General features: G+C 39.9%; 5 protein-coding genes across 5 annotated transcripts; 3 read left to right on the forward strand and 2 right to left on the reverse strand.

Moving 5' to 3' along the window:
- Nucleotides 1–10,061: 10,061 nt before the first annotated feature.
- FAM237A (family with sequence similarity 237 member A) lies at nt 10,062–14,713 on the forward strand (the record flags this gene model as incomplete). Its single annotated transcript, XM_082001565.1, has 2 exons — nt 10,062–10,470; nt 14,574–14,713. 2 exons carry the CDS (start codon nt 10,062–10,064, stop codon nt 14,711–14,713), a joined length of 549 nt encoding a protein of 182 aa, XP_081857691.1.
- Nucleotides 14,714–20,472: 5,759 nt separating this feature from the next.
- On the reverse strand, nt 20,473–40,404 carry DYTN (dystrotelin; the record flags this gene model as incomplete). The annotated part of the gene is made up of 14 exons (XM_082001845.1): nt 40,260–40,404; nt 38,125–38,199; nt 36,281–36,482; nt 34,556–34,641; nt 33,580–33,668; nt 32,859–32,930; nt 32,350–32,513; nt 31,346–31,457; nt 28,560–28,705; nt 26,782–26,950; nt 25,109–25,179; nt 22,870–23,029; nt 21,086–21,566; nt 20,473–20,576 (listed from the first exon to the last, which is right to left on the reverse strand). The coding sequence occupies exons 1-14, from the start codon at nt 40,276–40,278 to the stop codon at nt 20,473–20,475; spliced, it is 1,950 nt and encodes a 649-aa protein (XP_081857971.1). The 5' UTR covers nt 40,279–40,404.
- Nucleotides 40,405–45,426: 5,022 nt separating this feature from the next.
- On the reverse strand, nt 45,427–54,567 carry MDH1B (malate dehydrogenase 1B; the record flags this gene model as incomplete). The annotated part of the gene is made up of 10 exons (XM_082001566.1): nt 45,427–45,458; nt 47,048–47,132; nt 47,840–47,979; nt 49,114–49,277; nt 50,248–50,389; nt 51,417–51,919; nt 52,595–52,737; nt 52,900–53,034; nt 53,975–54,087; nt 54,546–54,567. The coding sequence occupies 10 exons, from the start codon at nt 54,565–54,567 to the stop codon at nt 45,427–45,429; spliced, it is 1,479 nt and encodes a 492-aa protein (XP_081857692.1).
- Nucleotides 54,568–55,597: 1,030 nt separating this feature from the next.
- FASTKD2 (FAST kinase domains 2) lies at nt 55,598–67,305 on the forward strand (the record flags this gene model as incomplete). The annotated part of the gene is made up of 11 exons (XM_082001352.1): nt 55,598–56,281; nt 56,693–56,796; nt 58,142–58,250; nt 59,773–59,896; nt 62,173–62,312; nt 62,615–62,787; nt 63,141–63,304; nt 64,329–64,550; nt 65,466–65,550; nt 66,627–66,741; nt 67,186–67,305. The coding sequence occupies 11 exons, from the start codon at nt 55,598–55,600 to the stop codon at nt 67,303–67,305; spliced, it is 2,040 nt and encodes a 679-aa protein (XP_081857478.1).
- An 11,945-nt stretch (nt 67,306–79,250) lies between these two features.
- CPO (carboxypeptidase O) lies at nt 79,251–93,192 on the forward strand (the record flags this gene model as incomplete). The annotated part of the gene is made up of 11 exons (XM_082001567.1): nt 79,251–79,448; nt 82,667–82,742; nt 83,163–83,287; nt 85,814–85,928; nt 86,976–87,077; nt 87,848–87,952; nt 88,549–88,659; nt 89,810–89,900; nt 90,476–90,678; nt 91,626–91,710; nt 92,924–93,192. The coding sequence occupies exons 1-11, from the start codon at nt 79,369–79,371 to the stop codon at nt 93,190–93,192; spliced, it is 1,362 nt and encodes a 453-aa protein (XP_081857693.1). The 5' UTR covers nt 79,251–79,368.
- Between the last annotated feature and the right edge of the window lie 38,259 nt (nt 93,193–131,451).

Here is a 131,451-nt window from a genome sequence, read left to right on the forward strand (position 1 = left end):
GCCCACTAGCATGGTACAGAAGCTGCCCTGAGATGAGCCCACTCAAACACACTTCCACTAGCTGCAGGAAAGAAACACCCTCAGAGTAAGAAAGGTAGGAGAGACCGCATTGCAATCCTACTTGCCTTTAAAGAAAGTACACACTGGGAAAAAAGTGTTTTTCCTCCCTAGAAGATTTGCCTGTAACACACTTAAGAGAAACTGACCCCATAACAGGCTTGCTTTCTTAGATGTTAAGGTCAGTTTTAGGAAAGCATGTTTCACTGAACTGCTCTTTTAACTGTGACATACCCAGGATGACTCTCACTTCTGCCTGGAGTGCCTGAAGGTGAGAAGGGTTTCTTTATGGCCTGGGAGTACTTAAGAAGGGGGGTGTGGGGAGAATCAGGAAGAACCAAGGACTATTCTTGAGCATGGAGATATCAGTGCAGCACCCAAGTGGCAACAAATCTCTTAATTCAAAAACTCATAGTTGTCTGGATATAAATATCCCGTATGCCATTAAAATTAATTAAAAGCTCTCTAAAAATTGCACTGAATGGGTTCGAGACAACCTGCCCACCAGACATGAACAGTTAACTTTTAATGTACTATATTAATCAGTTGGTGTTATTATTTTCTTGGAAAGTTTCAGTCTAGATAGAAATATGGGATGTTCATAGCCATGTACTTTACAGAGATCATTTGCAGTGTCACATGTCACCAAATTACATTTTCAGAAATACATATTAGTTTTCTAACCAACATTGCTTAGTTTGCACTTTTAAAATACCTGCTCCAAATGTCTTTTCAAAGCTTGTGTTAAATACATTCGCCACAAGAAATGTTACCTCCTTCATGAATTAATTTCAATCAGCGTCAATGATGAAGCCACTTCAAACTTCTGACTAATGGCACCTAAATTTACTCTTGGGAAAACACTCCAAATATGCCCCGGTGACAGAATTGCTCACATATGGCCACTAGTAGACAGGAAGATAGAGGAAAACTACTTTAATTAAGACAGATCTCTTCTAATAAGGAACAGCAGTTCCTCACACCTGCTAGTGGAAGCAGAAACCCGTGGAGATAAAGAAACACACGCTCGACACATTTACACTAAGGCCAAAATATACCAGTGATTCAAAAAGCCTTAATAAAAAAGGTCCTTATGCACTGCTGAAACAGGATGAGAAGATCCAGTGACAAGAGTTAAACCTCTAAGTGCCAAGATCTCTAGATCTGCCACAGTAAGAAAACCAGAAGAGGAATATAACCCATATGATGACAAGTGAGGAAACAAACAAAACACACCACATGGCTTGCATGCCACAGAAATAATCACCTAACATCAGATTTATCAAGAAGAGATTAAGAACTAGAAATCCTGTAAAAAAAATTGGATTGGCTTTGGCCTGGTTTTCTTATATGAAATAACAACTGCAGCACCAGCTCACAGTAAAGATCTGTACATGCATTTCTCCGAGTACAGAAGCAATTACCAGTTGTTAGCAACCATCAAAACCCAGTGGTATTCCAGACAAATACTACAAACACTTGCACATGACTCAAGCCGTGTTCTAAACTTCAAGTGTCACAAAAATCTATCCAGTCAAATCGTCTACAAATTAATCAAGAAATTACAATTTAGGACTTAACAGCAATGAAAACATTGCCTTTTAAAGTTCTAGGCAAGGAGAATAGCTAGATGAAGTATGCATCAGGAAAGAAATACCAGAATATTGCAACTTATAACTGGCTAAAGGTTAGCTAAAGAAGGTGACAAGTCAGAGGCACTAACAAGCTCTGTTAGGTGAGATACTGAAGCCCTTTGACAATGGCAGTGTTTTATGTTCTCACAGGGCCAAACAACAGATGGCAACTAAGATGGGCTCCCGCTACCTCATGAAGACAGGCTGAGATAACGTGGCTTGCTTGGGCTAGTAAAGAGGTGGCTAAGGGATGATCTAAAAAACATCTATAACTTCCCTTCAAATAATTGAAAAAATAAGAAAGCAAAATTCTTCTTGGTAGAGCCATACAGGGGGCAATAGCCACAAATTAGTAAACTGAGTCTAGATAGTAGGAAAAGAATTTCCTCCAGGAGTCCAGCCACATCTGACTTGATCCAGTGTTGGTAAGATCTGCTTCAAGCAGAGGACTGTTTTCACCAACACTTCTCAAAGCCCATAAATCCAACAGAGCACAGAAGCATGTCCTAGCCAAGAAAAACAGCAGAAACAGAGCACCACAAAGCTTGTGTAAGTCATCAGGGGCTTAGAGTCCACTTCTCAGATACAGGCCAGAGACATCCCAGGATGTTGACAGGGCTCCAGCTCCTGGCCCAGAAATACACTGGTCTCCTGCCTGTCCCATGTCTTTGTCTGCTAGCTCCATGGAGATATTTCAGGTCATCACCAATAGAGTACAGCACTGAAGACTTCTATGTTTAAGTAACTATATCTCTTCACCAGTTAGAACTGGTTAAGTGTCACATCACATCCACTGACTTCCCTGTTGGCCATTTCAATAGAGAATAGATCCAGAGAATTGTTTAGAGCAATGTGGGGTCATCAAACACTGACTGCAGATTCAATCCACACACACACAAAAAAAAAAAATTGGAAGACTTGACATCAAAAGTATAAAAAACCTCCATGTTTTGATACCTGATTCTTTGATACAGACTACTTATCAAGAGTCACACAAGCCATCCTGGGTGGGCATATGGGTGTGATCAAATAATTTGGTGTTCAATTTTGCCCCTCTTTCCCCTCACAAAACATCAGTTTCCTGCTAATAGGATACAGAGTGCTCACAATCCTCTATTATTTCCTAGCTAAAATCAATTTCTTTTTGAAGCAGATACTCTACTTTTTCCAAACAAGTTCTGCATTCAGAGTTTTTTATTGTTCTTTACTAGGCAGTAGTGAAATTCTTGAGTCCACTCAGAGTCCTGACTCAAAGCCCTCTAAACATCATTTTAAAAATTAATAAAAGATATCCACAAACAGACTTTGGATCAAGCATAAGTATTTCACTTCCAAGAAGCTCTTAGGTATATTTGTCAGGGAGCCAATTTTAAGCACAGTTTAATCTCCTGCTTAGAAGAGAATTTGAAAAGGTATAAATGGGAGTTAGATTCCCCACTTCGCCTTTGTGGATTTTGAAGAGAGGGAAAAAAAAATAATCAAATCTCTGCCATGTACTATGCATTTAAAAACTAACAGACCTTTGGGTTTTCCTCCCTCTGAGAATCACAAGTTTTGCCTTTGCTGTCACTTAGCCAGGTTTCACACAAAGCTGAGATAATTTGGAACCCAATTCAGCAAAACACAAACTTTCAGCTAAGAATACGTCTTTAAGGCATTTTTTAGATTAAGGCTTAAACAGGTCTTTTTCATCAAGCAGGTAATTTTAAAAAGCTTAATACTAGGTCCAGGTCTGGCTGCTTATGGAATTAACAGGCAAGTTGTATGTACCATCACATATTGCTGTCTCTCAGTCTCAGTGCTGAATTTTGTTTTTTTTTTTTATTAACTTGTAAATGCTTACTTAGCTCAAGCAACCATAAGCCATTGCCTATTAACTGCTAATGATAAATCACATTGAAGGGTTTGCAGGGAGCAAATGCAGAAAGAGAGCAACTTTGCACATAGTTGTTTATGCCTTTATTCAAAATTACAAATACCAGTGAGATGGCCTCCTACTTTTCTCTCTTCCCATCCCCTACTCCTATAGCCTGATCATATAACATCATTTCTGTAGCACTACATGATCTGAAATCGCTCTCTTATCTATGAGTTAAAGAAACAGCTTTTCTTGGTAAAAATATCTTTTTGCAAATTACTCTGGATATGACGTACAGTCCATCTGAATTAAATTCATTCATAAGATATGGAAATCCACTGAAGATGTGAACATTGGCTGGTAGGGGAATACATCATGCAGTGCAATGAAAGAAAGATTATTGATAGCCTAAAAAGGGCACAGAAAGCTTTACTGAGGGAGAGTACATGGAACTGAGATGGCCAATCCTTCTATGTTTCTTCTCCACTAGGAGGTTGAGGTGATGAATCCAATTATCAAAAACCTCTTTCCCAGAAATAGAATATGAGTGCTCTGGTTCAGAGGGAACAGGACAAAGCATGCTCAGGAAGTATTTATGGAGCCACGTATTTTATTTGTAGCAGTACTCCCCTTGAGCAGCGACTCCCATTTCTCCAAGAACCCCTGGTTCAGCACCCTTGGGTCTACCAGAAAGATTCTGAGTGGAATGAAACCAATGTTGTTCTTGATCCAAAACCAGATAAAGTGCTCCCCAGAAGGGGATTCAATTAAACTCACTTCTGAACAATGAATCCAGAAAGAACACACTTCTGCCAACTTGGAGCAACTCACAAGAAATATTTTGCCTTTTTCCAGTAGCAGCCTTTTGCTCTACCCTTAACAGGATGGGGCAGAGTCCTTAGAGCAATGCCCCACAGACCCAGCAATATCAGCAAAAAACACTCCTACAGCATCTTAGTCCTGCTCCAGTCCGGCCTCCTGCACCCAGGCCAATGACAAAGACAAGCAGCCTCAGAGCCTTTTCTACCCAGGAGCTGCCTTTAGGTTACATCTCAATACCCATGTCTTACAGGTGCACTTTCCTTCTCTTCCTCACCAAGTTCAACCCCCAAACACAGCAGCTAGGAGAAGCACACAGGTGGCTTACTTGCTAATGGGGCTCCAGATAGCACACAGGCCCAGAATCAGCTCCTATAGAGGAGACTTTAAAAAAAAAAAAATGCTTAAGGATCATTTTAGCCCTAGAACCAAGGAGAAGGAAGTCTGCTGGAATAGCCTGTATTTGATAGCACAGAAACATTGAAGATCCTACGTGCAGTGAGAGGCTTCCTCCTGCCATCTTGCAAGGGCTCCTTGCAAGGCATGGCACTCTTCAGTTCCTCCTGAAGTCTGTTTCAGCAGTTGGTGCTCACTATTCCCCCATTCCCAACCCCACGCTTCTTGAGAAATAAATGGAACATTTGCAATTTTTCCAACATTCTATAATGTATCTACATTGGTTCCAGCCAGATGTTCTCTCGCCCCCAAAAAGTTCTTTTCATCTTTGTTAAAAAGTAACATTTCTTACACAAAACACACTTTCACATGGATTGAGAAGAGGAAATAAAGCATCAGGAGAAAAGAACAACACTGTTTATTGTCAGACGCATCTTAAGATCATGAGTTAGGAAAGGAACATGCTTCTCCATTTACATGGACTGGATGTACAGAAAGATGTGAATTATAAGGACACAGGTGACTACCAGAAAAGTCAGAATTTCAAGCCAACTTTCTAGCTAGGATAAACCAGTGTGGCCCCACTGACTTCAACAAAGATAAGCTTGGTGCTACTGAAACAGTTGCTTCATGGAGAAAGGATTATGGTCCAAAGCGTAAAGACAGAAGGGAGCTGCCAGTGAAAGTCTTGGGGAAAAAAATGGAAAGGCTACTGCCCAGTGGATATGGACTGGTGCCGCTGCCCTGGCTTCACTCAGCAGAGCGCTACATGATTTGGCCTATAGGTTACACAGAGTGATGAAGAAAAGAACAGTCTCACCGCCCTATTACTTCAAATAGCTAGCGTTAAAAAAAGTTATGCCCTACACTGCTTAGTAGCCGGTTCCCAGAACCGCAGCTCTTAGAGTTGTACATTTTATGCATGTGAGGGGGTGGCTACAGCAGGCACAGCGAACATAAGCAGAGTTGTTGCTTGCAGAGTTGAGTTCACACTTTCCTCTCCACGCTGCATGTACCTGCATGTACTGAAAGGAAATGGCCCTTTTCACCAATGGCTTCCTTCTACTTCCCTACTAGCTTTGTCTATTTCCCTAACATGTTACAGAGGTTTTGCAGCTGTTCCAAGGAGGTGGCAGTGAAGAGAGTTTGCAGCTGAGAACCTCACAGAGAGAAAACAACAGTAATAGACCATGCTATTATTTTCTTTTCCCAAGGGAAAATGTAGCCAGGGCCCTCTCCTTTTGGAGGGTGCATAGCCCTCCAAGGTAGCTCTCCTGTACCTAAACTTGTGTGAATTGAGCTTCAGTGAGCAGCTCAGCCCCATTGCTGCAGTTAATGCTTTTCCTGGCTTTCTTCTGGGACTCTGCTCTTCTCTGGGTCTCTGTTTCAATTCCCAGGAGAACTGGACCTGCTGCCCTACAGGCTGAGCCCTAGCCAGCAAACAGCTCTAGTTGTGCCACGCAGACTCCTGCTCTGGGGTGGAAGGACCTCCAGCAGCCAAGATGCCTGGGGGCTGAGCCAAGTCCGGACAACTTGAGCTCCAAGGTGGGGCTTGCTTTCTACCCATACCCCCCTACCCCCTCGCCGATGCAGCACTGCTAGGAGAGGGGGCAAGGGGAGGGCTGCAGCTTTGCCAAGTGCCCGGGTCTGTTATTCTTCCGCCGCCCCCGCGCGCAGCTTTCCCTCGGCCAGGGGCAAGACCGCTGCTAGGCTGGCCCCCAGGAGGGCCAGGGTCCGTGGGAAGAGTAGGACACAGGCTGGGCAGAGAAGCGGAGCACGCCTGCAGCAGGGGCCGCTCCGCAAAGGGAAGGCGGGAGCGCCGGCTGCCCGGGAGCAGCAGCCGGGGCCCCGGGGGTGGGGGCTTCTCCCTGAGCCCTGACGTAAAATCTGAGCGGGACTGCCCGCTCCGGCTTCTTAAGGAGCGCGGCGGCGGCGGCGGGCGCGGAGAGCCCTTCCCGGCCCGGCCCGCCCTGCACGCCGGAGCGCCGAGGTAAGGGCTGCGGGCGGTGGCGGGGCGGGAGGGGAGCGGGGTCCCGCGGCAGGGTGGCGGCGCTGCCCGGCCACTCGGGGTGAAGCCGCGCGGGACTCGCGGAGGAGGTCCCCACGGCAGACGCTTCGCAAGTAGCGCTCGCCGCCGAGGCGGGCACCCGCCCCTGCTCCGCGGGACCGGCTTCGGCGTCTTTAAGGTCTAACGGATAGCTCCAACCAAGTAAAGTGGTGGTAACGAGTGAGCTAATCAACTTTCTAATTATTGTAATTATAAGTCACTATTCATGACGGGGAGTGGAATGGGGGCATAAACTGCGGGGAGAAGGGGGCGGGGGTGAGGAGTCAGAGCCAGAAGGCACAAACAGCACACACAAACATTGATTTATGAACAGAAGGACCTAAAGATTGGAGGGCGAGGGGGAAACTGCATGGTAGCACTCGCCACAAGCACAGGTAAGACATTAATGAAAACTGACATTTCCTGACCATCCCCTTAGCTCTCAGCCATCTGGGGGGAAAAAAAGAAAAAAACAAAAAACCCCCAACACCCCCCCCTCCCCCCCCCAACAACACACAAAACAAACAAACCTGAACCTTGTAGAAGACCCACAGCAAAATGATGCCCGAGTTTGACCAGACCATAAGGACTAGTGGTCTTGGCTACTGACCCTGACCGTTGCCATTCACACCATACCTTAAAAAGGCACCCACCCTCCTATTTAATGCCCTGCCAGCACCCTGCCCAGGGCAGTCCCTTTGCTCACACCTCTGACAAATACAGAACCCTTGTCCTTGTCTTGCCCACATTTGTAACTTGGAAAGTTTCCAAAGGGGCTGGGGGACAGAGAAAGCAAAGCAACCAGTTCAGTTGTTAACCAGTGCAAACCAGATGGCCCCTGTCCAAGTGACTGAACCATCCTTAAAAGCCAATTTTAGTATTACTTCTTTGTTTGAGCTATCTGTTGCTGGGCTTTTTTTTTTCCTCCCCATGGTTATATCTGAGATTGCCAAGTTGTTTTGAAAACTAGAAGCTTGATAAAGTTAATTATGACCCTTGAAAAAGTCTCGGTAAACAGGTCTGTGCATATTGCATAGGATATATGCACAGGTGTCTGCTGCCCAGTGGAAAGGCTCCGATGCACAAACAAGTAGGGGTGAAGTAGTGACTCATAGGATGTCTTTGGTTTTGCTTCTGAGAAAGCAATCAAAGCCTGCCTTGTGTAGTAGGCTACAGAAGAATTATGCTTCTGGAGATCTTGGGAGCAGCATGAGGACAACCCCATTACTACCACCACTATCATAAGTGACATCCCATCCCAAGAGCAGTGTGGGAAGAGTGTGCTGTCTCTCTTCTATTCATTAAATGCAAGGTTCAGATCCAAGCCAATTCTCCTCATGAGAGCCCAACTCAGATTAAAAAGTGACTGTAAGCAGTTGGAGAGTAAACTCTGAACACCTCCAAAATGTTCCCAGAACCTGGCCAGGTAGCCAGACAGGTGACTAGGTAAGGATATCACTACCAGGACTGAAATCTCCAATGAGTCCTTTAGTTCTACAATGCAGTATGTTCCACAAAGCAGCCTACCCTTCCCTGGTCTTGCACACTGGCTGTGGTTGGTCTATCTTTCACACACAATCTGTCTGCACACACTCATCCTGCCTTCGACACTTTTCTTCACATAGCAGAGAAACATTACTTGATGATCACTCATGGAAGAGGCTTTCTACACAAAAAGCCAGTTGATTATTAAGTTAAGCTCATTAAGAGCGGTAGCTTCCCCACCCAACACCCTCCAACAATCAAACTGAAAACATAAAAGCATGAATACTCAACAGATCAGCACACACATTAAACAGAATTGTTTGTCCTAAAAGCTGATCTCTGATGCTGCCGATTTCCGTAAATGGGATGTTCTCCATATGCTGTGAGCTACAATAAAAACAACCACCAAACCTGTTACACATTAGACATATGGATCAGAACTGTAATATTAGAAATACTAGAAGCATGTTAGAAAATGCACAGTAAAAGCATGTACTGGAAATTAAATCTGATGGAGGCAGCTGGGCCTTTCTGTCCCCAAAAGGTTATCAGTCTCAGGATTTCTCCCAGTATAGCTGCTACTTATCAATTTCACAATTTTAACATAACAGAAAATTGTTACAGTGATCTGCAATAAGCAACTGTACTTTTATATATGTATATATCTAAGCACAGGAAAGACATGGACCTGATGGAGCAGGTCCAGAGGCGAACCACAAAAATGCTCAGAGGGATGGAACACCTCTGCTTTGAGGACAGGCTGAGAGAGTTGGGGTTGTTCAGCCTGGAGAAGAGAAGGCTTTGGGGACACCTATTTGCAGACTTCCAGTACTTAGAGGGGACTTACAAGAAAGATGGGGACAGACTTTTTAGCAGGGCCTGTTGTGATAGGGCAAGAGGTAACAGTTTTAAACTAAAAGAGGGCAGATTTATACTACATATAAGGAAGAATTTTTTTTTTTTTTTTTTGGCGAGGTTGGCACAACACTGGCAGAGGTTGCCCAGAGAGGTGGTAGATGCCCCATCCCTGGAAACATTCAAGGTCAGGTTGGATGGGGCTCTGAGCAACCTGGTCTAGTTGAAGATGTCCCTGCTAACTGCAAGGGGGTTGGACTAGATGACCTTTAAAGGTGCCTTCCAACCCAAATTATTCTATGATTCTATATGCACATATACTTCTCGTACAATACAGCTGGTATGCTGTAGCTTTGCTAGACCCTCTTTTCAGAGCTGTTCTGCATTTTAGCAGGTAAAACTTCTGTTCAATGGATGATTTTGCAACCTACCATTAATACATTAGAACACACTTTCAACAAACAGTTTTCCACCTGCTGTCCATGGATCCCTATGAGTCTGCAGACTATTTTAAAGGGCTCAAACTTTTGAGGAAAGCAAGACTGCCTAAAGGCTTAAATTATCTGTAAAAAGGAATGGATTTTTAGTGAAAAAGGTTAAGGACCTGTAAATCAAGAAAGGCCAAAAACTTTCAATATGCAGAAGTTCCAGATAAGAAAGTTCATCATATGGATTTGAAGATGATTAACAAATTTTAACCACATGCTTCTGCTGCACAGAGCAATGCAACTCCACTAGTATTTATATTCATACATGCAAAAAAGCATACACGTATCTTTAAAGAGCAGAGAAACAATTATCAACAGTTGAACTGCCTTCTATATAACATAAGGTACCAGGGCTTTGTTCCTGCCTCTAACAGTGAGATGTTTTTCAGCTTCTTTTGGTTTTGCTACATTTCAGTGACACAATGGACCTTGGGAGCAGAGGAAGAATCCTCTGCAACATGAGACTCACCTGCTCTCTGCTAATCATGGGAGCATTGTGTGCGACACCTTTCCTCTGCCATAGCCAAATTGATCCACTAGCTCTTGGGCGAGCAGACCCCCAGTGTTGGGAATCCTCCTCAGCTGTCTTACTGGAGATGAGGAAGCCTCGCATTTCTGATTCTGTCAGTGGCTTTTGGGACTTCATGATCTTCCTGAAATCATCAGAGAACTTGAAACATGGAGCTCTCTTCTGGGACCTGGCTCAGCTCTTCTGGGATATCTATGTGGACTGCGTGCTCTCCAGAACCCATGGCCTAGGGAGAAGGCAGCTAGCAGAAGCTGACCAGAAGATTGCTACTCTACATTCTCAGTTCACAGGGAGAAAGCAAGGTTACTACTCATTTAATACATATCTCATGGGCAATAACTGAAGAAAGATGAGATACAAGCTTATTGTGTTATGTGGTAATAGTACAGAAACAGAGGACAGTGCTGCACAATTGCCCCCAACTCTCCCCAGTCCCCTTACGGAGCTATGTTTATGTTCAAAGTGATCTCAGTAAAAAATCGACCTCCAAATAACCTGAACTCTAATGACAGCTTTTAAGTTTCAGTTTGGTGGGGAAGGGCAGGCAGCAAAAAGTGAAACATAGGAGGATTCAAATAAAGAAGGCAGCCCAGCAACTGAACATACAAATATATTCTTCCACACTAGCATTTTTAACCACTATTGTGTCATGGATAGGCTAATTCCGAATTCCTCATTCCAAAAGGTGTGTCACCCCAGGAATGCACTGGTGATGCTGGGGAGAGCAGTAGTCTATCAGCAGAAGAATAAGGATATGTGTACTTGCCATCTAGTAGTCAACCACTAGATACTTCCTATTTCCATAGGTAACTGCCCAGCACACAATGGAAACAGATCCAGGACTCTAATGCGTGCAGGCTTTCAGACACAGCTACAACTTCAAGGAGGAAGACACTAAATGCTGCAATTCCTAATCTCCAGGTTCCCAGCCCCAGAGCAGAATCCCCAGGCTTAAAGTTTCTTTGTATGTGGTAAGGTGAGAGCTTGCACGTCACAGCAGGATCTGCTAAAGGCAGCATGTCACTTAACCTCCCCATTCCCAGCAGAAAAGCACAGCATAGCCTTTACTAAAGCTCAGTACCTTCCAAGGCATCAGTTCTGATCCTGCTACCAACAGGTGCATCCATCCCTTGAGAACGTCCACCTTTAGAAAGGAGCAGGTGCTATAATTCGATGGAGGGGTAGAAGTGCTGCTGCCATCACCAACAGTGTAATGCACTGGTCCCACAGGGAGAAGGCAAAACTGCCTTTCCACTTGAACGGATTCAGACCCTTATCTCCACTTCCTAGGTCAGTGTCTTAGTTATCAAGATGTTTGGGGAGAACTTGCATGGAATAATGAAGAATCTCTCTAGGCAGGTACCCATTACAGTGTCTCTAAAAAAGGGACTTGAACTCAGGGTTCTTCTATCCCAGGGTCAGTCCAGCTCTTGCCCACAAGCCTTAAAAATGTTTTTCTGTATTGAAAGATAGGATTTGAGATAGGAATGATTGAGAGGTCCTTGCCCTCATTACCTACAGCGAATATCCTAGTCATTAAGCTAGGACATAGGAGTTGTGTTTGAATCAATCCGCTCAGACTGAAGAGCCCCTCACACACACAGGGCCAGTTTCTAAACTCTGAGCCAAACAACCACTATCTTATCCTGCTCTGCAAAGAATCTGAGCTATAACATAGCTCTGAGAAGTTCTTTACTGTCTTGAGATACACTGATGGCAGGCAGTACAGAACTCCCTTCCAGTTCCCAAGTGGCCTTAGACATCACAAAGGCAACAAGTTGCTCAGTCCTGACCAGACAGACACACTTTTTGGTGCAAACAGAATGCAGCTTTAGACAACATGAGGCAGTAGTACAATCAAAAACTGAGATTACCACCAGGCAAAAGCACCAGATGAATTTTTGTTTTCAGGATTGCAGCTTTGAATATCACTGTCTAAATTCCCCCTTAGCCTTTTGTTTACATCTGGCCCTTCATCTCTATATCACATTGTGATTTACCTAAACAAAAAGCTTTTGTTCCAGTCAAGATTAACAGTCTGATGTATTTTGAAGAATCAAATTATGGGGTTTGTGATTAATACTGACTTTTGTTTACTCCTATACAGGGAGATTTTAAGCATTACTAAGTATTCACACTTCAAGACAAGCAAGGATTCCTCCCCTTTTCTATTCTTTTACCTCTTTGTTTTGTGAATTGTAATCAGTTAATCTGGTTTCTCTGTACAATTGATTAACATCAGTCATTAACAGGCAGCTTATAGCAGTGACAGCCCAAATTTTATTTTTTGGAGGAGCTATCTAATCTCTCACCCAAGTATGTCTGTTTCTTAAAGCCAGCTGTTTTAATCTGTTCAACCCTTGACACTTCTGGCTTGTTTTGTCAGTGAAAGCAGGAATCAGTTGTTAATACTTGCAGATAGAAATCACATCCTAGCAAGTGATGGGGAATAGAATTACCGCTTCTTACGTGCGAAGAGATGTATAAGCCTGTTTGCTTAGCCCAAAAAGCAGCACTAACAGCATCTGAATGACCTTGTGTACTTCACGTCTACATGGGCAGGTATGAATAGCTTTCAGTAGGCTTGTTCTAGAAGTCAAACAATAAAGCAAGATTTTTTTTTTTGCTTTATACTGTTACTTTTGCAACTGTTGATAACATCTTTATTGCACCATGCTGAAGTTTTTAATCTTATACCTCTTAAATATGCATAATTTCAATTTGGTTTTTTTTGTTTTTAAATTGCAAACAGGATCGTAAATCAGGAGCAATCTGTAAGCTGCATTCACTGTAGTTCCTTAAATATATCACTGAATTGGAAAAGCAAGACAGAGATCTGGACTTGGCACAGACATGCTGATGTTAAGGTGTTATTATTCTAGTATTGTATTTCAGAATCAAAGGATAAATCTCATAAGGTCATTGTGAAAATTGAGTATCAGGAACTGAGCTTTTCTAGGAAAAACAAACAGAAAAGCCCTCCAAGCCAAAAAAAACACCTAGTGAAGACCTTGGTAAAAACTTCTCAGTAGTACTGAACAGACCTTCTTTGCCACATTTAATAAGCACTTCCACAGTTCCCCATACTTTGCCCTCCTGGGAAACGAATCTGTCTAAGTGTACACCAATACAGTGGTAGAAGTATCCCAGGTCCAGAGCTAGGGGTTCAAACACTGTTTTCTGAACCGATCTAGTCCTGCCAGGCTCCTGACTGTAGTTACTAACAGGTCTAAAGATACTCTTCAACTTGACACAATCCATGAAAAACACAACTCATATATAGCTGTTCTGATTTTGTTATCTGACAAACTGCCTCCCTCCAGCTAACATCCTACTTAATCCAACTTCCCTAGATATCCTGCAGAGAAGCATTAGTCAGCTTTAAACTGAGACAAGTAGGGAGGGTCCTTTACAGTTACTGGCCAAGGTATCTTTAGTAATCCATCTCTCTCCCCTAACAAAACCCAGACACTATGAAAAAGCAGGTTTCATAAAAACATTTCCAATATATTACAACACTGGAGCTAGATACATTATAGTTGTAGCAACTCTTGATGAGCCAAAATAAGACTTAAGAACCCCAAGAAAAAAAAGCTTTTGTACTCACCACAAATCTTCCTGAAGAACAGCTGTACAAGGAGACCCTCCTTAAGAAGCCACATAGAAGAATACAAACACAAAAACCTCTCTATCTCTTTTTCTGCCTCTTCTCCTCACCCAGCAACCCCCTTCTATCTTGCCACTCAGAGTGGCCACAGCTGTGTGCACACCCCTCACAGGTGCAGGTAATTGAGCTCAGATCAGCCATTGCACCTGGCCCAAGACAGACACAACTTGCTGCCCTAACTCTGATGAGCTGCAGGGTGCCAGGGAAGAGAATGGGCAAAGGCTGTTGTATCATGCATTTGAGGTCTGGTAAATAAACAGATATTTTTTCAGAAGACAAATGTGTCTAAAAGAAATAAGGCCAATCTGCCAGCTTTCGGAGATCATTGCAAAGAAAATGCCCCATAGTTCCTCATGAAAATAACAAATATGCTACTAAACAGTGTGAGAGATCTCATCCACTGTGCAAGGAGGTTGACGACATGCTGGTGAGTCAGTAAGACTGTGAGCAGACTCAAGTGCTTTGGCTCCATTAATTACAACTGGAAGAGTTTTATAGGAAGACTGAAGGAAAAGGTCCATACTGGGGGAAAAGATCAAAGTAACTTGTCACTGAAAGGCAACTTGCAAATGGAGGGATATGGCTACTGCCAAAACAAGAGGTTTGGGAGCAATGCTGATAAAATGGGGACCAGTAGCAGCTAAAGACAGGAAACATGGATGTGAGAAACTGAGTATTCAGCTGCTCTTTGCTCTTTGGAATTTAATTACTTATATGTATTTTCATGTCACTTTTCAGGGATGTTTCCTCATATTCAGAGGTCACCAGTTCTGAAGAAGAAAGACTCGTTTGAAGATTTAATAAGTATCCACATGCATAAGAGTAGATCTACATTTCTTGGAAGAATCATTGGAGAGCTAGGGAAAAAGAGGGAGTGACACGTTTAGTCCAAGATCTTGATTTGTAGATATTTTTTAACTCCTTCTCTTTAATTTTTGCATTTTATTCCTCATTGATGTTAATTTACATGATGGAAGAAGGCCTACAACTATGAGCACTGTAGAGCTGATTAAATTGGACTTGTAGGTTTTTTAAATTACTTATTAATTCAGCCTCCTTAATAAACTGCATGATTTATAAGCAGTTGCCTACTTTAATCTGTGTGTATGTCAGGCTTTTTCTAATGCACGTGACCTATTCAAACTATTGTCTTTTGGGTGGCAAAGCAGGAAACAACTGATACTTCAATACAACATAGACAAGCAGAGCAGGAAGTTGCCAAAGACCTCCACTGGCTCCAAGACAGGATTATAGTCAAGATGGCGATGCATACGCACCCATATATTGTATTATTGTCTGCATAGCTGTACACTTGTACAAAGCAATCACCGCTGAAAGACATCATCGTACTAAAGAAAAGTAGTACCTACTTTTATATTAAAAATATCTTCAAAAATTTTTTCAGTTTTCCAGCAAAAGGGTTAATAAGTTTTACCAGTTCCTCTGTTTGCTTTCATGTGATATTTTTACAGTAATTTCCCAAAATCTTTAGTTATAAAAAAGCCACTTAAATTGTTACACATTCTCACTTAAAGTGTTTAATCAAAAGTATTCTCATACATAACTTGAGTTTGCTTCTTTTTTAGTTTGCAAGTTCTTTTAGACAAATCGGTTTCCTCTGTTATTGATAACTCTAGTAGGCTATTTGATAATAAACTAATGCAATTTAACTTTGAGACGGTAACATTTGATGCTTTGATGAAATTAAATATTTCCATTGCCTGGCTGTCTGAATGCAACTACAAAATTGAGCTTTCCTGGGTAACTAGATTTGTTGCTCATTCAAAGTTTCCTTACTTGAGCATGTGGCAATATTTGGCTGCTTTTTTAATTTTCAAATGCCCAAAGAAAAACTCATTTGCTGGGTGCTCATCAACTTGCAGAAATAGGTTCAAGTAGCGAAATGTGTAAATAAAATCTTAAAATAGTTACTGGGACTGAACAAAATAGAGCTTAAACATAGTCCCATTGGGTGAAATCCTGATCTTATGGAAGCAGACAAAAATCTTTAAGAGGGCTAGCAGATTCAATGGCACTGAAGTTGTGCTTAAAGTTGAGCATGCAACAAACCATTTAAATGTTCAAGAAAGGAGGGAACACTAATGCAGGAAAAGCACAGGAACAACACAGCTTAACGTACTCAGCAACAGCCCCCCAGCTGCTTCTGCCTGCCGCCACAGCCAACAGGAGTGCTCTGCTACCATGTGGGAGGGAGACAAGAGCACTGTTACAACAGATCTGCTCGCTCCTGTACTACTGTTGTTAACTATCTAAATTATATTAATATATCTAAAAGCCCCATTGTGTACAGCTTTGTAGTAATTTAAAAGACACAGTCTTCACCCACAGTCCCTGCAGCTATTAAGATCAGCAGCTGACAAAGAGCGTGTTAAGGGCTGGATGCCTCAGCCAAGTAGGATTGGTATTGTAGTAGACCAGATGTTGCCAGTTCCCATATACTCTCAAGCTCTAGAAAATGTAAAACCAGACAGATTATTTGAACAGGTACTGTTTATCTTAAGTGCTCTTCCACAGGGCCCGTTGGGAAGAGGCTACTGTTTCCATTTTATGTGTGTCCCATCTGTAACAACAGGATCCTCTGGGAAAGGGCTGCTGGCAGCTTTCTTCATCCCTTCAGATAGCAACAAAAATGGTGAAATATCACTACGAGCCAAGCTGATGTTTAGCTTAAACAAATTTGTAATACTTCACATCAGCAAGCTTCCTAATTAACAGGCTGTAGCATCATTTGTCCTTTGAGGAAATGGGCAGGAAAGCATTAGTATGTGGAGGAAAGACCGAGAAAACAGATGAATCTCTAGCATAGGTCACACTATGGAGAACATTTGGAAATTGCTGATGTAAAGGAGACTATCTGTGTTATTAATAGTGCTGAAATAAAAAGGGGATGCAATTAATTAAACCTGCAAGTGATAGAGTTCCTAAAGGAACTCCTACCCCACACAATTTCTTATCTCTGAAGGTCTCAGAGCTCAGTTCTATTTTATAACTTAGGTCTTGCTTGCTTTTATCCAGGTCTCAACAATTTGGCATGAAAACACAATCAGATGATGCCAATGTTTGCTATTGATTCACTCACTATAAACTGGGGCCTTCTAGGGTGGCTATGTTAAGAAAAAGCAAGTGCTGTATGAGATGCAAGCATATTTGCTGTACCGGAATAATTCAAATTGTCCGTATGGTTAAGGACAGGATATTGCCTTGTACCACCCTCCCCTGTGAACTTCATGGTAGATCTTGGGGTAAGCTAGGATTGTTTTTGCAGATATTCTTCCTGCCTTACTGTTTCTCAGTCTAAGTGTGTCAGAAGAAGAAAGGGATGAACATGTCTGACTGAGGTTGCTTCACTATCAGCTGAACTGAGTAGCAACAAAATAAAGGCCTTGGGATTTTGTCCCTTTCATCTTAGAGGGACCTTGGCAGCTAAACAATTGCTTATTAGCATGGGAAAACACTTCCTTGAGTCTTTATGCGCTGCCATGAAGTAAGAGTTCATGGTGGTTCAGGAATATCTGTTTGTAAGAATTTGTGCTCCAGACCTGTTCCAAATACCAAACTGGTATTTGTCAGCTGTCCAACCAATTTTAATTCAGATGCACTCACTCTGAAGGAGATTTAAAGCCTCATCAAAGGCTGATAGATATCTTCACATAATCAACAGTTGAGTTCCTTGGACTGTTGTTTGTATCTCTTGGCATTGGCATATTGCAAAAGCTACTAAGCTTCTATCTCACACTATATTCTGTTTATGTGACAATATGGGTGTATCCACTTTCTAGTGACTTCATCACTATTTGTTCTCTGGGGTCCTCCTCCATCAATTAGTTTCATTACTTTTCATCCTTCCTTTGCTAGAGACAAACTGCTTGCTGGCTTCCAGCTGCATACCATTATTTGTTGCTGTAATTCTTCAGTGTTTCTAGTATATGTAATTAAGGCCTCCTGTGACCAAAACTAGCAGAAAGAACCAGTAATGTTCATTCCTATCACTACCACAGTGTAAAGTCTTTCAAGAAGGTGACTGAGGTGCTACCAACAGAAAACAAGATTTCTCGCCATGTTAATGATTCAGACAGTCCCTTTATCTTGGTGATTATAATTTGAGAGGAGGGGTTAAGGGAATCTTAGCAGTTAATTAGTAGATAAGGTTTGAAATCTTGTTAGCTATTGCGTAAAGTAACTAAAGCAGGAAATATGTAGTTCCTTACAAAGACAGTTCCTGATAAACTGACAGGAGTGAGAAGACTTGTGGCCCCTTACAAGGACGGTCCCTGATAAGAACCAGGAGAGTGCCTCAAGAACCGGCTGAAACTGACCTTGTGGTTTGGACGAAAACCAAAGAACAACTGAGTCTGCGTAAGAGCAAGGGATTACTAGTGGTGACGAAGAGGAGCCACCGGCCTTCATCCTCACGACCCTCAGCGACCACCACCAGAAGGCACTGCGCAAGCGCAGATGGGAGGAGTTCATGGAAATAACGTCTTGGAACTCATTTCAATACGAAGCGAGGACAGGTCATGCATATGTATAGGCATATTGCGAAACTTTATGTATATGCAACACTTTGCTGTATATATTTGCAGTAAGTGCCACGTTGGAGTGCGCACGGTTTTTGGTGGGACTACCCGCCCCGTGCTGCCCAGCGCTGAATAAACATACCTACTTTACAATCTTATAGATTGTGGAGTCTGTTTTCCGCACGTCAAATTCATTTTGAAAGATCCAAGACCAGGAAAATCTATGTGGAAAATTAAGTGTTCTGCTGAGCAGCTTTTCTTAAGCACTACACTTTTCACTGGCCTTTTCAATCACATCAGCCTAAACCCTGTTTGATTATACATGAAACAAAGCTTCAGGCTATGTAATTTACCTGACCTCTCTCTGAAAGCTTCAAAAAAATATTTTTGCTTTCACCAAAACCAAATTTTATCACATAAATATAGTAGGAGTACTTTCTCTCTTGGAAAGCTGGTATAGTTCCAGTGATTCAACTAAAATCCTTAAAAATATGCAAGTTTTATTGAACCATAACTGGTTTTGAGCCCCCATGCACATACTTATTCACTATTTCTTATGTACCTCCTGCAGAACAGTGAAGGTAAGCGGCTGAATCTATAATTTTTCTCTCTGAAGCGGTACTGAATAATTTCTATTTCTCAGATCTTTAAAATACTTCTGTGCATTATCAGAAAAAAAATGTTTTCCTTGTTGCTTCATCAACAAGACATACAGCACAATTCCAAGGAAGTAACTTGACCATGGCACATCAACAGCTAAAGAGAAATGGGCAATTTTTTGCACTGCTGAGGAATCACATTTGGTAAATTTGCCATTGGATTGTTAACTGGCAACGTGAACTAAAGAAGTACAACACCTGATAATAACATGTAAATCATTAACATGCCATAGCTTAACCCATTATTTCAACCTTCAGAACTGCTGTCACTAAAACAATACGCATTTAGGACAGTATCATCACAGAGTATGCCAATGTATCTCACTGGGTTGCACTGCTGTAAGAAACGTGTAGCAAACAAGAAGTGACAAAAGGAAAGTAGTGAACATCTATTATTTTTCTTCTAAGAATGGTCTAAATTCTTTCTAAGGCTCACTCACCCACTCACTTTACTCACCATTTACACCATTATAAGAAATGAAGCTAGGCTGTACTATGAATGGATCAAAGCAGCATACAATGTTTTTTTTTTTGTGATATCTTCCTTTCTCTTCAAATCCCGGCCTGTTTCCCTGCTGATGCCTAATAGATGCTTTGTAGTCAACTTCAGCAAGTACAGCCTGCTACCTACAGCCAATCATCTATCTGTTTACAAGCTTCTGTGCAGCTTATATGTTTACTTACATGCATATATATTGCTTCTATGTGTATGTACAGGCTTGATAAGTATTTTTAATACTCTGGAAGTTTTAGATATGTTCCATCGAATACAAAGTACTAGTAACCAAGGAAAAATTACTTTTCTCACATTTTGGATGCTGCAGATAAAATTACATTCTTATTAACTATGCTATACAAAACATTATATTCTTATTAACCATTCTATACTAATATATAAGTTAATAATGGAAAGGCTCTTCTAAAGCAATCAAACTCCTTTAAATGTTCAAAGCATCTTTTCCTTTAAATATGAATTCAGTAGTTTGGAAAAATACAAATACGTAAATATCAAATATTGATAAGTCTGAGAGTTAAGAACTTACTCCTTCTTGTAGTCTAAGAAACAATGATGTGATAGAAAATACATCACTAAAACAAATTGACTCAAGCCAACTCTCACATAAAACATGTTCCTGAAACACAAGCCATTACTTATTACATAGCACTAAGAAGAGAGGACAGGGCAGGACAGTTGTAAAAGTCAGTGTAACATTAATGAAGACATGCTGATGTTTATCAGCTGGGCCAACATCTACTGCACAGGAGCTGGAAACGACCAACAGAAAAGGAACATTGTTCTCTGACACTGAAGTCAGTAAATGCAAAAACCTCTTATGCTGGGTTGTTACAATGCAATATCTGAGACACTTTAAAGAGTCTGACGTGGCATCAATTACCTTCAATAGTTCAGTGAAGCTGTAAGGTGAATGGTAGTTTCCATCATTTACAAGCTGGTGAAATTACTTGGTTAATGAGGTCAGAAAAGGATCTGCAAACATGTTCAGCTGTAGAGAAGAACTCCTGCTGCAAAGCAGACTGTTGAGCTGAAAAGTAGAACAGATTTTAAGTCTTTCAGAGCATTCGGATGCCGCCAGAGCGCTGCCCATCACTCTCCTCATTACATCCTCAGTATCAAATGCAAGGCATCCTGAGTGTTGAAAAAAGCTCTGCTGTGTAAGACCATTGACTACAAAGGGATTTTGTACTGCTGGAAATCTGCTTGGGACTAGTCACAGTTACAGTGTCACAGAAGTGGCAACAGAAAAGACCTCCAGTGCCCTCACTGGTATCAGTTTGCTCCTTAATTGACTGCTGAGACTGATTTCCTCTTATGTGCTTTGACTCACCCTGTTTCAAATTAGCCAAACATTAGGGGTTATATTCCACTTTACAGGAATATGTTCTACTTTACAGTATAGAGCTGGAGTACTTCTACAATGGCAAAGGCAAGACTCTGAGTTTCCTCTGAGGGTTAAATGATTATGAACAATATTATAGAGTAAGCTGGATGAAGGTGAGAAGACAGTGTCAAGATAACTGGGAGAACTTATACCTGGTTGAGCGTGGAGAGACAATGCATCCTTCAGTTTCATCACTAGCTGCTGCAGTTCCACTTCTTCACTGACTTCCTTCTCATCAGGTGGTATCTGCACTGCAGGAGGAGTAAGAACTCTATTCCTCACGATGCCATTGAGGGAGTTTTCTGTCCATTCAGGCAGATATGTGTGATTCTGTTTTGCTTTTTTATACTGTTCCCTAAAAGGTCTCTTGGTCTGCAGGGACACTGACTCCAGTGGGTCTTCTGAGAACATAAAGTCCGCTGCAGCGGGAACCTCAGGTGTCTGTAAAAGCTGCATTCTATTTGCAGAGTTGAGGGGATTCAAATATTTCCAGTCTGCGCATGTTCTGGAAGTAGGCCTTATGTGGGCAGGATTTAATCCACCCTGCATTCTCTTTTCCAGCAGGACATATGGATTTCTTGGCATCATATTCTGACACCGTGCAAAAGGATGCTCTGATGACTGTAACATTGTCTACAATAGATAAAATACGGGAACTACATTGTGAAAATAATTGATATGCTGGTTTGCTGGTAGTACTAAAATAGGTAGGAAAATAATTTTGGGTCAGAATAATTATTTTGTTTTTATTTCTGGTGAACTAAACCAATTCTTTTTACAAATAAAATATTTTCCTGCAATAAAACAAAACTTTGTGTTTGAGTTTAGTCAAATCCATGGAATTGTGGAAAAAATGGCCACAACCTGAAGACATTATACGCTTTAATGCCATTGAAAAGTGGGAATGATAAAAATTAATTTAAAATATATAAATTAATAATAAAAATTGTTCTAAAATAATTAAACTAGGGGAAAAATATATGTGTATATTAAACACATATCACACACTTCACACCTGTTAACATCTGAAATTCAAAAACCAGGTTGGTTGTCAGTGCCACCATTGTATTTGGAATTTTCTAGACAGAACTATGATGGCAAATACCATCCACTGCATGAACACCAAGTCTGATGTAACTGGGATGTGCTGAGCTGACTGTGCATGCACTGGACACTTAACTATGTGTGTGCAGCCAGTCCTGCATGTTGTGGACAGGCCAGTGTCACAGCACACATAGAGGATGGTATGACATGCCAGGTCATACTGGACTCCGTGTGCAAGTGATATAAAGCTGACCAAGTGTACACTGCAGGTGTGTCTGTCTCTTCTCTATGTTTGACCATCCCTGAAAAACACTCTAAAAGCAGCATTGCAGAAAACGCTACAAAAATGCTGTAGATGGCAAATACGTATGCATTCCCTGTGAAATGAGGGCCTTTTTAGAACCCCAGAGATACTTTAAATGAAAAAGAGTCAATACAATTGAAAAGAAATAAGGTATTTTCTGTAAGAGGTCTGTATTACATCCCAGTACAAGACAGCAGTTAGGAATGACAAAAGAGTATTTTGTTTATTGAATGCTAACACAGGATTCTTCTCTAAAGAAAAGACTGCAATGAAGTAGCTAACACTTCTGTTGGAAACCATTTTCTCACTCTTATTGGAATATTCTCTCATTATTTTCATTGCAGTAGTATCTAAACATCCCAGACATGGACATCTGTGCTAGATGCTAAATATATACAGAATGACAAGAAAATCCATGCTGCAAAGAGCCTATCTGCTTACTCTGGAGACAAGAACCTAAGATGACTGAACAGACAAGCAGAAGGTGCACAAAACAGTATCAAGAGTGCTGGTCTGCAGGAAAAGGAGCTGTCAGTGTTCAGTAATTGCCTATAGCTGTGAAGATTCTTGGTATATTTATCACTATACCTTTACTTCTTGCTTCATTTGCTGCAGCTTCATTTGCAGGTTTTCATGGCTTGCTCTCTGGCTTTGGAGCTTTGCCTCTATTTTGCAGCTTTTGTCTTCCTGGCAGTTGTGAAGAAACTCCATTTTGTCCTTCCATTTGTTTAACTGTTTCTTCATGTACCTGTTAGGGATACAGGAGGGTGGGAATTTTGCTAGATCACACACACAAATATGTGCAGTCACAGAAAAGAGCAAACACTGTAGCATAAACTTTCTCGTCTTTGTCAGTTCATGAAATTTTTGTCAGCTTTGGGGTTAGAGGCCACTATTTCAGGTACTGGGCTGTACCCATGGAATTAGGAAGAACAGGAGTGTTCTAGATGAGGTCAGATGCAAGCTGAGTGGAACTGTGGCCAGGATTGAGCCTTGCATCTTCGGGTTTTACCTTCCCCACAAAGGTGGCTGCACAGGAGAGACATTATAGCAGTCCCTCTGTCTAGAAACAAACTACTTACAGCAACTCCCTGACCTGCAAAAGATTCCCATCATTTCCCCCTGGGAAACAAAGGAGTAAAAGCAGCTCTACCCCTTTGATTGAGTTCCTTCTTGCTCCTGGTATTCTATGCAGCTTGTTTGATGATACCAATAGTTTCTGCACAGGCTACTTGTCTTTGAAAAGATGTCCTTGTGATTTTTGCAATGAGAAATGCCACCCTCCCACACATGCTAGAGAAGATTTAGAAATTACCTACTCAGAGCACAGTATGACAAAAATACCAGCCATATCTCTGTTCTAGTATTGGGATTTCTCTAAGAAGCCAGGGTAGAAATATAGTTTTGTTTTCCCCACAGCTGAGGTAGAGACAGACTTGTTTACAGTAATAAACCAACTGCTTCATATCACACAGCTGAAATAGTTATCTCCCTTGCTTAGTTATATCCAGAAGTTTACCTGATTCACTTTCTTTTGGATATGCATTGGCTCACAGACAAGGGTCCCATCAGTTTCACTGGAATTAGGCAAGATTTGTCTTAATGGGACAGCAAGTCAGACCATTTAAAATTAATATTACAGTGGTCCCTTATAACATCATTTAATGAGTCTTTACTGTAAAATGTTGACTACCTTCAACTAACTCAGAGCCCAGTTCTGTGAACAGGCACATAAATGCTGGAAGCTGGTGCACAAATAAGAACAAAGGGCTTTCCATGAGTAATGTGCTTCATTCACCCAGTTATATAATAAGGTCTGGGTCAGACAGTGATGCAGTATTTCAGGAGCAGGCTTCCCAGATACCCTCTCAACTACTGCTAAGCTAAATGGAAGCTGAAGATCTTTGCCATATCTCTTTATTTTCCCATATGAGAACAGAGTGTGGTAAAGACACAGACTTACAATAAAAGCGCAGTTGCTTTACTCTAGTCTTGGAGTGCCCTTATGTGAATTTGGAGCAGCAATTGTACATTGACTTATTAGAATGAAACAAAACAGTAACAGAGGGAACTGAGCATATTGAAGGAAAGAGAGTAGATCCAGGATCAAATTCTACACTTTGCTGTAATTCCATTGGTTTCAGTGGTCACAGACATGATTATATCTAGAGCACATTCATATATAACTACAAAAATGAAGGAGGGCAAAGCAAAAGAAAGAAAAAGGTAAGCATTGTTGCCTGTACACCAACGTCCCCCACCACCACCAAACCAACCACCCACGAAGTTTAGGAATTAATATTTTATTGTGTCAAAGGTTTAAATATCAGAAGGGGCTTCTGTGATAATCTAAGTCGTGAAATTTTTACCAATAGTTACTGTACTAAGCCTGTAATGTCTATTTGACTTACAGCATATTTTTTGGAAAGATATCCAAAACTTTTTAAAACTTTATGCAAGTTATGAAATTTGTTTTGATTAAGCCTTATTCAGAGAAAAATTTGAAAAGTATGCTATTCTGATATTTTTATGTGAATGAACATTTTTTCTCTTAAAAAATTTTAGAAATGTAAACTAACAATTGCAGAAATGCTGATGAAAGCAAACCAAAATGTTTTGCTTTGCCAGATACTGTTTTTCCAGTGACCTTCATTTACAATTTTTGTCGCGAGGTTTTTACCATTCATCCCCATTTGATAGGATTTTTTTTTTAAATCTCAAAATCTCTAAACTATGGAAAAAATAATCTGACTTCTAGCTCTTCACTGGAGCAGCATTCTCCACCAGTCTTCAGTCATTGTACTACTTTTTTACTGCATTTACCTACCTGCTTTCATTGTGAATGTTTTTAACGGATTCATGCATTTTTAACACATCTGCTTCAAAAGAGGCTATTGCCTATAATAAAAAAAGAGAGAAGTATCTGTTTATAACTTTATCAGCAATAACATTCCATTTTCTATGCAAATTTTGCTGTAAGAGGGCATGGCAAATTTACTCTATAGAACAAAATCTTTGTCCTATGACAATTTCTAAGTGTATGAGAATTTGTTTTGTTTCAAATTACAACAAAAACCTGATTCCCTGGAATTTCTGAAAAATTGAATATTCTTATTTGGAACAGTCTCTCCCAACTCCCACAACTGCTTTGAGACAAGGAGGTGGAGGGAGAAACTGGATGTAGAAGAGAGAAGAGAAACTCTGGGTCTTTGGATGGAAGTAGCAGTCTCTTGGCCATGCAGGGGCCAGCAGCCCAGAAGTCAGGGAGGCAAACACTTCCCAGGTAAACTGCTTTAGAGGCATGGTATAAGCTGGGCTGGAATCAGGGCTGCCAGGAATTTATGAGGTTAAGGGCTGGGTCCCCAGGACCTCCAAGCTCATGGATTCTGTTAAAAGCTTGGACTTATGGTCTGCATCTTTTTAAGCAATATTGAAATAACCTGCACTATAACATGTTGGAAACCAGTATAAAATGGCTCAAAAAGAATTCTCACCAAAAAGAGAAAATGAACAAGAAAGCAATGCATCTGATAGAATCCCACTGCAGGGATGTAAGTCCTGTCTCACTGTCTTCTAAAATGGCAAATGCTAACCTAAAAATGACATACTTAAGCAATGTCTGCCCACAGCTTCTCCTGCAGATATGTGCTGGCTGGCACTATACCTCGAGCTGGGCAGCAGAGTCCTAAAAGACAGGTCTTCCAAAGGACAGCATAGGAGTAGCAGCCAAAGGAGTGACCTGACACGCACAGGCTATTTCTCAGTTACTGCACCCTTGGCTTCTGGGAAGAACAAGATGAGTAGATGACACAAACTAGTTTGAACACAACCCAGTGTTCCCTATATTCTGAGTATGTGCAGAGCTACCAACCTCTCAAATAAATATAGAAACAAAAAACTGCTATGTAATTATTTTTATCTACACTGTCCTACCCACTCCTCTAGCATTGTTTCTATGCAGGGAACCTGGAAATGGATTAGTGGAGAGCTTTTATACATGAGCTATTTTAGTTGGAGTGGACACTACTCTGGGTTTATCCTTAAGAAGGGCCCATTCTGTCCTCTTGCTATTGCCATGGTGACAAAAATGGCCTGAGCCTAATAAGAATTAAAGCATCCTTCCTAGACATTTGCTTGCAGTAGGAAGTCATGATGGCATTTTTTACTGTCAGAAAAGAGAGAGGACTCCAGTCTTAGCTAGCCTTTAATGTGTTACTCTAAGACAACTCAAAAAGAAAAAAAAGTAACAGAGCAAATATTCTTACAAATGGTTCTGAAGGTCATGGAAGTCAAGGAGTTAGTCACTAACCTTGGGAGGGTATCAAATTAAAGCTTCCCTAAGTTTTCAGTTTCCACATTTTTTTCCCATAAGTGAGAAACAGAAAGGTGAAGCTGCCCATTACATTTCTTTTTCATTGGTAATTAGAAGGCAATTAGATAGTTAACTTGCTAGGTCTTCCTCACAGCTTTAGCATTACTACAGCTTCATGTTTTGCTCACCTGAGCTTTTGTCTTGCCTTGCTCTGGTGTCTTGCTGTTATTCTCACTCTTCTGCATTACAGTTCTGTTTTCAGATATGAACTTGGGTGACTCCAGGACAGGTCTGTCCACTGGGGAAAACAGGTTTTCAGGGCCAGGTAGTGGTGAAGCACTGAGTTCTGAAGGGGGACTGTATACCATCAGAGAAATAATGAGTAGAGAAGGATCAAGCCTTACATGGTTTTGGTAGGCAGAAAGATGAAAATAAAACTAATGCATTGTATGTAGACAGACAGCTGTGCTACTGACTAAGCAAGAAGTTTAGCTATGCCTGCTGGAATATTTTGGCTGAAAGAATGAAATTCCTTAAAACAAATTACTTCGTTTCAACAGAACCTCAACAACAGGCTGTTCTTTCCACTCATTTAGTATCAGTGCAATTTGCTGCTTCTCTTTTTTGCTTCCTTTAGCCAAGAGCTAAATAGCTTGGGAAATTCAATTACAACAAGATAGCAGAGGGACAGATATCTTGTTGTTCAGTCCATTCTGTGCTAGGAAAAGCCCAGATACCTATGAGCCCTACAGTGACACCTGTAACGGCAACCCCAAATTCTCCTTTCTCTCATTGCTACCCAAGCATTAGGTAAGCAAAACCCCACAGAATTATAGAGAAAGCTTGATTGCTCACAGAAGACTTAAATTACATTCAAAATGAAGAAAGATTTTTTGTTGCTGAGTACAAGTGGGGAAATATTAGCAATGGAAAATGTTTTGCATTTCACCACATTTTAAAAAACAAACACTGAAACAATATTCTCCATGAGAATCACTGTAAATATCATCCATTGGTCTTACTGTATACAAAAATTGGTTTCTAATAGCAACGTACATACCTAGCAGTGTGGCACAATCAAGTTTTGTAAACAGATTTTTCTCCTCCTTCGCTCAAGGATGAAAATAATACTTTCAGAAAAGAGTGACCATTTTTTCCTATTTCTGTCTCACTGAAGCCTCATTGGGAGAACACATGTGAGATGGAAGAGAGTTGCTAGGTTTTTATACAACTAGGAAGGAATCTTAACCCTCCATACACTCAGAGTGCTTACCTCATATAATCATTCTCTTCAGTTTCTACACTTAAGTATCAACCAAAATCTCAGAGCAAGGAAGGAGCAACTATAGAAAAAAATCACAACACGACCTCCAATGTTCATTATTAACCACTGTGATCAGTGGAAATACAGTAACGAATTCACATGTTAACTAAAAGCACAGAAAACAGAACTGATCTGAAAGAACTGGAATGGTGAGATCAGCTACTCACTGTTATGAGTAATCCCACAGGACTGCAATTCAGTGGGACCTGAGTAGACTGACTGTCAGCATGGGTCACATGTGGGAAGTATTCACAGTTAATTTCCAGTGAATTTGTCACAGATGAGGTGCTTAAAAACCCATGCAATCGTGACAGGTACTAAATATTTGCAATGCTTGACCCTAGACTGAGCATAAGAAATGGCATAGAGAGAAAGCAATAATGTAAGGAAGGAGGGAAGGAAGACACAAGCATGTTATATTTTATAAGACAGCTGGTCATTAGGTTGTCAGCATGGTAATCATGGTTAAGCTACAGAACAATGTGCAGCAATTTTCTATTTAGGCTTTCCCTTTTTAATGGAAAAATCATGACATGGTGTCTGTCATAACAAAATCACTTACTCAAAGGACATAATCAAACAATACCCCACAGCCTGACATATTATTCAGAGATTATAAACTCATCAGAAACAGAAACTCACAAAGTCTTTTTGTGAGTAGGGAAGTGCCTCTCCTCCACTGTTTCCAAAGCCCTCCTTCTCTGAGCCTCCTTTCTTCTGCAGCGCTCTTGAAACAGGTTGTTCCTGATGGTGCGGAGAAAGTGCTTTGCATTTGCCTTTGCTGACATCTATTGGAATGAAGGGTAATAAAGAAGGGAGTGAATTTTCAAACAGGTGCTGCCCAGAAGTAGACACAGTCCACAGCAAAGGCAAGACATGAGAAAGCAAAGGCCCACCTGTTCAACAACTGAAGAGGTTAACGGCTGCTATCTGAGACCTAGAAAGGGAGCTGAGGTGGATGATGATGCAGGACCACAGGCATGGGCAGCTCCAATTCTGTTAGGTAAGCAAAACACTCTACCTGGGCCAAATTCAGGCAGCCTGGAAATGCTTAGCGCAGGATTTTGGCAGTTGCAATGATTAAGCTCACAGTCACAATGATAATTCTGCCTGACTAATATCTAAGTTTCCTCTTATCAATGGGAAGAAGTACTTCTATACTTGTATGAAGTGTTAATTGATACAGCCTTCTGTGCCTCACATCCTCCTCTCGTACAATACAGTAAAAACCATACTTCCATTTGTTACAGCAGTGTTAGGCTCAGGTACATCAACTAAGCTCAGTAGCTCTATTATAGGACAAAAACCAATTCTCTCCAGGAGGTGACTGCTGCAGAACATGGGGTAAGCCCTGACAGACCAAACGGAAAAACAGAAAGAAAACATACAGCATGCCTCCTAGTCATTTCTCAACATGGTGATAACATTACTGCAAGGTGTCAGCACGGTAAGGAAAAACAGTGCTGATACTTCAAATCCCCACTCAGCAGCCCACTCCCTGATAAAGAAAATGTGGAAACTTACCCAGCCAAGGACAGCATCCGTCAAGAGTGGAAGGTGTGGGAAAAGTGGCTTACTACTGATTCTTTTATGTCCCACACAAAGGATATAAGAATGGTATCTGTCATAGTGAGTAGCTTATCTTTTTAATTTTAGTACAGATTTTGGCCGTGGCAGTAATAGTTACAATGTTAGTGTTAGAGTAGGACTTCATAAAGGAAACCTAAGATCAGTGATCCAGTTGCAGTATTGCAGCAACAATGTGGAAAGCTCTATGTCAAACAGTATAAGAGAGGAAGGGGACTTTATTTTGAAACAAAACTGATTTCACTTACTTATACTCCCTCACTCACAAGCACTAACATACAACATGTGTCCAAGTAGTCTTTCCAGCATTCAAACACCAAGGTGCATGTATACACATGGTATGGCCATGATGACTTACAGTGACATGGAGGACAAGAGATGCCAGTTCTCCTTAAGCCTCCTGGGTTCCTCTTAGTGTGACCATGTGCTGGGTCCTTTAGGATTTGGCAGTGATTGTGATCTTTTGTCTCCTCACTTGTGTGTCTTATGGGTATAGGTCTAGTTCTTTACCTTCACATCATCATCTCTTGTGATGGCACCTTCAAATGGCAGTTTGTCCAGGCTACCTTCTGTTTTCCTGATTTGGTTGTCCTGAAAAGCTATGTGTGGAAGTGCTGTGATCTTGCTGACCAGCAATCTAGGCTGCATCATTTCGTGCCTTGTTACATCCCTCCTGCCTTTCCTTCTGGTGCTTCCACATCCACACACTCCTATTCACTCTCCATTCACACTGACTTTAATGTCTCTATTAGAAATCTCTACATGAGGAGATCAGTTGCCATTTGATTCCTCTACTTTCTCACGAATGGAGGATGAGGAAGAACATCTGGAGGAATTAACATCTGTTATTTTTAATGCAGATATTGAGCATCCAGATATTGTTTCTCACAGTGTTAGCAATAGGGTTTGGTTTTCAGAAAGAGAGCAATGAAGTGCCTACAGTTTAATGTTCCCCCAGACAAAGGGTGACTGCGAGAGGAGTCTAGCATTCTTTAGTTTTGGTGCAGACTCTGGCTACCCAGATACATTTCAAGTTAAGTGCAGGGTTTCAGGAAAGAGACCATGAAGTATAGCTTACTAGGGAAACTTCCATGGGTGTTTTTCATCTCATTTACTGGAACAAAAGAAGATACTGTCATAGATCTACAAGAAAACCTGTCTGCTGCTGTGTGCAAGATCTGGAATCTCCTGCTCAAAGGGGAAGCTGATCTTCCAAACACAAATTCCCAGTGTTGAACTTCACTACTAGTGTGGTGAAAGCATGAATTACCCCCATAATGGAATCCAAGTTGGTGAGCTTACTTGGGCCCATGCTACCTCTTTGTCCTGTGTCCCTAACTGACAGAGACAAGTGAATCCAAAAGGTTTACAATAAAGTGGAAAAGCTCTGAAATAATGGAAATTTCATGCAGGAGTTTGTACAGCTTCAGGATGAATTAATTTCTGAATGAGTCCACATTGGGATTAGGAGGAAGGAGCGCTATGGCACACTGAGGGCCCTTTCCACAGGTTTAAGAATGATCTGTAAATGACAGATCATTCTTAAAACTCATCATAAACTCAAATCTTAAAACTCATCATAAAAATCCTTGGAAAGGGAACTTGCACTATGATATTTCATGGCTCTATTCAACTGAAATAACTATTTCAGAACAAAACACTCCTCCTGAAGTTAGAAGCCCCCTTTTTTCCTTTCCCTGACTCACTGTTCCCAGATTAATAATGCTAACATATCATGGCCATTAGGGCTAATACACACCAATATAGTTCAAGAGTCTACTGCCTACTTGTCTACATGAAGAACCTGAACAGGGAAATGAATCAGTACAATAGGACTCTACCTGCACACAGTGTTCCATAACAGGATGTGACCTCTTATGTGGTTTGCTGAGACGGCCAGTGAAAAAGCAGACTTGGCAAAGGTCAAAATTGAGGCACTTCAGACAACGATACCTGTGAGGGAAAACAGAAGGATTAAGTTACTTTCCCACAAGCAAGAACTTGGTGTAAGTGAGCTTGATTACTGGAAATCGAGATCCCTGGGTTCTGAAATGCAGAGAAGCACCTTTGTTGGAATAAGGACTTTCCTCAGCATTCTCTGAATGCAAAAGTTATTTTGTCCAAATGACAGTGGACTATTGCCTGGAACCCACTAATGATTTTGATATTATTTATTTGCTGCATTGAAATTCAGTCCAAGGAAGAAACAGTTGCTCTAGCACTGATTTTTGAGAACGCAGTTACATCTTCATACCCTTCATACCCTTCTTATGCACCAGCTTATCTCTATTTGCTACTCTCATGGAACTGTAGTATCACTACGTTATTGACATAGGATTTACAACTGTGCAAAAAACTAAAAATGCAAAACAGTACACCTGAAAGCTTACTATTAGTGAGAAGAGAGTAACAGTAAAATGCTTTTCTGAGCATTCTGGTTAGTAGGTAATGTATAGTGTACTTTTTACACCATTAGGCCATTTTTTACCATTGCTTAGATGAGTAAGATGCTAAGATGGATAAATTCACTAGGCAGTTAACACACTTGATTATGGGACAAAGAACTAAGAAATGAGACACACAGGTTTAACTGGCTTTACCAGTGAATTGCCAGTTTACTTTCAGTAAGTCTCCATAATCAGGTCTGTGCTAGTGAACTAAGGCAAAGCAGGATGCAGGCTTGAGCACTAGCCTGTGATGGTTCTCTCTTTCCCTATCTTACTTGTAAGATTAGATTATGTCCCAAGTTTGTTGCTTTATACAGCAGTTACAGCCTGTAAGGTATGTAAACAATGCTAAGAACTATTTATATGGATGCTATAGACTACAGTAATTACTGACGCACCTGAGGCCTGTAATGGGGAAAATTTTGCAGACTTTACATCTAGCTTGGTGAGAAACCATTTCTGTGACTGATAATCTGTAACATATAGGGAGCCACAGGAGAACAGCAGGCTCCAATCTCAGCCAAGACAGGAATTTTTCTTCAACAATTGCTGAATTCAGAACCTGGAAAAAATACATGTCTCAAGTTCAGCCATTTACTTGAAAAGACCTCATGTCTCCTCTACAATTCCTAATACAAGCTCTGATATTGGACTCCACTAGCATAGATTTTCCATTCATGTAAAATGTTACTCGGTTCCAAATGTTTTGGAATAAATGCAAGAGTCTTCAGTATTATCTCACTGAGCATCTTTTCTATAGATACAAATCCTCCTATACTGTGAGACTGACAACCAGTTCGGCCCCTTAAAAGTAGATACTGGTGGATGTTATGTGGTGATACACTTGCAATTTTAATCAACCAGCAACATTTAAAATCACTTCCCAGGACATCGGAATTTCACTCACCCCATGGAAACAGCTGTGAGTTGCAATTTCCACACAAGACAGACTGCAGCTTTCTCCCACAATGGCTGGGATCTGCATCAAGAGAAAGGCTCAGAAACACCTCAATAAAAAACAGATGTTCCCATCATGCTCTGCTGAGATGGTGACAGCATACAGATGGTGAAGCATCTATAGAAATGCCATTTTACATACTGTTCTGAAGAAAACCCATTCATACTCATACCATCAGTATGCTATTTCACAGTTCAGTATGTGTCAGAATGATTTGCTTCCAGCTCACTTACTGAAATGGATCAACATACTATGTTGCCATACTAGAACACTGTAGGACACCGGGTTTGAACCTCAGGGGTCTTTTCAGATCCCATTTGCAGTGCCAGTTCAGCTGGAAATAGCTGTATGCTAAGGCATTTTTCTGCACCTGCAAGCTGTTCTAGCGAGTACAGACATCTGAAGTTTGGATGCAGCTGTTCCCAGGACCTGTAAGCTCAGGCAAAATGAATGCACAGAGGGACTGATGCGAGTGGTTACTCTCAGAAAATCTATAGAATTTGATTCTTTCACCTACCTTGCATGGTAGCTCCCTATGTCCACAGAGTGTCCTACTGACTTCAGTCCCATAATGTAATCAAACATAAAACGTATCAACCATGTATTTTTTTCTCCTAGATTAGGATACTCTTACAAATCTGTTGTGCAACAAGCACTGCAGCAGCATTACCTGATTTAAGTCTGTTAGAAGGCTTCTCAGGGCGCTACGGGTAATCAAAGCCGCTTTCCCATCAGGGACAGCATAAAACTGGAAGAAAGCTGAAACAACCAGAGGAATGAAACTAGAATCCTGGCTGTGCCTGAAGTGTCTTCTAGCTACTAATCCTACTACTGTCTACATGATGATCGCAGCCTATCAAATAAACCCATCACGACAGTTCCCCTTCATTGTCCATCTAACAGGCACCCAGTGACTGCTGTGACAATACCTTCTTCCTACAGGCAGGGGAAAGAGAAGGAAAGCAAGGCAATTATGGCAATTCCTTATTCCTGGCAGTGAAGACAGGTAACGATGAAGGAAGCAATGAGCTCATTTTCAAGGCTGTAAGAAAAATATTTAAATATATGTATACAAGACATGCCCTATCTAAATTGTGAATTGTTAATTCCAAATTGTAATTTGGAAGGAAATACACAATATGCAGTGTGAGAACATGAGGCCAATACGCCACTTGTCATCCACTTGTTCTGCATTTTGAGCATTTATTCAGGCAGAAATCTTTGTGCTGCACATTGCACTGGGCTACCTTTATCTGTTATATTTAGTTCTTTAAGCATTTTTTGTCTAATGCTAAAAGGGCTCTAAAAGTTTCCTGGATCAAATACATAAAATTGTTTTATAATCCAATGAAATTTAAAACTAGTGTTTTTCTGTTCTTTTCTGCTAGGCAAATAGAACTTGGCCTTCATTTTTAAGCTCTACTTATCTTAAACTTTACTATGGCCTGTTCTGAGACTCTTTATGCAAAGATGGCTACAGACATTGATGGAAAAGTATTCATCATCAGCCTTTATCTACAACTAAGCAGTCAACATAATTTACTTTTTGTATGGCAGAACCTATCTTTCAAAGTAAAAAAATTACAATGGAAATTTTTCTCAGTATTCAGTATTTCAGGCATTGTACAAAATCATACATTTCTCACCTCTGTATTTAGCCAGTAGAGTGTCTCCTGAGAGGGCAATTAGGGCAGCTGCAGCAGATCTAGTTTTGATATAACCTGTTCCAGATCTAGGAAAATAAAAGAAGTTACACTACATTCACTGAGTATGTAAAAACTGAAACCTCTAAATAAAAAAACATTGCTATGTTGGAAGACAACTTCAAAACTCATATCCATTTGTATGTATATAACTGATGTTGCATTTTAGTGATATTTTATATCTAGGACCCTTTGACACTAAACATAACTACAGAGTTAACTGTTCAAGATATCATGCAATCCTAAAACAAAAAGACAGCGTCTCCTTCAAAGACCTCACATTCCAAGTAAAATATAATTTTACATTTACAATACATGTCCTAAAAAAATTATGTTCTTCATTTGTGGAAAGTCTTCCCAAATATGGAAGAGAAAGCAGGATTACAATCTGTTTTTTGTATTATATCATCAGATGGCTACACTGTGGCCCCAGATCTGCACTGAGCTTCTCTTGGGCTGATTCCCTTTAATTTCAGTGCAACTCAATTTAACCAAAAGGAATATGCAGGAGCAGGACTTTAGGTTTGACCCATAGATCATAAAGAATGTAGCTTAATTTAGAACCCAAGTTTGTGACACAGGCACCTAATGAAAAACATTTCTTTATCTGAAGACAAAGCAGATGTGAATTGGAAAACATAAACCAGGAAATCCTGGAGTTCTATATTTAAGATATCACTTTTGCAAAGCAGTATTCCACTTCAAAATTTCATTACATAAAATTGTCTTCAAGAGTCTTTAGATAAACTGCATTTTTATGGAGCATACTGCATAAAGCTGCAATATAGTCTCTAAAGTACGGGAAATTGTTGGTCAAGTTTCTACATTTTAAATGTATATATTTCATTTTTCCAGAACTTTCATAGAAAAAAGTCCAAGATTAAAGCTAAAGTATACAATCAAAAACCCTTATGATGGTTTATGTAAGTGTATTGAGTAAGCTACCACACAAACATGGAAAAGCCCTTATGTGCTCTTAAACATGAAATACTTTCCAGTGTTGATAGTGGAGAACAGCACTCTACAGAGAAAGCATGATTAGAAGTAAATTATAAGAAGCTTTTTCTATCCTATATACATAGCAAGAAACTTGTGATTTTTTTTTTAAAGAAATTAAAGCAAAAAGAAAATTACACACTGTCCTAAAAACAGAAGAAAAACCCAAGATAGTCCTCTTAAAAAGATTCTTCTAAATCATTTCCCTACAGTGCACACAAATTAGAAAGTACTCTTCAAGTTTCTAGCTTTGTTTCATAATACACCAGTTTATTCTTAGCCTTAACTGATTTTTTTAAGTACAAAAAAATTCATAGCATGGGACCTTAAGCAGTAGTGATCATATTATTAATGAATAGTGATTCAAGAAAAAGTCCTGCAGACCACTTACATTTCACTCACTCTTAGTAAAACACTTTGCTCTGATGAGAAGAAGTTAGCATCAACTGGCAGACATCTGGCCTTCCAAGTAATTTTGGATCCATTTGACCACTGTTTCTCTGAGAAAGCTTTGTGCCTCATATTCCTAGAGCTGAACTACTCCCCTTGTGTATACCAAGCAAAATACCATCAAAATGGGAGACTTTCATACAGAAATGGTATAAAGAGATGTAAAAACAGACTTAGTCTAGCAGTACAGTGCAATGAATTTACATTTGTGCTTCCTCTCACCTGTCATACATGGCAGCTAGCAGACTCAACGTGAGTTCAGCGGCTCTTGGATCTACCTGGCCTGTTTTTTCTAATCTCACCCTTTGGAACAGTTTTGTCAGCATTCCAGAGATCTGCTGCACTTTCAGAGAAATCTGCTTTTCCCTCTGCCTCTGTTCATTTGATAGGATGTGCTGAATCAGAGAGACATCAATCAAATCCACTGTTGGAAAATTAAGGGAGAAATGAATGAGGATCCCTGCCTTTTCATGAACGGAAGCTCGACAATTTTTTATTAGAAGTGCTTAGCTAAGACAAGTCTGTAAAATGAAGTCTAAAACAGTATGTAACATGAAAAGGAAATAATCTGGGAAAAGTGTTGCCGTGCTTATGTATGTAGCAAAACTTGTGAGGTTACAAAGATAGAACAGCTCAACTAAAATTCCCTGGATGTGATTTTGGGATAGACAGGAAGGGAAGAAAATAGCATAATTAACTGCATCCAAATTGTAGATCTTTCATTCTACGTATAGATAGCATAAAACTATGTACCATTCAGTACTTCAGAAAAAAGTTCACCTGGGATCGCAAAAACAATTTGTGCTTTGATGTCAGCTTTCTCCTCATGCACAAATACAAAGGGGAAGGAGTCGCTATGGCCAAGAAAGGGGCAAACAAGCTGTGTTATAAATGTTCCATGGAATAACTAATATCTAGTGGGAAGAGACAGCTATGGCTTCTAAAAGGTCACATTCAGTACTGTGCAGGCATGATCAATTAGAATTAACATCAGAAGAGAAAGATTGTAGCAGATTGAAAGTTTGCAGATTGCTGAAGAAACAGAGAACCTAGAATATGTCACCTATGGCCTTTCTAGCACAAATGGGAAAATATCAGTGTGAGTCACTGGTGAATCTCAATCTGGAGACCCATGTGCGATTCTGGTCACCAGTGTTCAAGGAGGAGTACAGTAACTGGGATAGGTGCTATGAGCGCCTAGAGGAGACATGGAGGACTAGGCAACAGAGCTAATGAAAAACAGTACCCATGTGAATTGGTACTTCTGTGCTGTGGCACGCAGCACCAGGCAGATTTACCACAGCAGAGCTGAGATCAGATTAAATACATTCATAGAAGAGCATGCCGAAATTAAAAAATATGGCCAAGGCCAAAAAGCTAGCCATCTGTTCTGTGCTACCCTGAAGACCTTACTTGCAATGTTGTGGATTTTCAGCAACAGGCTGTTTCAGGTGGAAAATTCAAGATTTCCATGCATTTTAGCTCAATATAGAATTTACATGCAGTAATTTCAAAGCAAGCTAGATGGCCAGGGCTTTGTTTCATAATTCTTTGCTTGCACAGAATTCTCACTCACTTCAAAGACAGGGAGAATGAGTGCTAGCCACAGGTTTTCTGGTCTATCATATTCTATTTTATTCTCATTAATACTTACAGTATTAATAATAATGCCTGTCAATGCATTTTCAATGATCCATTATTATTTCCAATAAATCAACTCCTAAGAAACACATGAGAATTTATCATTTAACAAGAATAATAATATGCAGATAAAGATTCATAACTGCCAGTGATGTCTACATAGCAGTGTTGCAGATTGTAATAATTATTTGATTCTCCCATGCCTTTAGAATTTTACTGATGTATTTCCACTGACATTCAAAAGTGGAAAAAAATCAATTTGTATATGAAGCACTATCTAGCTCTTAAGTGTTCGTAATGCATTCTGAGATTCTCAGCTGGAAAATGAGAGAGCAAAGTAGCATAATAACTCATGGTGACAGCAACACAAATATTTTACAGATTCTTCTCCCTGTCAAAGCACAGGATTCTCTTCAGCTACTAACACTGGCACAGACTTTGTACTGAGCGTAGTTTTAGGGCTGTTCTGTAGACGGAGCTCTGAACATCATTAAAAGCCTCTGTGAAAGAAAGCAAACACACATTACAATAGAGTGGTTCGTTTAAAAAAAAAAAAAGAAAAAACCCAAAACTGTTTAACTAAAAATCAAAATAACCAAATCTGGACTTGATCAAAACCCACAATACTCTGAAGTTGTAAAATTTTGAAAAAATGAAAAAAGTTTAAATATTTTATTGTCAATAGCTTTGTGGGGAAAAAGGTCATCTCATGACCAGTGACATGACAAGTCATAAAAATAGTATATAACATAGAGACCACACCTGGTTCTTTGGGAATCAATTAATGGACCAGAAAAAAGGATACGTACTGTATATACTTTTAGCCAAGATCATAATGAAATAATACTTCTTCAGACAAAGCAGTTTCTTGATCAGAGATGCTCTTCTACAAGGAACATTTTGTCAACTCTGCACAGCAGGATTATTGTTTTGGATGCATATTGTTTCAAGCATTAAACAAATTTTCTCTCAAGATCAACATCTGGGACTCTTGCAGAAGAAGATAAGCTATTTACCAGAGCAACTTGCTTTTGACATCTCTGTTTAGTAATCCCACTCAAGCTGCTTGGCTAAATCTGATACCCTTACATGATTTCAGCTCATTCCTTTCACATTACTAAAGGATGTTTTCCTGAGTGGGAAGTGAGGGCTTCTGAACATGACCTATACCTGGTACTTTATACACACACCTAGAACTTCAACACAAAAAAAAAAAGGCTTGTTCACAAAGCTTTATAAACTAGAAAGGGACTTATCAGTTATCCTCCTGTCCTCAGAGATTCTTTCTCCCTGTACTTGAGAGAGGAAGTTACTCACAGTTGATTAAGGTCAAAGATAAGCAACAAATATGCATAACTGAGTAGAAACAACTCACGAAACTCTCTATCTGTTTATTCTGGAAATGAGCTAATCTGTGTGCAATGGTTTCCCACAAATGTACCAGACTAAAGTTAATAGTCAGCAAATTACAGGCTCTGCGGGTTCACAGATGCTGCCGAAGATATAGAAATAAGCCAATATCCGCTATACCATCTGTTTTGTCCTGCTCTTGTCATACTATGTTTTGTGATATTATTTGGAGATGTAGTATAGCATGTCATACAATGTGAAAAATGAGTGTTGACTTCCATGCATCATCAGTTCTCTTTCTTCAGTAAATTGATCTTCTGAAAGTAACAGAAAGACTCACACAGTTTTCGGTAGGCTATGGATTAAATTCCAAATGCTTCTTTTCAAATACAAATGCTAGAAACATACACATGATCCAAATCAAACACCTTCCATGTACAAGATGACTTTCTAAGTGGAGGGAATCTGTTGTAGTAGCCATCTGCTACTCACTTCAAGTCCATACTTACAGACAAAATGTGGCCTCAAAATAGGGCACTCTGTGCCTGTCAAGCACAGTTCCAGAATTAACTTGTGACAGCACACAAGCAAAACAGCAGACAAAGAAAAAAAAGCACAAATAAAATAAAAAATATTTTTGGATTATTATTTATGAGAGGCTACTTAGGGGCACTAAACTCTTTCATTTCTCATAGGAATGGAGCTTCCCCTTTGGATAGAAAACTACCATGTAATCATTCTGCAGTGGGTCAAATTTCACCTCAAGACTCATAAATGTCTGTTGTTGAGAAGCTGACAAAGGAATTCCTACACACATAGAAAAGAGTGTACTTTTTCCTGGTATCTCCAGTTGGTTACCTGCTAGTTCTGCATTTTGCACTACTTGTATGTAGCAGATGAAGTATCTGCTAAGATTTTGCACTCAAGAAGCAAGTGTATAGCCATCCTTCATGTCTATTTGAGAACATGTGAAAAAAACTTACCATATATTATAAATTAGGGAACATGGCCCCTGTGTGCCTTACCATTCCATAAGCCAACATGATAATGGCAAGGAAGGTGCCAGGACAGATCCAAAAATAAAAGTAGGACATCACAGTTGTGTAATTTGTCATTTATGTGCTACAGCACAGAGATTCTGAAAGTGGCGTGACTTCAATTAATTTAGTACTCTTGAGAAAAGTTGGAGAAAAATGAGAAGAATCCTTACCCTGCAAGTCTGGATCCATTTGAAATGAACAGATGGCGTTAGGCGTTCTATAACAAAACAAACCAAAGTGTAAAACCACATTTTCTAGACAGAGACATATTGAACCATTCAAATCAAACCTTTTATTCTGAACAATTTACTGGATGCATTTCAGAAATTAAATTAAACAGAATAACATAAACCAACATAATAGTTTTGGTGCCAAGTGCAGAGAAACTCCAGAAAATTGCATGCTCTCTGCTCAGGATAAAGTAGGAGTAACTCTAGTATTGTATCAGGGAGAAAACAGTTCCCAAAACAGCTTCAAGTACAGGAAATGGGAACTTTCACTATTGAAGAGTCTGGTGTTTACATACTGGATTACTACACAGATCATAGTGTAAAATTTCAGGTCAGAGAGGGCATAACTTTGCACCAGACTCTTCCCAAGATTAATTGACTGCAATTGCTTACAAGTCTATTTTCTAAAATTTTCAAACAGAACTGGAGCTCACATTTTTTTAAGCTGAGAAGGAAGGGAAAAAGGAAGCCTAACCATGGATCTACTTCTTTACACAACCCTGAAAGCAAAAGTAATTTATGTCCCTGATAATAATAGAAACTGAATATTTCCCCTCAGGATTTATTTCATTAATGCTCTAAACTACATTATATTTTTAAATACAAAAATATAAATATGAATTAAGTATAGTAACTATCTTTCAGTTAATATTACAGTTGAAAAACACTAGATATAATAGATCAGACTAGATGACCTTTAAAGGTTCCTTCCAACCCAAAGATTCTATGATTCTATGATCTAAGTTACTCTAAAGGCCACATATATGGCTTATAGTGGGGAAAAAAGGAAATTTGCTAGAATAAATAAAAATTAAATCGTTAGAAACTATCTAAAACTTAAATAACACATTTGGTATTAAATTTGAACTTACCCAAATGTTCACTTTATTACATTTTCCCAGAATCATTGATCATTTGTCATAAATGTGACAGAACACTGGCCAATTATGAAGCATAAATATTCAGTGATCTATAATTATTGAGTCTACCATAAATATACTCACCATTTTAATTGGTGAAAGCTGCAACTTTGTGTTTCAGTCTCTAAATAACCTACAAGTACTAAAAATTATGTGATACAGACTTGCTTTAATCACTTCTTCATTAAAGACTACAATGCCACAATTTTTATTGAAGTCCTTCTTTGAAAGAAGTATCACTGTTTCTTTTTCATTATTCTTCTATTTTCTTCCTTACTAAGGTTTAGACCTTGGAGTCAACCCTGGGTTCTGCAAGACTGCAGTTCTGCCCAACATTTACATAGGCATGTAACTTTGCTTATACAATTACTTTTAAAATAGGTGCAGTAGTATATGCCTCTGCATAGCTCGACAGAAAAGTCAATGTAGGGAAATCAATGAAATCACAAGATTCTAAGCAACAAATTAAACCTAAGTGTTTAGTAGCAACCTAAAAAACAGACTTACAAACACACAGCTTGCCTCATGTTTTCCTCCTTTTTTTCTCTCCACCAAAGGTACATAAAATAAAGCAAGAATATGAATGTAAAAATACACAGGTTAAATTCACTTAAATTCAAACTCACTTATTAGAATTTGCTCACTCAGATAAGAACAGATCCACTGACTTTGCTGGGTTATACAGCATGCATAATCTATTAGCACTTGATACCTACTGTTAGGTGACAAGCTCTCTATCCGCTACGGCACAATGTCTAACCTTTAAATTACCCACATGGATAAACATACTATACACTTTTACTAGGGTATTCATGGTCTCAAAGTTAAGTATGTGTTTATGTATTTTACCAAACTGGCTGTCATTGTGCAACATCATAACATCATACCCATGAACCCTCCCTCCAAAAAGTTATGAAAGGCGTTATTAACATATGTACAGTCTACATTTTTATACACAGAACTCCATGGAGAGTCCGGATTTTCACTGCAGTAGGAGTGCTTGGCTGAAATGAACAGGATCTACTTCAGTGTTAGCACATCTTCTTTATAATGAATATAATATGAAAATAGAAGCAGTATCTGCCTGCCATCAAATCTGAACTAACTCTGCTCATCGAATACACTATTTCAGTCAGTGTGTTGTATTTCAGCTGTATGTGCCCTTTGTTAATAATTAAAACCGCTTCCACAAAACAAGAATTTTAAAGTTAATTACAAACATACAGGAAATAAACTTTTACAATAATAAACCTTGACCCCATTAACACAAGTACTCTCATGTGCAGAACAAGAGTAGACTTATTCTTGAATCCTACTGGAATGTGCAAGAAAAGTAACATTTGATTACTTATACGTATTTTATTTGCCCATACAGGTTCTCAGAATATGTACTTTAGGACATAAAATGCATTTTTAAGCATGCTACAGAATTAAGTTAAAGTACAGAGAAAGACCAGCCAGATCAAGTAAGGCAGAAATCTCCCTAACGATCAATTTGACTTGATCAGAGAGGCCTTCCTTCTTCTGAAATCAGACAACATACGATCAACATTTTAAATATGCATAAAATAAACTATAATTACTTTTGTTTCCTGTGAAGGGTGAAAACATTCTATATTTTGTGTTCAAAGGCTGAAATTATTTTCTCCTTTTAAATACAGTAACAGCACTTACCTTGCTCTCAGCTACTTACTAAAGGCCCAGAAGTCAGACAACACTGCGAGAGAAGTCCAGTAGTTTTATAGCACTTAAAAGTTGACTTCAAGACACAGTTCTAAAGGTTTTGTTTTTAAATGAATGCAGTTCACAACAAATGCCTAGCAAAGGCCTAGATCAAAGTATCAGGTAATTGTCTAAGCAGTCAAAACAGAGAACACTAATTAATTAGTAATAAATATCCTGAATTATTAAAGATAAAACTTCTTTGACCTTTGTTTCAAAGCAATTTTTTCTTACGGTTGGAGTGCAGTATTTCTAAATTGAGGGGCCTTTACTAAGCATCTCCCAGTTGCTGAGAAACAGTGTTGCTATAGAGACTGAAAATGAGGTGGAAGCTAGCACAATAATGCAGAAAGCACAGTGTGCTGTAACAGTTGGTGCAACTGCACAGAGGAAAAATAGTAAGTCCTAGTGGTAAAGTCCTAGAATAAGAATTGTTCAGACCAACCAGAAAGCTTACATATTCTTCACTACACCCAAATGTTAGGGTTTATGCAGAATATATGTAACATTTGTAAGACACATACATTTATCCTAAAGCCCTTTTTCATAAATTTTTCAACAGTTACTCTAACACACCAGGCAGTAGGATTCATTAATGCCATGAATATCCTGCATACATAGTATTACTCAGTAACTTGTGAGAAAATGTGTACCAGAAATTACTTACTACTTATGGAAAACCCAAACTTAGTGATGACTAAGTCAATCACTGTGTTACAACTGTAACCAACCTTGACTATGTTACCATATTTTAGCTTTTCTATTATTTTTATTCTTTCTTTCTCTCCTAAGCGAAAGCTAGGAAAAGAAACTTTTCCATTCTATTATGCTTCCATGAAGAAAGACCTGAATTTCCCTGCAGGCCACTAGGCAAATCTAATTAGAATAACTTAGGATACAAGAGACATCCAAGACATTTTTTTGTCATTCTCCTCACAACCTCTAAGAAGAAATTCTTTGCCTGTAGTTTTCAGGTAGTGACTCAGAAATGTGCTAAGCCTGCTTATATATTGCAAAAACAGTTGATTTCCTTCTCATTAACAGCTGTGTAGTGTCGGTGCTTGAATTGCAATCTGTTTGAACTACTATCTCCACAGTAAAATAAAAGAATTCAAAGAGTGAAAGACTGACAAATCATATTCCATATAGGAAAAAAAAAAGTAAATACACATTAGAGAAGCTAACTTTTCCTCTCCTGTCTTGGAGAAGGAGCTATGGAATAAACCAGGTAGTTTGTAAAGACTACTGGTAGCATTCTTCCCTGCTATGCTCTCCTGAGACATTTGCCTCCAGATGCTCCTCGAGACTCAGCCAATTTTCTGTGCATACACTACTAGAAACTAATTCCCTGCAGACCACTTCCTCATGAAATGAATGATTCCTAACGACTTTCTTCAAGACTTTTTACAACACCTGCTTCTACAACTCCCATGTGAACTCTTCCATGAAGATACTTGCAACAATATCTCAGTTCCTGTAAATGTTGCTTCTCCCATATACATTTCACATGGGTGATTTCACATTTCACCACACTCTTCCAACTCCCTTGTGATACCTCAGCTTTCTGAGCTCCTCTTTCTAAGACCAGTGAGACACCTCTCCTCATTCTGTCCACATGAGCTAATAAGTAACAAATAAACTCCTTTCGGTTTCCTCATATAAGAAATCTACCCGTGTTCAGAGTTTGAACCTCCACTTGAACAGAAATAATGAATTTATTCCAACTATATTTATCTGATTCAAAGAACAGGAAACTTTTTATTTTGCTTTAAACACTCACATCAGATAAAAAAATTAGTGAGTACAATAATATTTCATTTAACACAGTCTCCATCTTTTAAGATACCACAGACATGCAAGTGGAAGTAGTTCCTCAACAATCCTTTGTAGGCAAGGACTTAATTAAGTGCATGTTTGACTTAAAACATATGAGTAATCCTTATGAAACTCATGAAATAAATAAAAAACATGGAGACAAAATTATGTTGTCACTAAGGAGATGTATGCACTTAAATTTTTGTGTTAGAAATCAATTTTGTCTAAGAATATATATTCTTACACAAGTGCTGTGTTTCATTACATCAGAACCAAGGATTTGGAGTTATAAAACTGCTACTCTGTGTGTAACAATCTTACTCAAAAATTTCATAATACGAATGTTTTAGACATTAAACAATGTATTTGAAACAGTTTATTGGTCTGAAGAAACAGGCGGTTAGATGTAAATGAAATCCTAGACTCATTAAAGTCAGTAGGAATTTTGTGTTTGTCTCCAGATTAAGAATGTTATACTCACACTCGTTTTGAAATATTTTTCTGCCTACAGGCTTCCAGGTTTTTGATGAGGAAGATACTGTAAAAGCTACGACAATGTTTAGCCTTTCTTTGTAGTCTGCTCTTTTGAGCAATGGAAACATTGTTTTAGTATGAGAATTCTCAGCATTTTCTCCTCCAGACAACTCTGGCTAAAATGAGCCAGTAGGCAAGGTTTCAAACTCTGTGAAAAAAGTAAAAACAGTACATATTTTTGCCAACATCCTCAAATACTTACACAGGCAAGGACATAAATAGGGCACTTCATTAATACTTGAACAGTACAGCACCTGATACTAATGTCACAAAGAGTAGGCCACAACTAAGCAGTTAGCTGCTAGCAGTGGAAAGGCCCCCTGCTTAGCATTTAAAGCAGCCACAGAAGGAATGGGACAGCTCTACAGAAAACCAGTGCCATACAAGTAGAGAGCAGACAGGGAAGGACACTCTTATCTCATCAGGAATCTCCTCTCTGGGCTAATCAAGGTCATGATTGGTGGAACAATTAAACTCTGCATTTACCAAGAAAATATTATTGTGTCTGTAGTACTTTCGTGAGAAACAAACATGGATAACCAAAAGGCTTATGTGCTCACTAAAGGCCCTAGGCATCAAGCCCCAAATAGTTTCCCCATTCTTCAGCCTGCCCTTAAGGCAGAAGAACAGCTCATAGTATGGTAAGTGCTGATATAAAAGTGCTGGAAAGAATTTGAACGAAGGGAGAAAGAAAACTAAGTAGGGAAAAGGCCTGTAGGACTTAAAAGTAGAAAGAAATGGCTAGAACGTTGGGAAAGTGCAGGGATTTCAGAACATGTAAATAGGCAAAAAGTGAGAAAACAAAAATAAAACATGCTTTAAAGTTCATCTGTTCTTATTTTGATGAATGATTCTTCTTTCCTTTATATAACCTTAAGAGGACAGAGAACTTGAAAAGCAAAACAGGTAGGAAAAGCAGCACAGAATGCTGCAGAATGCTCCTGAATATTAGGAAGGGATGTTAGAGTTGTTCTATAGACTTTTAGTTGAAATGTCTCATATCATTGTGCAGTTTAAAAAATTAAGTCATGATAAACTTGGTGTGTCATTAACAAAGGGAAATGGCTTAATAATTTATAATGTAGGGATCTTTAAAAGACCTTTCATCTATTGTAATTGTCAGAATTGGCAGATGTGGCTGCAACTTACTGAGATTGCTTTCTCTATAGAAAGTAGGAATATATCTTTTTTTTAGCCTACTGTCTCTGGGTGTCTCAACCGTCTGTTCTTCTGACTGTCTTATAGACTAAAGATACTGAATTAACTGTTAAGTACTGTAACAAACAGAAAAATTAAAAGTTTGAGTTCCAATTTACAGTATTTTTTTCTCTGTTGGAAATTCAACTCAAAATTTCTAGATAGTAAAGAATAGTATAGTAAAGAATAGCTTCAAAAACATACAGTAGGACATAAGGTGAAAGTGCTTTTCTAATAATAGTCACTTTGGTTAAAAAGATTTTATTTTTACCAATAACTTAAGATAATTGTGTCATGCTAAATGTATTATTTATGCTCGGCTTTTATATGTGTGATCTGTGAATGACACAATAGAAACTTATCAAAACAAGGTTGCTACCATGCAGGGCCCAGGCATGGTCAGGAGACATTGGACAAGCACTATATTCCTTCCTGAAGGATTTTATATCCATTTTAAATGAAAGGGACATAAAATAAGAATCCATTACTTAAATTCTCACTTAAATCTTGATCTCATCTTTTATGGGGAGAAAAACCCACCTTGACGCAAATATTTTTTACTAGTGATTTTATCAGCTCCATAGGGATGCATTTCTTTTATTTCCTTTAGTGCAATAAGCTTTTCCTGAATGGGAAAAAAAAAGCAGTTTTAATATCATCCATTCTTTTCATCCATTGTAATTTCCAAAATATGTGAAAATAAAATAATCCTTACATGTTAATAGTATGACTGAAGATCACAAAATCTGACTGAGGCTAGAATGTAGAGTTTGGGAACAGTCTTCTTAGTATTTTAATATTTAGTCAAATTAAACTCTTTTTGTCTTACTAGGTGACAAGAAGTTCATGATGAAATTACTGCTTACTAACTTTGTATTTTCTGAAAAATCCTTAATTCTAGTAAAATCTGGCCTTTACTCATGCAGAGTCACAGCCGTAAGGATCCCAAAAGATACGTCTCCTGGCATAGAACTACTATGAATACCACACAAGCAAAATCAACATCAGTAGCACAGAACATAGAAACATTAAATTAAAGCTAATATTTCTGGTTTGCACAAAGCCTGCAGAACTTGGGGGTGCAAATTCTACACTTACATAGGTAAACTTGTTTTATCACCTCCTTTTTGGACAAAAGAACCATCGTCTGTTCATTTCAATATATAAATACTACCTTACACTTAGAAATACCTGGTATTTATCATGCATAAGCGCATGTGTGTGATTTGTACGTCTAACATTTAGGTAAGTCTCAGTATTCAAAGTTATATTGCAACGTACCCATAGGTGGCAGAATGGGCATACTATTTATTAGATGCAAGAAATCATCACCTGAATCAGCTCATGGGCTAAGCGTCCCAGAATTTCTTGGGTTGTTTCATTAATTTCTAATTCTGTCATGACTTCCCAGTTACCATTCTGGAACTTGACTGGCATAGAGAAGACAATTCCTTCAGGAATGCAAAACTGACCTGAAGAAGAGGGAAAAAATGACCCAAACAGATTTCTGGTTAAAAAATACATCCTCACAGGTGTCAAGATCAAGTCCTACAGACTTGCAGAAATCTGCAACTGTAAGATCTTAGTATAAATGGAGACTGCCTTTTTTAGTGTACAGTTCAAGGACTAAAGTGTTCTCTTTCTACTGTAACTTTATATTTTAGTTAGGTGTACATAAATCATAGAATAGTTTAGGTTGGAAGGGACCTTTTAAGGCCATCTAGTCCAACCCCCCTGCTATAAGCAGGGACATCTTCAACTAGAGCAGGTTGTCCAGAGTCCCATCCAACTTAACCTTGAATGTTTCCAGGGATGGGTCTGGGCACCTGTTCCAGTGTTTCACCACTCTCATTGTAAAAAAAATTCTTCCTTATATCTAGTCTAAATCTGCCCTCTTTTAGTTTAAAACTGTTACCCCTTGCCCTATTGCAATAGGCCCTGCTAAAAAGTCTGTCCCCATCTTTCTTATAAGCCCCCTTTAAGTACTGGAAGGTTGCAATTAGGTGTGCCCAAAGCCTGCTCTTCTCCAGGCTGAACAACCCCAATGCTCTCAGCCTGTCCTCACAGCGGAGGTGTTTCATCCCTCTGAGCATTTTTGTGGCCTCCTCTTGACCTGCTCCAACAGCTCCATGTCTTTCCTGTGCTGTAACACAATTGCTGTAATAATTTTACATCTTAAAAGGGGGGAAAAATATTTTTTTTATTTCATACAAAGATTAAATGGCTGTTGTGAAACGTTCCATTTATTGGTCCACATAACTACACAAGAACATGCTTTTATAGCTTAGGCTCTAAGAACTATAAAGAGTCCTTGCACAAAACACATACACCAGGAAAGCATTTAAACTAAAACACTACAAGACATTCTGCAACAAGGCAATATTAATCTAAGAAATGCTTGTAAGAAGTGAGTATCTAATCACAAGTTCAGGAGAGCAAAATTGCTTAGATTTAGACGTTCTTATGCTGAAACAAATTCTTAGCCTCCCATTATATCATGATTTCTTTTAAAAGTTTTTATTAAATTTAAAATCTTGAGTAAAAAAATATCATTACACATACTGGGGAAAGCCACAAGAGAATATGTGAAGCAAAAATAGATTTACCTTTACTAAGTATTCCCACAGAAACAATCTCCCCAGGAGGAGAGTCGTGATACCAGTATCTTAGCACAGTGGCTACCGCATGAGCAGGTAACATTCCTACACAATGACAGACCCGGGAACTCAGTGAACTCTGTGCAGATAGAAATTCTGAATGGATCCATTTGCTACGAACAAAAAAAAAGGGTGGGAGAAGGAAGAAAAAACTAAGACAACTGCAGGAAGAGTATTTTTCTAGAGAAAAAAAGAACTAAACCTGAGGGAAGAAAACAGTTGAAACTCGTTCAGACTTCACTGCTGAAGGCAAGGCACTCAAAGACAGAAAAAATAGGGTCTAACAAAAAGTGGCTCAAAAGATAACAACAAGCACTACTTATCTATGAAAGTTAGGTCATTTACTCTATTATTATTATTGTTGTTGTTGTTGTTCTTGTTGTTACTATTAATATGTATTACCATCTCAAGTAAGAACACAGCCATGAACCAAAATTCCCCTGTGCTAGGTGCAGTACAAGTATAGAATAAGAGAAATGTCTGCTGTCCAGTAAATGCTAGGTTTAGACCAGAGTGGGAGCTCCATATAGCCAGTCTATGTCACATCTGCTGCCCTCTCACTGCACCCATCCTTTCTCTTCTACTTCTCTTTCCCCAAGAAGCTATCTAGCTGCCAGGTATCTTTTCTACATATGTTAACAAATGGTCTATTTTGGGAAACTGACAACACTAGTGTGCTCAGGCCATACGTTCAATGGAATTCAGGTAGTTGAAGATGCGGATATATGTTTCATATTATTTCAAAGTTTCTTCATGCATACTAGACATCTAAGTCACTATCTGGACTTTCATTACTTCTTATAGGCTGCTCATGATCTGATAGAACAGAAACACACTTAATATATAGGAAAATATAGTTACAAAGTTGGTGAGAGTTAGAACTATGTATAGCCCTAGGAACTACTCTACTTCTTTTGCAGACTAAGTACTTCAACCTGAGTTTTCCTTTATGTAGAGTGCTAGTCAGTAAAGACAAATCTTGAAAACAAAAACCTTCCTTGCTGTTTACTAAACAGTTCAGAAAAACATGGATTAAAAGCAGTTATTTAGTTTTACTTTAAAAAAAAAAAATCTGTACTGTACCTATCATAAATCATATTTAACAAAGGACGTGGAAAATTAGCTGGGCCCCAAATAGCACAGTCATATCCATAAAGTTTTGCATGTGACAAATCAATGTAGTTACAGCCAGTAATATTGCCCCAAACAATCACATCTTTAACTCCTGGAACAGAGGAAAATACATAGGTTAATGAAGACACAGACACTTTCACAGTGTAGGCTGGACTAGATGACCTTCAGAAGTCCCTTTCAAGATGAATTATTCTTCAGTTCAGTGTCCTGCCTTGATAGCAGAAATTATTTTATCTGAAAAATGCAACAAGGTTCTCTATAACATATGAAACCCCATCACAAGCTGAAAAAGGAACTTTAATTTATATTGTTATTGTACATAATAGACAAAGCCTAGTAAATACTTAGCTGTTAAAAAAATAGAACAAATCACATTGCAAACAAACAGCAATGTTCCCTTTAAAATCCTGTACACAGAAATATAGAATGCCTAACAATAAAAAAGAATTCTTTAAAAAAATCTACCTGCTTTGGTGCAAAAGGAATTTCTCAATTAACCTGCTGATAGGCTATTCAGCCTATTAACTTACTTTTCTAATTTATTAGGCTCCAAAATATCTAGACTTGTCATTGATGATCAGTTCCTACCCCTGCAACATTGAAAGAATCCTGATGCTGAGCAGGCTGTTGGAGCACACCTTTGCTATGCAGTGCAGAACCGTGCAAATATGACCAAGCTATAACAACTGACCTGAGAAAGAAAGTTAATTAACCCAGGAATAATACTACAACACAGTTCTACTATACTCTCATTACCTGCACAGAAGTATGTTGTCCTGTTTATTCACTGCTAGTTTTGTGTGTCTCCAAACTAACAATACACTGCAGAGCGCAAATGCAGTCTTGAAGTTCTATTTCATGACCCACAACACAGCTCAGTGTTTCTTAGTATATTTTCATCATGAAATACACACCAGAATGGCAAGGCCACATCCAAGAGTTAGCAAAAGAACTGACATTCATGGGATCACGCACAGATCCAGATAGCAGTAAGTGCAAAGAATGGCAGCACTTGCATTTCTGTACGCACATCAACTGTGTTCTGCAATGAAATACATGCTCTCAAAGGTGCCCATCCACTGAATTCCCCAAATGCTATGAGACAAATAAATATTCACCTGCTGTGTTCATATTCAGCTTCCTGGCCAGCATGGCTTTAGCTGCACTTTCCCAGGATGCTGCAATGGCAATGACATTTTCAGGTTTAATGGATGGGCCGTATGTCATAATCATCATTGCCTTAAGATTTACAAAGGTTTTTCCCGATGAAATTACTCTGACCTCACTCTTGGCATTCTTCTCAATCAGGGGAGCATACACTTGACAGATCTCACTCACTTCTCTGATGTAGTTCTCAAGGGACTGGACTTCATGGTTTAAGAGGACATCATCAAGAACAATGATAATATCAGCTTGAATAAAAGCCTCATCTATTTCAGTGTGCTGTGAAATACTGCGAAGGAGTGGGAACGCCATGTCTTCAGCTTCCATTACAATACCACAAAGAACTTCCTTAAACTGGACAGTGTCAAGCAAATGGATACTGACTTCTGTTGTCATCCCAAACACTTCTCCATTTGCCAAAAGAGGGATCAGCTGATAAGAGATTGGAGCTGATGCACTGATAAGATAAGGATATAAAAAAAATATAGTTAAGAACTAACCACTGCTTGTTTGGAAGTATTACATAAATACAAAGATCTTTATTTTGTATTTGTTTATGTTTAAATAAACCATCAGCTTGGATCCTTTATAGCTCTTTCTGTCATTTTAACAGGTTAAAAACTAAAATGGTTGGGTCCTCCTTTCATTTGAAGGTTCTTCCATCCTATACATTTCAGTCGATACTGTCACTTAAAAATTGGTGTCTTTAAAGAACCACGGTTTTTTTAAGGTGCTCTGTTAGAACTATCAGATATACGGAAATTTCTAAAGCTAGAACTGCAAGAGACTCTTTATTTATTTAACTATTTCCAAAAATATTTAATGCAAAATACTTGCACTACAAAATTCCTAGCTTATTTTGTAAATACTTGCTTTTCCCTAAGGTGATCTGGGGTCTAAATGCTGCCTGTTCACATCCCTCACTTAAAGTGGTGCAAATGTAACAAAAGCAGAAATAATTTCTAAATTATATACTGAATGCTCATAGTGAGGGGCACAAAATGTAATTCAAATCAGCAAATTACAGGTATTCATGTATAACTTCAGATGGTTACACCTGTTATATGTGATAGGAAAAAGTGCATTCTTCTGAAGCGGAGTGAAATTTCATGGATATTCTTTTTACTCTCACCTGGTGATCCAGATCTGCAAAGGCTTGATAAGACTTTTAATCTCTTCCTCCTCTTTTTCAATTTCAACATGCGCCTGCAAGTTCTCCTCGGCAATGTTTAACATTTCCTCACTCAACATCATTGAGGTGACGCCGTAATAGTGCTAAGAACAAAAAGGATGATCTCTCATCAAATGACAACCCAAGGACAGCAAGGTAACATTAGAAAGGACAGCTTTATTTTACATTTGAAGGAGCAATAAAGAACAACAATGTTATAAGAAAATGTAAAATATGGGTTTAGAGTATTAAAAGCAGATCATTACCTGAGTATATTCCAGAAAATCATTAATTCCTCCCAGAAGCAGACCCTTCCCTCCACGGTCCAACAGTTCTCTCCAAATGATAGGAGATCGTCTGTGTTCCCATCCGTTCGTTTCACAAATGTCATGAAGCCACTGCTAATGTAAACATCCCCGCTAAAAAGTTTTAATACTTTTCACATTTGATAACACTTAAATGTTACAGCTATAAACATTCTTATTACCTCCTCTCAATACATAATTGCAAGGTGCTTCACAACTTACCCACATACTCACATATGTGCAAAATGAGGGAGTAACACAAAGCAAGGCATGGTGGTACACTGTGATACCTCAGCAAAAGAGCAAAAGGTCTTAGTTCTGCTTGAATTTACTGCTGCAATTTTGCTCAGTTGTAGTAGTGGTACTGAAGATAGCAATGCTGTGAAGCAGCAAGTAATCTGAGAATACCTATTTAGCCACAGAAGGTAAATAGACTGCAGAGGTTAATTACTATTCAGTTAAATGTTTGAGTTGGGGTGTCAAGCAAAATATAAGAGCTAATAAACATCATAGTACTGTCTATGTCATGAAGTAATACTGGGGTTTTTTCAGTTCCTTATAGGGACTGCAGTGTAGACATGGCAAAAAGTCTACAGCAGTACTCAGAAAGGCCTATCCACATTGTAGACAAATATGTGAGGTTTAATTTCATTCTTCCATTACAATTCAGAGCCCTTGAATGCCAGAAATACTCTTGACAAGTAACAGCTCTGAAAGTATATGCAAAAGATTTACAGGCTGAGCAGCCATTTATACGTAATAAAAAACTAATAAGCTTGTACTTCTTCCTGATAAAACACAGCTTTAGGCTGGCCCACATTTTGTGCCCATCTTCTGTGGTAAGCCTCACGAGAATGCCAGTCTCTCATAACATTCAAACCTTTCCTCTGGCTGGGTCTCATAGCGAAAGCTGCTTCTGCAGCACCGCTATCCACATATCAACACACCAATACAGAGAAAAAAAGAGACATACTTTTGTTTTGTTGCTTTGTAGAGCATTGGGGCATCTACCAATGATTTGATTTACAATCCTTACCTCCCATTTGTCAGGGTGCTGAGTGATCTTGTGAATCCTGAAGTCTGGCAAGTTGGCCTGGAGATATTCAGCCAGGAGTTCAGCTTTGGCATAGTAAGGGCAGTTTGCCTTACCTGTGAACACAACGACAACACCACAAATGGAGGATTTTGTTACATTGACTGATAAGGGCTTAACCAGCCAAATGTTTTTTAATTGTTCCAATTAAAAAAACTCTTATGTAACCACCATCCTGTGAGTTCCCAGGAAGTAAAAGGACAAGCATATGAGCCAGCAAAGAGAAGATCATTTCGGAGGTGGAACAGCCTCTTCAGCCAACGTTTAAGGGGCTGAGGAGGCCATCGCGAGGAGGGCCAGCAGCAAAGGGGGGCAGAAGCCTCGCCGACGGGATAAGGGGAGAAGGCTGACTCGGAAACGGCTGAGGCAGGGTGCCGTACAAACACCGCTCTCAAGACTAAAAAACCGGCAGGTTACAAAGCCTGCGCAGGCGAGCAGCCACCACAAGCACAGGCAGACTGCCGCCGGCGGCCGCCCCACGCTCGGTGCCCCGGCGACCCCCGCGGTGCCTCACCCGCCAGCACAAACTTGGCCATGCGCGTGGCACCCTCCAACGGTCGCTTCGGCGTTGCACAGCAACGCGCCGCGCGCCACGGCGGTTTGTCCCTCGGCCCGCGCCGTCCCTCTCGCGAGGCCCGCCGAGAGCTCGCGGAGAGGCGGGCTCGGGGGTCATGGCGCCGCCGCGTGCGAGGTAACAGCTACCGTGGCGAGGGTCTGCTGCGCGACCCGCCTGTCCCTTCCCGGCGCGGCTGAGGCGGGCAGCGGTCGGCATGGCATGCCACGGCTTGGCCCGGTCCGGCCGGATCCCCTGCCGTTGCGCCTGGGTGTTCCGCGCCGGTGCGGAGCCCCTGAAAGGCCTTTGTCCCCTTGGCGCCGGGCCGCGGGCCTACCCCGCTGGTACCGTACCCACTGGGCAGCGTTCCCAGCGCCTGCAGAAGGCGAGCCTGCACCGAGAGGCCTCGCCCCGCTTGGTGCGTGCCCCCGGCCCTGGGAGTGTGTCCGCGGGTTTGCCGCGGTCGCCGGGCTGGTGGCTCGCCCGTGTGGTGGCGGCAGGGAGGCTGGAACAGGCTGTTGGGTGGGACAGGCTCTTTGTGCCCGCAGCCGGGCAGGGTTCCGTTAATGGGAGCAGACGGTTGGCAGTGACCCATCAGAGCCCTGTCAGGAGACGCGTCTGCATGCAGAAACGTCAGTTCGGAAAAGACTCTCTCCTGGCATCGTTTTTGGTTAAAACATCAAAAAGGGAAAAGAGTTGACACCCAGGATGAGTTAGCCTTGTGTTGAGATGTTTGACTAAAATGTAGAAGACCCAATAAAAGTCCCTCTGCAAATCCTTTTTCCAAGGATCTTTTTTGAAAGCTTTTCTTTTTTTCCTGTAAAAGTTGTGCATAGGTTTGGCAATTGAAACTTTAGGAATTGAAAGTCTGGTGACTAATCCATACTTTTCAATTGTTTTTACAGATAAGTGATCTTGCGCAGTTTCTCCCTGACTGTGTCCACTGGTAGAATTTCACCGGATCCCTTACTTTGAGTTGGTATTTCAAATCTATTAATGAGAAATTAGCAAACATGAATAATAAAATAAGTTATTTGTTAAATACTGTTAGATGCATGCATAGGTGCAATTTTGTGCTCACTCCCAAATCTTCAGCCACAACAAGAAAACACATTTTATGGATTGGGAGATACAGGGATGCCCTGGAAAATGTGAACTTCAGGAAATTATTTTTAAATATTTGTCCTTCTCTTCATGGATCATCTCTTCGATTTCTATCTCAAAATACAGATGTTGTTAGCACAGGTGCTAAAATACAACCAGAGAAGAGTACAGAGGCTTTGGTGAGTGAGCAGGCTCCCCAAAGCTCCTTGGAACTTGAAAAATTGGATGATTCTGGGAGCTTCAAAGTGAAGAATGTAATGGATCATAGTGAACCATTCTTTAATAGTCTCCATAATTGTACCTGTCCTTGCGATGTACTGGACTTGGTTTCAGAGTCTGCTGTTTCCATTAAGCACTTCACAAATTGTTTAACTACACTATGGAGGCTCTTCAAAAACCTCTCTGAAGACCAGCAGCGCTACGAGAAGCAGCTGATCTTTGAGCACCCAGCTTTTGTCAAGCTTTGTCAGCAGCTGTTGCGGGACTCCAGAAGGATGATGCGGCGTGACCTGGTGTTCAGTCTGCATGCCGTGGTGAATCTCGGTGTTCCTCAGAACACTCTCCTAGTTCAGACTTTGGTGAGAGTGTGCCAAGTAAGTATCAAAATCCCTCTTCTAAGTTTGGGCTGAAACCTCGGGCGACTTCTGGGAGGCTGTACAACATCGTAGAGAGTTGGGTTACATTGCTGGTTTAGTCTGACGTTGCATGGAAACAGGGCTCCCACAGTTAATTTGTGTGTACTTCTAATTTCCTTAACTTTTGAAACCACTGCCTGATTTCAAACATATTTAATGGAGAGAAGTCTCAAAATTCATTACCCTTTTCAAATCAACTAAATTTGACTGATAACGAGACCTTGTAGGTCACTGCAGAATTAAAGCTTATGAATTGACTTCTGGGGGCAAAGAGAAGACAGCAGGTCCAGATTTAAGAGTGTTCAGTTTTTCTTTTCTGAAACATTTACTGGTCTGAAGTAATCTGACATTGTGAAAACTCTTCAACAGGAGAAGCTCAATCAACTTGATAACCGATGTATCTCAGTTTTGGCAACCACTTTAGCAGGGATGGATAAAGACAAGAATGTGAGCGCTCTTCAAGCTGGATTACAGTGAGAAAAATATATTTTTCACATGTTCTTCATATTTAAATGTTTGAATATATGTATTTTGGAAATCATGGAGGGAATGTCTGTGCATAAAAGACATACTGTGGTTTTAGGACCTTAATAATCACATGAGTGAACAGCTGTACAAGACACTGATTTTCGGCATTTGCAGTTTCAGGCAGAAAGGCTTCTGATGGCATAGGGTGCTGGACTGCTCTGCAGGGGATTCATATTCTGACTGGAGCTCCACCACTGTGGTTTTTTTGTGATGTTCATCAAGTCACTTTGCATATCTATGCCTCTGTTTTACCTGTGTGTAGAAAGGAGGCAATGAGAGTAGCTTATTTTTATGAAGTATTTTGATTCATCATGATGAAAAGTGCTGTTTAACAGACAGGAATATTTTCTTTTAATTTAGTAGGAAAAAATTAAGATGAAGACAAGTTTAGACTGTGTGCGTGCAGCAATGCCTTCTGCGTAGCGCTTTATCAGAATAACTTCTCTGGCCGTAGTGGTTTTCTTCTGCGCCAATGAGATTTATGTGGGTAACCAATCTGCTCAGTCCCATGAGACTAGGTATCAGGAAAAATTTCTTTACTGAGAGAGTGGTCAGGCATTGGAACAGGCTGTCCAGGGAGGTGGTGGAGTCACCATCACTGGAAGTGTTCAAAAAACGTGTAGACATGGTACTTCAGGACATGGTTTAGTGGGCATGGTGGTGTTGGGTTGGTGGTTGGACTTGATGATCTTAAAGGTCTTTTCCAACCTTAATGATTCTGTGATTCTGTGATCTTGTGCTTGTGATCCCTCTGTGTTACGATACCACCTTCTGTTCTTGCAGCCCACAGCACTGCTTGTTTGGTTTTTTTCCTCACTTGCGCCAAGTTGTTGTCAGCATCTGTCCCCAAGTTTCCTAGCTGTTTCAGAACTTGCCTGGACATAGGTGATTCTGTGATAAAAATGTGCAGGGTTTTTTTTTTTTTTTGTAGAAGGGACTTAATTCCTCGAGACTTAACAGCACTCAGTCACTTAACAGTCACATGTGCAGTCTGGTCAGATGTCCTTGCTGTTTATGTGTCAGCAACAACACTCATCTATCAGGATAACATTAAGAAAGCATATATAATTATTTCCATGTGCAAACTATCTGTGCTGCAGCTACATCATGTAGAGTTATGCCAGCCTTGCAAAAAAGGAGGTGGGAAGGGAACAGGGAATTACAGCTTTGACTTGGGAGTATATTCGTGAGGGAGAATGGGGGTACTTACCTGTTTCTGCTGAAATGAGGAAAGCTCTATTAAACAGTTGCTCTCCCTAGCTTAAGGCCTTGTGTATGTTTCTTCATCAGATTACTGGTGGAGCAGCGCATTCCGGGTATCAGAGACATCTTTATACTGCAAAACCTCATGAAATGCATGGGAAAAGATGCTCCAGTCTTTCTGAAAAAGAAATTAGAGGTAAATTTAGTTGGAGGCTCATTTTCACTTCCACAAAGCCTGTGCTTTTGTGTTGTTTATAAATTGTGTATGGTTCTTTCCAGACACTCAAAGATAAAAAAAAGGTTAACTGAATTTGCTATGTGAATCATAGTCAGCTATTTCTGCAGGAAGAACTTAAATTTGGAGGCTGGGAATAACCCACCATGAAAGGGTGCAGAAAGCAGTGGAGATGGTACAGAAGGAATTGAGGCAGTAAAATAGCAGTGCCCTCACCTCTTGTTTGGGTTAGCCATGTGGTATTTCACAGAAGAACTTACAGGCTGTTCCTGATTCCCTTGCCTAGCTTGTGGCTGGAAGACGAGAAGGCAAAAAACTATCCTGTGATGATGCTGTGTCTAATAATGGTACAGGTCTAGAGGACCGATGTGAGTGAGATACCAGGAGAACTCACCTAGCTCATGGCCCTATATTTCTGTGTATCTGAAAGGTCCCCTGGGAAATACAGTACTTGTGAGCAGGCTATAGGTTTTATGTCACGGCATACTGTGTTTCATCCCGTTAAAGACATTTTTTTCAAACAGGGCCTGCTAGCATATTCATCGTATAGCTGAAGGGCTCTGAGGTCAGAGTTTGTAATAGCATTCATGAGGAAGTGTGGGAGGATACTACTGATGGGAAACTGGGCAAGAATAGAGCAGTGCAGGGGGCTCATGCAATGTGTTAGGTATAAGTAAATTGTAAAGGTACCAGTTTTTACAAGATGGTGAGAAACTGGCTGAAGATGTGGTAGAATACGGAACTGAGAGGAAAGTAATAATTCTGTTTGTTAACTGAAGGGAGCTCTTAATTTTCTGAGCCTACAGGGTGCTATTTTTAATACTGTGTAATTTCTATTGTAGACACATTTTGTATTTAACCTTTGATATGCATACAGTAAGAATATTGCATTTTAATAGCCAATATACTTTGTAGTCTCATTTTTAATGTCATTTATATCAATCTAATTACTGCTTTGATAAATGAAGTCTCTTTTGTGGCATCAGAGCTGACCTTTTGTGCCTCAGTCCACATCTGTAGCTGGGTGTTTGTATTAAAGATATGCCACTTGGTGTGCCGTTGGATCACTTTGAAGGCTTACAGCTTTCACGCGCATCCAAAACAGTCATTGGAGTACTATTAAGTAAGTCAACTGTGACAATTTTACTTCTGCTACTTTTTAAAGAGTTGGTAGAAGATACATATTCACAGTATTTGGAAATGAGCTTTACTGAGACTTCTTTCTTTTAAAAAAACATATAAAGGCAAATTGCTGGGAACTGGCATAGTGATGTGCTTCTAGAGCACTTGTTCTGCTATAATTGCGTATTAAGAAATTGAGAGTAGTTACTTTATGCTTTTTCTGTTTGTTGCTCCTTTTTCTTTCACGTAATTCTGAATGGGCTAAGGAATTTGGGAAGGTTTTGGTGAAAATGCCTTCACCACAAAGCAGTGATAATGCATCTGAAGAATGAAGGATTTAACAAACTCTAATTCACTTTAGATGGCAGTTTTGAAAGAGATAGACCATCTGACTTTCCCGAATGCTCTGCGTGTGTTTTTGGCTCTTGTTGCAATGAATTATTGTTCCATTCCAATCCTGAACGCCTGCAGTAAAATGATCCAGGGTAAGAAAAAAATATGTTTATTAAATTTCCCTTCCTTATACCAAATTCTTGCTAATTATTGTGTCATCTCCCTTTTCTGTTTTCCTTTAAAACTCAGGAAACATCTTTGTTTTACAGGATATTATAGTAATGTGGAGCCATCTGACAAGCAGCAAGGCAGAAAATTACTGATCAATAATGAAAGCAAATAGCTCTTGTCAACTCTGCCCTTCTTAACATTTACCTGAATTATGTATTTTTCTTTGCATTTTTCTGTATGCTGAATTTAAGAAAAAGAATTGAATTTTAGCAAGAAAAAATACATTTCAGATAAACTTTTAAAACAAATCTGAATTGGAAGTGGACATCTTACAGGATGGGTTGGGGGCTTAATGTGATTTGTTCATAAACTAAAGGGAACATAATGTTTCCCTGATTAATTGGATTTAATTATTGAATGCTGCTTAATAACTGATATCATGCTGCAGCCCAGAAAAAAATTAAATGAAAGCTAAAGCTTTCACCTCTTTCCATACCTTTACAATACATTTCTTAAGTTTACATGGTCAGTATGTATTGATTCACACTTAAAATACATATGAATTTGCGTCTAAAAAAAACTTAAGATAGCAAAATAGCATTCTTAACATAAATAAACCAGGAGTGTTTGGGCTTGTTGTACAGCCTTTATTTGTCCTGGTTGTTCAGATGTGTTACGACATGGTCTTTAATTACACATACTGGCTTCTCCCATAGGACTTTTCACCACAGTCAGTACGCAGGCTAGATGGCACACACAGAGTGAGCAGCTGCTCAGTATTTTTTTCTGCATTTTTTAGTGCATGTTCTCAGGACTTACATGCTGCACATCGTGCAAATGATGCTCCAGGGACAAAGTGATTAATTTCTGGACAGAAATGACACCTATCAGAGGCTGGAGATGGAATAGGAAGAGGAGAGAGGGGCACTTTTTGGGGCCCATGGGGCAAAGGAATTCTTCATGAGGTTTTCCAGGTCCTGTGCTGTTGCTGGGAAAAGGTCTCCCACACTCCTATATCTGGGGACCTGACCAGCATTGTAGTAACTGTGTACTTCATAGGTACTTACTGAGTTAATTTTTGCAGCAGCAAGGGAGTGACCCAGTGGTGATACTAATTTTCTAATTATGCAGGCGAGAGAGATTAAGGTCAAAATGTCTAGTAATATGAGACTCCCTTAGCCTGTTTTCTTTAAGAATACCTAGCATTACAAATCCCTTTATTTGATGTAAGGCTCTCATTGGCTTCAATCACAGTTGTCAGCACTCAGCACTTCAAGAAATGACATAACAGTGCTCAGTTATGCTCAGCCTGGAAAATCACTGAGCACAACTCAGAGGAGTCAAATTCAGTTATTTTCCTGCTATCCTCTTGAGTCCTCTGGCAGAGGAAAAGATAAAGTCTAGTTTTGATGGGTGCTGATCCTACTACTGTGACTATGCTCTTTTCTCTTGCAGTCACTGTATTTCATGATATGTGTGCCCCTCATTGCAGCAAACGAAGTGGGATGATCAGGAGAGAGCTCTGTTCTTCAGTACTTAATCTTTTTCATCTCAGGAGTCGGTCCATCTTGTGTGGCAGATGAAGCAGCAGTCTTGTGCAGAAGTCTGTTGTCATCGAGCACTCAAATCTGTGTCATCATGCTTATATGCCAGGGGGTTACGTTATGGTTCCATATTTTCCAATTTGGCATACACTAATTCTTTAGTGCTTGACAGCCTTTAGTGCTTTTTAGACATAGACTCATATTTGTGGTTTCTTGCCATTTTGTAAAGCCAAATGGGAAAAAAATTGTAAATTTCATCATGTGCTAATACCTGATTAATGAGGAGCGTTAGCTCCACCTCTTTGTTACTCCCTCAGCTGACATGGTGGACAGCCCAAAGTTTCAGTCAGTACTACAGGGGCTAGCCTGAGAGTTTCCGTGCTGAGTGCAGGGAGATGCTGAAAATCAAGAATCCTGGAACAGAAGATGTTCTGGGAACACAATCTTCTTGCTTCTTTTGTTAATTTCTCCCCTTTTGCTGATTTATCCCTTCTAGTTTGATCCTGACTCATTTTGGTTTCTTCTACCTCTCAGTTTCTTCATGTGTTTTAGCTCAGCTGACTTTGCCTAGCTAGTCTTGGCCTGTTCCACAGTTCCTTATCTGATTTTTTTTTTCCCTCCTCCATCCCGTAGCCAAACTGTTCCCACAATGGCTCTGACCAATAGCTCCCATTGCTTTGTATCATTTGTCCTATTTTGCTCCTCTGTTACAGAGAATGTCCATGATGCTCCATTTCGGCAGTTAATTCTCATTCTGGAAGCTTGTTACAATCTCCAGTACCGTAATGTAAAACTGTTTTCAACATTAGCAGACTATGTTAATTCTACTGCCTGCCTTTGGGACAAAAGACAGGTGAGTTTAAGACCACACAATTTATAGTGGTACTAGTAGAATATCTGGTGCTTTCCATTTTGCCTTTCTTCATGTTTTTGTTTGGTCTTTGAAGAACAGATTTTTTAGGAATACCAATCTGATGAAGTTGATACAGTTAAATTTTTAAAATGCTCTTCTATTTACTGATGAATAAAGACATAAGAAATGAAAGGGGTGTTACGGTTTGAAAAATTGGCTTTCATTAAAAGTACCTATTATTAAATCAACAGGTAGGATCCACTTTACTGGCTTTCTTGACCTCATAAAATCTTTTCTTTTAGATTATCCTGTTTCTTTCTGCCTTCGAGACACTTGGTTTTCAGCCTAGTGAGCTGATGGATCTTTTTGCTGAGAAGCTGACAGAAGACCCTGAGTTCCTCAACTTGAAAAACCTTTTGATTGTTCTCCGAGTGTATTCACGACTCAACTATGTTCCCAGAGGCCAAAACCACCTGTAGGTTTTCATTTAGAATTCCTGATAATACATTATGTAGTCATTATAGAGTAATGTATGGCAACAAGTATTTGATTTCAGTTGTGAAAGAGTTCATAATCCTGTTTTATTAATCAGTAAGGTAAATTTGCTGTGTCTTTTTACTTTTTTTCTCTGTAATTGAAAATGGAGACCTTGGTTCTAGATTGACCAGGCTACTAAATCTGTTGATAGGTAGCTGTACCAAAAGCTAATGTTAGATTATATAACATATGATTATGCAAGTTAATAAAGATTTCTAACTTGTATTTTTGTTTGAAACCTATATAGCCTTATTTGTGTATTTAGATACTTTTCTTCTGCTTTTGGACAAGGTTTTTTGAGACTCTTCATAGCTGCTTGAATAAGTACCTCCCTCAGATTTCCAACACAGACCTGCTGAAAGCAGTGTATTCACTCTGCATCTTAGGATATCTTCCTCATCGTGCACTTGATGAGCTGCTGCAAAAGGACAGCAGGGATGAACTTCTACTGTCAGGTCAGGCCTTACTTTGTCATGTTCTTATTTTAAAAGGGGTAGTCTGCCTCCGTACATAATTTGTTGTAATTGTGTTAAAAGTTGAGAAATTAAAGAATGCGAACATGATTAATATTAAATTTGAAGTACTCAAGACAAAGCTAACGTAGTGATGGTGAGCTAAGTGATCTGTTTCTGCGCTAGGGCATCAGGCTTATTGTCTTGGGCCCCATGGTGGCAACAGTTTAACAGTAGGTGTGCACATGGAGAGAGGTGAATACGAGATTTGTGGAAATGGTAGAAATGTGTAAGAGCCAGGGGTTCTATCTTTGACAAATATTCAGGCACTTTTAAAGACACAGGAAGTCTTAGCCTTTGTAAACCAACTTTAGTACCTGGAATCATGAGTAAAAGGGTTTTTTTGACTGCTCTGAGTTATAATGAGGAACTTGGAATGGGTTGTAGTAGAATTTGGTTTCCACATTACAATTCTCTAAAGCCAGTAGAGTAGTTCAGTGGAGCAGAAATTCAGTGTAGAGTAAAACACTGTGTCTTGCTGTTGAGCCTGCTATGACTGAACCTGAAAGCTGTAAAGCTGTAACACTTAGAGGTTGTGCAGCTTAGTATTCTTGAAGTACGGTTTCAAAATTACAGCCAAGTCTGATACCCCTTTTTTGTTTTATAAATAGCCTTCTAGTTGTCTGGATTTTGTAAATGTTTTTTATACCTGCTCTCTCATTCCATATTCTCCTTAAGGCTCCTGTAATAATTGATTGCATGCACAGAGCTGTGTACAGTAGAGGGGAAAGACTGGATAAATGGGCAGGTCCCAGCTGTAGACTTTAATATTATAATTAGTGAATTGATGGTGTATATTTAGCAATATATTGAAGATACTCAATAACATTCAGTGAAAAAAACAATTGGGTTTTGATTCTTACATTGAAATTCATTTGCTCTGCCAGAACAAACTATAAATGATAATAAAATGAAAGATTCTGTGGAATGATACATTGGATGTAATATTTTTTGTATCCTTTTTCAGGTGATCTTTACAAAGAACAAAAGGAAATGATGCTTCGCTGTGTGAAAGCATGTATGGAACTCGATAGCCCTTCCTTCACAAAGCCTGCATTTGTGCTGACTGAGGATTTCTCCTCATTAGTATCTTTTAATCTCAGAAAGGCTCGGGAGGCACTGATAGAACTTCTGGGAGACGAGAACATGTTTCGGCAAAATGTTCAGCTGCCATATAAATATCATATTGGTATGAAGTCAAATTACTGTCATATTCTTTTTAATGTAGATTTATAATTTCCAAAATAATAAGGTGGTAACAAATTTGTTCAGGGTGCAAGTGATTAAAAGTATAACACTTTGAAAACACAGTATTTTAACAGATGATGTCCTTGATTGGTGAACCAAAGTTACTTTCTAGGATGCTTCTGTTAAAGTGTTAAAGTCAGTTTACTAAAACTTTATGATTGCTCTTATTCACAAAACTGCTTTGGACTTTTTGTTAAGCATTACCAAGCAGATGTTAATTGTATATAAATCCAATATGGCCAACTGTTTTAGAGAGTTGACATGTTACTACTAAATCACATTAGAAACAAAGACAAACAGCAGCCGCCTTTTGTTCTCTGACTTGTTTCTTCTCTGAAGCTCTGGTTAAGGTTTGGGTCCTACTTTCATTTATCAAATGGGATATGACCTTCTTTGACAGGTGATTGTTTCATAATAGTTGGTTTCTTTTATATTTTGATATTGCTTATTTTTTTGCCAGCCACCCAGCTTACCAATTTTTCCGTATTTGTAATAATTTTCTTCCTAAGTATTTCTAATGAGGAATCGGATTACAGGAAAATCTGACTAGGTACGACAGATTGAGATCAAGACTAGTTTCTTTAAACTATGATTTCACTCCCATGAAGTTATATCTACAGTTTCCAAAAGCAAATGTGTTTTTTTCTGGAGATGTGCAAGCTATAGCTGTTTATATTGGTTGCAGGGACGGAAAAGCCATCAGTAATATGTAAATTATTAGAGAACAGTAATTAGAAACAGAGCAGTGATGGTGTCTATCAATTTTTTCAAATGAGCTGTTCATTTGAAAACATTGTATTGAAAACATTAATTGTAACCTCTTTCAGTGTTAAATGTTTTGTTGTTTTGTTTTCAGATTTTGAAATCAGAATGGATTCAGACAGAAAGAAAGTGCTCCCAATAGCTGCAACAGATGATCATGCTGACTCAAGTGTTCAAAGGTGTCTTTTTTGACTGCGTATTTTTTATAGCAGGCTAGTTTTATTTGTATGTATTCCATCCAGTTACTTCTTTGGTTGACGATTTGCAGAAGCAAAAGCTAACTTAGTTATTTGTGCTCACTGAAATACACAAAAATTGCTATATCAGTTCAGAGCAGCAACTCATCCAGCTCACTGCCGCCTTCTAACAGAGGCTAAAACAACATTTCAGAGAAAGAGGCAGGAAACATCACAGTAATCTGATACTTTTGTAAATACATGTTTGGAAGTATGACTGATATCCCTTCCACAAAGTTGCTGCTTACGGGTTTTAAAATTCCAAGTATTTGTGTGTCCAGTTAAACATTCAGTTATTCTCTTGAAGTCTCTAAAATGTGCCTCTCAATGGTATGTTATGGCAATTAATTCAGCTGCTGAAATATAATTTAAATAAAAAGGATCATCATGTCCACATTTCAGGTGATTGATTTAATCTTGTGTAGAAGAATGACCTCTCAGTAACTGAAGTGGGACATGTATCATTTAAAGAACACTTAAGTAGAATTGGGTAATACTGAACATTTACGTGCTGGATCACTGCACAGCACTGTATTTTGTATAGTTTGCTTTTTGGGAAAAGGAGAGCTAGTGAATTGTGTAACAGAAACTCACTGTCAGGCTTCCAAGGCATTCAGCTTTCCTCACCCTTCAAAGTGGGTTTTTATGTCAGGAAGTAACTGATTCTGAATATTAGCAAAGGAGCAAAGTAAATGCAGAAGCTGTCAAAATAGTGTAGAATTTTGAATTATCTATTTCCTTGTCATTGTAGAAGAAGTGGAGATCTAAGGACTTAATTCTGCCGTAGGTGTTTGGGTAGATGCTAGTACTTGTGTGAAGCTCATGGAAAAAGAGCGGGTGTAAATTACTTAGCTCTGGAGAAGGAAAAGGATAATGACATTTGTGCAGTCCTGATATTTTGCCTACCATAAAGACAGCTATATATTCTGCACTGTTAAAGGACATGATTGAATCATTGTCTTAAAAATGCTTACTCTGCATTTGTACAATGGAGTCTTCCCTGCTCTTCTTGATTGTAGATTGGCTTTTCTCTTTGTTCCACTGTCTGCCTTCTGTGTGGGTACAACGCACCCCCAAGGGAAGCTGGCAATGAAGAAGCGGCATCTAAATAAACTGGGTTATCATGTGATTCTGGTAAGAAGAGTCCAGTTATGCTGTTTTGGTGCTGTTATCAGCACAGTGATGAGTGTGTTTGTTTGGTAGAACAGGCCTTGTAGGGAATGGTGAGCCTTCTCCACAGTGGTAATTGTATATCATCTGTACTTAGAAGGTAGTGGTGGTGTCACTAGAGAAAGGACCGAGGAACTCTAAAAGATAAGCTACTACTTATCATTTTCAGTGAAATAAATATAAACATAGTTCAGGGGGGAAAAAAAATCAAGCCACTGAATTGCTTTGTACCTACGTGACTTTGGCTTATTGCCCTGATTTTTATAGAATGAATGATTCAAGTCAACTTGTTTTCAAAATGCAGTGACTCCCTATGGCCTTCCCATCACTGAATGCTTGGTTTGTGGACCAGGGTAGTTTGCTAAAAACAATGTAACTAACGTACCCTTTCCTTTTCCTTTCTTCCAGGTCCTGAACAAGAAGTTTCAGGAAATGACAAATAAAGATGCAGTTGAGTTTTTGAAAGGAAAAATTTATTCAGAAAATGCTTTCCCTTTTTCTGAAGTGACTGTGCAGGATAATAATTAAAATTAACTAATAATTTTGGGTCTCCTGTTGTCTCTTTTTCCTATGTAATTAATGTAAGATTTTAATGGAAGTGATAAGCAGTTTTATATACAACTGCCTACTCCAAAGTGTTACAGATTGAGAAAAGCTTGTAAAGTGAGCGATATCTGCTGATAGTGGGGGTTTTCTTTTGTGAAGTGGGAGTGGTTTTTTTTTAGTGGAAGGAACTGCTTAATTTATCCAAAAAGCATCCAGACATCTTTTGCTGTTGAAATGCCTTAATCCTGTCTTCACTTTGCTTCCCCTCCTTCATACCCCAAGTCAAGTTTCTTTCTTCTCTTGAGCTGGGTCAGGGAAAGTAAGTGACTATTTCAAGTGCTGTTGGAACCTGGCCTGCAAATATGCACTAGAAAGATTTCCCCCCCCACCCCACCACCCCCTGTGTTCTTTATGCAGAACTGTAGATGGTGAAGCAGTAAATAACTCAGCCTAAGGGGTATATTAAAAAAATCCAAAGTTAAGTGAAAAGTCTCTGAAGAAACCAATCTCACTCAGTTTTCAGAAGATGAGGCCAATAATGGTTCTGTTAGCTATATACTTTTTCTTTCGAACCTTTTGCCTCACTGCTGCTGTAATAGATTTTGAGACTTCTTGCTACAAGAACACAGGTCTGGCATGTCTTTATGAACTGACTCTTGCTCTCTGTTTCTGATGTTAGTGTCTCCACAACTATTTAAAGAGGTGTTGCAATACTTAGATTTGTTCATTACGTACTGTGATGCATCTCCACTGGCCTGTTATGTAGTGGTGGAATTGATTACATTGGCAGAGTCCTAGAAGTCCGAAGCTGCTTTGAGCTGAAGGAGCAGAGAGAACTGATACATCTTTACCATTCTTGGTAACATTTACTGGTAAAAACCCTTTGTTGTGCTGGAGTTGCTGAAGTGCTTACTAGGACCATTGGAATGCTCAACATACATTTACCAACAACGGCTTGCTTGCTTCTGTGGTGTAATTGGATCCTGAGTCACAATTTTGCTGTAGCGAGGCCACAGCCGCATCGGCGCGAAGGGAAACAGCAATACTTTCTACAGTGACTGTGTGCTACCTAATGGTGGTGCCCTTGCCTCACTTGATAATCTACAAGCACTGTGTTCTTTGTCTTTCTGAAGTAGCGTGAACACATGGTTTAGGTATTACAATGATGAGACAAAAAAGGTATTACAGTGATAAGGCGAAAAGAAACAATGTGCTTAAAAATAATCACTGCTCAACTTCTTGCAGAACATGTAGATAGAATATGGTGCACATTTATGAAGGAAACTGTGCAAGCAAAGCAGCATTGTCACGGCAGCCTGGCATGAAAAGCAGAGAGCTGTTCAGCATTTCAGTCTCTGAAATGGAGCACGTGCAGAGAAACAGATTTGATGCAATTGTAAAACTTAACAACCGGAGCAGAGTTCATCTGCTTGACTTGATGAGACATTTGCTGTGTCCCCTTTTTGGATCTGCTACTTTAAGAAAGCATTGTCTGTACAAATTCCTCTGTGAAGCAGACTGGTCAGAGCCATTCTGATGTTCTGAGCTGGTGACTGACTCACAGCCCCGGCCTGCGCTGGAGAAGGTCTGAAATACTCTCTGCTGGAGAGCCGGGTAGTGTTGAGGGCTGTATTTGAGAAAGCATTTGGTGCTGTTCGAAGCTGAAGCTCTGCAAGCCAAGCTAATGCAGTGTCAACTGTGGCTTTTGCCTGGGCTGGGGAACTGCATCCTCCGCTTTGAGCTTTTCAGTCAGGTCCTCAGTAGCAGGTATGTAGCTCCCATCTCTTCAGGGACAAAACACCAGGCAGGCAAGTATACTGTCCTCAGGTGCCAGCAGCCTGGACAGAATTAGCCACCAGCAGGCAGAAAACAGCATGGCATGTTACATTAAATTAGCTGATCACCATCTTTTCTTTCTTTTTTTAAACACCTTACAAGTAGGTGGAAACTTATACAAGCAGTATAGAAGTACAGTAGTCTGCTACAATGATGATCTTGCTTATTAAAATACCTTGCTTTATGCTGCCTCAATAATTTAAGTCATTACTATGTCACCTACACTGATTCACGGTGTGAAGCAGTATGTAGCTGCTGCCAGAGTGACTTCAGAGCTGTGGGTTTCTTGAATGTTTACATCTGCTAAAAAGCTACTCTGCTGCTATGTATGGAATATACCCAGGTTTCTCAGGTGTCAATTCATGAAGTAAGGGAGATCTAATCCACTGTTTTGTCCGTTACAATCTGTATTTAGAATACCATTCTCCTCTCTCTCCTGAATCATGCTTATTAAAATTAGTGGGAGACTCACAAGATCAACAATAATTATTTTGCTCGCGTAATTGGGGGTTTTTGTCACTGCATGGATTGCTCAGTGCGAAAGGTGCAAAATCCCCCTTTTTAAGTGAAACGGATACTAAACAGATGTTTTTAGCTGACCTGCCAGTGAGGCTAACAGGAGATGCAAGCTGCACCTTTCTCTACCATTTTCACAGTCTGCCTGCAGACTCAGGAACACATGTTTCTTACCTTTATTCACACTTGGAACACTTGGTAAGTGCAATGGCTGGAGATTTTTTCTGAACAGGGAATGAGGAGCCAGGAAGCTGAATATGGTTTTACTTCATACAGCCCATGGGTGTATCTTAATGGATGGAACCCAGACATTTACCGTGGTGTTTGACTCACTAAAGGTATTTCAAGGGTGTAGCAAGGCCAAGGTTCTCAACCCCGTGTAAAGTAAAAATAGGTAATTTATTAAGTAAACTAAATTGCTGAGGGAGGGGAGGATCTTCAATGAATTGAAGGCTTGTTAAAAAAATAAAGGAAGTATGGGGCTTAGAGTAATTATGAAGCAAAGACAGCAGACAGCTGCACAGAGCAACCATATAGTTGACCAGATTCTTGTACAAAGGCAGCATGTTCTATTCTTGGGCCACAAAGAAGTCTGAAAAGTAGATCCATACAAATCTTTCCTTCATTCTGAGCTATGAAATACTGGACTTAAGTTTTTGTTGTGCTAATCTCAAAGAAACAAATACTGCCTTTTATGATTCCTGTTTTTTACATGCTGCTTGCTGTCAGACATTTTTAGATTCATAAATCTTACCTTATTACAAAACAGTAAAGTGCCATGATAAAGCTGGCTTATCTGGTAAATTTTTCCTGGAGAATAATGCATATATTGTTCATCCCTTGAATTTTCCAGGTCATCTGAAGGATATCCACATACAGAAGGGTGACAAGCTCAGATCATTGTCATATATCACACAATCAATAAGAAAACATTGAGAGAAGGATTTACAAATGTAAGTTATATAGCAAACTTCATTGGCCAAGGATGATGTTAAGCACCGCAGGATGTATGAACAGATCTAACATGAGAGCAAGAAACAGGAAGGCAGAAGGTGTGGGCTGGAAGGGTCAAGAAGGCTCATACGTGGACAGAAAATAAACTAGTACCATCTGAGCAAAAATGAAACAAAGTTTGTCAAGTAATGGAGAATGAGAACAGTGAGTGTTTGGAAAAACAAATTGTTTCCATAAGCAGCTGGATTTGCAGATCCTGATGACATGTAGTTCCCTCCTGCTTGGACTTGCTTATGTCTAAAAACAGTTTTGAGCCCTAACTCCAGCCTTCTCAGGGTATGAAATATTCCTGACATTCATTCACAAGAAACATCCAGGAACCCTCTTTAAAACTTCCACCTTGCTCTCATCTGGCCAAGATGCTCAAAAGTGACTGAGAAAGAGAGACTAAAAGTAAATGGCAAGAATTTGATTTTTGTTAAGAAATCAGAATCTAAATAAACTGGAGCTTGAAATTAGAGATTGAAAATATGTTTCTCAGGTATTATTGCACCTGTTTCTGCATAGGCAAGAGGTTGAATAATGCTTTGCATGCAGAGACCTAGAGATGTGGCTCTGGTCAATTGCTAAAGTGAAGAAAATGCCAAGACTTCCCTCTTATGTTTAAGGTTTTTTTCCCTGGCTATTGCAGTAGGTATTATTTTATATTGCCATTTGTTAATGTTAAGCTATTCTCTTTGCACACAAATCTCAGAACACAGAAGCTTGCATGAATGAGGTTCCAGTTTCAATACCTCTTTACTGACACTAGAATATCTGAATTAAAAATAATTGCAGGTGTTTTGTAGATCTCAGAACAAAAGCAGAGCCATGGATATCTGTTGTTCTCTACATGCGTACTTTTAAAGCAATTATGGTATTTAAGCATAGGGTTTACTGAATATGTAACCCTGTGGTTTTGTTTGCATTGTTCTTCTAAGTGATGCAAATACAATGGAACTCTGAACTATGTTTAAGACCTGTCCTTCTAGTTGTAGCAGGTTTCCCCCTTTTTTTACTAATTCCGGACAACCACAGTATAAAGTGAAAGTATGAACATGGTGGCAACTGTAAACAGCCACCCAGGAACAAGAAAAAGGAGAATCTGTCTTTGGGTCTGCAGCAAAACTCCGTGTCCACAGATAACTAGTGAGCTTTTTGTTTCATTCTGTTCCCTCCCTCTGAAAATGCTCCTATGCTACACTAACATTGTTGCCATGGCACCCATCAAACTCAGATACACTCCTGCTTTATGTATCAAGATGCAAATTTTCATGAACAGGAGAACTTCTTTTCACTGCTATAGGTAAGGGACTCTATCCATGCCTCCAGAGGCAATTTACTGAACACTCTTTGTCATTCCTTAGTATGTGCCATAGTTTACTCTTATCAATTCAATCCACAAAGGGCACTTGCTAAATTTTCTGTATTTGCCTGTTTGCTTTTCATGGTACAGATTCCCCTACACATCATCTGTATTCGACCACCCTTTAGGAAGGTGGGGAAGTGTGTGGGGAGTGTGGGGAAAGGGGGAGTGGCTCATCAGCTGGTTTAAATTGAAGTCAGGACACTACAGCAATACACACCAGCTGAGGCTGTGGCTCTACAACTTCAAAGGAGAAAACCTGAACAGTTATGTGAGCCCACTTTTCTCCTTCTGCAGCAGGGAACAGCTGGTGAATCGGACTGTGGCTGCACAGAGACTAGTGTAAATGGTGAGAGTTATCACTGAAATCTTGACATGTACTGACACAGATGAGAGAATATTCAGGAAATACACAGCGGCTTGCTGTGGAGGAGATTATATATTTGTATGTTAAGATGTTACTGCACACAACAGCCAGGGAGGGAGGAGGAACCAAGCACGGAGCCCACATTTGAAATTTCACTCACATAATAAAAGATTATTTAATCTTTTAAAATATACATATTGAAGACCAATACTGGGTTGTTACTTGCCCTTTGTGCTGGCTCAGCAGTTTGATACCAGCTTTAGCAAGTTCCTTGACACAGGGAATTCTCTGGAAAGTACGAAAGCAACCTAAACCCCTTGTACACTGCGGAGTATGAGGCAAGAAGATGGTAAAGTCTGCTGATGCATTTGTCTCTCTTGTTTTAGAATATGCTCCATTTTGCCAATGAATGATTATCCCACTGATACACTGTCTTCTAAATAAATCTTCAGTCTGGGTCACTTCTGTGTAAATGTAAGGAAAATGATGGAGATCTGAAAAGTTAAGCAGGAAAAAAAAAAGGTGTGTGCATGTGTGTTTGGAGATTTGCTCTGTATCAGTCGATGCTCAAGGAACAGTACAAAATGGTGAATGCTTCACTGATGTCAGCAAGAACACTTCCTTCTCAGTAGCAGTACTCGCCCCCAAAAGGTAGTACTGGGGAGGATGAAAGTTGGTTTGCTTTCTGCTGATGCAGAATAAAAAGAGAACTTTCCAAACTTTCCACTGCTGGAAAGTTTGATAGGTTTGTAGGTTTTATATTCATTTGCTGAATCTAATAACTCAGTATTGGAAGGGGAAAAAAGAGAACAACAATGAAGGTATCAAAACCACTCTCTCTGAGCAGAGGATAAGATGATCTGACACTAAGGCATTAGACAGAGGCATGGGGAATCTGAGTTTAGTTCCCTGCTTGCCACCACTTACCTGTCTGCTCATGGGCAAGTCATGGTCAAGTCCCCATGGCACACCCAGAGTCCTGGTGTTTGCACCCTTCTCGGCAGTGCCATGACTCAAAGGAATGCCCTGCTTGGTAGCAGAGGCACAGTCCCAGCACAGCCAGGTGTCTGTGTTCCCTGACTGTATAATGGGGGTGTCCCCATGTCGAGCTGCTTGGATTTGTAAGCTCTCCCAGGCAGAGCTGGTTGATGTTTCAGATCCACTCCTTGTACAAAGAGCAGTAACAGTTCAGCCATGACAGTGGAGAAAGTCTTGGCTAATTGTTAAAGGCACTGCTTCCTTTGCTGAAGAACCCCAAAATTTGTGACCAATGCAAGCCATGTCAACAGCCTTACTGCAAACTACCCAGTCCTGTCACAAGCACTTCAAAGTTACACTACCCAGTCCCTTCCCCACATACTATTATCAGCAATGATTTTGTACAAAATCAGACACCAAAATACAAGCTGTTTGTACTGCATGTCACACCCATAGATACACAGGACACTTCAAACTCAGCTCATAAATTCTTTAAGGCTCATTTGCAAAAATACACCGGAAATTCTTCTGAGTGTAAGTTACACCGAATGTGCTTGTTTGGCTCAGACAAGATCCGTTTTGAGATCTTTTGTCAGGTACTATTCGTTTCATTAATAATTACTGCGATTCCTCGGGGACGTCATGACAATTTTTAACAGATCCTCATGCAGATTGAGGGGTGTACATACATAACTGCATGCATACGAGCAATATTGTTATGCTCAGTGGTGCTGGTATTGAACAGAAAGCTAAGTATGTGTGTATCATTGTTGATAGAACGGAGGCCAAAGGTTAATATGAACATGTTTTATAGCTGCAAAAGCTAATTACTTAAGTTAAAGTGACTATAGTGTATATTGTTTGGGTCTAACAAATCGTATGGAAGCATATTCACATCTAACCATAGAGTATTTTAGTGCTTGTAATAGAACTCATTAAAAATAATGTTGGTTATTCTAGAATACAGTGCAGTAAGCTTGTTTTTTAACCATTAAGTAATAAAGACTTATGTGCTGTCTTTTACAGTTCTGCTAGTTGCAATAAAATAATACTATTTTATTTACTTACAAGGGTAATTATTTTAATTAAAAATACAAGATAGGCTTTTAATGTTAGGTGACATCTTCTTTAAAAAGGCTTAATTAAAACAAACAACATATTGCTTTGACAGCTAAAGGTTTACAATGAGTTTTGTTTCTTCACAAAATCAATGATTCTTGCCTAATTCTTGCCCACTCAGAACATCAATATAGGATCAAGCACTTCTGAAAATCCTTTTCCCCCAGAGCAATACCTTTGAAATCGTAAGTTCTAATCATGTCATCAGAAGGTATTCTTATGAGGGAAAGTTTTCAGGACTGGAGAAGGTCAGTGAGAAAGTCTAACTGGTCTTTCTGATAGTTGATTCAGGCACATTAAAAACTGTCAGCAAATTGAATTTTTCCTTTTATCAAACTACAAGGGCCATATTTTGCAGCCAGCTTGTATGAGTGGACTTTGGGTTCAGCAATTTACCATTGCACCTGAAATATACTACTAGTATTTTTTTTAAGTTAAATTGCACAATCCTTATGCAGACAAATTTCCCATAGGAACTGTGTTTGCATAAGGACTGTAGGATTTTGTGCACAATTTGTAAAGGTGATCATCCTTAACTCCTAGAACTGAATCAACAGTGTTTGTTACCTTTAGTAACAGGTGGTAAATACAATCTTGAATTCAGATTATATGTTAAAGGACCAGCTCGAGGTTCATTAGCAGTGACATTTTGCCATCTAAAGGATGAAGGAAAAATAACCACCCAGGCCACCTGTTATTAAGGAAAGACAATTTACTAACAACATTCTCCTTTCCCGGTTAAAGAAAAGGGTGTCTGAGGGAGCTGCTCTGCCAGCCTGGTTAAACCAATAAAGATTTTGTCAGCCTGCTTCAGCTCGCTTCCATAAGGAACTGCTTACTGAACAGGTACTTGAAGCTCATCTCTGATAACAAAGCAGTCTAGAAACTGTATCACAGGACTTGTGGAAAAAAGGCAGGTGTTATTACCCACACTGACACAACACACTGATATTTCCAGTTCTGGCTCAAAGTATGTGAGTATGCATGTGTATAAATGCTGTAAAAACTATGGAGAAATCTTTGAAAGTATCTGTAAATGTGTATCTCTTGAAATTACTAGATCACGTACTAATCATCAAATTAGTTCCACTAAGCTAAAGCTTAAGTATCCTATGTCATTTCATGATCTGCAGGACACTTAAGGTTGGCTTAATGGAACTAATTTTAAAGTTTGCTAGTGACGTCATTCTAATCTAGTGTATGTTGGCTGGAATTCTTTCTGGTTTAAGATTATTTTAAAATCCCAAATGTAAGGTTAACGGGGTGTTTTCAGTGTAGTCTCAGAGAAAGAGGGAGAGAGGAAAACTCAGCAAGATTGGTCTAGAAGAGAATTGTCATAACTCAGCATAGCTTCCAGTATATTCCCACTTATGCTAGGATTGTTGCTGGAGCTAATATGGCTTGAGAAGTTAGCACTGTCAAAACACAATGGAGTCCAGAGAATTTAAAAAAAGCTTTTCTCTAACAAACTGTGAAAACTGAAGACTTGGCATACTGAAAGGAGCAATGATTCACATTGCAGACCACACAACGTATTGCTGAATATTCATATGCTACAGAACTAAGACCATATACTTAATATTGTAGATTGAGTTGGAATATTCTGAACATGGCTCAGAAAGACAGAAATATCTTTTAGTACTCATAGAAAAAGACAATACCTACAGAATAAGCTATCTCCTATGACAAGTCAACAGGAAACAGAACTGTCAGTTCTTTGTGTCCTTCCTCCAAGTAAAGCTACAGTGATAACCAGAGGATATTTTAGTAAAACAGCTGAATTGTCCATCCCCCTTCTTCAGTGGAGCAGGAGACTAGGATTTAAGGCACATTAGTCAGCATGTTACTGTATTGATTCTGTTTTGGACACATGCTGTGAGTTTTCTGCAGCATGAGAGGAAGAGATTTACTGGAGGATGATTTTCTCAGAATCAAGGTGATGATTTGAAAAAATGTTGATCATGTTGAATTCCATCTAGTTCTAGTTTGGTTTTTAGTTCAGATAGAGTCAGTGCGGGATTTAGCCGTGGAACTGGGAAAGCTTAACATAATGAACTGATGTTTGTGGAGGCATAAAAGTGTGCAAGTTTTTTGCCTTTTTAATAAGCTCTTTGTCCTTGAAAGTTAAATGTAGCTCTGTAGGAAACCTGGGTGCAGGCAGCTACCAGGATCAAACCCACCACTATATGATAGTTGTTTAAAACATGTGGTATGCTTCAGTATGGAATCTTTAAACAAAACAGTTCTAGCTTGCGGCTGTTGCTACACAGACTGTATGCAGATAAGTCACAAATAGCTGAGCATATGTGTGGTGCAAGGTTAAAACAATAACAAGCAGGTCGAATCATTCAAACACTGGAAATCACTTTGACTCCAGGCCAAAAGCTTAGCTTGAGATGATATCAGTATGGGATAAAAAGAGGATAAACTAACAGGCTTAGCAGCCAGCTTGTTGGAGTCAGCATATAGTATCTATACTTCCAGCAGGAGAGCAGATGGTCATATATTTAAGGAAGCACCAGACAGGGAGTCAGGAGATCTGAATTCTATTCCTGGCTCTGCAGCAGTGTTCCTATGTCACCTTGGGGAGCCACTTTTTTCTCGTTTTTTCTTAATCTTTTAAGTAGTGGAAATAATATTTGCTTGTCTCACAGGGCAGTTGAGAGGCTAAACTGATGCTGAAAAAATGCTCTGAAGCTCTAAGAAGAACATATGGAAGAACTGCAAAGTAAACTTGTTTGAAAGAAAGGACACTGCATGGTTTCATATGGCATGTTTGTGCCATATGTTTATGACCTTTCCTCTCCCCAGAATGTCCCATGCCTTTTTGCACACAGTTTTCAAGGAGGGAATAAATGGATTAAGCTGCCTTCCACATTTCCTAGAAAGATAAGCAGCTGCCAGTAAGAACCTGACCAAAGAACAGACTTTATTACTGAGAGAGACGTTATTTATGCCCAAGAGGGCAATAGGCTTGTTCAAGTTAACTGTTTGTCCCAAGATATTTTTGCATTGGTGGCACAATAATGTCTCTAATGGCTTTTATTCTGCATTCAGCAGTGCTGCTTGCAAGCTGAACATTAAGTATTGTCTTGTATGAACAATTCTTCTGCTGAAGTCCCAAAAGAAGTCAATGTTTTAAATCAGTGAGAAATGTCCATGATTATTTGCACAGGACTTTCATCTAAAGCCCATTAAAATCAACTAGACTTCAAAGGAATTTGAATCAAAGACCTAGCAAGCAGCTGTCATTTCTTCTGAATCCTATGCCCATTAAGCAAAATGACCCTATCTGTCTCCGTTACTATTTGGCATCATAGCACAGAACAAATAGCTTCTGCTTTCAGTGTGGAGGTGTAAGTTTTGGGCTGGTGTTGAATTTTAGCGCTTATCATGATTTGCTCCATTTGTACATATCTTTTTTGCAAGAGGGAAAAAAAAAGATTAAGCCTTTTGTTTTTTTCTTCTATGCTTCCATTTTTCTTGTTCCTAGATTCTGAGTCCCTGTCAAGGGATTGAACCCCATTTCAAAGCCAGCTCCTGTAAAAGGGCACAGACGACACTGCAGAAGACTTCAAAACATTAGTCCACCTCATGGCAGTGGTGGAGAAAAAGGAAGCAAAAGCAAAGTTTATCTGAGCAGGTGTCCTGACTGTCAACATGGAATATGGTCTTCCAACATGAGTTTGTGTTTCTGATTCCTCAGAAATGGAGCTGCCTCTAATCCTGTAAACTGGACTTCCTTCAGCTCTTCTGGAAGTCACTGTGGGTTGGATATCTATTTGGAGGGAAGTATTCACCATTTTCAGATTCAGGCTGTTGAGCAGGTTATATTGTGTTGCAATAAAATGAGAAGGGTCTGGTGTGATTTGTGAAGATGACCATATTCTTCTCTTGCATGCAGCCTGGTTTTGTGAGAACACACTTTTGAGTTAAGCTGTTCCTCTTTTATACTGAGGCAGTTCTGCTACCTGTTTCCTTGATGACAGCTTTGGTAGTAATATAAAAGGACTTCATACTTTGCTGAGAAAGTTTTACAAAGGTATCATAATTACAGGTAATGTCCATTGCATGTGTACACAAACAAACTGACTTTCTGAAGAACTGTGTTATATGTCTAGCTACAGTTAGTTTATTAAGGAAAGAATTCAACTGTTTACTCTTGATATTTGAACCAAGCAAGAAGTTAAATAATTCAGGTAGTAACCAGCCAACTGTTTTGAGTATATAAACAAAAACACTCTTTATGACAGTGTAAAGTTGATAGTCAATGACCAGAGACTGATCTGGTCCAGCTGAAAATGATTTAGGCAAGACTCTAATGTCCTCATCTTTCACAGGAATGTTGGTTGTTTCTTTCATGTCCTCTTTTTGGTTAGGCAAGTGACAGAATTGCAGTTAAGAAGTCAAAGAAGTGCTCAACAAAGACACAAGCACAGGAAGGAAGACAGCAAGGATGGAGCTTGTTTTACCACTGTTCTCTTGTTCTCCCCATCCCTTTGATTTTTATAAGATAATCTGCACTAGTTGCCACGGACCTTGCAGGTAACACTTTCTCCAATGACTACCATTGTAACATTTTAAAAGATTTGAAAATGACATATTAAAAAATTCTCTTATTTCTTAGAAAAAGTGCTTCAGTGATAATGTTGCTATTTGTATGTGTTTGTGTTTTGGGGTGTGGAAGAGATCTTGGAGAATTAAGAAAAAGTAGAACTATTTCAGGTGAAGTTAATGATTCAACAAGGGAAGGTTCCCTTCCAGGGTAAGTCTGGTTATATATTGTAATTGTACAAATGAAGTGTTGAGTCCAGATCTATCCTCCTCCTCTCTAGTCCTGCACTGTCAGGGCTGGGTTCTTTCCAGAAAGATGTGGCTTTTTCTTGGGACCATCTTTTCTCTGGGGATGCTAATTCCTGGAAAACTCTGCTTGAAATTGCAATATGATGGGTGAGTGTGAACGAGGTATTGTGAAGAATTGTGCATGCAGTGAAATTCCCAGGAACTGTGTAAGAATAATAATAACAATTATGAACTAAAATGCAGGAGATAAAGTTACTAAGCTATAAGATTTGTAAGATTTGGAAAGAAAACATAAAGATGGGAAATTAAGAAAGGGTGAACCAAATCCAAGCCAACAAAGATATGGCTGCTGCCATAGGAGACACAGAAGGCATCTCAGGATGCTCTGCAACCGTTAGCTGAAATTCCTTTGGCTTAGCCTCTTTCATAATGAACTTTGAAATCAGATGCTGTAGGAATAAAATGGTTTTTCTGAGTATAAAGTGGGGGAGATGACTGAGCAAAATTATATCCATTAATAAAAGACGGCTGAGGTTATGTGGTGTCTTAAAAGCAGCTCAGATACTGAACCCCTGTTGGAAATCTGTAACAGTAACAAAAAAAAGCTAATGGAATTGGTCCAGACAATTTTCACCCCAAGGTGTTCAGAGGATGAGATTATCACCTCTTTCATTACTGATTAATGTTTTTGAAAAGTATGAAATGTCTAGTTTTGCTGTATTCTCCATTCTCAGTTCTGCTTCATAAGAAAATGAGTGATATAAAATCATGCTGGTTGCCTATCTAAACTATTTTGTTTCATTCACCCTCAACTCTAGAAGGCATGATAGGTCACTCTGCCTTACAGCAGTTGGATTTGCAGAGCAGCACAAATACAGTGGGGAGGCCAGCTATTCACATATAACTTTATACACAAAATTTTCTAAAGTAAACTGAGAATGTAGCCCAGTGCTGAATGCCTCTAGATTAATTATATCCTCAGAATATAGTTTTAAAAAGGAGATAAAACCAAGCAATACCTACTGCAAATAAGTTCCTTCATAGTGTACCCATGCAACAACTCTCCTGGCAAAGCTCCTGGCAGAGCATACAGAGACACTATTTCTCTCTTTAAAATACGTTATTTCCCTTGGATATTATTTAGTCTTTAGATTTGTATCAGGGATGCAGTCAGAGCCTGTCAATTTCACTGAGTAGAATTCAACAGACCCTTGGAAATGTAGTGGTCATTTTTGTTTCTAATTGCTGTCAGGACTGAACTTGTTGAGCATGGGATTTAAAAACACACCTAACTGAATTGTCAGTGTGACTTTTGGTGGGCAGCACCTGTACAAAGATGAAATGACTAGTAAAGCCCTTTTTCGTTGTCATTTGCTCTGTTCAACAACTGAAATGAAATATCCAATCTATGAGCATCCAAGGAAATGCAGCTTGTGCTGAGAACAGTCCTTTAATTTGGTAAGAAAGCTTAACTGTAACATTTAAAAAACTGTTGTTTTCATGTGGTCACATGGGCTGACTTTGCACTTCTCCACTGAGAATCCTAGTCCATAATCATAAACAAGTGTGTGCTTCCTAATCTTAGTTTACTATTAAAAATGATTTGTCTCCACACTGGCTATTGTAAAAGGTTTATCAGTAAATAAGAGCTGGCCATCTGGCAGCAATCTGACTGTCTGGCATTTCTTTCATTTGCTGTAATTAAGACATAATGTCAATGAGGATAGAAGATATTACAGGATATTGTTTCCCTTCCTGATAGACAAAGAGCAAAGCAAGCCCAGGCATTTATAGAGAGAATAAACTCTGAACTGCAGCTGAGTTGTTTATTCTCCTATCAAAGATGTTTATCCTGCATCTACAAGGTTTATTACAAAGATATGGTTGTTGTACCAAATTGTTAGCAATGCAAATGTAATCATTTTGCCCCATAGATGAGAGTCCTATATGCTAACAGCATCTCTTGAACTAGTAGTAAACAGCCCATTTTAACTATCAAGTTCTACGTTTCTCTATCAACAAAGGTGGTATTTTCAAGAGAGATGTAAAAAAACCCAAATGCCCCTATTTTTCAGTGGATAATGTGAATGAATAGTGAATTCTATTTGCATGTATATTAAGCTGATAATTGTACATTTGTGTATGGAAGCACAAATGATAGCAGTTGTAGTTCAGATGATGAGAGCATATTATATGGATGACCATAATGACCATGGCTTTAATAAAAAGCCATGCAAGGCTTTTGCAACAAGAATTTCTGTTACAAAAGCTTTAAAATGTTCTTTTTTTGTACTTGTCCTGTAAAGGCTCCAAGGCCCATTGAAGTCACCAAAGGAGAGTGTGAAGCAGTAGTTATTGGTTACTAACAAATACAAATATTTCTCAGGGTCCCCTTTCTATCACATTAGTAGTGGATAACGGCAATCTCACCTTCGAGTAATGTAATGTAGTCATCAAAATCCATTCCTCACTATGACACCCTTTCTTAGAAATGTCACACTTGCTATGAGTCCTGGAAAGTTGATCTGAACGAACACTTGAAAAAAATTAGAAAAATAATTACAAAGGTTTTTTTAATGGAACATATAGATTTACTTTTTCTGCATTTCCAACCATTTTAATTTGTTCTTCGTAAACTTTCAGTATTGTTTTCAGATTAAGCCTGTAGTAAATGAAAGTTCTATGGGATCTCATGAAAATATATTCTCAGACACTGTATCTGTGTGTCTTTTCTAGAAATATGAAATGATAGATCCTGTACTGTGTGTAGTGTGAATTGAGTAAGAATATGCAGTTCTGGAGACCACACTATTCACTATTTGTGGAATAAATTGGCTATTCTCATGACAAGTAGTTTGTGAACATCTCAAGTTCTTAGCAATGTTCATTTATCGTGGCTATCTAATGTTTTTGCATGCTAAAATAGATCAACAAAGCACCAAGTTTAACTGTAATAACTGAAATTCCCAAACAGGAGAAAAAAAGTGACATCTTATCAAATAAATAATTTATTATATATTACCAACAATCTTGTTTTGGCCCTGGTCCTGCAAAGGCAGAAACATACACCAGGGCTCATATGAGCAGTTGGCTTCAGTAAATGTGGTATGGTGAATAAAGAATTGCCACTGGCAAGGAAGCAGAGTTAACCTAATGCTCTAGCAACAGAAAACTCACATTACTTAGTCCTATTTGCAGCTAAAACATTCCAGGAATTCATCACTCAGACATGTTTTTGTTGGAACAGCACTCAGTGGCATGCTCTGTCTTCCTGCTACATAGCAAAATATCTCCTTTTGACTGACGAAATCATTGATACTTTAACAGACATTAAAACTGATCTTGTTTCTCTGCTGAATTTCCAGGGATCAGGTTTTGCACATTGTGCCAGAAACATTTCAGCAAGTCCAGCATCTTCAGCGTCTTTGCAGCACTTTACTGGTGAGTAAGAATAACCATGTGTGCCCAGAAAGCAGAGTGGGGTCTTGGTCTATAAAACAGATTTGCATGGAACTTTTGACAGGAACGGACATTAAAGTAAACTTGAAAAAAATTTACCTAACTTTTTTTTTCTTAGTGTAAAGTGGTATTGCCCTTCCACTACCTAAAGAAATTTATGGGAAGAAGTTGATTTACTTGCATGGCTCTGTGAAGGTGCTGCTCCATATCAGTGGTGCCCGAGTCAATGGAAACACTAAGCCTGTGCTGTATGCTCTGTGAACAAATGGCTGGAGAATAGTTAAGGGGAGAATTTGAAGGAAAACTTCTTCCATTTATTGATATGCAGATACTCTATCTTAAATTTATGTTCTCTTTCTGAAAACAGAGTTTGATTTGTGCATTTCTTTCTTCTCTTCACAGCTAGATTTGTGGAAGCCCCTGCTGCCTGAAGACATCTGGGCTGGAAAAGACCTGCACATAAGGGTCCCAGCCCCTCTGGTGCAGGAGGTGAAAGACAGCTTAGATCAGCATATGATCTCTTACAAGTACAACTTCTAATTTCCTGTTGGGAAAGGCTGTCTCTAACAATCTTCCTTGCTATCACAAAAGGACCTAGTCCTTTCTAATGAACAATCAGCAAGTACTGATGATAGGACCCAACCTTTGTTCCAAGTGCCTCCAACTTATCTTGACCTGCCCAATGCACAGATGCTATGTATAACTTTGAGTTTTAAAAGCACATTGCCCTATGCCCTGTTTATTCACCTTCCAACTAGCCTGGACTGTGAGTTTGGAACTGGGATCTGAGACAGCCCAATCTGTCTTGTTTCCTGCCTTCTCAGTGGCAGAGAATGGCACTCAGAATTATAACTCAGTTTTTTAGCCTAAAGTCAGGAAGCCAAACTTGGTACAATCACTACTAATAGGAGCATGCTTTGCTCTTGGAAAGCCTGGATACTTGAACACAGTGTCCTCCCTATTTTGGAAAGCCCAAAGGTTTAATCAGTGTCACTGCAGAGAAGCAGTCTGTGTAGCTCTCCTTTTCCCTTCCCTGTCTTTTGTTGCTCCTCTGGTTTGGAGAAGAGCCTTTTCAAAGTGAATATTCAGACAGTTTCTTCAAAGCTGCAGTTTCCTACCCCTATTGCTCCCACCAGGCTAGTGAGAATTTCCTGGCACCATCCAGCCAAAGAGAGATATCCCAGCCTGGGACAAAGGTCCTGGTGGCAGGTCCCTACTGTGCACACAATTGGGACCCATGAGCTTCAAGTGGCCCATGATGCTTTACCACACCTACCCAGCCACACATCTTCACTAACTGCCATGCTTCTTCTACCAATCAGAAGATCTAATACAGGTACAAAGAGTATTTATAAAACAAAATGGGATCAAATAAGATCTATTCCGCACACATTCCCACTCCCATTTTGAAATGACTTTTTCAGGTAACCAGTATCTAACTATATGTCATATAAACAGCCCATAGTCATTCAGGGCGGGTGACAAATGGCTTATGGACATACACTGACATTTACCAATCAAAGGTAAGTTACAGGAGGACTGGTGCCACTCCAAAACTGTTTAGAGTTAAAGCTGATCTTGACATCCTACATCTTGCCTGACAAATTCTTTTTAGTAAGTGTGATGCTCTGACAGCCAGAGATGGAGAAAGATGAGATGGGATCCAGTACAAATGATCTGGCATCAGGTTTATACATTCAGGACTTAGACAACATTCCAGATGATACTTAACCTCTTATTTATACCAAGGCTCTTAATTTTCTAATGGTTTCAACTGATTCTAGTGGAAATTTAAAGACTAAGCTGAAGTTAGCAGCTTAATTTTTTTTTTTTTTTTCCCTTGGGTTGGGGCCAGAACTGTATCCATCTTGTGTAGGGACCTAAAGAAAGCAGTGGGTAGTTTAATAGTCAAGTTAAAATTTTGGCCTTGTATTGCAAAGGGCTTGAGATGAGTATGGCAATGTTAGCGTTAAAGTTCCTATAACAGGTTTAAAGCAGGAGCTACCTTCTAGAAGGCAGATGACATGCAAGGAAGGTAACGTGACAGATATATAATGATAGACACATAAATGACAAATTATAATCAGGACAGCAATATTCTGACTGTGTCAGACTCTGGGATTTCAATTCTCCAGAGCTCTGATAAGGCAGTTTGTGGGTGTGGTTTCAGTTCATGGGAATTTGCACTGCCTGAATTTTAGCCTGAAGTTCAAATGTGAATAAACACCAAAGCCTAGAGTGAAAGTCAGCTGTAACTACTCTTAGAAGTTCCTTGTGTGCAGCTTCCAGACATGCGGATCAGTGCTACTGTCAGCAGAAGAGCCTATTAGCATTTACAGTCTTTGAAATCAACAATGTTGAAGCTACCTTTGCAACTGTCTTATCGCAAGCTTTTACAATGAGCACAGATTTGTAACAGTGTTACAAGCGGCTGATTGCAGTGAGAAAGCACAGTGTATATCCAAGTCGACTGAAGCCAAGGAAAAGGTCTTACTGACTCCCTTGGTCATGGAATCACGCCTGTGCTATATTCATTTCTGAACTAATTTGTAGCTAAAAAGCAAGAAGAGCTTTTTGAAGGAAAGAGGAGTTTTGTTGTGATTTTTGCAAATTGCAATGAATACTTCTGTGAAGCCCATGCAAATTGAAAATGTCTCCATAAAATACAGTTGAAACACTAATCTTAAATGTTTCACTTTCCCCTCCTTTTTCCAAAAGGTGGAATTTTAGAATTTTGCCCAAAAGTAGAAATGGTGAAGAACAGAAAGATATTGAACAATTTTTTGTAGAAAATTGTCGATCTCAAAAAAAAGTAATAATCTGGTAAAATAACTACTTTATTGTTAAAACCTAGCAAAAATCTCAGTACTTTAAACTTCCTCTTACATGAAAGTAACCACTATGCTGATGGCGATGAATTTGCCAGGCGGTCCATAACAGAAGAGGCTAAATCCTTTCATTTGCTGCCGTAAGCAATGTACCCACCACGATAGTTCCGCAGTAACTCTTAGGGATTGTTTTCTATTCTATCTCCCCCTTTTCCCTCCCCTCAGAGTCCTAATACCTGACGTGCAGGAACTTGTGGATCAGAGCCTGCCAAGGGAGAGGAGCAGCCACAGGCACGTCCCAGAAGGTTATGTCTACACCCAATATCATCCAATGGAAGAGGTAAAGAGGAATCCAAGTCTGCTTGCTTGCTTTGTTGCTGCTATTTTGTAAATGCCACAGCAAGCAACTCTGTACTTGCAGGAAGCTCAGCTGAAGTCAGTGGAGTTCTTTCTGGCTTTCTTCTTTGCAGAAGCAGTCCTTACTCTTTGACTAGAATCTTGGCCTGGTTAAATTGAACATGAATTTGTGATTGATTTTGATTAAACCCTCAATTCCTCCCTGACCAAAACTTAAATGCTCTGCATGCAGCAGCCATATTGTTTTGCAAATAATATTCTGGGGTTCAGTTGATTGGTTTGCTACCTTTCCACCCTATTATCTCTAGTATTTACCCATTTAAGCCCTACTATATTTGATGCTGAGCCAAATGTGAAGTGCAATGACTATTGCAGTCTCTGGAATCCCAGTGAGGAAGAAGAGGTCAACAGTGGGAGACTTGTAGAAAGAAGTAACTTAAGGACAGGTTTTTGACATTTCAGGAAAGAATAATGTCATGCGGGTGGGCAGTGAAGACTTCTTGGTGCTATGTTTCACAGGCCAGTGGGTAAGCCTGGACAAAATCAGAGCATGGTGGTATTCTTCCTCCTAGCCACATAATAAGAGTGAGAGAGCAGAGTCAATACTCATGTATATTTTGTTTGAGCTACCTATCGGGATAACTGCTACTGAACTCAGATGTGCAAAATCAGTACTGATAGGGAAGAGAGTGTAATACTATTTTGAAGATTTGATGGTGTGGCTCCGTGTCTGGTGAAGTCAACAGAAAGATGCCCAGTAGGACGGGCATGTTGAATGAGGTCCAGAATAGAGTATCAGTGTTGTATTGCAGTGATGATTTCTTTTACCACCCAGTGAGTTATGACCATGTGTTTGCTCAGAGGCAAGTGAAAGGCCTTCCATGAGTGTTAAGTGATATGACAGATTGAAATAAGCTCTGAGGAAAACATTGCTTCTTTAAGCAAAAGAAAGTGCTTTAATCTGGAAATGGAGGTGGGAAAGAGAAGAAAACTCCCATTTTGGATCACGAATTCTCTGTGACTATTTCAGATTTATCAATGGATGACTCGGATCCAGAAGAGCAACAGTGAGCTGGTGACTCAGCACTACCTGGGGAACACAACTGAGAATCGAACAATGTATTATCTGCAGGTAAGGGAAGAACTTTCTTAAAATGGATAAAAGGTATATTTACAAAAAAGTACACAGGAGAAGATAGGATTCAGATATTTCCTGACAGTGAACATCCCAGTTCACTGAAATAACAGGAGATGGTTTTACTTCTCTATAGTACAGTAAGATTTGCCAACTTTCATATACACTATCACTATTGCTATTGCTATTATGCAGTGAAAACAACAAATTTAACTGAAGTCTTGTTTAGGAATACAAATGAAGCTGAAACTAGCTTGGCAACAGCTGTGTGTGAGGATAAAGAGTTTTGCTTTTTTTTTTTAATTACGTTTTACAGCATATAGCCCTTCTGCTAGGAGTATTCCATGACATTTTTTATTGGCTGCTCTAGTAAAAACCATCGTCTTAAGAACTGCTTTAGTTATTGTCTAATCTGTTCCTATCACTGAATAAAATTAGATTCCCTGCCTTTTTTTGCTTCCCTTTCTAAAAAAAAAAAAAAAAAAATCTCAAAGTAAGAACAACCAGTCCTGTGAATGACTAATATAAATGAAAAAAGAAACTGTCTTACTGTTACTCCTGCTCAACAAACACCTTAAAACTCTTGCTCTGTGATACTGCAGAGATGGGGTTATTAGGAAGGAGTGCTTGTCATAATGGTGTCTGTAATAATAATAATCTCAGATGGCTCAACGGCTTATCAAGGAACATCCTTTTCTTTCTGTATTACACTAGGCTATTTTATTGTAATGTAAGTTTTCCAAATGATCATTTTTATACTCTTTCAGATCAGTCAACCATCAAATAAACCCAAAAAGATCATTTGGATGGACTGTGGGATTCATGCCAGAGAATGGATCTCTCCAGCCTTCTGCCAGTGGTTTGTGAAAGATGTAAGTCCTCACTTTTCCACGTAGATAATAAAAAAAAAAGTACCACTTTGGATACTTCTGTTCTCTGTCATGGTACCAAGAATTATGCTTTTTCTGTTAAAATATGATTTTCAAAATTAGTGCACAGTACAGATACCTGTGGAGACCTAAGTCCAAATCACAGTTTGAGATGAGATATGGGACAATATTTGTTGGCGCATTGCTTCCTCCACCTGAAGTGATTCCAAAGCCACTGAACTTGATAGCAAACTCTGCATTTCCCATAGTGGCTTTTGGATCAAGCCCCTCTGCATTACAAAACCACAGTCCCCCTGGAATAAAGCAACCCTAAGATACCATATAGGAATGTTCCACGTGTACTGAAAGTACCTGGAACACAGGTATGCTATCATGTAGCTTTCATACCAGCAAGACTGTATGCATATGAAGTACACTATAACTGTATACACTGTCAATTTGTTAGTGGCAAAAGGTAGACATCTCAACATATTTGGGGATCAAAGAGTGGGTGATTCCCTGATGATAGTTCTAAGCTAACTCTTTCCAGTGATTACCACTAGATTCTCTGCTCAGTCCTCTTTATTTTTAATTTTCAGATTCTTCAAAATTACAAATCTGACCCAAAGATAAGCAGATTTCTGCAGAATTTGGACCTCTATGTCTTGCCAGTCCTCAATATTGATGGCTATATCTATTCCTGGGAAAAAGTAAGTAGTGAAAATCCAGGAACTAGATTGAAAGTTAGATATGCACAGCATGTTAGTTTTAGATACAATCATAACAATTATATTTAAACAGAGAACAGTGACAGAATAATTACTCACACAAATCCTCTCATGGCAGAGAGTTTTTGTTTCTTCTGGTAAATCAGCAGTCACTTGAGATTACAGGGATAAAAAATACTAGCAAATGTCATGAGCCTTGGAAAAAGAATCAATTGCTTTTGAGTTTCTGGGGATGGACTTACTTCCCTGCTAACAGCTCAAGGCTTGGTTGATGGAGTTAAGCACATCTGGAGGAGTCAGTCATTCTTTGCAAGAGATCTCAACTAGCAGATGGGTCTAAGCACCTTCGTAGCATGGAACAGGAGGAGAATTGGTCAAATATTGGGCTATTGAAATAGGTGTGCTTTCCCAAATAATCTTCCTTTTCCAATATGGAGGATAATGCAAAAAGTTGGTCTTCAGCAACTCTCATCATGATTCCAGGCTCCTGAGCCCAGTCAAAACACCTTTTAATGCAGGGCCTCAGTATGGCCCAACAGGCTCAGCCTACTGCCATGTGGATCCTGCTGTCTCCCAGCTTGCTCCCCAGCAAGTTTGGGGCATACCACACATTGCACTTGGATGCATGCGTAATTCAGCCAGGAAGCTCTTACAGGCAGTGCAGTGAGGTCTACAGAAAAACAAGTATAGCAGGGAACCAAGGAGCAGCAGCAAGATTAGCTGACAAAACCATTCATCTTCTTGAATCTGAAACAAACGTAAGTTCAGCTGTCATCTCTTGGACAGAGAGGTATCCCTCACAATGCCAAGTCTTTCTCAGGAGTGCAACACTGCATGGAAGCAGTTGAGTACTACAGAAAAAGCATACTCTTTTTTTTTTTAAAGCTCAGGAAGCTCATTTCAAGGTGCATATTGGCTTGTGGAATATGGCAGCCTGGCTGTAGTAGATAAAATGTTCTATCACTAAGCTTTATCACCCTTGCACACAGACTTGCACTCTTACAATGCAAGAGTTACTCAGAATGCAGAGGTCTACATTCTACATTCTACAAAGGAGCCTTTACACCATATTATCACTAGACCCTATGGATTATTGATTTGTTATTATGTCACTGAAGTTACTTTTGTTCAGGAGCGTTTATGGAGGAAAAACCGTTCTCCACATATGAATGGCACCTGCTACGGGACAGATCTGAACCGAAACTTCAATTCCTCCTGGGGCAGTAAGTTCCAAGTATTTCAGATCAGCAACACAAATGTAAAGCAAGAGTAATAACTAATCTTTGAAATAAGATGAAGTCCTATAGGAGAGAAATACTCATCTTCTTGTCATCAAGACATATGTAAAAATAAAAACCTGGTTTGTAAAAATATTAAGTCTTTGAATTTCAACTGGCATTTACTTTTGTGAGCAGAAAATTGCTGCTTATATAACTATACCTTTAATTCACTGCAGGTGCAAGCATTCGGATCTAGGCAGCAATGTTAGGAGTTAGTCACTTAACAGCCAGTATTTGTGTTTGCCATGATGTTCAAGGAGCCTCCAAAGCTTCCCTGGCAGTTGGTACACTCTGGTGGTGTCAGAGTGTTTTCATTGCAGCCAGCCTGTAAATGTGCATTAAATATTTCAGTCTTGTAGAAAATTTTAGTTGCTACCAACAGAGTAACATGTTAAAGTCCCACTGAGCTGTCTAGTCTCCCTGCCCACACCTTAACACTCCAACGTAAATTTCCCTGTTTCCTCTGAACTAGTGTTTACATGTCTCTCCTTTGATTCACTTCTTGTATTCCTCTCCAGGTATTGGTGTTTCTGATAACTGCAGCAGTGAAATCTTCTGTGGATCTGGACCAGAATCAGAGCCTGAGACAAGAGCTGTGGCTCAGTTTATCAAAAGGAAGAAGAGTGACATTTTGTGCTACTTAACAATTCACTCCTACGGACAGTACATCCTCACTCCCTATGGTTCTACAACTAAACCACCAAGTAACAGTGAAGAACTGGTAGGGAAAAACTTTAATCTTCTACACTTATAGAGAACAAGTACAGGCAGTAGCATGTGGCACAACTCTATTTGCCTTCTTGCCTTTCCTTCATAGGAGTTTGGCTTATTCAGGGGCTTGGCTCCCAGAGTTACTGCCGCTCCATGCAGTATCAGCAAGGTTTATCTGCCTCAGAATTAATCCTAAACCTTCATCTTAAATCAGGAAAATTGAACTAGTACACATAGGGTTACTGCAATGCAAGGTAAGTAGAGAAGAGCACTGAGTTCTTTCTGCATAATAGAATGCATTTGTACTTCAGGATGCCAGTACATTATACACACACGGTTGTCCTGATTGTGTCTAGAAAGGGTATTCCAAATGTGCTCTCTAGGAGAACAGGAGCAAAGTAGACACCTACTTTTTGGTTACGTCTCCCGTCAGAGTGTTCTAATTTGACTTCATTAACGTGTATTTATGAACATTTCAGTAGCTGGAGCACTAGCCAAGAGCATGAGGGACTTGGGTTCAGACTTCATATGAGTCATTGGAGAAGTCAGTCAGTCTGTATATGGCTCAGTTTCTAAAGATGATGGGATACAGAGTCTATGGCAATATAACAAGTGTAAAAGATCAATCACTGCTGTAGTCAGTATCAGTATGCTATACAGCATAGACTCCAATTCTCCAAAATACAACCCTCTAGCTTTACAACAAAGCAAATATCTTCTCTACCTAATACCAGAGTATTTTTTAAAATTTTACATAATTTGCATTAAAAAAATCAAGAACAATTTGCCCAAATGTTTGTAATGAGTTTCTCTAAAGTCCTGAACTAATAATGTCAAAACGTAAAGCTGATCGTATGTAAATGTAAAGCTGAAAGAGACAAAAATTTTGGTCCACTCAAAATAATTGCCAAATGTACTGGCACTGATGACAATGCTGTTCCTATTTTGAACTTATAGATGCACATTGCAGAGAAAGCAGCTGCTGCCCTGATGGGAAAGTATGGGACCAACTATGAAGTAGGACCAACCTCTCTAATTTTATGTAAGTTTCTTTATGTTTCCCTTTGACTGCTCTGTTTTTCAAAGAAGAGAGTCATTCTTGTGTCACAGCATCAGTAAGTACTGTTTTTCTGAGTTTCCTCTTTGAGTAATATTTAATGGGCTGGTTCGGTGGAACATCTAAGCAGCAGTCATTTGAATACAAGATAACACTGTATGTTATAAAGTTGACTGCGGAAAGGAAGGAAGCATTGATCAGAAGCTAGTTCCTATATGAATTCCTCACAGATACATCACAGGGGACAGAAGGAGATTGGTGATAGATCATTCTGACCCTGCTGAAGTCAGCAGCAAAACTCCTATTTCTCTTCACTGGAGTCAAGCGAAAATTAAAATCCCAATCAGGTCTATAGTTACTCCATCAGACATTATCACATGGCAGCTGCTTGCAGTTCTGTGTGAAATATGTTGGTTTCAGCCTCATTCCTAATAGGCTGGATAGCTACATCACGAACACACCATCATGGCTGATAGTAGTTGACAGCCTTTATGTAGAGGACTAGAGGGCCCTGGAGACTGCCTGGTAAGCCCGATATTTTCCCAGTAAGCAAGAAGTCACACTAGTCACTCAGAAGAGGAAGCAGCTCACTCCAGTACCCATGCAGTTTTGCATATTCACAGCATCTGTCTGTGCACATCCCTGAGTCACATGAATCACCCACTGCATGAGCAATGCAGTGTAAGTATAAGGTAACATGTCCATGCCTAGGACTGCATTTTTCCATGGTTTATACTTACACTGAATAGGTAAGAAAAAAGATCCATGAGGCAGATGAACAGTGATACAGGGAGTAGCCGGAAGATTTTCAGACTTGACCCAAATTATGCTTAAAAACATATATACAAAGAAATTCCATGCAGTGTCAGTGTAGGAAATGAAGTACCAGAACAGACAAATGGCCAGTCCATCTTGTAAACCACACCGATCACAGTAAAATGCTAAAAACACAGAATCCCTGGAACTCATCTCCTGTTATTGTACAATACCATCTTATGGAGGATTGTTTCACTTAGGAAAGACTTTTAGTATAATTAAGAATTGCAGCACCTAGAAACTCTGCTCTCTATGTCACAGTGATATACAGTTACTGCTTAGTTCAGGGATTCTGGTATAATCTTGCATTAACTATAGCAAGAAGTATTTTCAAAGAACCATGCTTAATACATATATCTCCCCTCTATTTTTAAATTCACAGACAGTAACTCAGGCTCCTCACGGGACTGGGCTCACATGATCGGTATTCCTTTCTCCTACACATTTGAACTGCGAGACAAGGGTACTCATGGATTTGTTCTACCCCCTGACCAGATTCAACCCACATGTGAGGAGACTATGTTGGCTGTGACAACTATCATAGACTGTGTTGACCAGAAGTACTTCCCAGGTGGGGCTGTGCTGCTGACCTCCAGCAGCCTGGGCCTGAGCCTTTGCTTGAGTGTTGTACTTACATGGACTGTTTCTTAAAAATGTCTTAGAGAACCCAGCAAGAGACTCCCATGCAAAGTATAATGTCCCTTTGAAAAGACAAAATTACACGAGTAGAGGAACTAAATGTCAAATCTTTCAATAAAGGCTCATCCCACAAAATACAAGCATCCACTTTTTTGATAGCTGTGTTTTAGGGAAGGAGGAAAAGATAAAGAGCTGTGGCAATTTCCCAAGCTTTACTGGCTAGCTCTGCAAGAAGCCATCTTGACTATACACGGGGACAGAGCAGTATTACTCCCTGGTTCTTGAGTGTGTTTTCAGCAGCTCACCTGGGCCTATGCAGCCCTTCTGTCAGCCACAGTCCTGCTCTGCCACAATTCTCCCCACTGGCTGACCCTGCTGATTCCTGGGTCTTGCTGGCATTAGCAGGACACCTGTGAGACTTGAATGTACCCAATTCCCACTACAGAAGATTGGACAGCTTTCTTGACATACACCCTCCTTCCTTAAACTGCCACATTTGTATTTACCAGAAAATTACAGGGCCTCAAGAGCTGGTGAAAGGTCATAATCAGGCAACCATCAACAGCAGCCCAAAACAAGCTGGTGCAAGTGTGTGGGGACAGACAAGAGGTGTGGTCCTGTCACTTAGATATAGTCAAATTAGCAAAGACAGAAACCGCCTCAATCCTTCAAAAATCCAAAAGGGAAAGAGAAAAGGAGGATGAGGATGGAGTGTTATTCCTACAGAGCAAACCAGAGAGTGATTTCTTTGCATCCTCAACTTCCAAAACTGTGTGTCTGGTGGCAACAAATATTCTCCTAGATTCAGACTCCTAAGGGATTTCATTACAGATGGTATGTAAAGCAAGTCTATTTACAGAGGGGTCCCTTTCTTACAAACTACCTTAATCCTTTGGGGCTGACGCTGCAGAAGGACTGGGGGCCAGTTGCGTGGCTCTCCATCACTTGGGAGAGCCTGCGGCCTGCGGGGATCTGCCTGGGATCTGCATGCAAAGCTGGAAGCTCAGTGGAGTGCCAGAGGAAAAGAAACGCTTCAGCCCATTGAGCAGGGACCCTCCACTTGAGCCACTCGAAAGGAAACGCCAAGGAAAGAGCTTCTGTGTTTGTTACAGCCAACACCAGAGGGTGCAGGGCATTCACTGAAACAGAGTGGACCTATTTTAACCTGTACTCTGTCTGCTTTTGAATCCAGGAGTCCCACATCCCAGAAATATGTCCACCAGGCTTGGCTATTACAGGTAATAGGATACATTTTTTTTTCCTGATAGAAAAGTCCAGGTGAAAAAAAAAAAAAAAACAGAAAAAAATATTTGTACAAAATGTCTGATTTTCTTAGCAAATTTCAAGATTCTGCTTGAAAAGTGACAGTTTTCTAACCAGAGATTTTCAACAAATCTCCATCTTTGGGAAGTGAACAGTGGGGTTTTTCCCCTCACTGCTTGAAGGCCAGTGATGGCAAATTCAGATCAAGAGCTTCTGACAGAAAATTCATAGATAGAAGACATTAAGAAGACTGAAATATTACTGTCCTCAAGTTATTAAGTACAGCAAGACTCAGTGACCCAAGATCTCATAGACCTTACACAGAATCTCATAGATCTGTGGCAAAACCTGGAAAATTATTTTGTCCAATTCTTTTCCAATGCTGCCAAGAGAAGGGTGCATATCACTTTACCATGGTACTGTTAAAAAAAAAAAGATAAAATCTTGCAGTCATTTTTCCAAAGCATATCTTATTGTCATTTTGTCTGTACTGTTAGCTGACAAATCTTAGCTCCTGTGTTCATTGTCCACAGATTATTACCAATTGGTGTAGCTGAATCTGTCTAACTCCTGCAGGTTCCCCAGAGCACAGTCTTTCCAGACTAACCACTCATTTACAGTAAGACACGTCTGTTGCTGGGCTCTGTAGCAGAAGGTGTCACTAATTAGCATTTCTCCCCACAGGAGCGTCACTCCCCAAACTTATGTTTAGGTTAGGATGTGACTTGTATGTCTTTATGTTTGTATGCGTATATTGTGTCTTTGGAACTGTAAGAAACAAGACATGTCCATCTGGTCTATGACTGTGAGCTGTCTTTAAGCAAGTGGGGTTTGACCACGAGTGTTTCGTAGCCATTTGCTGGCAAATGGCAGTGAAGCTCCCCAGTGCCACCAGCAGCAGATGGCAGTGCCCTCTGGGGACCAATGCCCACACGCTCACCTTGCCAAAGCCAACCCAAGCTTGGGCTGCCACCAAGCACTTTCCAAAACTAACCTGTAACTACACTGGTACAAAAATGCTGCCAGCCAGGGCTTCTTTACTGGATTCAGAGATATTGGACAGCCTGTACCTTTAGACCCAAAGAGAAAGGGAGCTATTTTTGCTGATCTTGGGTATCTTTTGATAAAATTGTTCACCACTTCAGGATACAACCAAGTGTGTCCCAAGGTAATTAGCAAGTTTCTGTGGACTGGCTCAGTCCCTCATTAGCTTCTCTTGTTGTAATAACCACCATCAGGCGCGGGAAGATGCCCCTGCACATGGCACCTTGGCAAGGGGATGAGGGGACATTTGCCTCCAGCACTCCCAGCATTCAAAAATCATTGAAGTGGAGAGGCAGACTTCGCAAAAAAAAAAAAAAAAAAAAAAAAGAGAGATTTGGCAATAATCATTATCTAGAAGAATGTCTGCTGCTGTCAGCACACTGACCATGCCTGGACTTACAGCTCCTTGGATCTGTCAGCAACAACTCACCCGCTTTGCATTGTGAAACCACAAATGAAGGTTGTGTGGAAGCAGCACCTTGCTCCCATTGCCATTGCAGAACAGATGTCCTGCAATGAGTGCTTACAGCCCCTTTTAGGAGCTATCATTGCACAAGCAAGCCACAACCACTAAAAGGCCAAGGCTGCAGCAAATTGATCTTTACAAAGATTACACAGGTTCTATATTTCACAAGCCCTCCCAGTTTGCTGACTTCTCCGTGTACCTTTTGTGCTTGCAGAAGAGTGATACGTATGGCTGACAAAAGTCATTGCAGAGTGGGTGTACTTTATCATCCATGTTTTGCAAAGGAAAATTTTAAAGAAAAACAGAGTATGGATGTCTCTCTTGAAACTCTCCTTACTTCATGAATCCATTGCCTGGATTTCTCTCTCCTGCGTTCCTTTGTTGCATTCTCTGACCCTTGCCAGGTTTTGCTTTTCTTGATGAAGTATGGAAGGAGCCACATTGTGATGTCTTGCATGTTAGCAGAAGCACAGCATTATCCTACTGAGACAACAGTGTGACTTGATTTACTCCTGTGTAAACACATGCAAAACTAAAAGTTATCATGCAAAACTAAAAGATTCTTTTATTCATCATTGTTTCTCTCCAAGAATTTTAACAAGACTCATGCCTCTTCCCTTTCTTTCTCACAGGTAAACACCCAAATCATGCTTGCTTTATTATATTATTACTATTATGAAGGATTAATTACTTGAGTCATTCAGGTTATTGAATTAAAACAAGGGCATCCCAGTTCTGCGTAACAGTGTTGTATATTATCCTTGTTAACATTTTGTCTGTAATACAAAAATAAAGACTGAAGAAAGGGCCATCAGCGATCTCATTCCATTTCATGCAGGAGCTCCTCTCTCTGTTAATTTCTCCTCCATGCTATGTTAATTTGATACAGTCCTCAGGCTCCTAGCAAGTTAGCAACACTGCCCTCATTAAGGAAAGTGAAGATATCACGAGGGAACTATAATATTAAACGAATGTGTGTAGCCTCATTTCTTAGAGCATCACATGATGGAAAAACCTACCGTTTTGAAGGGAGTGTGGAAAACACCTGTCAGTTGACCTTTCTGGGGAAGCACTTGCAATGCAGGTGGCTACTTCCTGGTAAACTGCGTACGCTCCACTCAAACATTATTCTTTTGTGCAGATTCTATTCCAAGCAAAAAACTCTCAGACTTGAACATCTTACACTTTGTATGGAAACTGGAAGCAAACCTGCTCAGAAACACGGTGTATTCCAGGCATTATTGTAGATGGGAAGGTATTGATTTATGACAACTGAAGACCTAGGCATTTGTCCCCAATCTCTCTAGTCAAAAATCCCCTTTTTCCAAAGTAGCCTGGGACCTACTTCAGACAGAATGGTCAGGTTCTGAAGGGAAATCAAAGTATCCTGAGCTGGTCTCGGGTTCCCTCAGCCTACAGCCTGTAGGTATCCATGGTCCTGATAAGCCTTGTCTCATTCCCTGTCTCTTCTTTTGGCTTCATCCAGAGCTGGATTTTCTTGACTAGATGGGATGTCCAGTTATACCATACACAAAAACCAGAGCAGAACCCGTTAACTTTGATGAGACATGCTGTGCTCACAGTTTCCTTCCACATAAATGGCTGGCCAAGGCTGCTTTGTTTTCATTACCACTAAGCTGAGAGGGGACCAATAATAAGAAAAATAAACAGGTTATAACTGGGCATTAGAATTAGCAAACTTGGGTATTCCTAATGAAAATCTTGTCTAAAATGCACTTTATATCTCCTGCACCCTCCTTCTAACAAATCTGGATGATCCTTTTTGGTGTAAAATATAAAAGAATAATTTGATGACATCCTGTCATCACTTGCTCCTGTCTGCCAAATTGCACGGTGTCTGTTTATGTGGATGGTAGTCATTCATGAAACCAGCTTCTTTTCTGGAAGCTGGCAAAAAATATGAGTGTGCTCTTCATAAGGCAGCCAGTGGCAAGCAGAAAGAGCAAATGCCGTGTCATACTCACACTTTCTAATTCACGTCAGTATACTGACCCAAGGTACATCCCATCACAGCTGAGCTCTGTTGTGTGGGAATGCCTCAAATGAAGGCAATGTAATTTAGGGAGATGTGGTTAGGATTGCATAGTACCAACTGCAATGGAAAATCCCTAGAGGAGGGAGAGCATTTGCGACAATGATGGAAATTTATTGCACTGACAAAGATGTAAGTAACACTGGCTGTAGCAGTCAGAAAGAGGAAATGGGGAGGTCACAGATGGACTAATGATGCCATTTTTCCTACCTTTAGCTTCTTCTGCATGAGTGCCTAGAAGAGACAGCCCTTGTTCTGAAAATACCAACTCCTCCTGCTCTCAAACACCACACAGCTTTACCTGGGAGAGGGCTAAGGAGGAAAAGGATTATCGATGAAAGTTACTTAGCTCTGATCAGTGAGGCACAGGGCAGAAGAAGGACTAAAATTAATGAGGGAGATACTGAGCACAAGCATAACCAGGCAGCAAGGAACACACGAGTAGGCAGCACACTCTGTGATAATGAGGTGTAAGAGTCTATTTGCCAGAGTCATGTAACGGAAGTTTCCATCCTGAGATCGCAGTACAGGCTTTTATGTTATTTACTGCTAGTGCCAGGGCAGGCTAACCAACTGATTGTAGCAAGGATCCCTCACCCGCTGCCACCATCTAATACACAAAAAGTAAGTTTGTATTTAACATCTGTTTTCCTAGTGTCTAAACACAAACCAGAAACATATGCATCTATAAGAATGGCCACTTTAATCCAGATTCTCTCTTCTCACTTCAGTCACCGTTTCTGCATATTCTTTAGATTTGCATGTTGCAACATTTTTTTTATTCTCAAGCTACCTAGATAGAAACAAATTAAGGTTGGGGTTTTTTCTCTCTCTTTTTTTTTTAATTTGGTTTTGGGGGGCTTATGCTTTAGCTTCCACTTGAAAAATGAATCTTCCTTGGAATAAGCAATGCTCCTTGTGGTCAAACACTTGCGATAATGAAACTATCTCTGAATACACTGTTGTTTACTTCACCAGTTACCTGTGACATTGACCTGAACCAATTATGGTGTAATTTTGAAAACACTTAAAGGGATCATTACCTAGAGGTAGAAATCTGGGAAAGCCAGCTCTGTGTCAAAAAGTTGACTAGGAAATATTATAAAAAGGGTCATGCTTAGGTGTGACAAACTATCCCACACCAGGAGAATGTAATTCTATTGGGGAAATGATTGCACAAGAGTGCACAGACAAAATGCATTACTTAGCATTGCTCCCATCTCAGAGGCAGGTATCAAGCTACTTGTGCATGGAGAAACCTATCCAGCTGTCTTTTGTCTGCTATCTGCAGAATCCCATTAGTGTCATAAACTTGTTAGTGCCTTAAATCCCCAAAACATTATCCACGGATATTCTTAGCATCTGAGCAACTGGGAATCAGTAATAGTCTTGGGAAAGGACAAGAAAGGGAATAAGGGTTAATAGTAATTATTCATGGAAAGCAATCTAAACCATTTTTTAATTTAATTTGGAGTGCCAAATTTAAAGGATTCTTGAATGTTAAGGCCATTTTCATCATGCTGATCCTATGTCTTATTGAGTAGGACCAGAGTATTACTCATTTTTTGTGACCCTGAGTTATCAAGGACATGCTGGGCAAACAGCCAAGGTAATACAAGCTCAATAATAATAATCTATACTTAAAGTTAACATGATGGCTATTACATGACGCTGTGCCAACTGGAGGAAGGTTAGATCTTCCAGCTCTGGTAACTGCTTGACTTAGCACTTTTTTAGTGCATGAGAAACGTTATAAAATAAAGCATATATCTCACAAGTGGAGAAAAGTCATGCAATATAAGCAGCAAAGAAATGGGAAGAGGTAGCAGAATGATGGGGGTGGAGAAGCAGCAAATCCAAAAGCAGTTTGGACATGTTTTTTTAGAAAAAAGGCAGTAAAACTCCCATGGTTCCATCTGCACATAGGACTGTCACTGTGCGTGCCAGGAGAACAGATCAAGAGATTGATAGGAGCCCTGTTCTATTTAAAGGACATGGAAATGTGTGGAATCAAAGAAGTTAGAAATTACAAAAAAGGCCAATGAAAGACTATCTCCTAGGATGGCTCTCTGGGTTACATTTTTGGGGGGCGGGTTCTAGTTGAGTCATTGAAGTCTCAAGCTGTCCTCTTCTGTGTCCCACTTCAAACTGTGGAGTTGTACTTTTACCTTCAATTTTCAGCATTTTACAATATGTATGATTCAGCTCAGCACAGGAAATGTATATTTCAAACATATATGTATTTTTTATATCTCTATTTGTTTTGTTTAGCAAGTCTTACTTGTCTCAGTCACTTCTCTGCATCCCATGGACTCTCAAGTATCCAGAGACAGCCACTGGCTTCACCCATTAATTATCCAGCTTGTGACCCACGGTGCCCCAGGGACTGAAGAAGAGTAAGTTCCAGAAATTGTCACTTCCTTTAGACTGTATGGATCAGATGGTCATGAAGCTTTTTTTCAGCTGTAACCTGTGGGTTTTGTCCAGGTTACCAGGAATCTGATGTTGTGTCTATTGTATGCTTACTTTATAATATCAGCAGAAGATTGAGCTCTTTGACTATCTTCCAATGAAAATCAGGAACTCCAGCTGAGGTCTCTAGCCTAAGATAGCTGTTGAGACAAAGATTGTTCTAAACCTAGTCCTACTCCATGGTCAGGATCACTCAAATTAGGCAGTCTGCTCAGACCCACTGATCTACCTATGTTATTCTTCAGGTGAAGGTCCTCTCAGAGGGGCTATGTTGATGTAAAAGTGACCAGGAAAGAATAAGCCATTTATTTTCTGAATAGGCTAAAATGGCACTTTCCCATACTGTAAACTTTCAAGGATAGACACCATTTATTTCACCTTCTTGTACAATCTAATACAACAACACCTACTGCAGAACAATTTGGGAGTTCTATGTTTTTGAACAGCAAAAATACTACCTTTTATGTGATCATAGTACCTCCAGTGAGGCCAACACAGTGAGGCCCACTGTCTTACTCTTAGTAGCAAGAGAAAGTACTCAACAAAGCACATGTGAACTGAGGGGAAAGAAAACCAGTTTGCATAAGTGTACCCAACAAGATGGAGAGCAGAACACAGAATGGGCCCGGATGTCTGGAGTCGCAGTCAGTACCTTCAAACTGAGCCATGGAGTTTTAAAATGAAAACTGAGCTCAAAGGAAAATAAATTGTTTCTAAGCACAGGTCTACTTTAAAAACACATAACATCCTAGAGCTAATCAATATTTTTTGCCCGTCACATTTCTCTTACACAGTATTTTTAGTAATGTAGTGCAAATTTCTCATTTTGCTTTTCTACAGAAAAACCATGAAAAGCATTTGATAGTATGTTTAACAGATATTCTAGTGAAATACACCCTGCCTAAAGGTCACATTGTTTTGAGAAAGACCTTAGATTTCTACATGAAGTGCAGCAGGTTTTACTTAGAGGACTAAACCCAAATGTTGACATGGTGCTATAGTACTCTCTGAAATTCCTGACTCCACCTCTTCCTCAGCTTCAAAGCACATAGAGACTTTAGAGAAAGCCACCAGGAACATTAATATGATGATGTGTCAGGAGCAGACTGCAGCAAACGAGTGAGGAGTCCTGACCTCAAAGAAAGCTAGAGTGTCTCAGAGGGCTCTTCACTAAAGAACAGCAGCATTTTCCAAACATGAGAGTGGAAACAGAAGCTGCTTAAAGGGAAATCATCCTCTTTGTTGAGCAGTCACTTTTTCTAGATGAAAAGTAAGAGAATTTACAAAACCACAATGTACCTCCAATATGTAAATATGTATTATTTAATACATTTTAGGAGAAAAGATAGTTGACTATAATTTAAATAGCAATGTTAAACTTGCTGTACAGACTATTCCAAATTTAAGCTTGAAATTCGTCCAGCACTCCAGCAATGTCTCAGAAATTTATACAGTTTCTGTCACCATGGTAGCTAAGTGGCAATGGGCTTAATCCTGCACTCACTGAGTCCATAGTCAAACTTCTCCTGGCCTTAGCAATGCTGGATCTGACCCTGTAAATCCTAACATGCTTGAGACTAGAGCTTGCTTTCTAAAGCTTTTTTACCCAGTTTCCCACGGCAACTTGGGTTGGGAATTCTGTGGAGACCATTCACTTGAAAGACGTCTAGGGGAGATTTCTTTCATTCAGCAACAAACCCCTGACTCATTAAAAGAACTATGTTGACAGCCTGACAGGAAGCCATGCCATCCACTCCTTCGGCAGCAGGCACTTTTGGCAACATGTGCCAATTTAGAAGACAGGGAACAGTAAGAGAGGGGAATCAGGAGTCAGACAAGGTCCCTGGAAACTTCCAAGCTGTTTAAAAAAGAAGAGAATTGTTGCACTGGTTAAATGCAGTTCCCAGTCTCTCAGAGCCAGCTAGACAAATTATTATACTAAAACATTTCTATTGTTCTCACTGGATGATGGTAAAGTCTAATGGTTAGATAATATGCGGGAGTATACACAATAACTCCTCCACAAAATCACCAGCTCTGTGGGATAGACACCTCTAAAAATCCAGTTCCATAGACATAAAGACTTGGGCTCTAATCACCTTGTGGTTTTATCCTCTTTTCCTGAAGAAATAAGGCCTGGGAGATCATACTGTCTATCTCTCAGCCTATCCTTAATAACTCGTGAACCAGCTGGCTGCCTTCAGCCAAAATGGCAATGTGAAAGAGGTCACAAAAGTAAGAAGTTCCTACAAGCTCTGTAAAAAAAGGTGGCTGCATGGAGTACAGACCCCACATTAGTGCCTTTAAGAGAGAAAGGAGTGTGCGATGAGATCAGTAATTAGGTGTTGTTTGAAAAGAGCGGGAGGGGGGGCTCTCGAAGAGGAGAGAAGAGGAAATTGAGGGTGTTTTTTGGCACACTTATGATGGAAATCAGGAGAAGTGGGTTACAGACTGTGTGGGTGGGGACACAATTTCAGAGGAAACTAGAGTTTGTTAATTCTGCTGCTTGGTTGTATTATTGTTTTCTGTGAAAATGATGAGGATTATCAGACACAGCTGACTCAATTGCATTGCCAACATGAAAAGGCCTGAATCAAGCCATAAGAGGATGATGAGAAAAGCTCAAATGCTGAGACGCCATGTAATATGTAGTCATACACAGTAAGAGCCAATACAAACATATAACTTACAGTGCATGTTAATTAAAGTAATGGATGTGCTGAAAGCTCTTGAAAATAGGAAAGAACCTGCACGGCATCTAGAGCAAGGGTGGCACCTACATAAATCAATGTGTATTTTTGGACATACCTGAGTTCAGCCAAAGGTTGTTCTCAGCGTTCTTTGATCCTTTGGTAAGCTGGACAAACCAAAACACCTTATTATTGCACTGCAGCTTCCTGTGGAAGTGTTAACTCAGAACCGACCATTGCACTGTCTAGAAACACACTTGAACAACTTTGTTTTGTAGGAATATGCTTAGAGCATCAGCATAAATGCTTAGAGACAAAGCAAGTGTCAGCCCTAAAAAACCACATCCTTCAAATAGAAGAGATCTTTGATGAGGCCTGTGGAGAGAAATGAGGAAGCTACAAGCTATGCAGGAACTGCCCTAGTGGAATTAACTAAAGAGTCAGATTCTGCTCCCATTTGTGGCTTGAAAAGCAAGAGCAAGCCTGTAGAAATGCCAAGCTTTCTTCCCATTTAAAGCCGATCTGGGAACAAAAACTGGTTTCTATGTGAATTTAGCTCCTGCTGAAAAGAGGACTGTCCCACTCTTCAGTTGCTAAAATACTGCTTTTTTAAAAGCAAGCAGAAGGCAAGCAAGGAGGGAGTTTTGCTCTACAATTAGGAAGACCCGTTAGGCACATACCCCACATCTTCATCAGGTGACAGGATGATAATCTTGAACAACTTTTTCTGTTAAGTGTCACAAGGCTCAAGGGGACTGCTAATTCCCTTTCCTACAATGACTCAGGCTGGGATTTCCCCTAGTTTTGTTATTAGCCTAGTTGCTATTTTGACTCCTACCCATTTTGTTTCTTAGGAGACTGCTAGTCATGAAAAAAAACCACAAACAAAACAAAATAAAAAACCCCAAGGCCCAGTCCTGCCACTGTGATCCCATGTTACGGAATGCTGAACGCTCTTGCCTCCTGGGATCTGCCCGCACAGAAGGAACATGCTTTGTTAATATAAAGAGTTGCCAAGGAAGTAATTTTCCAGGCACAGCCACAGCCACTGTTTGCTCTCCAAAAGCATAGATTTAGTTTTTATGTTTTCAGGGCAGTAACAGAAGCTTCTCCAGCAGAACAATGTAACTAGGCAATGATTTATGGGGCAGAGGGTTGGTTAGATGAGAGAGTCATAGAACAGAGCAGCAATTTCTCTGTTATTATATCAGGACTGTGCAGTCCTATAATAATTATACTTACAGCCCTGTATAAATATAGGAACAAATTCAGGGATTCTTTTTCCTGGGGAGGCTCTGCCAAACCTATTTGTACACATTCTAGTCCAGTATGAATATGGTGCCCCATAATAACTGCTGGCTCTTCTGTCCTGTTTTCATCAGGAGATCTCAATCTCATCATAACTTCCTCTTTTCCCCTTATGTTTTTATCCTCCCTCCCCACCTTTCATTTTATAAAAGGTGAAACTGCAGCCAAGAGAACAGGACAACAATAAGAGCTGCTGAAAATTGCTGGACGCTGGTCCGGTCCACTAATGGATGGATATCACTCTAAAGAGAAACCAGTGTAAAATGCTGTAAAACACTTCACACAAGCTAGAAAATGAGTCGTGCATATAAGCCCTGTCTCTTGTTATTTTCTGGCTTTTCAAAAGGACCAAACACATAATTTCTTGATGTGGGGTTGAAGCTCTTTAGATTTCATCCCTCTTGAAAATTCTGGTGCTTATTTTTAGGATCTCAGCCATGGGTTTAAGAAATTAATGTCAGGCTCCTGTGCTTGACATGCTGAATGTGTGGGTTTCTGGGACATGTATTTAAAAAGAGATGTGTTATAAATTGGCTTCCTGGGGCCTGAGGACTGTGGAAAAAGACTTATTAAAAGATATGCAGTGCAGCATTAGAAAGCAGAACACCTTCAAAAACTGCTGCTGTACAAGATGACTCATAAGGCAATACCACTGATTTTGCTAGTAACACCAGATGAAAATTATGTCCTAGATCAAAAACACTCAGATGTTGTAGACTTGTTCCTGGGGAAGACATAGGACACATTTTACCAGGCTTGTTTCCTCAGATGAATGAAGTGACTGAGGAAGTAGATAATACCAGCATATTTGATGCAAGTGGTAGCAATGAGGGGATAAGTTCTCATATCCTGATCTTGCTCTTATTTGTAGATGCTGACACATCTCCCTTGATCTTTAGGAAAGTAGGACTGACACCAATATAGCCGTCCTTAATTTCCTGCTTTCTCCTCCAATCTGTTGTTCCTGTATCTTGCTCTTTTTAGATTCCCTCTCCAGGAAGCTTGTTCATGTCTTCTTATCTGTTTGCCTAAGCCAGCAGAGCAGTCTGTGTAGCTCTTCACCTTTACATAACATTTGTTTACTGTCCAGAAGTATCTTTGGAAGAACTGGTGCTTTCATTGATCTATCTGAAGCATGTACAAAATGATAGACCATTAATGCCCTTTCAAAACTAATGCCCTCCCATTGGCAGAGATGAGGACATAAGATGGGTTGTATGTGAACCAAAATATATGATCAAGAAAGAACAAAGAGACAGAGGCACTTTCCCACAAGGAGAAAGCTGGTGAGGTTACATCCAAAAGATTGCAATATGTGTTCCATCATGGAGTGACAACCTAGGGTTGAAGACTTCTAGGGAGGGTGGGAATATGCATCATGGGGTCATGATCAGCCCTTTATTGTTAAGGTGGAAGGATTTATGTATTCATTTCTATTTCTGTAGCTCTTAAGACCACTACCAAGAGGTCAGGGCCATGCTGGACAGGGTATGATAGTGACATTTAAAGCAAAGACAGCACCTCTTCCAGAGCGCACGTACCTTGCTACCTAGACAGTACACAGCACAAGGAAAGAGTGACATATTATGGGGAGACAAATGGGGGGCAAAGCAAGAGCCAATCCAGGGGCACTAGAGCAGGCTTCCTGCTCAGTCACAGGCAAACATCCTGATTGATGTCTGCTGCAAGCTAACTGGGTCATGCTGGCTGAGGGTGTGAAGAGGATCTCATTTTCAATACCATCCTGCTTCTGCAGACAGCAGTAATAGCACAATTCAGCTCATGTGAGTTCAGAAGCCCACAGACAACTGCCAGGAGCCCCAGTGCAATGCCCTTGCTTTAATCCCCCATTATTTCAACATGACTGAGAACAGCTGAGTCAGATTTGAAAGTCAGGTCTTCTGGCTCCAGCTCCTGGACTTCGGGCTCTTGTCTGTCACTTCCCTCAGCTGGGAACTGCTCAGCTCAGCTGGGAACACTTTGCATTCATTTTCTCCACTGATCTCCTGTGTAAACCTGTTGTGCCTCATCTCTTTAGATGATAAGCTCTTCAGTATCCTCATTATAGTCTGTATGTACAGCGCCAAGCATGACGTGGCACCAGATCCCTGCTTGGAGTGTCCATACTTTCCTAAAATCCAAATGGAGCCATAGGTCAGAGTGAAGAGAAACAACTCCAAGGGGTTATGGGGAGCGTAAAAAGGGTCAAATTTACTAGTGTCCCATTAGCTTCTGCCATGAGGAAAGAGGCAACAGCATCTGTGGCAGCAGCTATCAGAGATGGTAATTGTGGTTGTTGGTAAACTACAGGGACCAGTATATCTCACAGCAACATTCCTTTTCTATTCACTTTAGCTTCTCTTTTGACAGCTTCTAGCTTTTTTCCTTTTATTTTAATCAAATAGAAGCAGTTGGAACTGGGGCCACTTCTAAGTGCTTGATGCTTTGTTTTGGAGAGCTAGGGAAATACAGTCTCACCTCCATCTTGTCTGAAAAGTGTAAAAGACATCACGGACATTACATAGTCTCCTGCATCTTTGTGGATTGTTATTGCAGGGTTAAGCCCTGTGTTTTCAAAATGGAGGAAAACCTGTATTAAAAGACCCTGGAGGCTTTTGAACTGGTTTATAAAAATAGCTGCCTGAAGAAGAAAAAGAAGAGAAAAAGAAATCTGAAAAACAAACTCAACACCAAATAGTTTCTAGTGTGCTCATCTATTTCAACTAGTGTGATATTAATAGAACACACAACAGCAGGGAGTGGGAAAATAAACATATTTTCACTCACATAAAGAGACTGCCTAAATGACTCACAAATGCAAAAATAAATAAATGGCTCCCCATGATAATCTGAAACTATATTATATCCACGGAAACAACTCAGCTTCTTAACTGTAACCTAACGTGTTAAATTCACTCAGTTTTATTTGAGGCCACGGACAGATTGAGTGATCAATCTCTACTGCCCTGAGCTTTTTTTTATCCCATCCTTACAGTGCCATTTTTCTTCTCACTAGACATTTCAGTTCATTTCCCTGAGACTTCTCCAGCTTAATAGCTGAATTTCAGACTTACAGAAAAAAAACCAAACCCACAGTTCTCAAACTTCCAGAGGGAAGTGAGCAAATAAGTGCATATTGTGCATGGGAAGGGGGAATATAGCAAAAAAAGGGGGGGGGGAAAAGCAATTGTTAGCATTGCATGTGTATGTATTCTAGTTTCAGAGATGTTCAGGGGCAAACAGGTGCTGGCTTCAGACGCTGTAAAATCAAGAGGTGGGTTTTTTTTGTCTTGTAGAATTGGCAAACAGGTATTTCCCTAGAGAAATGGAATGAGGACATAGCAATTAACTCTCCAGTTCCAGCAATCAGAGCGCTAATCACATCCTTAGCAACTGCATGGTCACTATGGTACCGACACCATCTTTTGCTCAAATCCTTTCTGATTCATTCTCCCTGTAACTTTGGTGATGGTCAGAGCAGAGGTTATGTACACTTGCTGACACTGTGCTGAATGGTTCCATCAATCTCCATTCTGCAATATCGGACTCTGTTGCAAATGAAAATCAGCTGGGAGGCTAGAATGGAAGCCAGTAAGTGTCTGGAGAATCTATGCTGTTTGCTTTTCAGAAACAAAATGACAAACACAATGCTTCACTACAGCCTCTCTGCTCTAATAGTCTTAAATGTGAGGCTAATGAACTTTAGCTTTCAACTCCATTGAACCTCATTATACTGTAAATACCCTTTGTGTAACATCTTCTTGTGACTCAGCTGCCAAAAACAATAATGAAGCTATCAGAAAAGAAAGACAAGAAAAAGCTACAGTCTTAAAACCAAGCCAACCAGATTCATCTTTCCACAGCAAATATTTGTCCTGGGAGAAGCAGTGACAAATTATAGAGGCTGTAATCGAAAAATGCTAGATGTTGAGACATTTGTGAATGTTAACAGAATCAGAAAATAGCATACAGGAAACAGACTAACGATCTGTCCCTGATGGAATCACTTAGAGTGATCGCTGAATCTCTCCTGAAAGAAGTTCTATCCCATGCATTGCTGACACAAACAACTGGAACCAGCTTTCATTCACTTAATGTTTGGGGTTCAAGTCACTAATCTTCTCTAAATTCTTTGGGTGTTGAGTGACACAGACGAGCTGGAACTCCAGTCCTTACTGTGTGAAGAGGGACTGCTGACTCCCTTGCCTCACTGGTGGTATAAACTGGCGAAGGAGAACTTACTCAAGACTCCAGCCCTTTATTTTCAAATCTCAATATTTTGGTACACAGGAAGGCTAACCTTAGCATCAGTCAAGCAGAGGAAAGGAAACAAGTGTTTGCAGGAAGAAGACAGATGTCATGTAATCAAAGTATATGAAGTCTGTGTCAGGACACCATGCAGGTCACGAGAACAGGAAGAAACATTCCCCGGGAGCATATTTTCAATATCTGCTCAGCTGCAGGATTACCTCCTCTGATAAATCCAGTACTGATCATTTCTGGAGGCAGAACAGGTGGATGCTGTGTGGATCTCGGGTGACAAACATCTATTTTCACATGTGGGAGATAATGTTGGAAGGTACAGACACTGGGAGGTAGTTAACTGGAGTGGGAGTTTCAAGTGGTACCAAATGAGAAGCATATAAAATGCATAGCTTCAGAACGATTCACAGAGTGGACATTTTCAATAATGTCAGCATTTATTATATACTTCTAATTGGAGAACCTCAGTTCTCCATTTTCCTAATTGATTCCTGTAACAAAGACGCCCTGAGTACTGTATACTGCTCACTGATTGCTGGGCAAACATTATTGGAGTGTCAATATTTGCTTTTTCCTAGAGCTATCATTGTTCGAGAGGGTATAAATCATTTGGGATAATGCTCTACTAGTGCTGGATTAAACACACATGAAAAGCATCTGGTATGCTCACTCTGTGGTTTTTTCACTTTTTGTTTTAACTTTGCAGTGAAAACAACTGCTAGTCAGTTGATAAAGCCAGAAGACAAGACAAGGTATTTCAAAGGAACACAATTTTACCTATCCTATTGGTATCCTATTACTGGGACCTTAGGTTCAGAAAGGGCAAGAATTCAAAATATTTATCCATTTTACATTCCCAAAGCTCATCTCTATAACCATGCGTTCACCTAACTCATGCCCTCCTTCCACCCTAGGTGCTGATGTTTTGTCTTCAACTAGAAATCAACATCTTTATCACAGACAGCTTCCTTCAGAAGTTTGTGCAGCACCTAGCATAATGGGCACCCTGCCCTTACTTAGTTCTTCTTGGTGCTACCATGACACAAACCTATGTTTTCATGTCAGAGGTGAAGGCTGTATTTCCTGAATGGGTAAAATAAAGCCTGACTTTGTATCTGGACAGAATGAGGAGAAAAGTAGATGGTGGTTTCTTGTTAAACAAGAAGGAAGAATTATTTTCTGCTCTAGTCAATATATAATGTGGCCTTCCAGTTCTTCCAGCAGATCATCTTTTCAAATACCACATAGATTTTCTCTGCAGCCCAATAACTTGAGCAATAATCAGTGTAGTGGAGCTGGAGATACCCCATAATTGCAAGTTTGGCCAGTTTACCCAAAGCCTTCACCACCAACTTTATGAAAAATGCTGGTCACTATTTACGTGAAAGTTGCAGTACACAGACTATAGTACTCTTGGCAGGGTGACTGAAATGCATAGCTGTGGAGTAATACTTCAGATGATCCTATTGGTCCTTTGGTCATTCAATATATAGGTAACTGCATTTCATATAACACTCTCCCAAGGTAGACAAGAAGATCACTATGATTTCTGGTAATGGAATGCCTGGGGAGTCTCCTGCTGTGCTTGGAAAGAAGGCAGAAGAAAAGTGGATTGCAAAACCCAAATGTTATGGTCTTGGCTCCCTGACATAGGTCAAGGAGAGGTTGTTTAGAAGTTGACCGCATATTTCAGATCTAGAAATCCACACCACAGGACCAGAAGTTTTGAAAGGACAGCTTTGTTACCCATGGTTGTTTTGCTAACTTCAATGTTTTTCCTTCATACTGCTCTATAATCAGGATAGAATTTGACCTTGTACATAAAAAATGTGCCTTTCAGTGGGTGTTTAAATTAGGTGATTATTCTTGTGCAAGTCAATTGGGAAGGTGTCTAAATCCACTACACGTCTTTTTACATCTGCAGAAATTTGTTTGCAAGAACAGGAACTCCGAGCACCTGGAGTAGATAAAAATCTATGGTAAGTATCTGAGAAGAAACTTTTCCCTGTTCTGCACTAAAACTTACATTTATATGAAACATTACCAAGATCCAGCTGAATAGGAATTTGTCTTGTCATTAAACTGTTTGGTAACTGCTGGTCATGTTTTTCCTTTCTGCATAATCTGAAGAGAGTGAGAGCCTCTCACAGCTCCAGTTGCAGAGAGTAAGTTCAAATATAAAAGTCCATGTTTTCAGCTTTCTGTACATTCTTGGGACACACCCCAATGGATCAGCTATTTCAATGGCCATCACAACACCACAAAGCTCCTTGCTTCCTCTTTTTTAACTTCTAATGAAACTTCCTCTATCACAGAGCAGAGCTAATGGTCCAGATTTAATCAACAAAAGCATTTACATTTCAAAATAATGAGACCCACTCAGCTGGTAACTTGTTCATTAGTTCTCAAGCATTCTCCCTTTATCCGCTTGTGCTGCAGCTCCAGATAGACGTGGCTGCAGCTGCCGATCCTTCCAATAATAAGGGATGTAACTTGAGCAATTGTTATCTCTAGTAGTCCTATCTTGCTCCACGCTCAATTTACACCAATCTGTTGATTTCAGGAGAACTACTCCTTATTTACCTAGGGGTAAATGTCTTTATGTATCACACTAACTTTTCCTAACAAGTTTTTGCCTTCTATTTTTGCATGATGAATGTCTGCAAAGCAATTACATGCCTGAACTTAAGCCTCTCTCTCCCTTTATTTTTTAACAATGCTATTCTTTTACTCTGGGGCTCCTAATACTTGAGGTCAGATTCACATTTACAGAAAAGCTATTTATACCACTTTATAATTCAGTGACATTTTTTTCTTGATTCTCACATGAAGGCCCTTCTACCCAGCTATACAAAGGTAGCAGCATATAAATACGAATCTGTCCATTAATTTTTTTTCTAGCACCCAGATACTTGCAAGTGAGGTTGAATGTAAAGAATGAGGATCTGTTCCAAATTTCTGTCCCCATACTAATAAAATAAGAAATACATATGCTGAGTTTCACAGTCCTCCCCAGCAGATTCCTTAACTGGAAAACTCCACCAATTAGTCGCCAGTGCAGGATATGCTTCAGCTGACCTGCTGGCAATCAGTTTCGATTTTGTCCTGTGATTATCAATTCTCCGGTCAGACAGAACAGACAAGATCTTAAAGACAAAAAGACATTTTAGGAAATAAAATCAGGATGTTCTGCTCAGCAAACAATTTCCTCCTATATCCTAATCTTTCAAGGCATATAAGTGTGTGCTTAACTTCAAGCACATGATTAATCTCCTCTTTGGGAACAGGAAGTCTTTCCTGAAATAGAGGCTGTTTTCTTTTCTACAGCTCTATAGATCAGCACCTTCTTTTTTTTTCTGATTTCTTCTTCTTTCTTCTTTTTTTCTTTCTTCTTCCACCCCTCCTTTTTCCCATCTCCTCCTTTTTTTTTTTTACCCTTCCCCTTTTCTTTTTTCCCTGTCATATATAGTGCATGTGTGTAAAGTTCTTCTCTTTCCTAAATATGGTGGGTGGGCAAGGAGGCAATTATTTAAATACTAAGGTGGGGGAATAAATTATAAAAATAGCAGCACATTCCCACATTTTAACAGGAATTTGTAGTTCTGAACCATTTCCATTTCTCTGGAAGCCTGAGGACTAAGTACACCTAAGACTGAGCCTGGCTTTTTTATTGATGTTTGCCTTCTATAAATGAGCTACTTAACTATGTTTTTGAAACCTATAAATTAGCACCAAGGAGCCACACAAATAGCAAGTAAAACAAGACAAAACAAAAGAGGAAGAAATAAAACTGCCATGCAAAACTTCATCCTTCCTAAGCCTCCAGGAGATCTTTTGAATACCCTTCTAATTTTAAGTGTTTATGACCATGGCAAAAAATGTTGCCACATGTTACAAATGTGGAAAAATGTTGCCAATAATTTTCAAATATTTTAATAAATGTCTCATGCTTTAATAAGACATTTAGAGCCTGCATGTGTTGCCTGTAAAGCCACTGCAATGATTCTGATTTTCAGAGAAACGTGATCGAGCCCTAGGGTTGGAAGAAGTTGTGATTTTGGATCTGAGCTCCAGGGAACAAAATTCTAGAAATGTGATTCATGACTTGGAGGATCTCTGGTTGGGTGTATTTCATCTCATGTGCTTATAAGGTTTATTCATGAAGGTCCATTCAATTACAAGGTTTCCAGCTTGTTAGTCCATAGGAAGCATGAATCCTAAAGAGTATCACTTGATAGCCAAACTTGTGACAAGCAGTGTACTAATTGCCTGTACCTGCAAAAAACACTTATCTTATTAAAAGTCCCTGATTAAGTAGATGGTTCCCCAGAACAAAGAACAGAAGAACTGGGGAAGGGAGGTTAATTAATTAAATATTTTTTCATGCTACTACTATTACTGTTCTTCTGGACTCCTTTTTCTGTACTTTTAAAAAATATTCATCCTCCTAGAATAGTCTATCAATAGCACAAGTATTCACAAAAGATTAGCCCAGTAGGGAGACTGATCCACTTTCACTGTTAAGACAAAACTTCCATTGATACCAATGAGTTTGACCCTGGAATATGCATTTGTAGTTGAACTGTCAGAGCTCAGCTTTGCTGTCCACTTGGCATGAGGCACACCATGCACCTATTTACTTAGGAACCAGACTGAGAAGTAGGAGTTACAGAAAATCTGTTCAGAAATACTTTAGTTTAATTTGGATATTTGTGGGATTCGGTAGAGAGCCAGCAAGACTAACTTAGTTAGGGAATAAGAATATTAGCCATTGCAAGTCAGGCTCTGGCCAAATTCTTTTTCAAATACAAATAATCTTTGTTGTGACTCTGAATATACAGTTGGGTTGTTTTTTTTTTTTCACTTTTGCATGACATTTGAAGGCTCTGTCCCTACAAAGACTTGTGCATATATTTGACTTAAACCTCTGTGGAATAGCCCCCTGTCCCGTCTTCCTTAATTCCTTGATTTCAGCATGTGCAAGGTATAAGGTTAAGCAGCTCAGAGATGCTTTGAGGTGTTCTGGTCTGTCATCTGTACAATGGTGTGGGAGTCTTCTGCATATATCCAGAGCAGCAAGAAAACAGCTGGACTATTGCTCTAACAGTTTTGTGGGAGGAAGATATAAAGGGGAACAGCAGAAGGAAGAATATCTTGGAAAATATTTCAGTGTAATGTTAAGGTGTGAGGTGGGAAGGTAGAAAAGCACGCGTTAGATAACCTAGTCTTTAAAATCTACTGTATATGGTTTGTGATCACTGTGAGTTACTCAGAAAAAAACCTCCTTGCTCCTCCTAAGGCTCTGAATATCCTTGCTCGTAGTTCTATGACTTGTTTACTAGTTCCTCTATTTGATTTTGTATTTTTTATAAGAAAATTCCTCCTTTCCAAATTTTAATATTGGCAAGCTACTTTTCTGTATGCTTCTTACCCAAAGGAGGTTGCTCAGACTTATGCTGCGGTCCCTTTTATTTACTGCTAATATATAGTTGCTTCTTGTCAGCCATTAATAGATAAGTATTTTACTATCTGGTTTTCTTCACCTACTAAAATCTTATCCAATGGTGTCTTGCAGCTACAGAGTCCCCTTCCTCCCCCTCACTCTGTGACCTAACCTGTCCTTGCTCTGGAGATTATAGTAAGTATTACAGTATCCCATTGATTTTTGACGCTCCTTCATTCTTCAGAAATACCCATTACGTCAAATTCTCCTTCCACTGCCATACACTCTGCTTTCACCTGTTATTATTTTTAAGCTTGTGGGTTTTAGGCATTGATAGTATTTATTTTTGGCCATCTACCTATTTTTAAACAACTACTCTGCTTAGCTCCCTACTTCAGAATATACCACTGTGATTTCAGTTTAGTTATCCTCAAGGTCATCCATCATCCCCTTTCCCATCTTTCAGAACTGGATACACAGTCAACGTGCTGATGGGGGAAAAAGAAGTTATGTGGAAATACAGACACTGTTTTACCAGAAGACTTGACTACCCACATCCTACACTGTGCAGACAATGTGCTGCCTGATCCTGCATGGTGCGATGAGGTCAGAGCTATGTGGCTGCAAACCCCTTTCCATAATTAGATCAGGGCTGCATTTTCCCCTGGAAATGCTTCCTCTTTATCATCAAGACATTTCAAAGCTCACTTCTATTTTTTGCTTTTCTTTTTTTTTAAAGCAATGGGACAGCTGATTATTCCTAGCAAATTTTTCCCTGTCATGAAAATGATAATGAAAAACAATTTCTACTTTGAATTTTTTTCAACTATTCCATTACTGATCTTTCCGTTGGCTCACTGGAAACTGTGAGAGAGGGAGGGTTTGATTCTTTTCTGTGGAAAGAACATGGGAAAACCTTGTAGGGCTTTTCATAGAAAGAGAACAATTTTTCTTTTATCCAGCATTTTGCAATTTTGTATAACATTTCTTTAAAAATACATGTCCCAGTTTCCTTTTAAATTTCTTTATTCTCGTCTGCTACTGAAAAGGCTGCAGATGGAAGGGGGGAACTAGGAACTCCCCATGTCAATCAGCTCTATTCATTCAATGGCTGTATTTATTAGTTTCATTAAAAACATATTGAGCTGCCCCGCTTCCTCAGTTCTGCACGCCTACACAATCCCGACTGCCTTGCCGTCCTCCTGTCAGTTAGTGCTCTATCCTGAGGCCTCTCTCAGCTTGAGATTCCACATGAAACATGAATCCAAGAGGATAAAACATGGTTTTAGGTCTTGCTGGAAAGATTACACACAGCTTGACAGGTGGAGAGGGGGCTGGGGGCAGCTAGATGAGAAAAAAAGAAGTGCTTGAGGTGGACGGATAATTAACTTTTTTTTTTTTTTAAAGAGAAACAGAAAAAGTCTGCATAAAGCTTTTAAAATATCTCCATTGTTACTGCCATTTAGTAATCTGTGACATGAATGTATGTGTAACATCTGACCAGCATATTAGTCATAAAGTCATCGTTTTGTAGGAAATATGGCACACTGGGTTGTCATTATACAAAGCAGCAGTTCTTGGAGAAGACTGTTAATTTTACTACATTATTAATGCTGAGGCATGGACTGGTCCCCTGCAGAAAATGTTATGCTCTCTATATGCCTCCTCCTGTTCTTATTAAAATCAGAACTATGTGGAAGAGCAGAACCATGGCAGGAATCTGCTCCTTTTGGGGCCAAAAGAATGGTTGCTGACAGAAATACCATCATTAGATTGGCTGTCTTTTAGCACTTTTGTTGTTATTGGGGTTTTTAAAATCTATTTTATTGTATGACAAAATAAAAATGTTTGGCATGAATCAAAAAATCTCCATACTCAGGAATGCAAATTAAGGTTGCAGTCTATACTCTATTTAAGTTGAAAACCTGCCTAGGAGCTTTAATGGTCTTTAGATCAGACACCAGGCTAGGGTTAACTTTTCAGAAAAAGAATTTTTTTTCTGTATTCAGCCCTGAAGAGTGATCCATAAAAATCTATCTGCTCACACACATTGGAACTTAACATCTTCCTCTCTTTGGATATGATCTCTCCTTCCAAAAACATCAGATTGAATAACTGCTACCTAAATACCCTAATTTCCTTTTTCCTCCCCTATATGTCTATAGACCAAGAACTAAAGCCTGCACCTTAAAATTCCCCAAGAAAGGAAGAGACTGGAGTATGCACTGATGCTCTCAAGCACTCCCAAGGATATATAGCATACAACCTCTTTCATACGTATCCTCTTTTTTTTTTTCCTAAGAGGATCACAGTGTATTAGCACTGATCTCAGAGTTTCTTACAGAACCATAGTACATTTTTGTCTTTTATGGCAATAGAGATTCAGGGATACAGCAAAAAAACCCTGCTCACTACCAAATAAATAATATTCTTAACAGTTACTCCCCCCCCTCAAAACGTTTGATCCTCACAGTCACCCTTGACAAGGAATTCTTAGTATTGCTTCCAGTTTACAGATGAGAGAGTAAAGGTGCACTGGCATCACAAAATATGTATCAGTATCATGCAGCACACACCTGTGTGGCCTCAGCCAAGACTCAAATACACATGCTCCTTTAAATTTACATGTCTGTGTGTGAAAAGAAAGAAGTCCTACTGAGACAGAGAACTCATCCAATTCACAAGTACATGCTTGGCCCTTCCCAGAATACACACAGCCACTCTATGATGCATCACACAAATCCAATAAAGAATACAATAGAGAACACAAGGCAGGGAAAGAGAAGAACTGTGATAATGCAGCACTTTCACCAACTGTATTTGAATATCATGGTGTTGCTACTGAAGCGATCCATGAAGCTAACCATGAAGTCATGGTTTGGCAGTCAACGAAGGAGAAGTTGGTGTTTAACAGGATATAACTTGACTGAAGGTGATATTAACCATGAACGACGTGGTGTTATAAACAGATTAGCAGACAGGTGAGACCAGGGAAGTCAGACTGGGGCCTCTGTCTCTTGGGAGTCTGATAATCTCATTAATGCACGTACCCCTGTCTGGTAAAGGAATGCTATAATTCCTAGTTTAGGGAGTTGTTGGGAGGCTAAAGACAGTAAAGATATTTAGGCATTGAATTCCACTTGTGAATTTGGACTGAAGTGACAGGTTTACACTGTCACAGGAGTATCTGGCTTGGCAGACAAGGCCTCTTAACACCATACCAGTCTTACACTCAGAAGAGCTTTGTTCCTTTCCTCCTCTCACATTGCTTAGATATAGGGGTGGGATTAGGAGAGTGTTCTTAAGGATTGTGTTATGGTACCACCAGGAAGGTCAGGAGGGAACATAAGAACTTCAATATATCCCTAAATACATGTGTGTATACACATGTATAAATACATATGCATGTGTGTGGGACAACAAATAAAGTGGCAATCATGCTGATGGTGATTACCTGTTCACTCTGCCAGCACACAAAATAGATGTTAGTCTGGTTCTTAATAGATATGTATCCACCTCCACAGCTGGTGATGCTTGGCACAGCTAAAGGCAGTTAGAATCAATAATCTTTGAATTTAAGTGGTGCAGAGACTGTTTTAGTCCTCCATTTCAAATAGTTCTGGGTCAGGTATGAGGGACATGGCACATGAAGGAAGAATCATGAACTTCCTTGATTTATCTAGTATTTTCACCAGCCACAATCTTTCCCCAAACAAAGCAAAACCAAAAACATCATGAGCAGAAAGTGATTTTGGCATCAGACTCCTCTTGTTTTCAGTCCCATCACACTGTAAGATAATTGGCACCATAAACAGATGAATTAAAATTATGGCGCTGTCTGAAGGTCATATCCTTCTACTAGAATCATGGATTTTTCTGAAACTACTTACACATTCTTTTCAGAAAAAGCAACACACAGAGTAATGAAGTCACTCCGTGCCTTAGAGAAAATTGGTCGCTGTACTAACAAAGGGTATTGTAACCAACAGCTACAGTTACATGGATTTGGTTTTGGTCAAGGAGAGATCTCTTTCCCAACTTGGTGTCAAAGTCAACTCAAGTCCTCTGCAGACTAGGCTGTAAATTCCTAGAATCGGGATTTAGCACAGAATTCATTAATAACAAATGATAGTTCAAACTGTCCTCCTTGGGCTTGACTACCGTCAGTAAAAACCCTCTCCCCACTGCTTACTGTTAATGTTTGAACTTCTATTAAGTGAACCATCTCTACTTTCCCCATGGAAAGAAGAAACCATCATTAGCCTTTCACAGCAGAATCATCCAGGCAAAATGACTAATGCAGATATTAACACCTTGCTCTATGTCTGCTAGAGCCATGGAACAAGTGAATTCCATGGACATACTATACTTGTGCTGCATAGGACCATACAGAAGAAAAAGGGGTGCACATCACTAAAACTGATCCAATACAAGATTATGATATTTAGTTAAATTTACCTAAAATGTCTGCTGTGATATAGGTACAATCTGGCACTTCCAAATCCTGGTACAGTTCTTTGCCATACAGCTCTGCTAACATCTTGCTCTATTTAAAACCAAACTTGAGTTGAGGTTTTCTTTGTATGTTTTGTCTTCAGTGTCCTCTTCATCCTTTTCTCTTCTGTAAAAAACATAAATCAAGGCAGCATTTAAATTTGAGTGTGTATTTCTCTATTAAACTGACACAAACGTACAGGCAATTTTCTCAGTGTTGTTGACTGTTTTTCATCTGTTCAAGCCGCTTCCAAGCAAGTCCTTCCCTGTGTAGAAATGGGGCCCTTCTGTAGAGTGAAGGATGAGTGGCCAAAACCCTTTTGACACAGTGACTCACTGACAGTGATTTCCAATTAATTAGGGGCACATTCTCTCCTTGGTATGTGTACAATGCAATTCCCACTAACATCAAAGGGAAAACTGCCCTCCTTAAGTTTGTCAGGCAGCAACTACCCAGGGCCTAGTCTTCTGTTGAAGGGGATGAACAAAATTGCTCTTCCTGTGGATGTTGTTTTCACCTGCTCACCATAGTGGGCCAGCTTCCTTTTGGAGCATGTGCTTACCTCCTGCTGCCTGCTACCAGCAAGCACATGAAGTGGCTGGGGAAGGAGGAGGCCTGCCCAGCCTGGCAACCATCCTGGCCATTGCTGGTGTAGCCGCCATCTTGAAGCTTCTGCACCATGGCAGACATCTAAGGCACCAAGCTGGGGCAGTCTGGCTGCCAGGGGCAGTGTTCAGAGAGCATCATAGCTTCCTTCTTACCCCACAGATCAATTAATTTCAGGCAACACCTGATCACAGTGACACAGCTCCCATGAGCCTGTAGTGCTCTCCTCACAGACAGCTGTGGTCATCGAAAGAGCCCAACAGCAGCTGCTGGCAGGAATGGCGCTGTGTGGGAGTGCTCATGGTGTTCATATGGATGAGTAAATGCACCTGGGACCTTCTCTGGCCCTGAGGCTGACTGTCTCAGCATGGCTTATATCTCACACCACTGAAATCTCTTACCTTTCCCCACACGATCTCTCAAAAGAGTGCTCATGTCTGGGTGCCTTTGGGCACCTGCTAGCCCTGAGCCATACCCAGACAGTGCTACAGGGCATATCTGACAGGGCCATACCAGCAATTTAACAGTATGGACAACTGGGCTATGACCCTGTTGAGTTTACTAACGAAAATGTGCCCTATGGATGCACAGGTGGCTGATTTTTATCCATGCTGTGGATGGATAAAAGAGAGAGAGCAGGCACGCAGCATCAGAAACGCTGAGAGAAAAGCAGATGACGGGTTAGTAGCAATCCCCACCATGAAGAACATGGCGGCATTTTATTGTTCTTTGGTTGCCAGCACTGTGAAAATAAAACCCTCAGGGCTCAGCAGAGCCTGGCCAGCTTGCAAGGGGGACCCAGTGACGTATGAGGTGGGGACAGAACAGTGACAGAATCACTGTACGGGGAGAGGGTAGCATGGCTTCCATGTGCCGGTAAAGGACCCACCTGATGGGAGGAGAACATTTCCTCCTGCGCTTCCCTTCAACATTAAAGCTCCTGCTGTGGCTGACACAATTTCCAGCTACTCAGGCACTGAGCATGGTTGGCGCTTGCAGTTGATGCCAAAAGGCGCCTGAGGGGACAGGCCAGCTGCTGCCAGGAGACCTGAGGGGAGAGAGGCACCGTTTTGAGGAGCCCCACGCCTCTCCTCAGGCCCCGGCTGTGTGGCAGCCCGGGAGGCCCCGCCTCGGCCCCTGCCCCGGAAGGGCAGCAGGCAGCCCCCTGGGGGCGCGGGGGAGAGCAGTTCGCCCCCTCCCTCCTAACTCGGGCTGTGCTGTGCGGGGGCCCGGGCTCAGCGCCTAACTCATTTTTTAGGAATGGGGTCTCTGAGCAAGGGGATGGCTATTACTTGACAAGTACACACGTTCCTTGGGTGTCATACCATTGACTCAGAAGTACATAGTTATATTCTCTGAGGTGCACAGTGGCCCAGCCACCATTTTATTTCTTGGGTCACTGAATAGCGATCACTTTAGCTCCCTGTAACTCATCCTTCACAATGAAGGAAATTTAATTTTTCATTTAATAATAATTTAATTATTAAGTAGCAATTAATCCATTAAATGTAAAGGGGTGATGATAGTCTTGGGCTAAGGAGAGAAACTGTCATCTGGCAGCATAAAAACCTGTAAAAGAAGAGAGGTGAGGAGGCTGAGAGTGGGCTGAGAGGATTTAAGGAACTGTTTGCAAGATAGGCATCAGAAAAGAAAAGCAGAATGCAAACAGTTAAGGTTTATTAATAATGGTTCCTTGGGATTTCAGGGTGTTTGTGGCGATGCCTTGGAGCTACTCACGTGATTCTACATGGAGATAAAAGATCTGTAGCTGAGACCTTCCGTTCTGTGCCACAGCTCATGAACCACATTTAGTTTATACTCTGGCAGCTCTTGCTGTTTCCCAGAGCATTAGGCGTTGTTCTGATTATGAAGGCTGTGCCCTCCTTCCTCTTCCAAATTACCTTCCTTGTAGCAGTGCTTTCTGCACCATCAGCTAGCCACAGTATTTCAGGGTCACGGGAAAGAGGTGGGTCCAAAATATTTACCTCCGAAGGCCAAGTCTCTCATCACTGAACTTGTATTTATTTTGTAGCTTTCTGTTGAAAGGGTAAAAGGGTTTTATTGAAGGGCAGGAAAGTTCCTATTTCATAGAATCATAGAATGATTTGGGTTGGAAGGGACCTTTTAAGGTCACCTGGTCCAACTGCCCTGCAGTGAGCAGGGACGTCTTCAACCAGAGCAGGTTGCTCAGAGCCCCGTCCAACCTGATTTTGAATGTCTCCGGGGATGGGGCATCTACCACCTCTCTGGGCAACCTGTACCAGTGTTTCACCACCCTCACTGTAAAAAATTTCTTCCTTATACCTACTCTAAATCTACCCTCTTTTAGTTTAAAACCATTACCCCTTGTCCTGTTGCAACAGGCCCTGCTAAACAGTCTGTCCCCATCTTTCTTGTAAGCCCCCTTTAAGTCCTGGAAGGCTGCAATAAGGTCTCCCCAGAGCTGCCTCTTCTCCAGGCTGAACAACTCCAATGCTCTCAGCCTGTCCTCACAGCAGAGGTGTTCCATCCCTCTGAGCATTTTTGTGGCCTCTTCTGGACCCACTCCAGCAGGTCCATGTCTTTCCTGTGCTGAGGGCTCCAGAGCTGGATGCAGCACTGCAGGTGGTGTCTCACCAGAACAGAGGGGCAGAATCACCTCCCTCAACCTGCTGGCCACGTTGCTTTGGATGCAGCCCAGGATACAGTTGGCCTTCTGGGCTGTGAGTGCATGTTGCCGGCTCATGTCCAGCTTTTCATCCACCAGTACCCCCAAGTCCTCCTTGGCAGGGCTGCTCTCAACTCCTTCATCCCCCAGCCCGGATTGATACTGGGGGTTGCTCCGACCCAGGTGCAGGATCCTGCACTTGGCCTTGTTGAATATCCTGGTTTTGTCTGGGATATAGTTAATTTTCTTCCTAGTAGCTGGTATAGTCTTCTTAGTGATGTGTTTTGGATTTAGTATGATGTTTTAGCTGTTGCTAAGTAGTGCTTACACTAGTCCCCACACTCCATATTATTTGGGGAATGCAAGTTGAATTTGAGGTACACCTATCCTGTTCAACCTGCTTGAGATGCTTTTGTTCAGTCTGCACCCCCAAAAAGTCCAGCGGAAATCCAGCAGATAGATAGAGTTAAATTGAACTGAGTTTGGAAGAGCCTTCAAAGCCCTGAGGAATTTTAAACTCAAGACTAATTAGGTACAGCACAGCTTCATCTTGCTCAGTTTTAAAGCCTCCCCATCACTGAACATTAACCAGCCAGAATACAAGGAGACAATGAATCTGAAACCATGTGCAGGGGTACATGGGGAAGAGTCTCTGAAAATAGGATGTGTAAAACAGGAAAATAAGATCTGCAGAAAACTGAAGTCAATGGACAAGCCATGGTCACAGAAGGCTCTTAGAAACAATAGTTCCAATAACCCTTGTCAGGTCTCAGCAACACAGAGGTACACAATGAGACACACTAGCTCTGAGAGTCAGCAGATATGGCTTGCAGCTGGGCCTCTGGAAAGAATTCCAGCCAGGTGGTCAGAAACTGTTCATGAAAACTGTTTATTTCATATAAAAACTGATTGATATCTTTAAAAAATAATTACACTCAGAGTTATTACAAATATTTGTAAAAAACACTAAAATAGCATCATTCCGGTGGCAAACCTTTCACTCACTTTTAATTCTGTTCTCATTATTTACTCTCATTAGGAAAAGGTGAGGTAAAGCCAACAATTAAAAAAAGGAGGGGAGAAAAATCTACATTTGTAAGTCTCATAGGAAGCACTTTTCTTTTTCCTTTTTTCAGCTCAAGTAGCTTGGAAAAGAAGATACTTGAGGGAACTATATGCATCTGGCAACCTCCTCTGTTAGAGTAAGCTGCCCAGCAGATAGCCGTGTGTTGCAGAGTCATGCCTAGACAGTGCTGAGCTTGCTCAGCCTCCTACAGCCTGAGAAAGGGGTAAGGACGACTCAGCCCTTCTCTGCTTCAGCTGAGATGCATTTGAAGGAGAGGAACTATGTCTGAAAAGTCATGCAAAGTTTGCACATGATGAGTTTGCATCAGATGAACGCAATAGGATGGTCATATGCAGTCTAACCCTAGAAGTGAATAAATTTTTATTTTCTTTCCTTAGAGAACTCTGCAACCTGACAATGGGAGTAGCCTAAGATGCATGAGACTCTGCTACCTGAACAATTTCAGAGGGAAGGAGTTCTTTCACAATCTCTCTTCCCTCGGCTCCAGCCCAAAGAAGTGTCTGACAGCTATTCCTGCAGACTAATAACCTACTTGCTTCTAAGAGGAAGTGTATGATAGTAAAGCATTGTATTTTCTGAAAGTTCCTGGAAAACAAACTGGTTATATGTTTACCTTTATTTGATAATCCTCCCTCCAATTCATGCCAGTTGAATATAAGCCAAAGAACCAGCTGTGCTGCCCCAAAATTTCCTTCAAAAAGGTTGTTCCTGAGCTCTCTGGAAGTCCCTCTCACAGGTGGAGAGCAGAGGACTAATTTACACAAGTATCTTTGTCTAGACATACAGATACATAACTGTCAGAAAGCTCAAGGTAGGTGAGATGCTAAAAGCTTCCAGAAGTTTTCAAGAAAGAGAGAAAGTGAAGGAACCTGGACCTTGTCTTTACGAGAAAAAAAGCTATAAAGTAAAAATTCTACTTGCAGAAAGAATTCTGTGTCATACATAACTCCATTCATACCTACATCATACAAATACTCCAGTCTACAACAGAGAGACCATTTTTTTCAGCTTTGTGTTTTCATGGTAGGATGCCAAAAACTCTATGACAGTTGCCTGCCTCACTCACTCACGCTCTGTAAGAGTGACACCAAGGTATCACTGCCACACTGAAGCAGCCAGAGCATTGTGCAGTTTTGACCATTTGGAACACAAGCCCAAAATGTTGCCCTCAAGAGCTGTTCATTAACATACACCCAAACACTAAAAATTATGTCCATCGTCAAACATCTGGTACAATCTGAGTGACCAGAGCAGCCATGGGCATCACTGGAACTTTTATCTTCCAACTTACCATGTGGCTTTCCAGAAATGCTCGACATCACCTCAGCTCCTTTTGCATTCAACTCATCTCCTGGAGTGAGTCACCTCTGGATATGTCTCTCTTCATTAGCTACAGAGGGAGTACAAATGAGTAGGTTAGAATGGTCATCTGGCTTCTAGACGCAGATGTCAGGAGGGGAATCCTACCCTCTGTCTGACATGAACAGTCCTAGCAGGTTTCCCAACAGGGCAAGTGAAGTATGTTGTCCCAGAAATAAAAGCTAGCAAGTCGGCATCAGATGAGCCCTATAGGATGTTCGTATGCAATGCCCATTGAGGTTGCCGCAGTGTGTGAGCACAAGACAGCAACAACCTAAAGGGATATCGGCCTGACTTGAAAAAGTAATTTCATTTTATGCCATGACACTGCAAAGTAGTTGTGCTCAGAATGACTGTTTTTACTGCCTAAACACATTTTTAGTACTTGAGCATCCAGGTGGATTCAATTGTGCTTGCGATTTTGCAGACATTAAAGAGGGAGAGTAAATGACTGAGGCGGGGGAAAGAGAACAATGCTGTGCTCCTGCGAGGCAGCCTGATACGCAGACTAGAGCATAGCACTAGTGCTCAGGAGCCTCAAAGTCTAGTCCTAGTTTGACCACTGACAGACAAATGTTTTAAAGCTAGCATGGAAAATGCAAGTGTTCTCTGTGTCTTTTACAAAAATAATACTGGCTGAAATCTTCAGCCAGTGTAAACTTGTCAAATAACAGAAGTCACTGACTCCAGCAGAAGCAGTATTACAAGCCAATTCTGGTCAGCTTTTAAGAATAAGAACTTCCTTCTTGAGCATCTTTTCCAAAAGCAACATGTGATACGGCATGAATATAAGCAACAATTGAACTGTTATAAAATACATTTTAAAAAAAAAATTAAATCCAAAAACGTGATTCTGATAAGCTAAAGCATACTTAGAAGTTATATAGTTTATGTCAATAACCGTTTACAGAACCATAGCCTTAACTGATACTCAAAAGCCATTTCACTGTTCACAGAAGTTTTCACAAAGAAATAATATACAAGGCACACTAAACACTGTCAGGCCAAACACATTCTACTGTTTATTACACATATTACATTCTTAAATAAAAATGCGTCACATAACATTTTTGCATAGATATCTTACAATATACCAATTTAAAAAAGAATTATGAAACAGACCAGTAACAAAAATAAATTTTTTCTTCATTAATAATTTTGTAACATTAACATACCACCATCATATAATACAAATAATATTTTTAAATCTTAAGACTTTTTGTACAGCAAAAAAACTGACAAAGTAATATATTTATATATATATATAAAAAGCTTAAAAAAAATAAAATGTCAAAAAAAGGCAGAACTGAGGGCTACAAGATTGGGTACTTCCGTGATATATTAGAAATACCAGAGTAGGCCTGAGAGAACGTGACCGAGGGCATCTCCAAAATGCACTTGTCAGACACATCTGGTAAAAGAAAAATTATAGTGCAAAATGAAAGTCCTTCAAGCAATGTTGTTTGTTTGTTTGTTTGTTTGCTTGTTTAAATAGGGAGCATTCATACTTTTTGTTGTTGTTGCTAAAAAAAATCCCCCAAACAAAAATCTAATGTGTAGTAGAGAGCAAGAAAGGTTTCAAAGGACAAGAAAGAAAACAGGCCACTTTGCAAAGCAAGAAAAAAAAAAATCTCAGCCTGCATTTATTATTTTTTCAACTAGATGAGTAGACATGCTAAAGTAAGGCCTTGTTTCTAAGAGAAAAGCTGTCATGGTTTATATGCAGTGATTTCAAAACCAGGTACTTAAATTGGTGCCAGAACTTTCCTATAGAGGTATCTTCATTGGTCGAAGCATTTCTTACACTTCAGCTTAACTGCATAGGATGCCAATGCAAACTCAATCCAGGCAAACAAGTAATAGGTGCAGCTACAAAGTGATTTTAACTAGACTGATATTTTAAAGTAGGGCAACTTCCCTGGTAGAGACATGGCCTTGGTAACAAAGTAGTGTTTAAACCAGTGTTCTGATCTCCTTCCAGAATCTGACAGGCCTGGGGTTTAAATACAGAGCAACAAGTAAAACGTATGTTGCAAAATATAAAGCAAAGATGAGCCCTTCAGCCATCAGGCTTTCCAGGGACTGCGTGTTAGCTTTTCATTTCCCCCGAGCGCCCAACAATAAAGGCTAAAATTGTCACCTTTCCATCCATTCTAGTTCACTTTTAGTGTGTACATGCTAAGCCCTCATCCCCCGCCCTTCCCACCTCCCCTCCCAATCCCCAAATTTGCAGCCTACTCATTCATAGTACACAGCAACATGTATTTCCCAGCATTGTTGAAAACTTTCCTACAGAAGCTGACATGATTCCTAAAATGCAGTGGCAACAGCAAGTGCCCTCCCTAAATCAAAGCAATAGGCACGGTCGGCTACTACAAACTGTAATTCAGTAGCTCAGTTTCCTCTTCTGTGTAAGTATATACAGTATACTGTTGTACATCCACGCCCACACAGAGACAGGGTGGAGAACCTGTTATTCTGGCAGTATATAGAAGTTAGGACCAAAGCACTTAAAAAAAATCATCAAAGCTTTCATTTTGAAAATCGCGAAGAGTTCCAGCTTCAATTAGTACATCAAAAATGCCATTAACAAGCATTAAGGAAAACTATAAAACCCTGTTTGAAAAATGACACCTGCATTTGAAAGTTTTCAGGTAGGGAAACCCATTCTTGAGGTGATAAAGGCAGCCTACCCCCCATTGCCACATTTTTATGTATGTAATTTATATACTTATATAGCATGAGTATGTCTTGGACTACTTCCTCTGAGGGAGGAGGAAAGTCTCAGCTTTATGAGGCAGATCTTAGTACCTGGTAGGCCAGATCCTACAGTTCCTACAATGCTAAATCTTGCCACTGAAGCCAGTGTAGAGCTGTGGAGGCAAAAGACTGCAGTAGTCATCCCTAACTATTAATAAAAAGAGATACAAATGTGACAAAAGGAAGAAGAATATCCAAGCTTGATCTGGAAATGATCATTCAAGAAGGTATGGATTTAATGCTAATGAAAGACAGGCAAGACTTGTCAATGAGTAGTTGTCGTATCTTGGGAGGAAATAATTTTCATTTTTCAAGACAGAGTTAAATAGAGTTGTTGTCAAGCATTGTTCTTGGTATGTGGGGATCTTTGCAAGTGCAATTCTATCTGAAATCAGCAAAAAGTACTTTAAAAGAGTGTTGGGTTAGAGGCATCACCCAGGATATGAAAGCTTAAAAATAGTCTTACAGAGTGGAATGAACAGGATGTGCCAAGTCCTGAATGAAATCAAGAATAAAAGCCCTTGATCCCCTGGGTGCTGGCCTAGTAACATTAAATTATTTACAAAATTTTCTTTTTTATTTTTTAAATTTAAAGATTTTGACACACATTAAGGGAACAGGCAGAGAAAAGGAAACACTTTCGAAGCAAGTTCGATTTTCATCAGTTTTGTCAAAAGCACCAATTATGACCTCTTATGTACACAGATAAACAAACGATGTTAAACAGGAGGAGCAACCTTGGTGTTAGAGACAGCTAAAAAGCTCAAATTTTCTAGGTAAAAATGAGGGAGAAAGCCAGATTCTGTAGATATCAGAAAGGTCACAGATAAGATACCCTCAAGCACTGCAACTATCATATTGATCAACTCTATTTTAGCCATACACCCTAGTGATTAGTTATCTTTTTATTCCTGAAGTTAAAACAGTTCCAAAAATAAGGACCTGGGGGCTCCTCTTGCATGCAGGTTCTTCTTCCCCATCTGTGTTTGGTCAGTACTTTCCATGCATTAAGCGAAAACATGCTAGCCTAAAAACAGTAAACCCAATTCCTAAAAGTCTGAGGTAAGTAAGAATGAATGAAAAAAAAAAAAAAATTAACATTCACGTTTGTAGAAATACATGTTCGCTTAGACTTCAGGTCCTAGAAACCATTTTTGTGACATTACATGGCTCTTCCAGGCTAGCAAACTTGTTACCATAGTATCTGTTTGGTCCCTGCAGCTGTGATACATCTCATGGTATGATATTGCTTCAAACTGGTTTGCTAAGGGTTTGGGGTTTTTTTAAGATTTCCTCTTCTCTAAGTCTCCCTCATGAAGAAGCCTTACAACATTTAATAAGGATGAAACTCTCAGAGTTTGAAAGAGACCCTACAGTCTGTTCCACTAGCACAAGACTGGGAAGAACTAGAACAAGTACACATTTCATCAGCAAGAGCTCTGAAATGAATCATAGAAACACAGAAAAATTAATGTTGGAAGGTACCTCTGGAGGTCACCTAATTCAACCTTCTGTTTAAAAACCAGTTTAGTTAGATAAGACTGCTCAGGGCCTTGTCCAAGACACAGAAGGAATCTGGGATTTCAGTAGGTCCTTTCTCTTCTTCATTTGCCAATTTATCCAGGTAATATAATTTTCTACATTGAGTACTGGCTAGTGAAAAAGAACAATTCTGGTATAATAAAAAATACTCTGGACTCTGGAATCCCTTTTTCTGTTAGGCCAATCTTTATAAAATACATGTGATATTTTAGGTTGCTCTCTGTCTCTGAAGGGGAAAAACAAACAGAACGAAGATGCACCTAAGTGCTGGTTTGGTCTAAAAAGTGACTAAAATACAGCATCATGTGTCTTCATATTTGATATAGTATGAGTGAAACAATACACTTTTTAAATTTAAGGTAAAACAGCAATGATTATGTTAGAAAAACAGAATTTTGTTTTTCAGGCCTCAAGCTGGCAGTATAGAAAGCATACTTATATAAGCATATTTTTATACACAGATTCAGCAAATCTGATTAGAAAAATCTTTATACTGGTGCTTCCTAAATGATTTTTCATAAGTCAGTTTTCAAAATAGAATCTTGTCACAGAGTATAGCTTGTCTCAATTAGATAATGGAAAAATCCAGAATAAATAATTATATCAACACTGTAACATATGAGGTACGTCTTGATCTGGAATATTCTGCCTGCTTTTGGTCTCCCTATTACATGAAAATTATTGAAATATTGGAGCAAGCCGAGCAGAGAGCCATCATGGAGATCAGGTTCTGGAATACATGATGGATGAAGAGAGGCTGAGAGACATGGTTCAACCTTAGGAAGAGAAGGGTAAGGGTATATATTATTGCTGTCTACAAATACCTAACAGGGGATGTAGAGTAGAAGCCAGGCTCTTCTTGGAAGTGCATAGTGGAAGAGGCAATGAAAACAAGCTGAAACATGGAAAATTCCTACTTGATACATGGATTTTTTTTTTTTTTTTTTAACCATAAACGTGGTCAAATATTGGACCAGCTTGCACAGAGATGTTGTAGAATTTCCATCCTTGGGGACAGTTAAAACTCAGCTGGATATGGCCTTGAGCAACCAGCTCTAGCTGGAGGTTGGCCTCTGGAGATCCCTTCCCACATGCAGGATTCTATGATTGACAGCTCTCCTCCAAAAGATTATTTAGCTATTCACAAAAACTCACATTTGCTTTAGTTGCTTCCTCTACGTACACTATTTTTGTGAGACTTTTGTCTCCATTTGTTCTCATACTATAGTTCCATGGCCTTGGAAACCACAATCTGACTTTCTTGTAATGGCTTCTCTTCTGCAAATAGGCATAAATCTAGCATGAAGGAAACAAGGTTAAGCTTCTCCTTTCTACAACTGGGTAACTTGGTCCTCAACTCTCACCAAATAATCTACTTATGGGTTTGCTTCCAAGAAGCCTTACAGAGAGGATTAGCCTTTCCTCATTAGTCTGTTTCTACTCATCATTTACAAATGGAGGACAACTGTGCAACTTTAGCAAGGAGACACAGGCCCAAAAAGGATCTAGCTGTAACAGATTACACAAGTTTGAAGGGCACAGCTTAAAATATCTCCAAAGAAAGAAAATTTGTCATTGTAAAAAACAAATCCTGGAATGTGTCACTAATTATGCCTTTCAAAATGGAGACTCCTACAAAATACCAGCTATGGTGCAAAATTTTAGTAATGACTAGTAAGACACTTGCATATGATCACCCAAAAACTGAAGTCCAGAGATTGACTGAGTACACCATGTATTTAGTGAAAAATATCTCCCTTTACAAATGGAAGAGATGGTCCCAAAGCTGAAAATTTGGCTTCAGAGTTCAAGACCTGCTACAGAGAGAGCCTGAGAAATCTGAAATCTGGTTAAGTCTCTTATCCCCCTTTTCTCTATATTTTTTAGGCTATTTGGATCTATGATTTAGATGTAGGCCTGCCTCTAGAACAAAATAGACATTTCAGCATGTTTTTTTTCCATGGGGCCCTTGTTCTGCCATATTTAAGTAAGATGTCAACAAGACCATAAATGACAACTGGAAGTAAATAAAGAGTATTGCTTGATTTTTTCCATTTTAAAGAGTCTGGTACTTAAACTGCCACTTAATAATTAAGGTTTGTAGACTACTGATAGCATCTCTAAAGGCAGGTTTGCTCAGAGGTCAAAGGAGGATATTTATGCAGGTTCACAGCCAGTGAATATCATAGTGGTAAGTTTGAGAGCACACACTTTAGGTCACTACAGTAATGAAATTCTAGGATTCTCTTATCCTTTTTTAAATCTAATGCACTGACTGGATACTCTACAGTTTCACACAGCTGAGGTTTCAGGTCCCATTAGACATCTGTCAGGATGCTCTATATATTCCAACACAAATTGGATTCTAGGGCCCTCAGTCCCAGTGGAACAGCTGAGTGGAATGGCCATAAAAAGTATGCAAATACAGAAGCAGAGAAATACAAGATTGTCAGCAAGCAGTGCTCTGCAATTTTTAAATGTATACATATATATAAAAGATATATATATACACATATAGAGTATAGTTAGTTTTAAATCTTTGGAATAAACTCAATTTTCGCTCTCTCTTTCTCTCTGTCTTTCTTTTCTTTTCTTTCTTTCACTCTCTCTCTTGCTCTCTCTCATGCTCTTATCATGAATGTTACATCATTGTCCCTAAAAGATGGTTAGATTTTGGTCCATATTTGATGCCATATGGGCCAGACATCATATTTCCCCCCTGTCCCCAAAGTGTTCAGTTGACAGTCACAGTGTTTTGTGAAAACTGTGAGGA

This window comes from Phaethon aethereus (genome assembly GCF_964289735.1).
Source record: "Phaethon aethereus genome assembly, chromosome: 6".
NCBI classification, from domain to species: domain Eukaryota; kingdom Metazoa; phylum Chordata; class Aves; order Phaethontiformes; family Phaethontidae; genus Phaethon; species Phaethon aethereus.